Below are 120,445 nucleotides of genomic sequence, written 5' to 3'. Positions count from 1 at the left end.
TGAAACTTCACATGTGTCTTCGGGGTTATAAAACTAATTGATAGCAGCAAGTCCCATAACTCTGACTTTCATTTTGGCCAAATTATGCCCCCTTTTGGACTTAGAAAATTCTGGTTAAAGTTTTGCGTGCAAGTACGTACAGCTATTTCTAAAAGGCATATAGATTTGAAACTTACTTTTTCTTTTTCTAGGTCAATTACCAACCTCACTGGGTCAAGACCCATAACTCTGACATGTTTTTTGAGCAAATTATGCCCCAATTTGGACTTAGAAAATTTTGGTTAAAGTTTTACATGCAAGTTTCTATCTCCAAAACTAATGCAGATATTGACTTGAAACTTCACATGTGTCTTCGGGGTTATGCAACTAGTTGATAGCAGCAAGTCCCATAACTCTGACCTTCATTTTGGCCAAATTATGCCCCCTTTTGGACTTAGCAAATTCTGGTTAAAGTTTTGCGTGCAAGTACATACAGCTATTTCTAAAAGGCATGTAGATTTGAAACTTATTTTTACTTTTTCTAGATCAATTACTAACCTCACTGGATCAAGTCCCATAACTCTGGCATGTATTTTGGGCAAATTATGCCCCCTTTTGGACTTCGAAAATTCTGGTTAAAGTTTTACATGCAAGTTTCTATCTCCAAAACTAATGCAGATATTGAATTGAAACTTCACATGTGCCTTCGGGGTTATAAAACTAGTTGATAGCAGCAAGTCCCATAACTGATATGCATTTTGGTCAGATTATTCCCCCTTTTGAACTTAAAACTCTTTTGATATTTAACCTTTTTGGGTAATATTTTCCTGCTTCTGGGACAATATTTCGAATAGTCGAGCTTGGCTGTCTTATGGACAGCTCTTGTTTGTCCGGTATTTCTAAAGTACAAGTATAGGTTATAGATCATTTATTGACATTCTAATGAAATTAAGTTTGCCGAAACGGAGCGCAGCATAGTAAATGCAAAACCTTAATGCATTAGAATGTCAATAAATGATTTATAGCCAACTTACAGTTAAAACGCCCGATTTCATTATGTCTCTCCTTCCACTGGGGGAGACATTGTTTTTGCCCTGTCCGTCCGTCCTTCCGTCACACTTCATTTCCGATCAATAACTGGAGAACAATTTGACCTAGACTAGAACGTTCGAACTGCATAGGATGGCAAGACTTAGTAGACAACCTTTATTGTTTTTGGGTCACTCCATCAAAGGTCAAGGTCACAGGGGCCTGAACATTAAAAACCATTTCCAATCAGTAACTAGAGAACCACTTGACCCAGAATGTTGGAACTTTATAGGATGATTGGACATGCAGAGTAGATGACCACTATTGATTTTTGGGTCACTCTGCAGAAGGTCTAGGTGACAGGGGCCCGAACATGAAAAACCCTTATTGTTTTTGGGGTCACTGTGAAAGGTCAAGGCCACAGGGGCCATGCGTTTGTCACACTCCATTTTCTATCAATAACGAGAACCATTTGACCTCGAACCTTCAAACTTCATAGGGTGGTAGGGCTTAGATTATAGGTCAAGGTCACAGGGGTCTGAACATGGAAACCAATTTCTGATCAATAACTTCAGAACCACTTGACCAATAATGTTTTAACTTTATAGGATGATTAGACATGTATGGTAGACGACCCCTACTGATTTTTGGGTCACTTGATCAAAGGTCAAGGTCACAGGGACCAAACCATTTAAAATGGTTTCCGATCAATAACTTGAGAAACATTTGACCCAGAACCTTAAAATTTTATCGGATGTTTATGAGTAGATGGCCTTTATTGTTTTTGGGGTCACTTGAAAAAAGATCAAAGGGGCCTGAACTTCAAAGGATGATTGGACATGAGAGTAGATGACCCCTAATGATTATTGGGTCATTCCACTAAAAGTCAAGGTCACAGGGGCCAGAACATGGAAAACAGTTTCAAATCCGTAACTTGAGGAGCACTAGGCCGAGAACTTCGTATGATGATTGGACATGCCGAGTAGATGATCCCTATTGCAGCTAACCATCAGTGTCTCTTTGACTATCGCTCTTGTCCCCTATTGACTTCTTGCCAATTACAACTATACATTAGGGGAGACATGCGCTTTTCTACAAAAGCATCTTCTAGTTCTATTGAAAGTGTAGAGCAACAAAAATCTCCTGTTTGATTTTTTTTTTTGGATTTAACGTCGCACCGACACATGATAGGTCCTATGGCTTTCCAGCTTTAATGGTGGGGGAAGACCCCAGGTGTCCCTCCGTGCATTATTTTCATGATCACGAGCGGGCACCTGGGTAGAACCACCGACCTTCTGTAAGCCAGCTGGATGGCTTCCTCACATGAAGAATTCAACGACCCGAGTGAGGCTCGAACCCACATCGATGAGAGGCAAGTGATTTGAAGTCGGCGATCTCCTGTTTGAAGTAAAATAAATTGCGCACTCTTCAGTCTTTTGGATTTTATTGGCTACTCTTATCTTCACTCGTGATAAAGGAATACATGCTTTACAAGGTACTTTTTAATTATGTCTCCCCCAGGAGACATATTGTTTTTGCCCTGTCCGTCCGTCCGTACGTCACACTTCATTTCCGAGCAATAACTGGAGAACCATTTGACCTAGAACCTTCAAACTTCATAGGGTAGTAGGGCTGCTGGAGTAGACGACCCCTATTGTTTTTGGGGTCACTCCGTCAAAGGTCAAGGTCACAGGGACCTGAACATTGAAAACCATTTCCGATCAATAACTGGAGAACCACTTTACCTAGAATGTTGAAACTTCATAGGATGATTGGTCATAAAGAGTAGATGATCCCTATTGATTTTGGGGTCACTCCATCAAAGGTCAAGGACACAGGGGCCTGAACATGGAAAACCATTTCCGATCAATAGCTAGAGAACCACTTGACCCAGAATGTTGAAACTTCATAGGATGATTGGTCATAAAGAGTAGATGACCCCTATTGATTTTGGGGTCACTCCATCAAAGGTCAAGGACACAGGGGCCTGAACATGGAAAACCATTTCCGATCAATAGCTAGAGAACCACTTGACCCAGAATGTTGAAACTTCATAGGATGATTGGTCATAAAGAGTAGATGACCCCTATTGATTTTGGGGTCACTCCATCAAAGGTCAAGGTCACAGGGGCCTGAACTTGGAAAACCATTTCTGATCAATAACTAGAGAACCACTTGACCAAGAATGTTGAAACTTCATAGGATGATTGTACATGCAAAGTAGATGACCCCTATCGATTTTGGGGTCACTCCATTAAAGGTCAAGGTCACAGGGGCCTGACCATTGAAAACCATTTCCGGTCAGTAACTTGAGAACCACTTGACCCAGAATGTTGAAACTTAATAGGATGATTGGTCATGCAGAGTAGATGACCCCTAACGATTTTGGGGTCACTCTGTGAAAGGTCAAGGTCACAGGGGCCTTAACATTGAAAACCATTTCTGGTCAGTAACTTCAGAACCACTTGACCCAGAATGATGAAACTTCATAGGATGATTGGTCATGCAGAGTAGATGACCCCTGTTGTTTTGGGGGTCACTCCGTTAAAGGTCAAGGTCACAGGGGCCTGAACATAGATAACCAGTTCCGATCAATAACTTGAGAACCACTTGACCCAGAATGTTGAAACTTCATAGGATGATTGAACATTCAGAGTAGATGACCCCTGTTGATTTTGGGGTCAGTCTATTAAAGGTCAAGGTCACAGTGGCCTGTTCATGTAAAATCATTTTTTGGAAATAACTTGAAAACCACTTGACCTACAATGTTGAAACTTAATAGGATGATTGGACATGCAGAGTAGATGACCCCTATTTATTTTGAGGTCACTTGATCAAAGGTCAAGGTCACAGAAGCCTGAACAGTGACTTGAGAACCACTAGGCCAAGAGTGTTGAAATTTAGCGGGATGACTGGACATGCCAAGTAGATAATCCCTATTGCAGCCAACCATCAGTGTCTCTTTGACTTTCGCTCCTGACCCCTTTTGACTTCTTGCCTATAGGACTTTGCATTGGGGGAGACATGCGCTTTTTTACAAAAGCATTTTCTAGTTTTAATTGCAGGCCTGTATTCGGCAGTTGCTCCGTTTCCTTGAATGTTGTTGAATAAAGGAGCCGTATCTATGATTCCTATTAATTTTGAATCACTTCGTGATTAGGTGATCAGTTTAATCCGTTATGAAATAATATGAAAATAAGTTAGTTACTTTGCCCCCAAAAGATGGGCGTATTAAAATCGCACTGTCTGTGTCCGTGACAATTCTTGTCTGGGCTGTAACTCTGCCATTCATAAAGGGATTTTGAAATAATTTTGCATAAATATTCACCATAACGACACCAAGTAGTCCGGTCCATAACTCTGCAATATCCAGACCCCTAGCTCTAAGGCCAAGGTCACAGAGGTTAAAGGTTAACATGGTCTGTTTCTTGTCCGGTCCATAACTCTGCCATTGATGAAGGGATTTTAAAATTGCTCGGTATAAATGTTCCCTATATTGACCTGACGTGTAATACGCAAGACTTAGATCCAAGGTCAAGGTCACACTTAGAAGTCAAATGTTAACAGGGTCTGTATCCTGTTCGGTCAATAACTCGTGCATCCCTTTAAAATTACTTGGCAATGTTCCCTATAATGAGTTGATGTGTCATGCGCAAGACCCAGACCCATATAGCTTTGACCTACATTGGTTTTTTATTCAATATGTGTAGTTGTGCTTGAGATTTCACTTGGCAAGACCAGAGTTATGACCACTAACAATCAAACCATGAGTAAAGGAGCTCAAAATTTGTGTTGCATATATATCAAAAAGTGTTTAACCCGGTGATGAAACCTTGTAGGGAGTGTAATGTATTATTCAGCATGCGAATTTTGTTTGGGGTTTTACTTTGCAGGACGAGTTATACCCAAAATCCGCATAAAGGACCTAAAAGTTTTGGTCGCACATATCTCGGAAATCATTTGACCTAGTCATGAGACTTGATAGGAATTATATTTATCATGTGAAGTTGTTCACTTGGTAGTTTCATTTGGATTTTGTCCCCCTTACTTCTTTTACTCCCAGTTTTGTTTAGTTCGTGTTTCTTGGGGTTATATGAAAATTCAGTTACATTGTCCACAAATAACTTGACTACAGTGACAGTATTTGCGGGCCCCAATGTCATATGGGCACACATCAAGGCCTAAAACATACCTAATACTCCAGTACTGAGGGATCTATACATTCCCAGCGGAAAATGCAACTGGAGCACCCATTTACATGAAGGGTAAGACCCATAACTTTTACATATGTACTTTACAAAGACCAGGAGTTCTTTTCCTTTTTTGTTTGAATGGAAAAATCTTCAGACAATTTTAGCTCAACTGAACTCCTAAAACGGTACAGGCTGAGCTATTGGTTTTGTGTCCATTTTTACTTAAATATCGTTCTCTTCTGCATTTTTTATTTTACTTACTATAGACAAACGTCTTGACTACCAAAGTTATACACTTACTTTCGGACATTTTTTGTCTCAATATCAATTCTCAGTCACCAAAAAAAATTGTTTTCTCATAAAATGTATTAAGACCACAACTATTCTTTGGCCACATCGTTTCAGGCCCTTTATTGCTTTGATATTAATACAGGCCCTTCACTGCCCGATATTCTTTTATCAACCTAGCTGATTCTAACCAGATGCTCTCCATACCATAAATGATGCTTGGGGGATATACGCACCTGGCCCCGGTTTCACAAAAAAACTTAAGTCTGTTGTAATGACTTAAACTCAATAGTGTACTCATCTTTTGACTTAAGTTGAGTAATTATTTGAGATGCGTTTCACGAACATTTTATCGACTCATGTAAGTACTCAAACCTTGAGTTGAGTCTGTTAATTTGAGACAGCTCTATGGCTTCCTCAAATTGTTGTTATCTACTCAAATATGGCCGACTTTGTAAGACGCCTCGAGAGATTGCGCCGTAGACAGCGAGTAGAAAGGGTTATACCCGATCGTATAAACCCTCTTGAGGTTTTATCACGCTCCGAGATTAGGCAACGCTACAGATTCCATCCGGAATCTATTGTTTTTCTATTGGGAATGATTTTCAACGCGTTGGAGAGCCCGACTTTTCGTTCGTCTCCCCTTCCGCCCATGATATCTCTCCTGGTTACGCTCCAGTTTTTTGCCAGTGGAGCCCATTATCTTGTTATTGGAGACATTCACGGTGTCTCCAAGTCTTCGGTGTCTCGGGCTGTTCGGAGAACCACAGCAGCAATTTGTTCACTAAGAGACAGATACATCAAATTCCCGAGGAACGACGCTGCAAGAGCAATCCACAAAGAATTTTACAACATAGCAAGTAAGTATCGGACGAAGCGATATGATTGGTTTCCAATGTAAACAGTTACCACTTATTGACCCAAAGGTATAGTAAATACCCGAAAGTCTTAAATCGGATCAATACGTAACTTTCAAATTGTTGATAAAATTGTATTTATTTGAAAGTTACACACATAGATCTATCATGAGAAAGTAATTTTACCGATTTATATTAACTTATGTATGGAAAAATAATGCCACATCAAATCTTAAATATTACTGTGATAGGCCCTTTTTCAAGAAATTGTACGAGTCCCATATAATCCTGGATATAAAGAACCAAATAAAAAAGTTTTTGTGCAATCCTCCAGGATGTTTTTCTCAAGAAGATGTAAATAAATCCCTGAATTCATTATTTTTGATTTTGTGGCGTTTTTTTCTTGCATAAACTATATAGGATAGATGTGGTCATGAGGGGTGTAACCAGCCAACCCTACCCGTATTATACCTGAACATTGTTGCACAACCTCAACATAACAATAAATATTGCTTTCATTTATACAGTATACATGATATAAATCCCTTGAATGTGCATGTAAATTAACACCGAATTTTCTCGAGCTGGCTACAGTTGTATCAAATGCTGGTGTACTACTCAGAGATATTGTATGCTGTTACACACATGGAAGTGTGGGTACCATGGACGAGGCACAAGACTGTTAATATATATCTATAATTCATCATCTCAACTCTTTCCTTATTCTAAACACTTACCTTTAAGATGTAATACAAGGTAGTATTCTTCTCTTTTATGTAAAATGCCAAGAAGAAATGCATAGCATTACAAGAGTGAATGCTAAGTTAATTCTGTTTTATGCCACTTTAAATGTATTTGTCTGGATCTGCACTGGATAAATATCCACTGTTGTATGATGTCAATTCTCTGTGTTACAATGGTGATCATTGTAACTGATCATAAAATACATTTCACATAACTAACTAGAGACAGGTAAGAGGTATTTAAGTCAGTATATCATTTGTTGAAGGTTATTTTTGAAGGTGAATGGGTAGGGTAGAGATTTCTCTGAAAAGTCTTTAGGAGTGTTCTTAAAGCTTAATTGTACAAATTCAATATTAGGTTTATATAAAATATCAAACCATAGCTAATATGGATTCAGATGAGAGGTAATTCAATGTTATTTTTTATATATTAGCTTATATTATATAGATACATATCATCTAAATGGGCATGGCCTTTTTAACCCTTACATAATAGTTTAAACATTCAAACCCTTGTATCACACACCAAATGTCAAAACTTCAGCTGTTATGTATTCAGGTTTATAAAAATATCATAACCATAACTATTATGGATTCAGATTGGAGGAAATTCAATGTTTCTTTTTTATGTATTAGCTATTATTATATAATTGGGTGTGACCTTTTTGACCTTAATAACATTCAAACCCTTGTATCACACACCAAATGTCAAAACTGAATCTGCTATGTATTCAGCTAATATTTCCAAAGTTTCTAATACATATAAACCTGTCATTATAACATGTCACACACAGGAACTTATCCATTTCTGACTTAAAGGGCATTAATTTGAAAAATAAAGGGAAAGCCAAACCTTCCATCACTTGCTAAATATCAAGACTTAGTGTGTTATATATAGTTAGTTATAGAATTATATTAATATCAAACAATAAGCATTATAGATCACATAAGAGGAAATTCATTGTTTCTTTTTATTAGCCTATATCACATGTACATGTCATTTACATGTCGGACTGAGACGCTTACTCGGTTAAAAGGACCTGAATCAATTACTAGTAGAAACCGGTTTCAATTTTGCACAACCGTTTATCGCTTGGGCTTGATCTTTGAAAGACGGCCACGAAGAGTTCAGTTGTGTAAAGTATCATCTAAATACATTCAGTGGTTTCAAAGATGTTGTTAAATGAAAACTAACAGATAGGAGGATACATGCACTAACTGGAATACTATGAACTAGTGGTGTACGTAGACATGATGCTTGCCCAGATCTGTGAAATAAGATTGGTGTGAATAAAAAGCAATAGAAAATTGTAAGCTGAAGTATGTAACTCAGTGAGTCACTTAAAGGTGCTAAATAAAGACAAATAAAACAAGGAGCTGCATTCAATAAACGCTTGATGCCCCCGGTGGCATCCTTGTCGATTCAAAGCAACCTAAGTTCATAATGAGGTCAAGGTAAAACTGAGGTCAGGTGATGTTTAAGATGAGGAATGGTCACAGGTTACATCTGTACTACATGCCTGTGAAAATATTTGAAATTTTCTCACTTCGCAGTGAGAAGATATATTCCATATTCACTCAAAACAAACAAATATCCTCTATGTATCGAAAGGGCGCGCGGAGGGATTCAATTCCTCATTAATCTATCGTTGAAATTATCAAATAATATCAATTACAAATTTTCTGGTGATTTAAACCTTTTGTATGTACTGTACACTTTCAGCGTTTACCGTGTGTTTACACACTATATAAAACCAATAACTTTACATGACTGTGTACTGTGATTTAACATCCATTACTTTGGTCCTTCAAGTTTTGACGTTTAGATTGTCCGTCACAAATATAAAACAATATGAATGCTGTGTAGCGGTTCTCGTATCGGGTGGCCTCGGTAGCTCAATTGGTAGAGCGTTGGCACGGTAAGCCAAAGGTCCGAGGTTCGAGTCATGTTCGAGGCTGCACATTTTTTCTGCGACTGTTACATTTGGGGGCTCGTCCGGGATGCTCACCCTTGGAGCCCATGTGGGCGAAGCAGTTTGGCTTGGGTGTGCATCTGAATTCGGTTAACAGTCTGCGGCAGACATTGGCCAGGAGTGCCAATGTCTCGCAATAAGAGGGAAGGTGTGTAGCGGTTCTCGTATCGGGTGGCCTCGGTAGCTCAATTGGTAGAGCGTTGCCACGGTAAGCCAAAGGCCCGAGGTTTGAGTCCTGGTCGAGGCTGCACATTTTCCTGCGACAGTTACAGTTGAATTAATTTTAATAATCCTAGTCTATCCTCAAAGGGTTGTCTAGGAATACGGTCAGAACTTCCATAATCCTAGAATGAGAGGCTAGGATTACTGTAACCTAATCTTAGCCACTGCCTTCAGATTTTACCATTTTACTCATTCACAAAAAAATATGATGAATACTGATAGGCCAAATAAATTATCTAGAGCCCTGGCACAGTCTGGTCAAGATACATGCTGTTCGCTTTCCAAGTCTTTTGCAATTAGAAAATCCTTTGGCAAACAGCATGAATCCTGCTGGTAGTAAAAGCACTATGTTGGTTTTCCCATGGCACGGCTCATATACTGCTTTTTAGTTAAAAATAATGAGAAAAATATGACAGCAATATTTAGAAAGATTTCATCACCTGTCTCTTTGTAAACACCAGTCTCAGTATTCTTGCAATATGTGCGAGCGATAAAACCAGTTATTTTACAAGAATATATTGTGATTTATCCTCCATTATTTTGGTCCTTAGACAGTTAGAAGCTTTGACGGTTACACGAATTATATAATCTCAGTATATATATCATATACGTCTAGTACAGCTCCCATTTAGTCAAACCCCTCAAGAGACAAAGAAGTTCCAACAAACGGAAACTATGTGCTATGTAATCACACGATAAAACATTTCCTCGCTGAACATTATGTTTTGATGCTTTTTCACATGTTTATCGGTTGAAAAATGTACACGGGAAATTACGTCACCATCCATAATATCTAATCCACAGACGATTGAAGCTGTTCCCGTCGTCCCGGAACTATTTCGATCGATATGATCTCAAGTAGGATTCATCTAGTTGTTTCGTGAAAATTTTAAAATTTGCAAATGTATATCTTATACATCTTTTACAGAAATAGCTAGCTTGAATTTTCAGTAAAGAATTGTTTCTACTCTGTATACTCACGCATTCAACTGGTCGGCGATGTCTTGCCAGGCCCTTTCTTTCTCTTTCGCCCCTTGAGAGGCACCTCTAAACTTTCCAAAAATAATGTCCGATTTACATAATATCAACTCAACTGCGAGCGATCGCTCCCCTTCGCCCCAGTTGGCAGATCGTTTTTGTACGACTTTATCCATCGGGCAGCCGATAACGATGTATGACAGCGATTCGCGGATTTTATAAGTTTTCTTCCTTCTATCGCGCGAGTTCGGAAGAGTTACCGTAATTGTAGCTTATATCAATACGAATATTAAAATATTTGAGTCGAAAGTTTGCACTCAACTGAGCAATAACTTAAGATTTTTTGTGAAACGCTCTCAAACATAATCACTCAGCTGAGTCGTTTATCAGACTTAAGTTATAACTTGAGTTAAAATATGAGTAAAAACTTAAGTTTTTTTGTGAAACCGGGGCCTGGGGTTTTCCGCCACAACAATGACGAAAGTCAGCATATAACATAAAACAGTGTCGGTATAACTTTAAGCCTAGTGGAAAACAAGAAATATCTTTAAAACAGATGGTCGGCGTGATGTAACTGAAGCACAAGTTATATATGGGCAGAAACCTGTATTTTAAATCTTTTGGCAATGTAGAAAGGGGTCTCTGTGAAGTTTGTATAAATGAGGACAGTAGTTCTGAAGAAGTCTGTGTTTAGAAATTGTGGAGGGACACACGGCGGACACCAAACAATCACAAAAGCTCACTTTGAGCCTTTGGTGCTTAAAAGATGGTAACAGTAAGCAAACAATATTGAATTACGTTCTATACTTTATTTATGGAATTGTTGGAAGCAACATGAACCTTTACCCTACTTCAGCTTATTATCAAATTTGTCTATCATTCAGAATATGTACACTACTGTTTTCACCGGAAAGATTAATTTAAAATTTAGTCTAAAATATAACAGTATCGGACATGTTGTTGCAGGTTAGTAATGATTTGCACTGGTTAGAAATTGTTGCTGTAATGCAGGGTAAGAGTTAATACAAAAAATGTATAAAAAAAATAACCTTTATGTAAAAACGAAACTTAAGGAAAGGAAACTTAACAAAACATAAATAACTTAACAAGAAAAATCAACAAAACAGAAATATGTCCGGATGAGCAGATGAATATTTGGTTACGCACACCTGTTCAAGTGGTACGCATACAACCCGATGGTGCTGTACTTATAGAGGTTATAGATGACGAACGCGTTGTCCTTTCACTCAGTGTCACACATGACTCAGAGTGAAGCATTTTCAGCCTTTCCTCCAATCAGCGCCACTCTTACAAAATCTCTCATTATGGCTGAAAATACCGGACTTAATGCAGTTCTGCAAATCAATTCTTGTGACAAGTGCACATTTCCTTATATGAACCCATTTAATTAATCGACATGGTCATCCAAATGAATAACAAATTGTTAAAGAAAACGATGATTGATAGGAAAATGATATACAAGATTGTGACCGTTTTAAATATCCAGGTTTGACTTTGAGCTACTTAATTTTTGTCAAACTGGTACTCTGAAAATAAGATGCTGAATAATGTATTATGAAATGAGGAAACATATTATGTCCTACATTCAGTGTCTATCATTACGAGAATTTTTCTGTGTCCGGAGTCAGAAGTATTTCACATACTAATATATCGTAAAACCAAATTGTAAAACCAAAGAACTGTATCATGTATATACTGGTACTACACGTAATTTAAACTATCTTATGAACTTTGTTTAACCCCTACCCTGCTAAGTTCTGTAATGAACTTGTCCTTCTTTCAATTTGGATAGTACAATTAACTGTTAAAAGGGGTGCATACTGAAAATATACTGACTGAATGGCGAACAGTGCAGTTCATGATCTGACTGCACGGATGTGCAAGCTGATGATCTACAATGGATCGCAAAGGCAGAATCAATCGTGTCCAGCAGGCTAAAGATAAAAAAAAAAAAAAAAAAAAAAAAAAAAAAAAAAAAAAAAAAAAAAAACGTTACAGAATACTAGTATTTATTAGATGCGTTTTGAAAGTGAACATATTTAACGGCCATCAGCTAGACAGTCTAAAACATTAAAGTTCTTTTTTCGAAAATTAATCACTAAACCGTGCTAATGTTTTTCTAACTTTAATGTAGTTTTGCTTTAGATATGTGTATTTAAGTGAATATGAGAATTTGTAGCGAAAGAATTGTTAAAAATGACATTCTTTCTTTCAGCAACACAAAGTCCCATCTTATACCATACAGTCCATACAGATGCTTAATTTATTGAGTCTCGGAGGACAAGTATAATTTAAGAGTAAAATTATATATGCAGCTAACGAGAGAGAGAGTGGGGGGAGAGAGAGAGAGAGAGAGAGAGAGAGAGAGAGGAGAGAGAGAGAACGTGGGGGGGGGGGGGGAGGGAGGGAGGGAGAGAGAGAGAGTTATATTACAAGCGAGCAAACGACTTTTGAATTGCCTGATAACTCTTTTTTTTTATTTGGACAGAGGACTTGGACGGAGAACCGAATATTTGAATAACTCTCTCCTGCTTTATTTATACATACATGTATATAAAAAACTGCGACACACGGACATATTGACTACAGAAATGAAAGGAAACAAAGAAAAAGAAGGTACGGCTTTAACATTTTCTACAGTTTGTAAACGAATTAAATCAAGCATGTGTTTTGCTTTTGTCACGTTTTAACAATACTTGTAAAAGTTGGGGGGGGGGGGGGGGCATCAAAAACAAATGATACATTATGTGTTTTTGCGTTAATTTTGATTTTGATGCACATTTATTACTTGAATGCATTTTACCAAACTGGACTATTGCATGCTGCAAGGCCTTGTTCAAACAGTTTGATAGCTAGTGTGCAGCATACAACCGTTTGATATATTATGCAAATGATTGTCCGCATAAAACATATTTGATTTACAGGCTTGCGGGTTGTTTGATATTGTTTTGATTTTATGGTTGGAATGGTGGATGGAAAGGGGGATGGGATGGGCGAGTCCTTGACTGGTTTTACTTCTTATACTGTGATTGAATCGATCAAATAGAACCTATCATCTTATATTTCTGACATAAAAAGTCAAAAGCGCACCAACAGTTTGGAGATTTTACTTCTATCCTACAGTAACACGAATGCCTTCTTAGTATGACACATTTTAACAAAATAAGAAGCGCTGGAATTGACTACGTTTTATTATAGTGCGGATTTGACCAATTGATTCCCGTGCATTTTACTTTATTGTTGGTAGACCTAAACAAATGGTTAATGCTATGGAACAACGTAGACCAATGAAGCTGTTTGCTTAATAGTTTTGGCCGGACACTGTTCATGAATTGCCAAGGTATTTTGAAACGCTTTATACATTTGAAAATCTTATCCCGTTTCAGACGATGTACCGGTTCTTTGTTCGCAGAGATGGATATTGGCGTACATTGGGTTCCTTGGCTTTGGCGTTGTCTATTCTTTACGAGTAAACATAAGTGTCGCTGTCGTCTGCATGGTGAAGCCGACAAATTTAGTGGATGTTGACCTAAATATTACTAATTTTACGACTGCCATACCTACAGATGTTGCATGCATTGAGGAAACGAAGGCAGCTTCGCACTCTAGTGATGTAAGTTTGACGTTTTATGTTTAAAATAACAGTAATTTAGTTTTTACATGAATGACATAAAACCTTAATTTTAGATATTGTATCGTTAAGATATTCTTGTTAAATGAGAATTGTATGGCAAACTTAGAAAATATATAATGAATATAGTTATACTGCTACAACCAGGATGTGTATTTAAGTTTCCATGAAACTGTGCCATATATTGAAATAAATAAGATAGTTTTGTCAATGTCAGTATCTGTTATTACTTCCCTTTATCGAATCCAAAATGGTAAGCAGATTTAAACCGTTAAAAAGAAATAGTTTTGCATCATAATGATTACACTTCTCTGTTCCTTTTTAACTTTACATAAAATGTTAAGTACTAAAAGACTACTAGGATATCCATAAAAATACTAAAATGTTGTATTAAAGAGAGCAGAGCTTGAATGGAGTACAGAAACCAAATCGTCTATTCTGGCTTCGTTTTTCTACGGATATATAGTGACACAGGTTCCCGGCGGATGGCTTGCAGATAGGTAAGGATATATAGTAACACAGGTTGCCGGCGGATGGCTTTCAGGAAAGATACTGCTATGTTGTGTCGAATTTTACAGTATGTCAAATTTATACGTTGGCCATGGGTCTATTAGCTCTCTGCAAATAAATGACAACTCCCATACAAGAATCAAGATATAAGATATAAGGAACTTCATTAAGAATAGGATTTTAAAACAGTAAACACCAAATGCAAAAGCTATTTACTTTCGCTTCCAATATTCAGTGATCATGGACTTGCAGTAAACGGCCACCGTGAAATGTAGACCTCCAGTGACCGATGGTTCAATGCCATCTATACTGAGATAACTGGACAGGATACGATTCTTGTGCATTAACTTACATCGTTCTCCTCTCCTCACCATCTACAGCTAAATGAATAACAACAACAGTTCCTCGAAACTTAATCTTAGCTTTAGAATTTTGTTCCACGAGTAGTTTCTTCCCATTCTCTGGAGCACTGTAATGCAATTATCATGCAATGCTATGTGGTTAATACTTGTGATAATAATAGTGTTCATCGTAATACAGTGCAATGTAATGTAAGTTTATTGAAATACAGTGCAATGTAATGCAATGTAATTTATTGAAATGCAACTTCGCTGTCATGCTTTTCATTGAAATATATTGTAATGAAATCGTATAATGTAATGTATTGGAATGCAGTGCAATGTAATGTAATACAGTGAGATAATAAAAAGATTGATGTTACGGCAATGGACAGTTATTCTTTCGGTTATTTTAGGTATGGTGGAAAAAGGGTATTATTTGTGACGATATTGTTGTCGTCGGTGTTGACGGTACTGATGCCAGTATGTGCTCGAACAAGCGTCTACCTGGTGTACACTGTCAGAGTGTTGCTTGGCCTTCTTACGGTACGTTTACTTTGCTTTTTTTATCGTCTTTGGACGTATGCCATTGACGTGATTTTCATATGTCTATCTTTTCCCTGCTTTAAATTCTGTCTGGCGGATTTGAATAGTTTTCGTCTGTTGCATTTTAGCACTGTTCATACTGTTTGAGAGCCCGTCCTTTCTGCTCTCTTTTATACTTATACAGCACGCAATTGCACATATGCGATTGCGTGAGGATTCAAATGTTTCTATAGAGGAACCCTGTCTATAAAGACCGCCTCTGGAAAGTGAAAAGGCGATCCCTGTAAACTCACGATCTCACACAACAGGTAAAATTGTACTGTTTGTATGCAAAATATCTGCAAGAAGAGAAAAATTGTGGCAAGTTATACTGTGTTGGTCTTTGTTTGAAGGTGGTCTTTAGAACATCATTTGACTTGCTTATTGTTTATGAGTGTAAAACTACTTGTGTAAAACTGGTAAAACTTTAAACAGAACAGACACTACTGTTACGTTAAGAGACTATAATGATGTATTATCTTTTACTAGACCACTTATTTGATTTTCATTTACAGTCAACTAATTTCCCAGCAATGCACGCTATGTGGGGTAGATGGGCACCGAAGTTGGAGAGAAGCAAACTAACTATGTTGTGCTATGCAGGTATAGTCAAACCTGTATTAATTAAGCAGCCCGTCAAGGAGGCAACACAGTTTGGCTGCTTTAGAAATGTTGAAAGTAGAACAAAAAGCCAGTTTAGAAAGTTAGCTGACTGGCTGCTTAAGGCAAATGACTGATCAATGCAGATGGCCGCTAAGACAGGTTTAACAGTAGTTGAATGGTATTTTACTGTAGAAGTGGTCGGCTTGTTTTTTTGCCAATAATTTGGTTTTAAAGTTTTGAGTGTCGTGTATTTATTCACTGTACTATTGTATATGTTTTATTCCAATAACGGTGTAATCATTTAGGGACCCGTCTGCAGATTTATGTAAAAATACATGAAATTAAAACAATATTTTATTTGGTATTGTAAATCAAAAAATCTAAAATTAATAAATAACATTTATTTGTAAGTGCACACATATAGTCTGCAAACTATGCAGTCGGCTATCTAATATGCAAGGTATGATGCCAATTGTTTAAAGTAAAATAAATAGATTCTGCTGTTTTTATTTATACTCATAAAATGTCAACGTAGATATTACTGGCTCATTTTCTTTATGTTTTATAAAAATACGTCGATATTGTAAAATGTAATATTGGAGCTATCCTTGCGTACCAGGGTTATGGATGTTTTACGTCGGTTCTGTGTTTTCGTTTTATGTATTTGTGTTATTTTAGTAAAAATGTTTACTATTTGTATTCAGGTACAACACTCGGCAATGTTTTGACGTTTAGTACATCCGGTTTACTGTGTGCATACGGTTTTGATAACGGCTGGGGATCGATTTTCTACGTAACAGGTAGGCTAAACAAATTCACATTGTATCTGTTATTCTAGCATGACTCGATTTGTTTTTTAAACAAAGAAGGAAATAAAGATCTGTATATTCTGCGATAAACAACGGTTGACGCGCGGACCGGTAAGATAGCATTATGACGTCAATTATGATGTCAAATTGCCGTATGACGTCCGATACATTTCTCCTCGGTTAAATGAAGTCCAGCATAATATTTATTATAATATGTCAATGAGCATGTCAGAATGAAAACAATCAAGCCCTTCTTGTGATTTATCGTCTAATTTACCACGGTTCATCGTTTAATGTTTCATGTATTTAACACTCGGCTAAGCCTCGCTACGCACGTGTTTCATCCTTACCATCTGAACCTGAACCATGATAAATTAGTACGATAAACATTCGAAGCCTTGATTTTATTATTCTAACATGCTCGAATTGATTTCCGTTAAACAAAGAAGAAAATCAAGCCTGTATATTCTGCGATAAACAACGGTTGACGCGCGGACGGTAGAGACGTGACGCAATTATGACGTCATGTAGCCGCCTGGCGTCCGATACATTGCTCCTAGCGTAAATGAATTCCAGCATAATATTTATTGAAATATATTATCGTGCATGTCAGAATGAAAACAATCAAGGCCTTCTTGTGATTTATCGTCTAATTTACCACGGTTCATCGTTCAGATGCTTCAGTATTTAACTACTCGGGCTAACGCCCTCGTGGTTCAATTCCTACGCATCTGAACTCTGAACCGTGGTAAATTAGACGATAAACAACGCGAAGGCCTTGATTATTTGTTAATTCTATCATGACTCGATCTTTTGTAAATCAAAACAAGGAAAACAAACGTTGTATATTCTTCGATAAACAACGATTGACGCACGGAACGTTAAACCTCAATTATGACGTCAGTTATGACGTCAAATAGCTGCATGACATCCGGTTAATTATAACTTGGATAATATTTATCATCATGTTTTCATTAACATGATTATTAGAATGAAAATAATCAAGAAGTTCTTGTATTCCATTGTTCTGACGTTTGGATATTTAAACACTCGGGCTAATGCCCTCGATGCTCAATTCTTAAATATGTATAATTTGCACAGTAGCTTAACGTTAAATCACATTTTAAACGCGTATGATTAACTTGTATATTTATCATACTTTTACATATTAGATGCTTATAGATCTAATATTGAAATGAATGAAAAAACAACCTCACTAATACATATATTATTAAATTTATTTCCGAGTCTCTTCATAACTTTGAATTCTCCAGGCGGCCTGGGCATTTTGTGGTCCTTGGCTTGGCTATATTTAGCAGCAGACACTCCGGCGTCTCATCCAAGAATTGAAAAGGAAGAACTTAAATATATAACAAGAAACGTGGAATATGATACTGAAAAACGGGTAGGTCATAGAATCGCTCTCGTGAATCAGTGTTCAATGTTGACTTTCTAAACTAAAACTTGCATGTAAACAGTCTAGTCCCTACCAAAATATTTAGCTGACAGCCCAGCCAGCATTCTATATCGGCCCGATATCAAACTGACGTCGTTGTCTATAACGGCCCGATATCGGCTTCAAGATCGGCTGCAATTAGGAATGATGTCGGCCCGATTTCGGCAGTCGATATTGGGCCAACATCATAATGACATCGGTCCGACATTGGCAAACGATATTTGGCCAACATCAAAATGATATCGGCCCGATATTGGCAGATCACATCGTTGTCGCGAAATAGTTTGACACGCAGTGCTTCATCAAAGTTTTCTTCAATAATAAACTTTATTAAAATTCTCAGAGTAATTTACTTGAGAACAGATGTGTCTTGCATCATGTGTATGGTGGTTATTTGATTTTATTGATATAATATTTTTCACAACTATATACTACATATTTTATACAGTTAAGTAAGTTTTCTGTATATTCTTAACACTATCAAAATTGTTCAATTAGAATTTCAAACATATTTATATTTTCATTTTTTTTGTAAATATAGATATTTCTTCTGACTCACTCACTCACAACGGCCCGACGTCGGCCCTACGTCGGCACATTTTGCCGATATTCCGACATTTTATACCTATATAGGGTCGATATAGTCATGCTGGCTGGGAGTAAAACAAATGGAAGACTTTAAAGCTGAGACGATTTTAAACTGAAGCAGTATCGTGAAAAAGAGAAGCCATGAGAACGGGTGTTGGCTGTTTTAAGAGATGTTCGATCCTACCTGTCAGACCTTTAAAAGTTGTCCACCTGTACCATCTTATATATTATCATTTGGCTGAACCCTTACGAGTAATAATGATTGTTTTCAGTCTACTTCGGTTCCATGGTTATCTATGGCCAAGTCCCCGTGTCTTTGGGCGTGTCTCACAGCGCACGTGTGCAATAACTGGACAAACTATACACTCCTAACCAATATTCCAACATTTATGAAAGAGGTTCTCAAATTCGATATAAAAGCGGTAAGTTTGAAGAAAAAAAACCGGATTAATTTAAGGGAAGTATCACTCTCTCGACACTAAGATGCAAAATTATTAGGTTGTGATACATTCCTCGAAAAATCAGGAACGTTTGTCCTTTCGATCTGACATAGATGGAATACTTCCCCACGGACCAAAGCATTTGTGAAGCTGTGGAATCAACAATCAAAGATTTAACTGATATAACCAAATCATTAAAAAGAAAGAATTGTTTAGCAAAACAATAAACAGAATGTTAAGAAAACATTATAAACATTTGTGCATTAACTTTCCGCAAAATATATATCGTCTACCTACCATGACCTCAGTAGGAGTAGAAATCTATACAGGAGCTTTGCTTTGGAAAATTTGCCTTAAGTAACCCACGGTTATGGCAAGCCAATTGTCCAATAATTACGTGAAACCCAGTTCACGGTCGAAAAACTAGGATTAACGATCGATAAACTAGGTTTTTTGAACGTAAAACTAGGTTTTACAAATACTAACCTATATTTTCGAATGAAAACATCAGATACCGGGCGTAAACCATAGTTTACGCTCGTGAACCCAGGTTTACGCTCGATAAACTAGGTGTCTCGAGATTGAACTATGAATTTCGGTGAACTATGGTTCACGACGTTAACCTATGTTTTCGCTCGAAAAAATAGGTTAGTATTTGAAAAACCTGGTTTTACGTTTGAAAAACCTGGTTTATCGAACGTAAACTTAAGTTCACGCTCGTAAATTCAAGTTCACTTCGTAAACATAGGTTCACGCTCGAAAAAATAGGTTCAGGTCCGTAAACTATGGTTCACGGTCGTAAACATAGGTTCACAAACATAAGTTCATGGCCGTAAACCCATGTTCACGCCCGAAATTCATTGTTGATTCTATAATCCAAATATATCGACCGTAAACCATGGTTTACGTTTGATAAACTAGGTTTCTCGATTGAACTATGAGTTTCGGTCGTTATCCTATGTTTACGATTGTTATCCTGTGTTTACGTTCGTAAACCCTGATTCACGCTCGTAAACCATAGTTTACGAATGTGAACCTATGTTTACGACCGTGAACTGGGGTTTACAATCGTGAACCTACATTTACGAGCGTGAACTATGGTTCACGGCGTTATCCTATGTTTTCGCTTGAAAATATAGGTTAGTATTTGAAAAACCTAGTTTATCGATCGTTAATCCTACTTTTTCGACCGTTAACTAGGGTTCACGTAATTATTGGACAATTGGCTTGCCATACACGGTATCTCGCAATGCTCATAAAACGGTGTTCCTATTGATATTTTGCAATAATGTCTGAGTGCTAAAATTTCACAAAACGAAAATTAATCCATAGGCGTAAAAGCAGGGGGTGAGGTGGGGGTGGGTCCGGGTTCCCCCAATTTTGAGAGAGGATGGACAGTATTCCCCCACTCCCTACCCCAATTTTAACCCCAAAAACTGATTTATGTCCGAAATAACATAACAGGAGACAAAGGAAAAAGGCCAATTTAGACAGCATTTAGATGTACTGATAAAGATTTGTTGTGATGTGTATTGTCAATAAGGGGAAGAATGTTTTTACACCCCCTCCTCGCCTACCCCCCACCCATACACACACCCAAACATCAAGAATATAATCATAGCTTTTAGCTAATTTAACTGCCTTGGATTATTGTAAAACAAAAAGGGAGATAACATTTCTAGGACAATGTTACATGCTTTTGTTCTATCATTTATCGGTCACATATAGCAGTCTAGCTGTAGGTCCTGTCACCGGACTTTTAGACTATACCTAAAGTGTATCTTGATCAGTTACTGATTGTAATCTGTTCAGACAAAAGTTAAATGTACAATGTTTTCTTTTGTTCACCAGCCTTTGTTAAGATACAAGCAAGCATTCACTTGTTACTTGACAGAATAATTTTATATACCAGATCGAAGAATATGATTATATCTTTTGCTTTTTTTATAGAATGGAGCGTTATCCGCTGTTCCATACATTTGCATGTTTTTCTCTGCCATATTTGCCGGACAGTTTGCAGATTTTCTTCGGTCACGTAAGATCCTGTCGACTACATTAACACGGAAATCTTTCCAAGCATTTGGTAAGCAATCAAACTATTTTGTCTCCAGGATTTGCCGACCTCGTTTTGTCGAGATTTGTAACTGTAAACTTCTTACACTGGTTTTAATTTTATTGTCTCTAAACATTTTGACATGACTTGTTAAATCTAATTTTGTTTTCAGGATTTGCCGGCGCCGGCGGTTGCTTGATTGGGACTGGATTCTGTAACTGTGAACACCGTGCCCTAGCTGTAGCTTTACTATCCCTTGCTGTAATGTTCACAGGGGTCAGTAGAGCTGGGTACGGAGTTAATCATGTAGATTTTGCTCCAAAGTAAGTTTGAATGCATAGTATACTTCAAAAGAAAAAAAACATCTCTTTAATATTATACAAAGTTTAGTTAAGGCCAAAAAAGTAATAGGCGTGTTTCCGGTATAACAACCCGAAATTAATCAAAATTTACCGACCTTTGGACCGAGAATTATCATTAGCTGTAAAATCAAAACTGATGGCGACCATGTTTTCTGTTTCTTGGCATTGGTAATTGACATATTCAGCCAGCAAGAAAGACGAATCGGCGACAACACTTTTTCCAGCTGTCCTAAGGGAGCAAATATTGGCCATGTTCCCAATGTGTGTTCCCCCAAATCCAGTTCAAAGATATCCAAAACAAAGAAAAAAATCAGTTGTAATGAATATCGTATCACACTTGCATGTTATTTGCAGGTGACTACAGAAAAGAAAATCATTTTGGAGTTAAGATTCTCCTTTCCAGTACCTTTTAACCACAAGGAAAATGTAACATGTCATTTTTAGAAAGTTTGATGCTTTTTCCGGGCTATCAAACTTTATTTTTGTACAAACATTTGATTGGTAAGTCAGTATGGAATGTTCTTTTGCACTATATATGTACTGTTTACCACATTCCAGTCAGTATTTCATATTAGTCCTATACTAAGTATAGGACCGACATATGGTTTAAATTATGTCATTGGCCCAATACTTAATGTAGTACCGGTCGAATATATTTTTCTGACTGCTAGCGGTTAGCGGCTATGTCTGACATCGGTTTAATGTCGGGCCGATATCATAAACATACCGCATTGCCGATACAGGTCCGATATATAAATGTTTGCCGGGTTATGGATGATAGCAGTTACTAAAGCAATATAATCGGCATTATGTTTATACGTTTAACGGAGGATACAGAAATACGAAAATTTTCACGATTGTCATGTGAACTTCAACAGGTCTTCGAATACACGAAATTTGATATAAGGTTTAGATGCTTGACATTATAAAATAACAAATGAAATCCAAATTAGTTTTTAATATTCGTACTAACTTGTAGACTTCTGCACATCATTTCAGACTAGTCTGAGACACTTAACTCATTTTAAAAAAAATGTTATTGCAGTTGTTGTTTTGTAATTAATCAACAGTCCTTTGACTTCATTTACATCCAACAAAGAAAAGATATATATAGATCTATACAAAAAAAATAAAATTTAAAAATGACATTTTGGTCACCTTTTTCTAAGACTTCTGATTAGACTCATACTTGCTGTGTTTATTCGATTTTAGGTATGCAGGTGTTTTGTATGGAATTACAAACACCATGGCAACCATACCGGGCATGACAGCGCCTTTATTAGCTGGATATCTCACACCTAATGTAAGTATTATTTATATAATAGAAATAAAATCGTCATCAAAATGTATATTTGTTCCACACCATGAGGAAACAAACGTGGTGCATTTCCGACCAGCATGTATCCATACCAGCCAGCGCGGCCGCGCAGTCTAATCAGAATCCATTTTGTTCACTAACGATTTCTCTAACTCACATATGGTTTAAAAGCGAACAACATGGATCCTGATTAGGCTGCGTGGATGCGCTGATTGGTCTGGACCCATGCTGGTCGCAAATGTACTGTGTAGGTTTTCTCATGGCGTGGCTCCTTTTGTTTTCTCACCTGTTTGAGACAATTTTCAGTGGAGTGAGCCTGGAGTTATTGGTGTCCAGTCCTTTCGTTTGCTTGTCGAGTCTGAAATCAAACGGCAGCAGACAAAAAAGACACTGAAGAAACATTTAACCATTTGGTAGTATTTATACACTTTTCAGACTTCAGTAAATAAAATTGAACATATGAGTGTATACACGTTTTGGCTAGCCAGTAATGCGGACAGAAATCACCATTCGTGACTCTCTAATTACCTCCCCTGACGGTCCGTCCAGGAAACATATCCGGGAAACATATAACGGAAGTGACAGTTACGCCACACGTTGGACTAAGTCAGACACTACTATAATTTTTTCCTGGTACTACTCGCATTGTAATAATTGACAACGTAAGAATCCATAAAAAGTTGGGTGACCGCCAATGTCTTATTTTTATCATATACATACTGGATATTTTGCATTTATTTTAGAATACTCCCGAAGAATGGAGAAATGTGTTTTACGTTTGTGCTGGATTTGATGCTTTTGGTATTCTTATATTTTGTTTGTTCGGGTCTGGGGAGTTACAGGTACGTAGCTTGGTTATTGTAACATTAAAGAGGGGCACATAAGAGAGGTTTCAAATTAGGGATGTTCACATTAGAGAGGTGTCAGATTAGAGAGATGTCACATATGAGAGGGTCACATTAGAGGGATGTTACATTACAGAGATTAAATTTGAGAGGTGTCAGTTTAGAGAAGTTTCACATTAAAGAAGTGTAACATATGAGAGGTTGTGAATTCATCCTTTTACGGTTTTTTTTTCATCAAATCTATGTCGTCTACTGAAGTTGTTTGCTACACGTATATACGTTTTTGAGCTTACACCTAAAATGCCTTAAGATTTGAACTGTCTGGATTTAGCACCGCATACATTGAATGAATGAAGTAATAACTGAACACCTAAATACGTACACTTTCAAGAGCATGTTTGAAACCATATCATCTCATAAGAAGCTGCGTCATATTTGTATAGAATATCAACAAAAAATGATTTTGTCGACCAAATTTTTGCAAAAGCAGAACTAATCTCGCCAGAGAACGTAACAAGTTTTACATCAAGCTTATTGAAAATAGAACGATGAAAAGATTTAAACTTAAAAAATGCCGCTTGTGATAAAGTTGTGGAAAATAGACTCAAAATAAACTTGACGACAGTGAAGAACCTACCAATAGTTTGCACAGTCTACGACGCATTATATGATTCCGTAAAAAAAAAAAAATCCGCAGTGATAATGATGTGCTTTTTCATGTCATATCTACATATAAAATGTGTTTATTTCCAAATCATAATCTTTGTACCGCCTGACAAAATGTGACAAAGAACTCGTTTCGAGTGTGGGACGTCCCGAGTTTTTTCCATGACTCCATGATAGTTCGTATGAAAGTGACAGAAGCTCAATATTTAAAGGAACTTCCGGGGTTTTTTTTCTCATACTCTCGTGATGAGTGAAATCACGGTATTGAGAGTATAGATAATAGAAAATGTAGAACTTTATTCTTACAAAAATAGATTTATAACAGATTAGTATTAACTGTAAGTATTTAGTAACATAAAATACTTCATTAAATATTTACTATATTGTCAGAAAATATATGGACTTTATAGTTTTGCTTTTAGAAGCATAGTTTTTCTAATGTATGATATTCCTTGCGTTTGCAGGACTGGGCGAAAGATCAAGACTTTGAAGTGGAGATTCCGGTGAAATCGCCCAAGGGCAACGAGACGAGAAAAGCCGAATTGGAAAATGATAATAATGTGAAAATAAGTTTAAACATTGGAGAAATTAACTATGGATTTGAAGAACAGAAATTGTAAATTCATATTTTGTTTTAAGACATATCATATATGCCTTAAAAAGTAGAAAAGGCCGATTACGGTTTTAATGTGCGACCTTGCACGCTTCTTTGCAGGAAATTCCATTTATTGTTACAAACATCATTCTAATAGTGTGATAAAAAGAATTGTCTTAACTCGGAGTCAGTAAAACACTGCTCTCTTAACCTTTAGCCTTTCTTAAATGGACTGATCAATACCACTTATTATTCGAAGGGATGTTCACTGAAAAGCGAACAGTGCAGACCATGCAGACCATGGTCAGCTGATCTTGGTCTGCTCTGGTCGCGAAGGCAAAATCACTTGCCGCCAGCAGGCTAAAGGTTAAAACTGCTGACATTTTTAACTAACAACAAATCTCGAATATATGTGCATACCTATAAAATTGCGAGATTTCTATTTTGTGGAATGAAACTAAGTTTTTGTTATAGTTAGAAAATAGCTGATACAATGTACCTAATGTTTTAAATGTTATATTCAAAACCGACTTTAAATAAGGTACCTTGTATTTTGCATTTTTATATACACCATTTATTTATGGCAATATTTCATTCTTGCAACATGCATGCAAATATTTTAATATTCATATATTGCTATTCATTAAAACGGGTTAGTTTTTTCTTGTGACGCGACGATTGTCGCATTTGGTAACGGTTTATCTGCCTGCAAGGTTGTTTCTAGTCGCCTCGGGAAATACTAGGGCAAGCCATGCAATAAGTATTTCAATCTAGCAGAATTTTGATGGAATTATTAAAGGTAAGCTACGGTTAATGTATTTAAACATCAACAATTCTTTAAGTCCATCAATTCAAAAACTATAGTGCGAAAAAAAGAGAGAAATAAACTGATAAATGTTTAAAACAGGGTTTAGTTTTTTTGTATTTCCTTCATTGCCATCTATTAATACTTTAACTTTCAGCAGTAACAAAGTTGTAAAATGAAATATGTAAACAAAATGAAAAATCAAGATTGAGTTATGATTCTAGGCTTTAAATATCCGACTTATAGTAAGTTTAATAAGTTGTAGTAAGGTAGAAAAAAATGAACATTTTTATTCAAAATAAATTTATGATTAAATGATATTGTATGACGCGGAAGTAGAGATAATTCAAAGGCCTATAACTCATTAACCTTGAAAAATGTATGTATTTTCTAACAATATGCTTAACTACTCCTGATAGTGCTGTATATATGTCTGATTTTCGACGAGGTTCCTCTATATATATACTAATATTATGTACCCACCCGACCCCCACACCTCACTTCGAAGATGAATTGATTTTGAGATAAGTGGGTCAAAGGTCAGGGTCACCTTGACCCGGAAAAGTTAAACAATTTCCGGACGATAACTTGAGAACGCTTAGGCCTAAGATCACACAACTTAATAGGAAGGTTGATTATGACCAGCAGATGACCCTTTTGATTTTGAGATCAGTATGTCAAAGGTCAAAGTCATAGTGACCCGGAACACTTAAACCGTTTCCGGACTATAACTTAAAAAATCAAACCGATTCCAGATAATAACTCAAGAATGCTTTGGCCCAGGATCTTCAAACTTGACATTCTGTTCCGCGTGCAGTTACTGAATGCATCAAAGGTGGGGGTGGGGTGGCATTTCGTGTTCTACGAGCTCTTTCTGATAGCAAAATACAGTACTTTGATTATTGTTATTACCCAACTGTTGAATTTGTCGGTTCTAGTGCGCATTTAATTTTAGAGAGAAAAAAACTGGATTTCCTTTCATATTATGACGTAATCAAGAGCCGTAACTCTGGCCTGGCTGTGGGAAATACCAGTTACTACTTCCCTTGCTGAATAAAAATCCTGTGAGGTTTGATGACTCTGGGTTAGATTGTTAGATTCCTTTATGAGATATGCTCGACACAAATTCGGACGGACGGGCGGAAGGACGGGCAAGGACAACCCTTAAGTGCCCCCCCCCCACTACACACGCCCTCAAAAGAAGTGTGAGGGACACAAAACAAAAACAGCGAATATTTCGATACTCATGTACTTTTGTATCATTTGATATGATTTAGATTTGTGCATTTTTACCAGTACATGTATTTGTTTAATCAAGAATATGTGATGATTTCTTGACATAAGTTCTAATCTTACCGTAGGTTCATTTGATTTTATTTCATCTCAGAGGTCAACGATAAGAACCATTACTAAAGTGTGAGATTGTAAAAGCTTTTCCAAGTACCTGGAAAGGAAAGCTTTAATTACCACACAAGACGTTTACTTCACCGAGAACCGAATATTTGAGTACTAGCAACTCTCCCTTGCACTAAAAACTGCTTTTGCATACAGTATACCGTGTTTGGAGATTGCCGTGTGAAATCTTAAGCTAGAAATGAAAGAAAACAAAGAAAAGGGCACAGAAAAAGAAGGTATGACTTAATTCAATATTTCATGTACTTTGTTTTTTTTGTTTTTTTTTTGTGGGTGGTGGGGTGGGGGGAGACGAATCATTAAGGTGCGTGGAGTTGTCAGTGGGTTAGACATTAGACATTCGTATAGACATTCAAAAATATCGAGGCGAATGTCTTTCTGTATAGACATTAGACATTCAAAAATAGACATTAGATCTGTGTATAGGCATTCGCCGCGATTTTTGAATGTCTCTACGAATGTCTAATGTCTAACCCACTACCAACTTCACGCATCTGAACAGTTTTCCGTTGTTACACTTTGAAAATACAGCTTTTGCAAATTGATACATAAAATTTTAATTAAAACATTATGTACATGAATACATTGACTACTGTTAGGCATACCGGATTATTGTATATTGTAACAAGATTGAAATTAAAATCTGAAATTAAATTTTCCACACAAAACATACTATATGTATTTATAATTACATGTATGTGTATTTGTATTTTAAAATTCTTGAATACAGAAATTTTACCTGACGCGGAATTACTACTCATGTAAGTACTTGTTCACCAAATACTTGTTCACCAAATACAATCTCTCTCTCTCTCTCTCTCTCTCTCTCCCTCTCCTCTCCCTCTCTCTCTCTATCGATGTCAAAAAGACCACATCCGCAATGTACTGTGTCCGGTTAGGGCCATCGTGCTTTCTGTGCCGTATTAGGTACACGCGATGCCACGACGATGATGACACGACAGTTCGACAGCACGATGACATGATGTTGATAGAGTGAAGACACTATAACCTAGACGCGATATTACTTCTCGTCTTGTTATTGTGTCTTCGCTGTATCGTCATGGCGTCTGTTTTGCTATCATAACTCGTGCCATTGAACTGTCGTGACATTGTGTGTTATTGATGCGACATCGGTATGCGGTATCAGTGAGCTTACAAAAACCTATATGCTAACTGTCAAACTTTATGCGACATAGACCAAATGTATATAAAATAGTATAAGTTCAGTCCGACTTTGAGAATGTTACCACCCAAAAACTGTCTGAGACTCGAAATGAGGAGCATGCTGGAATTTTCACAGATTTCACTTGAAATAGTAGGATGCGCCAAGTACTCCTACACGGTGGTGTCCGCTTGAGGTAAACAACCCGCTATGTGAGTGTTGCGTTTGTCTGCGAACTTTCGGCAGAATCGGCAACTTCATAATATTATGAAACTCTAGGTCTGAATTTTGTTAATGAACGGACATTATAAAATGGCACATGCCTTCTCAATATATTTTCTATGCCGTCTGTTTCAGAAGACGCATCCGTTCTTTGTTCGCAAAGATGGATATTGGCGTACATTGGGTTCCTTGACTTTGGCGTTGTCTATTCTTTACGAGTAAACATAAGCGTCGCTGTTGTCTGCATGGTGAAGCCGACAAATTTAGTGGATGTTGACCTTAATATTACTAATTTTACGACTGGCATACCTACAGATGTTGCATGCATTGAGGAAACGAAGGCAGCTTCGCACTCTAGTGATGTAAGTTTGACGTTTTATGCAGCTTTTATATGAATACTAAGTAACTGATATATACCACCTGAAAAGTTAATTTCTTAGTAATTTAATCACTTTTGATGAACGAATTAAACGTTTTAATTACCTTAAGTACCTTTTATTGCCTCTAGAAAGGACATATTTTTGATATTTTTATTTTTTAACTTTAATTCCCTGTGTCCTGTAAGGGTTATTATAAACTCGAAACAACGAAAGAATAACACTACGATGTTGAAAAGTCGAAATAAAGAAACTACGATGATGAAAACAGAAATTCATTTCGTACTTTCATCATCTTAGTTTCGGCATTTCACCATCGTGGATTATGTTTCAACATCGTAGTTTCAACATTTCATCACCACTGTTTCAACTGTTCACTATCGTAGTTTCGACTTAAGTTTAACTTGAAAAAACAAACGCACGATTCATTGACACGTGAAGCCACGATTGTGAAAAGTCGAAATGATGATGATTAAAATGCGAAAATCGTAAAACTTCGTTGTTTGAGTTTTCGTCATCGTATTTTCGTCATCGTACTTTCGCTGTAGTTTCGTGCTTTCGTTATACAAAATGATACCACCAATGGGATACGACATTATAATACTTTGTTTGATTACAGAGAACAGAGCTTGAATGGAGTACAGGAACCAAATCGTCTATTTTGGCTTCATTCTTCTACGGATATATCGTGACACAGGTTCCCGGCGGATGGCTTGCAGACAGGTGCGAGCAAATGTTGCAATCTACATGATACTGAAAGAATCAACACAAACATTTGATAGATATTGAATATTTTTACTTTTACTTTACTGTGACTGAAATGTAATGTCAATGGAATGCGATATAATATAATGCAGCGCGATGTAATGCTTCTGTAATGCAATACGATGTAATGCTTCTGTAATGCAGCGCGATATAATTCTTCTGTAATGCAGCGCGATGTAGTGTTTCTGTAATGTAGTGCGATATAATGCTTCTGTAATGCAGCGCGATGTAGTGCTTCTGTAATGCATTGCGCCGTAATGCTTCTGTAATGCAGCACGAGGTAGTGTTTCTGTAAGGCAGTGTGATGTAATGCATCTGTAATGTAACGCGATGTAATGTTTCTCTAATGCAGCGCGATGTGATGTTTCTGTAATGCAGTGCGACGCAACATATATGTAGAACAGTATGGAGTAATATGCAATAATATCAGCGATATTATTAAATTCCGTTTATGTAGTTCCCTTTGGTGAATTGTAGTGCAGCGTAATGCGAATAACTCATCTTGTAAAATCCCTGTACATTATTTTAGGTATGGTGGAAAAATGGTATTATTTGTGACAATATTGTTGTCGTCGGTGTTGACGGTACTAATGCCAGTATGTGCTCGAACCAGTGTCTACCTTGTCTACACTATCAGAGTGCTGCTAGGCCTTCTTACAGTACGTTCCGTTCTTCTTCTCATTTTGTGTTTATAAATGTCACACAGTGATGTTTATTGATACTCGCATGTCCATCAATTCCTCTTTGTCTGCCCATTCCGCCCTGTCTGTGTCCATTTCGCTGAATTACGGATCTTTATTACAGATCGCAAGCAAGACAAGCCGTTTGAGGGTGCAAACATTCACCCAAACATACATTTAATGTTCCGTTATACATGCAGCATTTCTTTGCATGAGTGCAATACTGGTTAACATATGTTATAGTCCAGTTAATTATACATAGCAATAGTTTCGCGTTGAGGCAATTATACATCTACAGTTAAACCCTGTGCTAAACAGCTACCCAATGGAGTAAAAAAAAGGCTACTGAAACAGGTTTAACTTTTATCTTTCAATGCAGGCAACTAATTTTCCAGCAATGCATGCAATGTGGGGCAGATGGGCACCGAAGATGGAGCGAAGCAAACTCACCACGTTGTGCTATGCAGGTACTTTTTGTTTGGGCAGTGCCCCAATTCTTTGCTGCTACTCGCTTTTCCACAATAATATCGATACGCATTAGGGCTATTTTAATCACACTATGAGAATATTATTGCACTATGGCGAGCACCGACAAATTATTTTGCCCATACAAGAAGTATGTATATATATTCTCAAATCCTTTTGTTTGAGTTTCTACTGTTTCTAGACATTCGTTGCATACTTTGCGACTTTGAGACATGTATATAAACAGCAGAGAATTCGCTCTTTTCATCAGACTTCACTTTTTGTGAAATAATAAGGGTTCTAACTTTTATATATATACCCTGAAATATAAATGAATTTTCTAGAAAAGTCATTGGTAACAAAACCATAGTGCTGTGAATAAGAATATCAATATAAATAATGATTCTGATAATTTGCACTTTTTTACTCCTTATTTTTCTCATATTGTATTTCTATATATTCTTGCATGATGTAAGTACATGCAGTTCTATTCCAGCCTGTCATCTTTCTGTTTCGTTTCTTTTAAGGTGACGCACAACTGGAATGTTATAGACATTTGATTGTGTTGTAAAATGTATAGTTATATGTACATGTATGAAAATGACATTGAAAGCTAGAGATTGCTTTCAACTTAATAGAACCTTCTCCATTGGGATAAACTATATACTTACGATATTTACTTACTTGTTTCATATGTATTCATAGTCAATATTTGTGTATTGCTGTTACTGTTCACCATAACATTTTGTACTTGTATGCCTCATGGGCTTCTTAGCCTAATGGATTTATATGAAATAAAACTGTTAAAAAACTGTTATTTATATAAAAAAAAAATGTTTGTTAGCAAACTTTTAGTACAGAAAATGACACCTCTAATCTATGGACAATTAAAGGCCATGCTTGACACCATAGCTGTAGTAGCGCGTGCCTTTCCAATGCCTAAAGGTTAAATATGCATAATTTGCATGATATGCAGGAAATTAAACTTATGACATCCCAAAATGATTTACTAGATGCCAAGATAACTCTTAGCAAAATTGCTTGAGCACATGTTTCTATATTGATGGAGTTAATTGTACACATATCTTAAACGAAAGCGGAAATATGACCAAATGAAGATTTCTTTGTACACATTAGTGAGGATAGCTTGTTTGGGAATGATACATGCCACACATTTTTCGCGGCGTCTTTGGTGCCTTGTATCAAAAATGCACTTGTTATCAGTATAATATTATGATAATGCACCACGCTGAGATGGTACTGTACGAATATAAATATTTATTTAAGTAATTTGCCGAATGTAGTGTTAACAAAAGTACACGGATGTGCCTCTAATTAAACTACGCTTTTTCTACACAGAATGATATTGAATCTTGGTCTAAGGTGAACTTAACAGCGTTTATGTATTTATGATATTAGTTATTTACGTTTATGTTATATTTTAGGTACAACACTCGGCAATGTTTTGACGTTCAGTACATCCGGTTTACTATGTGCATATGGTTTCGATAACGGCTGGGGATCGATCTTCTACGTCACAGGTAAACGACGTTGACATTTCTGCGTAAATTACAGTTCATATATTAGGGCATATATACCTTATTTGTGATTCCAGTGGTCGCTCATTTAATGCCACCGTCATTTGCATGCGCAGTGTGTGAATATAGGCACCACGAACAAAGTACTTTTAAAAAATGTGCACTTAGTCATATATGCTTGACATATTATATCCATACTAAAATCAGTTATTTAAAGTAATATTTTATATAGATTTACAAGCATGACCGTGGCAATTCATAGAAGATTTTAAATTTCTGAAATACACGTACAAAATATTTTCACTTCTGTCTAAATTATGGATTTGAATGTACATTGTATGATGTTGCAAAAATGTTTCCGAAAATGTTGCTCCAACGCTAAGATATTTTTAAGGTCTCAGTTGAATGGATTTTTGTGGATAAATTAAAAATAGCTTGAGTTGCTGTAAAATTGTATTATGTTGAATGATGTATTAAAGTACATCTCTAGTTAGCAAGTACCTCCGCCAAGTGGCATATATATTTTATTTCCATTTTAATAAGAGTCACAACAATAACCTCTAGAACGGAAAACCCATTTCACCATTGAAAGAGGTATTTCTCTGTAGAAGTTGCACTACATTGTTATATGATGAAAAAATGCGAATCATCTAATGTTTACGGTGTTCCGTCAGGAACATCGTTGTTTCGTTCCTTCGCCCTTTAAGAATTGAAAATGGGCAATTTTTATTTACCGGATGAAAAACATGTTTAAGTAACAACATAAAACTAAGCATATGTTAATGCCATGAAACTGACATACAATCATAATGGGGCGATATTACGGTAATACGATGCAAAGGCGAAAGTGCGATACTGGTATTCAATAACAACCTACAGGGCGAAGGGGCGAAACAACAAAGGCCCTAACGGAACACCATCTTTTTTGAAAACTTTGTGAGTCTCTACACAGCGTTTATCCTACTACCTAGGTGGCCTGGGTATTTTGTGGTCACTGGCCTGGCTATATATATCAGCAGACACCCCGACATCTCACCCTAGAATTGAGGTAGAGGAAATTAGATATATAACAAGAAACGTGGAATATGATACTGAAAAACGGGTAGGTTATAGCCTCGTTAAGGTGAATCCGCTGGGTCCGCATCAAAAATACATTTTGAATATAAGCATTTTCATATGCAAAGAAAATACATTTAAACCCCTGCATTTATACCATGTTTGTAATTATAGCCAAAATGTGATCTTTTATCATGTCAAGTACAAAGTACAAATATTTAAATTTGACAAAAAGGATAATTTTGAAACGGAAAATTGTCATAATCATCAAGTAAACAAAATGTTCAGAATTTCTGATAGTGCTGCTCATAAATAAATAATGCAGTGGCTGTGTTTTTAAACTACATTTATTTTTTCCTTCAAGACTACTTCAGTTCCATGGTTATCTATGGCGAGGCCCCCGTGTCTTTGGGCGTGTCTCACAGCGCACGTGTGCAATAATTGGACAACCTATACACTCCTAACCAACATTCCAACATTCATGAAAGAGGTTCTCAAATACGATATAAAAGCGGTAAGTTTGAATAAACCCTTCTTACAATATTTTATAATATAACTATATCGGCGCTTCTCGTAACTGATTTCAACTGGGTTTTTTTCGAGATTCTTAAGCAAAAAAAGGGTTCTTAAACCAGGTGTCCTTAAATCAGATGCTTTCATTTGTTACAAAAAAGAAGATAATTTGGCGTAATTCTAGAGGCGAATCCTATCATTGCATCGAATGTTGCTTGTTACCATTTCCGCTTGCAGACCCATCTGCGATTATTGATATCTTACCGGTGTTTGACGGAAAGGACCGAGAACTGCGTTCGGTAGGTCAGCATGATGCATCTACGTGCAAAGAACGGTCTTTAGGACAGAACAGTTTAAATATATGTACATTATAAAGAAAAGTTATAAACTGCGTCTGTCATTTCCTATATTTGCAGAATGGAGCGTTATCCGCTGTACCATACATTTGTCAGTTTTTCTCTGCAATATTTGCTGGCCAGTTTGCAGATTTCCTTCGGTCACGCCAGATCCTTTCAACCACATTAACGCGGAAATCTTTCCAAACATTTGGTAAGGAATAAACTGGCTTCCAGTCCCATATTTTTGTTTAACATGCTTTAGTATATGACTTTTCTTATATATTAAGAGAGTGACAAATTTGTTTTGTAAGGGTTTGTCGTCGAGATATTAGTCTACTCTGCCTGCATTGTCTTCCAGCTCTTGATTTAACTTGACTCTAATAAAGCGATAGCTTGATAGGGAGGGGAATCACATACTTACATCTTTACTGTGTTTGTATTGACAGTTGTTACTTCTGTTTTGACTTATAACATCAAGTTTTATTTTCAGCATTTGCCGGCGCCGGCGGATGTTTGATAGCAACGGGGTTCTGTAACTGTGAATACCGAGCTCTTGCTGTAGTGTTACTGTCTCTAGCCGTAATGTTCACTGGGTTCAGTAGAGCTGGGTACGGGGTTAATCACGTAGATTTCGCTCCGAAGTAAGTCACACTGTGTTGAATTGTTTATTTTTTGTAAATTAAACGAAGACCAGTAAATCTAATCTATTTTAGTTTAATCTAAAAATGAACAACTAAAGGTGGTAGCACAAACAGCCAAGACGCAGAAGAAACCTTGCCAATAAAGGAATAAGGTCAGTAATTCGTCCTTGGTGTAGTCGAAAGAAGTCCATAGTAAATAGATCCAAATTTCCCCCTTTTTTGCGTAAATTCATGTAGAACGAGTGCTTTAATCACATTTTTTCACTGCTAGAATACATTCTGCAAGAAATGATATGGTTTTCATGTTTATACATCCCACATATCGAAGTTTATTGTGCGGACAAGAGCAAATATATGCCATTTTAGGGTAGCGGACCACAACTGACTGGCATTTCAGTAGGAACAATTCAACCCCTATTTTCTTTTCATTTTCTCGTTAATTTATGATGGAACTTTCATGAAAAATAGGTGTAGGAAAAAGTGATGTTCTATAAAGATACGTAAAGACCACCTGAAGATGTCGTTTTTTATATTAAACAAAGAGGGATTTGAATTTAATAGTGACTTTCAACCTATAAGAGCTGAAATAAGCCTTAATAGCCGTAAATCATTTGTATATGTTATAAAATGATGTTTCCAATGCAAAATAATCATCAAATTTGAAAAGTTTTGACTTTTAACCATATTTTGCATAGATGCGGCTATTTCTGCAGCGATTTCTTGGATAAAAAGGTCAGTATTTTGTCGCCTGAATGTCAGAAAATGCACAAAATGCATCTATTTGTGTCTTATACATGACGGCATGAATGATATTTCAGAATCCAAGTAAAAGATAATGCAAACAAGTGAAACATTTACCAAATTTTACAGTGAATCTACCATAGGGCCTAAATGTAGCCCAGTAAACAAGTTGGGGTGGTTTCAATTAACTGAATCTGTTATGAAATTTGTTAAGAAATATTTCTTATAAGAGCTGAAATAAGACTTTTCTCGGAACACATTACAGTTGGTCTTAATAGCCGTAAATCATTAGTATATGTTATAAAATTCGAATATAAAATAAAGTAATCTTGAAATTTGAATAAATTTGAATATTGACCATATTTTGCATAGATGCGCCAATTTTTGCAGCGATTTCTGGGATAAAAAGGCCAGTTTTTTGTCTCCTGAATGTCAGAAAACACACAAAATGCATCTATTCGTGCCTTATACATGCTGAATGAATGATATTTCAGAATCCAAGTAAAAAATAATGCAAACAAGTGAAACATTTACCAAAATTTACAGTGAATCTACCATAGGGCCTACATTTAGCCCAGTAACCAGGTAGGGGTGGCTTCTCTTATCTGTCTATATTTCTCTAAAATCTTAAAAATTTCCCAAAATAAAAGGGTGAAAAGCTTGGTTTTTAACATCGTTCTTGTTAAAAGGGGATAAAATTTTATGAAATTTGATAAGAAAATTTTTCCTAATAAAATGGGAAAAAGGGGGAAACTCCACTTTTTGCTAAACCCGGGAAAAAACAAAAATTTCGCTCTTTTGGATCACGGGTTTTTTTAACCTCAATCAATAAAAAAAGTAAAGCTTTTTAGATCTTTTAAGAGAAATTAAAAATTTTTATGTAATTAGGGGGGGTGGGATATAAAAAGGCCATAAAACAAATTGATGGGCTTAAACGCTTTTGGTTTAAATTGAGCCTTTTCTGACGGTTGAAAATCCCAATGTACCGTCCCCCCCCTCTACCCCGGGGGTTTGAGCACAATTTAACATTTACAAATGTACAATTTACAAAAAAATTTAGAGACTTTCGCCGTGTTCATACGGGGGGCCCAGGGAAACCTTCAATGATCCCCTTTTTGATGAAATTCCTGAAAATCGGCTAAGGTCCCCAGTTAAAAAAATTTAGGTTTGCCCAAAAACGTAAAAACCCAATTGAGCAAACTAAACAAACGGGTTTTTTAAAAGGGGGATCTCATTAGGGAACCTTTGCAGGAATATAAAAGGAACTCCCAAAAAGGGAAAAAAACTAAAAAGCAGGAAAACCAACCAAAGGGAAAAAAATTTAAATACAATCCCCAAAAGCTATGAAAGCGGGATTTTGGAACCACCCATTCCAAAAGTTCAAGCTAAAGAAACAAACAGTATCAATAACACGACAAAAAGGGTCTGCTGAACGATCTGAAAAAATGGGAAATTTTAACACCCTGATAACTGAAAGGCTTATTAGACCCAAAATAGGACTTTTCCTCGAAAAACATTACAGTTGGTTTTTTAAAAGCCATAAATTTGTATATGTTATAAAAGGGTTTTTCAAATCCCCAAAATTTAATCTAAAATTTTAAAAAAATTTTGGGTTTTTTTGGCCCAATTTTTTTGAATAATGCCCAAATTTTTTGGGCAGGGATTTCGGGGAAAAAAAGGGCCCAGTTTTTGGCCCCTGAATGGAAAATGCCCAAAATGCTCTTTTTGGTTCATAAATACAAAATTTTAAATAATTTCAAACCAAAAAAAAAATAGCAACAAAGGAACTTTTCCCCCAAAAATTTTACAGTGAATCCCCAAAACGGGGCCAAAAATTTCCCCCGTAAAAGGTGGGGTCGAGAGGTTAAATTTAAACTTTATTTTTCCCTTTTAAAAATTTTAAAAATTTCAAATAAAACTTGGTTATTTTTTTTTTAAACTTTTTTGGGAAAAAAAAAGATGAAAATGTTATAAATTTTTGGGTAAAAAATTTTTTCTTATAAGACCCTAAATAAGACTTTCCAAACATACTTTTGGGCCTTTAAAAACCGTAAATATGTTTATTTATAAAAATTTTTTTCCAATCCCCAAAAAAATCACAAATTTTAAAAAAAAAAAATTTTGAATTTTGACCAAAATTTGCAAAGAGCCCCTATTTTTCAGCATTTGGGGGTTTAAAAAAAAACCGGGTTTTTTTGTCTCCTAAAATGTCGGGAAAATTTCCACAAAAAAAATCTTTTTGTGTCTTATTTAGACGGAAATGCAAAAATATTTCAGAACCCCAAAAAATAATAAGGCAAAAAATTTAAACTTTTCCCAAAAATTTTACGGGGGTTTCTCCCCATGGGGCCTACATTTAGCCCATAACCGGGTAGGGGGGGCTTCTTTTATCTGTCTATTTTTCCCCAAAATCTTAAAATTTACACAAAAAAAAAACGGGGTTAAAATTGTTTTTATTACTTTTTTCTTGAAAAAAAAAAGAGAGGGAAAAATTTCATGAAATTTGAAAAAATTTTTTTTATAAACCCTAAATAAACTTTTTTTGGGGGGAACCCATTACAGTTGGTTTTTTAATAGCCGTAAATCTTTAGTATAGTTTTTAAAATTCGAATAAAAAAAAAGTAACTTAAAATTTGAAAATTTTTTAAATTTTGGGACCAATTTTGCATAAAATGGCCTTTTTTTTGAAAGCGATTTCGGGGTTAAAAAGGGCCCCAGTTTTTGTTCCTAATGTAAAAAAAATGACCTATTTTTTCTTTTACATGCCGAATTTTTTCAAACCCAAAAGTAAAAAAAAAATTGCAAAAATTAAACATTTCCCAAATTTTTACATGAATTCCCCCATGGGGCCTAAATGTCCCCGAAAACGGGTGGGGTGATGGCTTAAATAATTGTCTATTTTTCCCTTAAAATCTTAAAATTTCCCCCAAATGAAAAATATTGCAAAAAAGTTGGGTATTACACCTTTTTTCCCAAATAAAGAGATGAAAATGTTATAAAATTTTGATAAAAAATATTTCTTAAATTAAGTTTTAAATTTTTTAAAAATGGGTCGGGTTTTATTTTAAAGTTGCTGGAGGGCAACCCAAAGCAGGGTTATTAAGGGCTTCCTGTCATAAACATTTAAAAACCACATTTGAATAGGTCCTTCCGACCTTTGCAAGGGGGTTTCTGATAAAGGCTTGTACATTTTTCATTTTAAACCCAGTCCCCCATTTTTTAAAGAATCCCAAATTAAAAAAACGGAAAATTTGCCGCATAAAAACATTTTTTCCCAAGATGTTTTTCCCATTAAATATTGTTTTCCCTGACACCCGGGTTTTCGTTCCCTATGCCACGTGCCTTTCATTTCCCCAAATCAAACTATTTGATAACGCATTATAAAAATTTTTATCAAAAGGAAAAATTTTGAAACACTTCCGATTGGAGAGAGTGTCAATTTCTTTCACTTGTTGATTGTGTTTACGCAGGGGAAATGTAAAAAAATCTTTTCCCCAAAAACGCCCTTTCACATTTTTTAAAGCTAAATTTGGCTCTTTAATTTAGCAAGAATATTGAATCAAAAATGAAAGAATTTTAAAAATATAATAAAAAACCTTTTAAAATCCCCAAATTTATAAAATTAAAAAAATTGAAAAAAATTACGGCCCGTACACAAAAAATTGTTTAAAATTTTTGGTAAAAGGGTTTTTTAAAAGTTTTTCCTTGTTAAAATTTGGTTTAAAATGAAAAGGTTTCTTTTTTTTGTAAATTTATTCAATTCCCTATTAAATAATTGTTTGTTTTGAAAAAATTTGTTAAAAATTATTGAACGTTTTATAAAAAGAAAAAAATTTTCTTTAGTTTTTGGTATCCCAAAAATTGAATCAGTTAAATCTTTTTTATAATATAGCAAAATTTAATGACTGAATCTCTTTCTTAAAAGGGAAGGGTACGCGAAACTTTATCGGGGGTGATATATACGGCCCAAAACTTACTTATAAAACAAAAAATATTGAAAAAATTTACAATTGTATGTTTTGTTAAACCTTTCATTTTTTTATGGTTTTCCCTTTAATTGCCCAAAAGATTCATAATAAAATATGCATTTTTTTGGGGATCATGGGCCTATTTTAAAAGGAATAAAAAATAATAAACCCTTTTAATTGTTTTTTTTCTCGGGGTATTCTAATAAAAACTTTTTTTGTACTCTTTATTGGCCCGCAGCCAACTTTGTTCAGCGGGGGACATTTAACCCCTTTTGGGGGCTTTGAAACAAAAAAACTAAAAAAACCCTTTTTAACAGCGCCCCAAAAAACCAGTTTGGGGGATCTTTGTCAATTTGGTCGGGATCTTTAATAAGGCCCCTTTCCAAATTTTTTTTATATAGGAATTTGGGGCCCTTTTGGGGACCATATACTAAAAGTAGATATCCCTTTCTTGGGCTTTAAACCCACAAAAAGGTAAGGATTTTTATAAAACTCGAGGTGTAAAATATCGAAAGGGCCCTCCTCCTTTTTGTTACAAAGGGGGTGGGGCCCAAATTTTAGCTAAAAAAAAAAACATCAATGACCTCTTTTCTTTAACCGCTTCATAAATCTTCATCAAACTCCTCCCGTAATTGGGGGTCAAGGGAATTAAAGGGAAAAAAAAAATTGGGAAACCCCTGCAAAACCCTTTTGGGGGAAAAAAAGAAAACCTTTTAAAATTTGGGTTAAAGGCGGTTTTATTTTGGCCCCAATTTGAAAAATTTTAAATAAAAAATTTTTAATTTTAGATGAAAAATTCAAAAAAACTTCTTTTTTTTAAAATTTCCCCCGGGACCACATTTTTAAAAAATTTTCCTTGTTAGGTAGGGCGGTGTCCTTTTTGGGAATCACAAAACTCTTCAACTATACCGGGCAACACCCCTTTTAAGGCGGTTTATCTCACCCAAATGAAAGTTTTAAACATTACGACTTTCTCATAAATAAATCATTCTCCTTTTTCTGTTTTTTTTCACTCCCCAAAATCAGTTTTCCCCAAAACCAAAAATCCTTATTGGGTCCTTTTGTCATTGACCCCGGGGGTTTTAGGCCCTTTAATAAAGAGCATTTTTATTGGGGTTAGTAAAATCAAAGGGGTAGGTTACACTGTTTCAAGACAAAATGATTCCCGATAAAAAAAAGGGAGAAATTTAAATTTCCCTCGGGCGTAAAGGGGTTCCCTCCCCTTTACGTCAGGGCGCCCAAGATCTTGCGGGGAATCAGGGTTTGCCCTTTTTCTTTTCGCTTTGGGGTCGGGAAAATTTTTTTCAGTGAAAAACCCCTTAATAAATGGCCACCCCCAAAATTTCAATGATACCAGTCCTTTTTTAAAATTTAGCAGCCCATCTTCCATAGTACCCGGTAAAAAAAATAAAAGGGACCTGGAAAAAAAGGGATAAAAGGAGAAAAAGGGTAGAAATCACTACTGTATATAAGGCTTTTTTTGGGAGGGGGTTTGGGGCTTCCAAATTTTCAAGCAAAAAAGTTTAAAAAAGAAAGTTTTCCGTAATAAATTGGAATTTTTTTAGGGGGCCAACGACGGTGGTTTTCCCTTTTAAAACAGACTATCACGCCTTATTTTTTTTTCCTTTTAGAATACTCCAGAAAAAGGGAAAAAACATGTTTTTTTACGTGTGTGTGCTTTCGATCCTTTGGGTTTCTTATATTTTGGTTTTTGGGTTCGGGGAAAACGCAGGTAAATTGAACTTTTAAGGATTTATTACCCTTTTTTTCATTGTTTTTTCCCTTTTGTTTATAAATTTGGGCCCAAATGGCCCAATTACCTAAATCTAAATTTTTGGGTTTTTTCCTAAATTTGTAAAAAATTTCAAACACAAAATCAAATTATTATGGGAAAATGAAAGGGAAAATTTGCTTTGGGGGACGGTCGGAAAACCCGGGGCCAACCCTTTGCGGTTCATTTGCTATACACGGGGCACGAAAAAGAACCAGGGTCTTTTTCGAAACGAAAAGGCTAATTTAGCCAAAAGGGTCTGTATCGGTTTTCTGATCCTCTGTCGGGGGGGTTTTGTTCACTCGGTCCCTCTGGTCAGTTTCGCTCTTTTCTGTCCCAAGGGGGGATGAATTATGCGCCCTGTGGGGCCTCCCTTTTGAACTTTTTAAAAAGCGCCTTTGAACGTAAAAAGGGACATGAAAACCCGCTTATAAATTGGTATAATAATAATAAAAAATAATAATTTTTGCCCCTCGCTACAAAACTCGTTTTAAAATAAACGGAAAAAAAAACCCTGTGATAATTTTTAGAAAGATTAAAAAAAAATACCCAATTTAAGGGTTACTTTATATAAAAAGAAACTAATGCTTATTTTTTTCTATTCCCCAATTAAGTTGTTGTTATTTTTGAAATCCACCCCGGGTTTTTTAAAAAAATTGGAACGTTCAAAAAAAACAGTGGGCCAAAAATGCCCCAAAGGGAAGGCGGGAAATTTAAATTAAATCCCACGAAAAATTTTTTTTAAAGGTTTAAATAATTATCCCAACTTTTCCAAAAAAACAATTTTAAGGGCAGTATTGGGGGTTACTTTCCCACATCTTTAGAATATTTGCGACTTTTAAATTTAAAAGGGGCCCAAAGGGGACCAAGATGCCCTTTAAGGGAAACGGCAAAGGGGTTAAACTACATATATGTCAATGCATAAGCCTCGTTATAGTTAAGTATTGTATAGTACAGGTATGTATTTTACCTCCCTTATGTCATTTATCAAAATTGGAAAAAAACAAAATTGAATTAATTGAACTACTAACCAAACGACAGTAATTCGTACATTTTTTTTCCCCATTAGGTCATTGATACGTATTTAAGAACTTTTACAGCCTTTAAAAAATTACTGTATTTAATTGATTTTGGGGGTTTTTTTTTTTTGTTTTTTAAAAAAAAGGGACTGGGCGAAGGATAAGATTGAAGTGGAAAACCAGGGGAATCTTTCTAAAGACAGCGAGAAGAGTAAAGCTATTTTGGAAAATTTTGGGGAAACCCCAAATTAAAACACTGAAAAATTTTAACTATATTTAAAGAACGTAAGACAGCCGATTTTGTAAATTCTTTTTCCCATCAAAGAACACAGGTACCTGTTGGTTTAGTCAAACATATTTTTTAAACCTTTTTTTAATGGTGGGTTTTCAATCCGATTATCTCACGTCCCACCCTTAAAACTACAGTGTAGCATTCCCCAAAAAAAAAACCTTTTAAAGGGAAGATTGAAAAAAGGGTTTTTATTTTTTGAAATATTAGAAATTTCTCAAAAACAAAGACTTAATAGCTTTACAACATTCGTATTTTAAAAAAAACCTTTATGAGTTACAAAAATCAATTTGAAATAAATTTCAATAGAAATTTTTAACTATCCCTACGTTTCTGTTTGGGAAATTTTTAAATAAAAAAACCCAAACTTGCATTTTCCCCATCCCATCTCCCATGTGGTTGTTAAAAGCCCTCCCCCGTCCCCCTTTTCCCCTTAAACTATCACTGAAAATGCATGAAAACCCTGATAAAACTTGCCGCCTTAAAAATAAGTCAATTTTATAAAAGGGATAAAAATACCTGGGGTTTTGCGGCAAAGGGGGCACGTGGCCGTGTAACCCCAGGGGTTTCCAAAACCAAAATTTAAATTTGAATAGCCGCGGAGCAATTTTAAAATTCCCTACAATGCCCCAACGATAATTTGATTTTTAAAAAATGATTTATAAAATAGAAAAAAAGGGAAAGCATAGGGAATTCAGCATTTTTCTACCCATTACAATCTAAATTTTCCGGATTTTGGGTTCAAATTACAAATTAGCCCCCAGTGGTAAAGCTAAGGGTTCCAGGGTCAACAATTTTTGCCGGGGGGTTTCGAAACCAGTTTTGAAAATTTAATTTTTTTTTCCTTTTTGCTTTTAAAAAATTGGGTTTCTTCATGAGCTCGTGACAAACGACAGAGGGGGGAAAAAAATTCCAAACCGATATGGCAAACCCGAATTTTTTTTAATAAAAAAGGGGAATAGATTAAAAAATCCCTTCCCACTAAAAGTCAGGCAAAAATGAACATGCAAATTGTGTTATATAAAACATATATACAAAATAAAACCCCATCAAAGAAAAAGAAACAAAAGAAATTGAAATAAAAATAAAACGAAATAGAAAAAAAAAAACAAATCTAAAAAAAAAACTCTTATAAAGTTTCAAACCCAAACAAAACGACTTCTTAAACCAAATTTGGGTTGTCTGCATTTACCCCCCCTGACTATTTGCCTTTTCATAATAACTTTTTAAAAGGGAAAAAAAAATCCCCCAAATTTTTAATTTGTCAAAAAAAAGGGGTTTTAACCAAAAAGAATTTTTATTTCTTTCATTTATCTAAAATTTAACTCGTCCTCCGTTTCGGGGGGAATCGGGGTTACATTGGGGGTTGTACAGTTTGGGGTTTGGGGTTGTTCTCGACTTTTTATGATTATTTGTATTTTATTTTGGGATTAAAATACAAAACAAAAAAATTTTTTTAATTTTTTGCTCTGGGGTTCGCGGGTTTTAAATACAAGGGCGTATATAGCTTTTTCTTTTGGAAGTTTTCTTAGCCCTTTTAAAGGGGGGAAAATAATCCCAGGGGAATACCTAAAAATGAGCCAAAATTTTGGGTGCAGTATGATGCTCCCATAAACCACCAGTGTATAAACATTTCCCTTATACTGTCAGAAAGAGATACCAATTAATTATTTTTGGGGTATCTGTTTCATTTCTCATGAATTAAAAGGATTTAAAACAAAACATAGAACCCTGCTATAGAAAACCCTTCAAAAAACAGTTTATGCAATTTTCTCCGGGGGAAAAGGGAAATTGAATTAAAAAACCAAGTTATAAATTTTCTGTTCTTAGAAATAAAAATGTATTATATGAACTTGGGCCCGCTTTCGTCAAAGACGGGAACTTCCTTTTTTTCATTACTTCATTTTACGAATCATGCATTATTTGGGGTTTGACATTTTGGTACATTTTTCCCAAATTTAAAACAAAAAAATTAAAGGCATCTTGTTTCAAGACTCCCGGTAAAAAAATTCTTGTATTTAGCCGATTAAAATTTTCCAAAAAATTTTTGGGTGTTTTCCAAAGAAAAAAACCCCTCCCTTTAAACAAAGGGCCCAAGGGGGGGCCCTATCCCACCTGAGTAACACCCCAGAACAGTTTTTTTAAAAATTTTTTAAACCTATGTTTAAATGGGAAAAATTTTCCTGACCAATTTTCATAACATTGTAGGTTGCCCAAAAAAGGGCCTCTGAGTGTAAACAAGCTTTTTCCCTTGTTTTACCCGGGAAACCTATTTTCTGACCCCAAAGGGCCCAGTTTAGAGGCGCCCAAAGTTTAAAGAAAAAAAAAAACTTTTCTGAAAAATTTTCGAAAAGTTTGGGGAGCAAAAAACGGGCTTCTACAGGAAACAACTTTTCCTTTTTTTTGCCCGGGTAAATTTTTTTTGCCCCCAGGGAAAACCCAGAAAAAAAGGGTTCCGATTTCAGGGGGGAAACCCTTTTTTGGCCCAAGTCACCCACATAAAATTAAAAAAAAACCCCCTGTATTGCATCCCAAAATTTTTCTTGTTTGACCGGGGCCCCTAGTTTTTAAACACCAGATGAAAACGGGGTTCGTTTCTTGACCTAGATTTCATCAAAAAAACCCTTCTAAAAATTTTCCCGAATATCATTAAAAATGGGGGCCCCTTGCAACAAAATTTTTCCCTTTGATTTGCCCGATAAACCTATTTTTTTTTTCATCCATATAATCCTGAAAAAAATTTTTACTAAAACCACAAAAAATATTTAAACCAGGTTTCAAAAGATAGATCAAAACTGTAGACTAAGGGGTTAACAAATTTTCTTTGACTGGCCTAGGCCCCTATTTTTTTAAACTTTTAAAAAACCCCTTTTTCCCAAAACTTGATTAGAAATTATAAAGCCCCCAAAAATATTCTGACCAATTTTCCATAAAGATTGGGTAAAAAATGAGGGTTTCTAAAAATTTTAAAGGGCATTTCCTTTGTTTTTTGCCCCGGGTATTAGTTTTTGACCCCACAGGGTCCCAGATTAAAACCCTGACTTTAGGGGTCATCAAGACACTCAAAATAACTTCGCGATTTTCAATTTTAAAACCTGTGAACCTTTAAAATTTATTTTTCCTTGATTTTGTACGACCGGGTTTTTTTGCCCCCCACATAAAACCATTTTTTTAAAATTAAACCTAAAGTTCTTTCAAGACAAACTTCCAAACAAAGAATAATCAGAGTTTTCCCTTGGGCCAAAGATGACCAATATTTTTTTGGGTCATTAGTTTAAAACCCCCAAAAGGCCCTGTAAAATTTTGAGAAAAAAAAAGGTTTTTCCCTATAAATAACTTTGAAATGTTTTGGGTTACAAAAGGGAAAGTTCCCTTAAAAAAAATGCAGCTTATTATGCTGTGTCAGGTAGTTGACCTCGTTTTATGAGGTCAATTGGGCCACGGCGAAGTTGAGGCTGAAATTCTCGATGCTTCTTCCGAGAGCCTGAATGTGCCTAAAATGACATCCATTGCGTCCTCCATCATCATAAATCTGGAAATTCCTTTAAAACTTCTTGTTTGATCTGCTTTCCTTTTTTTTCTTTTAAATTTATAAGTTCCGCGTTTTCTGAAGCAAAAGAAAAAGTAATTCCCGTCATTAACTCAAAAACACCATCGTACACTGTGCCGACCTGTTCGAACTTGTGACCTTTTTGATATTTGAATCTCTATCTTTAATTATACTTTGATAAAGAAAAAAAAATTTTACAATCGCATCTTTTTTTTTCCCCCAAAATAAATACTTTCATAATTTTAAATTTTCATGGGTATGATTATTTGACCTTTTAAATAATCAATACTCCGTCCTATTTTCTGTATAACGACAGGAAATTTTTCCCTGTCAAGAGTCAGAAATTTTTTTCGTTTTTTCTTTGTCATTACAAGGTTTTTTTTTTGAACAGTTTAAAAAGGGGATTTTTGTATTTTAACAGAAATTCAAATGTAAAGAAAATACAAAGGGGAAAAAATTTTTGAATATATTGGGTCGTTTTTAAAGTGAATTCCCTCCGATATGTACAGTGTGATTTACCATTAGGCCCTTATCCAATTTTTAAAAATTTGGCGATTAAAGTGTGAAATTTAATTTTAGAGGGAAAAATAATTTTTTTTGCATATTTTTATTGAGTCAAGGGCCGTAACTCTGTTGGGTTTGGGGGGAAACCCAATTAAACCCCTTCCTGTCCTGCCATAACAAAACTGGGGTTTTGGTTTTTAGAAATTGGGTTTTTTTTTAAATGGTCGACAAAAAAACGACGGCCCACGGACGGACAAGGACAATTTCCCTGTTCCCCCCCCCAACACCACACCACAACACACACAAACAACCCCACACACCCCACAACACAAACACACCTCTCTCTCTTTAAAAAAAACAAAAAAAACCCACAAAATTTTTCGTCATGCACTTTTATTATTTTATATGATTTTTTAAATTTTTGCTTTTTAGCAATTCATGTTTTTTTTTATCGAGGAAAACGGGGAGTGTTTTTTTCTTCAATTTTAAGGGCCCAATCTTACCGTAGGGTTTTAATTTCTTTTTATCCAAACCCCGGAAACATTACTAAAGTGTGAAAATTTTTAAAAAATTCCCCATTTCCTGGAAAGGAAAAACTTTAATTTCATCAAAAACGTTTATTTTACAGAGAAACCCAACCCTTTGAAAACCCTGCATAAAACTGCCTTTTTTTATACTGGGCCCTACTGGGTTTGGGGATACGGGGTTTTAAATTTTAACTAGACATAAAAACGAAAAAAAAGGAAAAAAAACACAGAAAAAAAAAGGATTTAAGTTAATTTAAATTTTTTACTTTTTGGAAAAAAACAAAAGGGAAAATTTAATTTTTTAACAGAAAGGGTTTTTTACCTTTTAACGCTATGAATGTTTTTTTTTTCTTTTTTGTTGAAAATTTGTTTTGAGGGGGGGGGAAAAAAAAAAAAAAAGGAAAAAAAAAAGGGATTACGGGGGTTTTGTTTTTTACACTTTGAAGGGGCAAAGGGTTTTTCCCAAATTTAAAATAAATTTAAAGCATTATGTACATGCATGTTGCGATTATATTTTAAATACCGGAAAAATTTTAAAGCTTGAGACCAAAATACTTAAATTAAAATTTCCCCCAAAAACATATATTCAAATTGTGTGTTTTTTTTAAATTTTTGAATTTCTAAAAAATTTTTTCGAAGCGGGGTTTCTATTCATTTTAAGGGATTTCCACTACTTCTCCCCTTCCCCCCGTTTTAAAAAAACCAAAAAGCGCCCAAGTACGGTTTTCCCGGGTTTGGACCATTGGCTAGGTTTTTTTTAGGTACCCCGCGCCTTACGCGTGATGACAAAGCCAGTATGAGCCCGAAAAAGCGAAAACAAAATGGGTTAGGAGCAAAGGCACAATGTTGAGGAGCAAAGGACAATTGACGGGCGAAAGCCTATTTTTGAGGGGGCGGAAAACACAATGGACGGGCAAACCCCAATGTTGACGGAGCAAAGGTACAATGTTGAGGGAGCAAAGGCACCCAAAGTTGGCCCGGGGCAAAGGGGACCCAAAGTTGACGGAGCCCAAAGCCAATGTTACGGAGAAAGGGAAAGGGACGGAGCAAAGGGACAATGTTTAAGGACAAAGGGGCCCTGTTGACGGAAACAAACAATGTTGACGGGGCAAAACAGGAGGGGGGGGCAATGTTTAAAAAGCAAAGGTTAAAAATGTTGACGGAGCAAAAGGGACAATGTGACGGAGCAAAGGCACAAAGGGTTTACGAACCCAAAAAACATTGTTACGGGGCGAAAGCACAATGTTTTACGGGAAACAAAAGGCCCAAGTTGAAAGGACAAAGGTCAATGTTGACGGGCAAAAAGGGAAAATGTTCGGGTCAAAGGGACCAAATTTTTACGGGGGCGAAACACAAACTTGACGGGGCAAAGGCCAGTGTTTACCCGGGGCAAAAGTACAATGTTGACGGGGCAAAGGCACAACGTTGACAGCCCAAAGCACAAAGTTGACGGGGAAAGGGATTTTTTGGCGGGGCAAAAGGCAAAAATGTGCCAATGTTGACGACAAAAAAGGGAAAGGTGACGGGAGCAAATGCACAATGTGCACAAAATTTTACGGACCAAAGGAAAAAATGTTGGGCGGGGCAAAAACCAATGTTGACCGGGGCGAAAAACACAATGGTTGGGCGGAAACAAAAAGGGACAATGTTGACGGGGGCAAAGGACAAAGTTTACGGGGCAAAGGCACAATGTGACGGGGCAAAGGCACCAAAGGTTTACGGGAGCGAAAGCAAATGTTTTACGGAGCCCAAAAACCCCAATGGTTTTCGGGGCAAAGGGACAATGTGCACAATGTTTGGCGGAAACAAAGGCACAAACTGGGGGGGCACAAGTTGACTGACAAAGCACAATGTTGACCCAAGCAAAGGCACAATGGTTTACGGAGCAAACGCACAATATTTAGGGGGCGAAGAAACAATGTTAAAGGAGCAAAGCCAAAAACGACGCTTTAGGCGATTTACTTTTCGCCTTTCCACATATCTTCTCGCCCTCGTATCGGTCTTCGTTTTGCTATATATCTGTTTCCCCTTGGGCGTCGTGAAAATTGCGTACTATTAATGCGACTCGGTAGCGGGATCAGTGGCTTACAAAAAACAAAGTCCCAAAATGTCCAAAAATTTAAAGCGACATGACCCAAAAGAATATAAAATGGCATAAGTTAAATCCCATTTTGAGAATGAAAAAACCCCAAAAAAGAGTCTGAACTCGAAGTGCGGGGGAATGGGGACGGGGGTGTCCCCTTTTAAAAAAAAAAAAAATTGTATGCTATGGAGGGGTTGGGGTTTGGGCCAAGAACTTTTGGGCCCGAACGGGAAAATTTATATGAAAAATAAGATTCGAAGGCGGGCCTTTTTAATTTCGTGAGGGGCATGGTCCTTCTTCTTTAAAATTGGCAGAAAGGACATTTTAAAATGGCCCCAGGGCCCTTTTTTTGCCTTTTTCAAAACCCACCCTTTTGTTCCAAAGATGGTATTGGGGCCCCAAAATTTGGGGGCCTTTGGGTTTTGGGGTTTTTCCCATTCTTTCGAGTAAAAAAAAGGTCGCGTGTCTGCATTTTGAACCGAAAAAATTTTTGGGGGTGTTGACCTAAAAATTCCCAAAATTTTAAAGCGCCATACCAACCCGATGTTGCATGCATTGAGGAAACGAAGGCAGCTGACTTAGTGAGTAATTTGAGGTTTTATGTTTAAGACATTTTATTTAAAAAAAAATATGAAAACTTAGAAAAATACAAGAAAATGTTTATTTTATATTTTTGCTGCTAAAGAAAAATTGCCCCCGTTATTGCAATATTTTAAGGGAAAAGAACGTTTTGCCGATGCAGTATTGTTTTTAAAACCCCCTTTGGAAAAAAAGATTTAATTTTGTCCTTTCATCATCTTGTTTCGGGGTTTTTTAAAAACCCTGTGGTTTGATTTTTTTTGATATTTTTAACATCGTTTGTTTCGACTTTTATCATTTTCAATTTTCGTAGGTTTTGATTAGTTTAAAATTGGGAAAAAGGGAAAAGCACGAAAGCCCCCTTTATTTTACCCCGCGATTTTGAAATGTCGAAATGATGATTATTTAAAGGCCAAAAAAATGAAACTTTTTTGTTTTCGAGTTTTCCGCCCTCGCACTTTCCCCCGAGTTTCGTTTCAATGAAAAGCACCAAGGGGGTACCCATTAAATATTTTTTCTAATTTCAGAAGCAGATTTTAAAGGGGGGTACGGAACCAAAACGTTTTATTTTCCTTTTATTTTCTAGGATATAGTAAACCCCAGGTTCCCCCGGGGGGTTGCGAAAGGGGGCGAGCAAATATTGCAATCTACCCTGATACTTAAAAAAAATCAAGAAAAAAACGATTTTTAAAAATTTTTAAGAATTTTACTTTTACTTTTCGGGGACTTTAAAAGCAATCCGCGATTTTGGCAAAAGGGAACTGTAACGGAGGGATATATTTTTTAGGTGACTAATATAAAGAAAATTTAGTTTTTTAATGCATTTGGTGAAAGTATTTCAAACGTAATGCAATAATCCTCTTTAAATCCGTACATTAATTTTTGGTATGGGGGAAAAAAGGGGGGATTTTGGACGATATTTTGGCTCAATGTTGACGGATGATCCCGTATGTGCTCGAACCACGGCTATTGGGGTACACTATAAGAGTGGGCTTCCTTCCCTTAACCCACGTTCTGTTTTTCTAATTTGCTTTTCAAAAGTCCCCCCTGTCGGTTTTTTGATTCTCGAGTTTAAAACCCCCCTCCCTTTTTTGCCCCTTCCGCTTGTTTGGCCTCTAGCGGGTTTTAATTATGGGTGGAAAATCTGCCCAAAATCTTTATCAGGAATTTTTTTTTTTTAAAAAAGCTTTTAAGAAAAAAGGAAGCCAAAAGAGGGTGCCCGACACTTATCCCCCCTCCAACCTTGCTTTGGGAAAGTTTCTAACATACAGATTTCTTTGCATGGGGACAGTAATTGTAACTATGTTACAGTATATTTAAGTTTATACCTGAAAAAATAATATACAAAAAAGTTAAACCCTGTGTAAAGTAGGGGACCCAAAGAGCAACAGAATTTTACTAAATAAAGGGTACTGCTTAAGGAAAAATTTTTAAATTAAAATAAAATGTCTCTTTCGAAAAGGGTTTTATGCGTTTTAAGGGAAATGGGCATAATACGGGGGGCCGCTGGGGACCCAATTTTTTTTATTATTTTCAAAGCAGGCACTAATTTCCCACAATGCACGCTATGTGGGGAGATGGGGACCGAAAGTAAAAAAGAAGCAAAACTAAAACATTTTTGCTAGCCCGGGAATTTTTGTTTGGACATTTTTCCTAAAGATTTCCTTTTCTGCACAAATTTCGCAACGGCAATTGGGGATTTAAATTTTTTACATGCGGTTACCCAGAAAAGTGTTACCCTTTGCTGTTTTTATCGTCGGAAAAATTTTTTTCCCCCCTATATAATTTACTTTTCAAACGTTTTTTTTTAATTTTAACATGATGCCCCTTTGACACATATTTATATGACAAGCAGGGGAAATTTCCCCTTCCCTCGGTAAACTTTTTCCCAAAGTTCTTGGGAAATTTTTGGGTTTTTAAATTTTCATTTTTATTTAAAAAATATTTTTATTTCAAAAATTTTGTACAAAGAAATTTAAATAAGTGTCTTCCCAAAACCCAAAAAAAAGCCTGCCCCAAAAAAACCTTCCATGTCCCGGACGAATGCAGGGGATTTTAAACCCCCTGAATATGAAGTCCCTGAAGCTTGGGCCAAGGGCTAAACTTTTCCCCCGGGGAAAAAAATTTAAATTTTCCCCAAACCCAAAAATTGGGTATGTATATTTAAAATTTGGGCAAAAGGACACAGATATTTTAGGAAAAGCTTGGGTTTAACGGGTTTTGGAAAAAAAAAAAAAAAAGTTTAAATTTTGGAAAAAGTTTGGGAAAGTTTTTTTTTATCTGCTTTTACAAGAATTTATTTTTTTTCTGTTAAACTTTTTTTCGTATTTTTATTTTGGTTTCAACCCGGGAAGGTTTGACGTTCAGTAAAATCCGGTCTACTGGGGCATATGGGTTTTGATAAAAGGGTGGGGGGCGAAACTTTTACGTCAAAGGGGGAAACTACGGGGTCATTTCTGTTTAAATATAGTTAAAAAAGTTAAGTATTTTATAATTATTTCGATTCCCCCTGTGGCCCCATTTAAAAAGCCCCCGTCATGTCCCTTTTAAATGAAGAAAGAGGGGATTTTAAAGATTTAAAAATAATTTAAAAATATTTTGAAAAAAAAAAAAACATGAGTGAAAAAATTTTTAGAAGTTTTTTTGAATTTGTTGAAAACCCAAAATACCAAGGCAAGGGTTTTTTTTTTTAATCCAAAAAGTTTTGTCCCAAAGGGGAACCAAACCAAAACAAAATCTCTGACAACAAAAAAATTTTAGTTTTTTAAATAGGTTTTTGTTCGTAAAGTTGTACTAAAGGGTTTTCGAAAATAAATAATTAGTTTTTTAAAATGGTTTGGGGGGTCATCCCTTGTTTTGTCCACCCCCCTTTACAAGGGGGGAATTGGGAATACGATGTTTAAAGGGGAAAAAACGATACCCCCAAATTTAAATTTAAATTTTAAACATTAAGTAAATTTAAAAACTAAAAACAAATATAAAAAAAAACAACTATCTTAAATTTAAAACATTTTTGCAAATATTTTTCCCCCTTTCATTTTACCATCTGGGGGGTTTGGATTTTGTCTAAAAATTTCCCTTAATTTTGACAATGATAGTTTAAAACGATGTAACAAAAAAACAAAAAAAACCCACTTTCTTTTTGGGTTTAAACACTAAAAAGGTTTTTTTCACTAAGGGTATTTTAAATTTTTTAAGTTTTAAAATTGAATACAAAGAAAGTTATCGAATTCTTCCTTTCTTTTGCATTTATGATCATTTTGATTTCTAGCGGGTAAAAAAAACACGGGCCGCTGATAGATTTAAAAAAAAAAAAACTTTGACAGCGGTTTTTAAAAAACAGGTACACTTTTAAATCCCGCAAAAATTTTGCTGGGTTTGGTTTTTAGAAAGTCAAATTTTTGTGTTTTAAAATAAACGGGCCCCTTTTAAAAATTTGTCCCGGGTTTTTTTGAATTCGGAAGTTCCGGTTTTCAAAAAGTTAAAAATATAAGAAATAAGAACAGAAAAAAAACAGGCCTTGAGTTTCGTGCGGGTTTTAAAAGTTTCCCGGGTTTTTAGAAGGGCCCGGGTTTTTGGAGGTTTTAAAGTTCTGGATTTTATTCAACCACCGGGGGAAGGGCAAAACAAAAGAGGGCCCCCTAACCCCTAAAAACCCTCTTTTTTATAATTTTGTGAAACCCTACACAGAAAATTTTTTAATTAAAATATAGGTGCCCTGGGTTTTTTTTGGTCCTTGGCTTGGCTATATATATCAGCAGATACCCCGGCATCTCACCCTAAATTGGGGAAAAAGGAAAAATTAAAAAATAAACAAGAAACGGGAATATATATTTTTAAAAAAGGGGAGGCATAGAAAACCCCGGGGGGGGAGGGTTTTCTTTTTAAAAAAATTCCCGAAAATAGTAGGCCTAAAATTTTATTGATATCAAGGGCCCAAAGAAAAACTAAAAAAGGGTAGATCAAACCTTGTCCCAAAAAAATTTTCCCAGGGCCCCCAAATCCTAATACCGAAACCCAAACGGGAAAAAATTGGGTTTTTGACCGGATAAAAAAAAACCAAAAAGCTTTAACCCAGTGGGCTTTCCACGTCGATTTTGTTAAAAATTTGTTGGAAAAAAAAATTTTTTTCCACAAAGCCCTTTAAATCATTTAACAAAGTAAAATATCAAAAACGATCATGGAACATTGGTAATGTATTTTTTGCCCATTCTTAAAAGGGAAAATTGTCATAATCACAGTATAAAAAGGGGGGAAATGAATTTGAGAAGGGGTAAATCAATTAAGGCCCTGAAAAATTCTAGAAAATATTTCAAAATTTTTTCTTGAAGACTACCCTTTAGTTCCATGGTTATCTATGGCCCAAATCCCCCTGTCTTTGGGGGGGGTCTCACCCGGACGGGGCAATAATTGGGCAAACTATACACTCCCAACCCAAAATTCCCAAAATTTAGAAAGAGGTTCTCAAATCCCATAAAAAAGCGGGGAATTTGAATTTCCTTTTTAAAATATTTTATAAAAAAACTACATCGTTGAAAATCTAGGCCTTTTCAAACTTTCAAAAATGATTTTTTAGATTTTTGGAAAAAAAGGTTCTTTTCTTAAACCAGGGTTTCTTAAACAAGGGTTTAACTGTTTCCAAAAACATACATAATTTTGATATTTTTTAGGCGAATCCTTTCACTGCATCGAATTTTTTGTTGTTTTCCATATCCGCTTTTTGACAGTAATCGGTAAACCATCGGGGATATGGAATCTTTCCCGTGTTTGAAGGGAAAAAGGGCCGAGAAAATGGATCAGAGGGGAGCATGCATTTAAAATATACATACCCAAAAATACAATCTAGATATAAATTTTTTTATAAAAAAAAGTTAAAAATTTGTTTTTGTCAATTTTCCCTTTTTTGCAGAATGGAGCGGTTTTCCGCTGACCTCCTTTGCCCTTTTTCCCCTTTCAAAATTTGTGGCCAGGGTTTCCCAAATTTTTTCGGTAAAGCCCAGATCCTTTCAACTACATTAACACGGAATCTTTCCAAAAAATTTTTTGGGAAAAGGGAATAAAACTGGTTTCCAGTCCCACATTTTGGGTTTTAAATATTTTTTTTATATGATTTATTGAAAACGTTGAAGTGACACTTTGGTTTTTTAGGGGTTTTTCTTGATGTATTTAAAATAAACCCGCTCGTTTGAGCATCGATGATCGAGCCCCGGGGTCGCTCGAGCAATTCATGTGGCCCGGCCCCCATTTCCTTCTTTTTTTCTATTGAAATTAAAAATGGCTGGGGCGACTGTTTTCGATCGCCGGGGAGGGAAAATGTATTTCTTTAATTTGGGTACATTGTTTTTTAAAATGTTTTTGTCTTTAAGGCCTAAATTTGGGGGAAGGTAACCTGTTTGTTTTTCTCTGTGTTTTAGACCCGTTTTTAAATTTGTCGTGGCTTCAATATCAAGGGTTTTTTTTCACATTTTTCCCGCTGGTGGGTGGGTTTTTTTGGAAAGGGGGGGGTAAAAGGAAAACCGGAAACTCTGGCCTTTTTTGCGTTACTTCTTTGAGTAATGTTTTCAGGGTTTGGGAGAGCTGGGGAACTGGTTAATCACGTTTATTTCGTCCAAAGAAAGTCAAAAGGCCCGGGGTTTTAATTTTTAATTTTAGTAATGAAAAGAAAAAAATAATTTAGAAAAGAACAAAAAGGTGGGAGCAAAAAAACAGCCCCAAAAAGAAGAAAACTTTTCAAAAAAAGGACGTATTTAAAATAGGGATCCTGTATTAAGTTCCTGGTCGATTAACGCCTAAGGGCGATCAAACAAGTAATAAAAAACCACTTTTGGTTCATACTACAGTAAAAACCCCATTTGTTTCCCACCAATTTCAAGGGCGGTTTTTGGTCACAAGGGAAAACTATTAATTTGCAAAAAAACCAAATCGATTTTTGGTTTGAAGTATGGGGAACCCTTTAAAAAAGTAAGAAAGACGCCGGGTTTTAAATGGGGTTTAAAAAAACTTGGCATACAAAAATGTATTCCAAAAGATGGTTTTTATAATTTTGTAAATTTCTGGAAAACCTGATTTAAAATTGATTCCAAACGGTTTTTTGGGTTCTGGTGTCCTTTTGGGAAACAAAAAAACACCTTTTCAACTAACCGGGGATACAGCCCCCTTTAATGGGGTGGGTATTACAACCAATGGAATTTTACACATCGGGTTTAGGGAAACCCTCACCCGGGGCATTTTCCTTTTTTTTCGTTTTTTTTTCAACAAACCCCTTGGGATTTCGGGCCGATTTCCCCTTTTTAGGGCCCCTGGCGGTAGAAATCTGGTTTTTAAAAAAGCTTTAAAATTTAGGGGTTTTTGGTCAAAGGCCAAATTTTCAAAGATTTCAGAAAAAAAAATCTTAACTTTTTCCTGCTGGCGGGAAGTGATTTTTGCCTTTACAAACCCCAAAGCGAAACCCAAAACAACTTGGGGCATCCTGGCTTGCAAATTTTTGGGCTTAAAAATTTTTAATGAAAACCACCCCTTCGAATGACTTGGTCTACCAAAATTAGTGATAAAACCCTCGATTTTTTAAATTTAGCAGGGTCAAGGGTTTTTGGTTTCCCTTTTTACATGATCCGTATATCAGTAAAGGGAAATTTTGAAGGGCAATGAAAGGGGGATTTAAAAACAAATAAAAAGTAATTTAAAAAATCTTAGTATTTCCGGGGTCGTGTTTGGCCCCCAATTTTAAAACAGAAATTTAAAAACAAAAAATTTCCGTCAATTGGAATTATTTTGAAGGTTTCAAAGACTGGGGTTTTCCATTTAAAAAAACTATTATGCTGGATTTTTTTTTTTTATTTTTAAAAACTCCAGAAAATGGGAGAAAATGTGTTTTTTGGGGTGTTTTGCATTCGAAAGCTTTTGGGATTCTGGGTTTTTTTGTGGTTGGTATCTGGAGAATTTAGGTAAAAGAAATATTAAAACATAAAATTTTTCTTTTTTTTTTTCATTGTTTTTCCTGTTTATCAATTTTACAAAAAGCCCCAATTTTCCTAAATCTAAATTTATGGCGGTTTTCCCAAAAATATGTCAAAAAATTCGAACCAAAACAAACGGAAAAAACTATTTTTGAGGAAAAGGGAGGAAGTTTGCTACTCGCTAGCAAAGAAACGTAAAGGGTTTGGCTTTTGAGGGCCGAAAACGCCACTGAGACAAAGGTTTTTTAGAAAAATTAAAACAAGTAGCAAATTTTAAATAAATCCAAAAATGCTTTTTTAACCCATCTTTTGCATCCCCCAAACCCACCCTTTCCAAAAAAGAAAAAAGTTTTACAAATACTAAATTTCCCGTCGGGAAAAACGCAAAAAAAATTTTAAAAAAAATCCCCGAATTTAAAAATTCAAAAAAGGGAAAATGATTTTACCTCCTTATCCCAAAAAAGCCCAAAAAAACCCCGTTTTGGGCAGAAAAATTATGGAAAAAAAGGAGCTTTTTTTTTGCAAACCCCACATTTCGCTTTTACTGTGGCTTTTGAATTTAATTTATGCAGGAAAAAGATGAAAATCTATAAATTGGGGGGAGAACTAACCCGGGCCTTTCCCCTAACCAAAAAAGACATAAAAATATTTTTTTATCCATTATTTGCATTGGTACGTATCAAAGAACTTTTGTCCAGCCTCATTTTATGACGTGTTTTGTTTTTGTTTGTTTAAAGGATTGGGCGAAAGATGAAGATTTTGAAGTGGAAATACCAGTGGAATTATCTAAAGACAGCGAGAAGAGTAAAGCTAGTTTGGAAAATGATGAAACACATATTAACACTGAAGAAATTAACTATGGGTTTGAAGAACAAAATGACACCACGAAATTGTAAATTCATGTTTCATCAAGTGCCTTTAGTCTGGTTTAATTCAGACATATTTTTCATGCATTTGAAGCTAATAAGGCTTCCATGCCGAATTCACCGACACGTACCTTCCACAAAATTACACTGTAGCATACCGACGAAAAACACTTTTAAATGGTTGAGAATGTTTTTTGAACCGGAACAACGAATTTTATTTGAAAAGTACGATGAAATTTCTCAAAACACAGACTTAAGGTGTCCAATCCAAATATAGGTAACATTTGATGCCTGGTGGTCCAATGTTTTTTGGCATCATCTGAAGGAGTTGAAAACTAGTAAATAAGATAACCATAAATAATATGCAGGCATAATTACAGTCATGTTTTTGACTGCGAAATGTTAAGTCTTACACTATTATAACTTGATTTCTGTTGAGGTTTCATTGAAGACTATAAAGTAAAAAAAAAAAAATTCTGTTACATATTTTTGTCATATGTAATTTATATTTTCTTTTTCAGTAGACAATTAACCAAAATTATATGAGCTTACCAGTATTTGATATATATTTCAATAGCACTGTTATATAAAACATATGCATGTACATGTAACTTGCTTATTTGTGGATCGGACCTTAAATCGCTTCTACATATACACGTCTAAAGAACACTCAGTCGTTGTTGTAGCGTAGTCATAAAGTAATTTCAACAAAGTTTGCTTTTCTTACATATAATAATACACAGTAACAGGAAGGCAGGGAACGGAAACTGCAAGTTGTGTCTTAATATTACATAGATTTCAAGCAGTGGTTTCATGTTTTTTATCCGCTGTTGTCAATTCCTAGATAGTTATGGTTTCGTTCTTGCCGGACATTTTGTTGATCATTTGTATTTTTTATGTTTGATTACAATACAAAACAAATATCCTTTTAATTTTGCTCTCTTCGCAAAGTATTAAATACAATGACTATTGTATAGCGTTCTGTTGGATTTGATTTCTTCGTGCAGTGCAATACCTGAAATGAGCCATAACTTTGTGTGCAGTATGGCGGTCCCATAAACCATATGAAACATTTCCCTTATATTGTCAGAAAGTGTTTTATGTATCTGTTTTATTTCTCACTGAATGAAGAGATATATAAAACTATGACACACTGCTATAGACTACCCCTCAAAGAAACAGATCATGCGAATTAAATCAAAAATCACCAAGTTGTGAATTTCTGTTCTGAGAAATAAAGAAAATGTATTATATGAACTTAAGCCCGTTTTTCACCAAAGACTGAACTTCCTTTATTTTTCTGCCAAAAAAACAGACTACTTCATTGTACAAATCTATGCATTACTTGGTTGACTGTTGATACATTTTTATAATTCAAAGGGGTGTTCACTTAAAATTTACTGACTGAATAGCGAACAGTGCAGACCAGTTGTGTTTGAAGAGCATGAGTATGCCTATGGATGGACCTAAGACAGATAGATGTGCAAAGCTTTTGGACTGAGTTCTGAAATATTTCCATTGAGCAAGTGTTACGTGCTTTCACTTCTACACTTTTTTATGGACTTGGGGACAAGGAATTTTCTCTTACGACTTGTTACAAGTGATGAATGTTTTGTGTCAGGCTACTTGAAGACGAAGGTGGTGAAACTCAGGACGATTTAAACAGAAATGACGGGCTTTCAAGCAATTTCTGACAATATTAAGAATTAAAATGGTGAAATTTTAGAATCACAAGCCTTGGCAATCTTAAAACAACAAGTCGGAGGACAGCAACGCTCGACTATTCAACAGCCTTGTCGATTGAATGAATACGAAAGTCAAAACAGGAACATAATTTAGTAAACAAGAGATCACAGAGTGATCTTGGCGCCCACCCATGTGCCATTTTTGAGTGTTCCAAATTTCAAGACTTATTGACTAGCTCAAGGTCAAATTTCATTTCCGTACTCAACACTGTGCATGTGGTCCAAATTCGAAAGCTGTAGCTTGAGAAATTTCAAAGTAGGTCACTAGATCAATTTCAAGGACAAAGTTCTTTGTACACAAAACTATGCATGTGCATCAAGTTTGAAGACTGTAGCTTGAGAAATTTAAAAGTAGGTCACTAGATCAATCTTAAGGTCAAAGTTTAATTCGGTACACAAAAATATGCAAGTGGTCCAAATTTGAAGGCTGTAGCTTGAGAAATATGTAAGTAGGTCACTAGGTCAAAATCAAGGTCAAATTTCACTTCAGAACACAAATATATGCATGTGGTCCAAACTTGAAGCCAGAACCTTCAAAAATGTGAAAGTAGGTCACTAGGTCAATGTCAAGGTCAAAGTTTGTTTCGGTACACAATCCTATGCATGTGGTCTAAATTTGAAGCCTGTAGCTACAGAAATGTGAAAGTAGGTCACTAGGTCAATCTTAAAGGCCTAGATTCACTACTATATAAGTGTACCCCCCCCCCCCCCCCCCCAAATCCAATATACAACTCCCATCTTATCAGCGATTATGTAATAGCAGCTGATTAGAGGGCAATTAGCACAGCAGGGACCCCAACTAGACCATGAAGATGTGTGCAGTGGAGTTGAAAGAAATTATTTTTTCTTCAGTAAATATGGAATGATAATAATAATAATTATTATTTTGATATTACGTAGATGATAATAACTATTACTTTAATGTTATAATAATGATGATAATAATAATAATAATAAAAATAATCGTAATCATAATTATTATTATTATTATTATTATCATTATATTAGTTTAAACAATATTTTATTATATTTTATTATTTTTTTTTTTACCGTCGTTTATATGACTGAAAAAATGTTGAAAAAGACGTTAAACCCGAACACACACACATTATTTTTTTAAGCAACATACACATAACATGTACAACAAATTTTTACATGTCAAATACATGGATTGGAAAACAAGCTGATAGCTTATGTAAATTCCTTTCCAAAATTATTATTATATTATCATTAGGATATTGTTATCATTATTATTATTATTATATTACATATAGGATGATAAAAGATACAGTAATAATATTGAAAATAATAATGATAATAAAACACAAGTATAGTGAAAAGTTCCTGAGTTCTTGGTGCTGACAAACAATATTTTTCGATTTGGAAATTGATTTTCATGTACTCATGTTATATCAACATTATTTGAATATAAAGTTATTGTGTTCCATCTATATTCAATTTTCATTTTCAGTATGGTTGCAAAAAGGGACTTTTTTCATGCTTTGCTTTGTAACTTTGAAATTCACATTCAGTTTTCAATTTAGACAAATGTTATTTACAGTATTCTGCAAGCTTTAGATGAGTGAAAGTCAAAATTTTCAGAAATATCACAATTCTCCAGACAGAATTTGAAAAAATAAAAACTTGCATGTTTCTTTAAGTTTCTCATTATCTCATTATTGTGAAAATAAGTTTCTGATTATTTTATTATTGTGTTTGATCAACAAATATTTTTCTTTACATAGAAATGTCAAAAAAAAATTTAATAACTTTAAAAGTTATCAATTATTATAGAATTACTTTGTTTCCCCTTCTCACTAATAGATACACTTGTCAGGTAGACTGACTCTCCAATAAACAATGACCCTTGTTTATTGGAGCCATACTGTGATGACATTAGCCCCCAACTGTGCTGGTGAAGACAAAAATTCCTTGGCCCACTGCCAAAATCTAGGCCTTTAAGGTCAAAGTTCATTTCGGTACACAAAACTATGCAAGCGGTCCAAATTTGAAGACTGTAGCTTGAGAAATGTAAAAGTAGGTCACTAGGTCAAAATCAAGGTCAAACTTTATTTTGGAATACAAAACTATGCATGTGGTTCAAATTTGAAGCCTGTATCTTCAAAAATGTGAAAGTAGGACACTAGGTCAATGTAAAGGTCAAAGTTTGTTTCGGTACACAAAATTATGCATGTGGTTCAAATTTGAAGGATGTAGCTTGAGCAATGTGAAAGTAAGTCATTAGGTCAAATTTTATTTCAGAATACAGAACTATGCATGTGGTCCAAATTTGAAGTCTGTACCTTCAAAAATGTGAAAGTAGGTCACTAGGTCAATGTAAAGGTCAAAGTTTGTTTCGGTACATAAAACCATGCATGTGGTCCAAATTTGAAGGTTGTGGCTTGAGAAATGGGAAAGTAGGTCACTGGGCTCAAAATCAATGTCAAATTTCATTTCGGAACACAAAACTATGCATGTGGTCAAAATTTGAAGCCTGTACCTTCAAAAATGTGACAGTAGGTCACTAGGTCAATGTCAATGTCAAAATGTTTTCGATACACAAAACTATGCATGTGGTCTAAATTTGAAGGCTGTATAGCTTGAGAAAATGTGAAAGTAGGTCACTAGGTCAAAATCAAGGTCAAATTTCATTTCAAAACACAAAATTATGCATGTGGTCCAAATTTGAAGACTGTACCTTCAAAAATGTTAAAGTAGGTCACTAGGTCAATGTCACGGTCAAGGTTTTTTTCGGTACACAAAACTATGCATGTGGTCCAAATTTGAAGGCTGTAGCTTGAGAAATGTGAAAGTAGGTCACTAGGTCAAAATCAATGTCAAATTTCATTTTGAAACACGGAACTATGCATATGGTCCAAATTTGACGCCTGTACCTTCGAAAATGTGAAAGTAGGTCACTAGGTCAAAATCAAGGTCAAAGTTTTTTCCAGTGCACAAAACAATGCATGTGGTCCAAATTTGAAGGATGTAGCTACAGAAATGTGAAAGTAGGTCACTAGGTCAAATTTGAATCTTGTAGTTATTGACAAGAAAATTTTAAAAGCCTTTCCCTATATAAGTCTATATGTGACCCCCGGTGCGGGGCCATATTTGACCCTAGGGGGATAATTTGAACAAACTTAGTAGAGAACCACTAGATGATGCTACATTACAAGTATCAAAGCCATAGGCTTTGTGGTTTGGACAAGAAGATTTTCAAAGTTTTTCCCTATACAAGTCTATGTAAACCATATGACCCCCACGGCGGGGCCATATTTGACCCTATGGGTATAATTTGAACAATCTTAGTTGAAGACCACTACATGATGTCACATACAAAATATCAAAGCCCTAGGCCCTGTGGTTTTGGACAAGAGGTTTTTCAAAGTTTTTCCCTATATAAGTCTATATAAACCATGTGACCCCCAGGGCGGGTCCATATTTGACCCCAGAGAAACAATTTGAATCATCTTGGTAGAGGACCACTAGATGATGCTTCATACCAAATATCAAAGCCCTAGACTCTGTGGTTTTGGACAAGAAGGTTTTCAAAGTTTTCAAAGTTTTTCCCTATATAAATCTATGTAAATTATAGAAATAAACAAAGGGTCATAACTCATTCATAAATTGTTGAACCAGTCTGATTTTCAGGGGGACACAACTCGGGTACCAATACATCATTCTGACAAAGTTTGATCAAAATCCCCACAGTAGTTTCTGAGGAGATGCGATAACGAGATATTGTTAACGGACGGACGGACGGAATGATGGACGGACCACGGACGCAGAGTGATTTTAATAGCCCACCATCTGATGATGACGGGCTAAAAAGCAAAATAGGGTTATGGAACCTGCATAGTGTTTATCAGCTCATGACAGTGGACAAGTGTGTGAAGTTTCAATCCATTCCCGTAAGTGGGTACTGAGATAACAGCTTACATAATAGGAATTTAACCAAAAACTCCCAAGTCGAAAAAGGGGCATAATTTTGTAAAATGCAAAGTTGAGTTATTGACCCTTTGCATTGCATGTCATATCATGACAGTGAACAAGTGTGTGCAATTTCAATCCTTTCCTATTAGTGGATACTGAGATACCAGCTTACATACAAAAACTTAATAAAAAATTTCTATGTTGAAAAAGGTGCATAATTTTGAAAAAAAAAGAGCAAAATAAAGTTATGGGACCTGCTTTGTGCATGTCAGATCATGACAGTGAAGTGTGTGAAGTTTCAATCCATTCCAATTAGTGAGTACTTAGATACCAGCTTACATACAAAATCTTAATCAAAAAATTCTAAGTCGAAAAAGGGGCATAATTTTGTAAAAAAGCAAAATAGAGTATGGAACCTGTGCAATGTAGGTCAGTTTATCACAGTGAATAAGTTTGTGAAGTTTCAATCCATTCCCACAAGTGGTTGCTAAGATACCAGCTTACATACAAAAACTTAACCAAATCGGGACGCAGACGCCGACGCATGGGCGAGTCCAATAGCTCTACTATTCTATGAATAGTCGAGCTAAAATTAACTCTCATAATAATGTTGAAGTCACAGTATATGTACCATCATGCAACATTTTCAAAGTATCTAAACAGTAAACTCTCGTTTTAGTCTCCCAGTCACCAGCTAAACCTAATAAAAGGATCAGTTTGTACACTGTGCACCACTTCAAAGACATTGTGCAGAAGAAATAATTGGTATAGTACACTTTAAGTGTGACTTTGCATGAAAGGACCATGTAAGGGATGGTCTCTTTAATTCAAATGGTCTTTACTAAATAAGTTTGTGCATCTGTAAATGTCATCAATAAAGGTTTCCACTTTTAATCGAATATTTGTTCAGTAAATCCAGTCATTCATAGCTCAGTAATTTTAAATACTTCCTTTGGCATTTATGACCGAAACTTTCAGTTTCTTTTGTTGTGGGTTTGCGCGATGTTTCTTATTTTAGCTCAGTTGCGATGAAAGCTTGTACCGATGTCATATGAGAAGGCATGATTGTCACCGAAGTGGGGTTCAAACCCACAACTTTCACATCCATGATAAAGAGAATAGTATGTCTTGTATTAATAATTATCATTACACGATTCCTTACATAAAATAGTTCAACACACATATTTGGCGAACTGGTCAAAAATGAGAAATTATGTCTCATGTAACGTTATAAAACATTGCACGGCTTGCCAGTCAATAGTCAAAACTAGAACATGCTTTTGTAAAAAGTGCATGTCTCCCCTAATGCATAGCAGTAATAGGCAAGAAGTCAATACAGAACAGGAGCAAAAGTCCAAGAGACACTGATGGTCGGCTGCAATAGGGATCATCTACTAAGCATGTCCAATGATCGCAAGAAGTTTCAACATTCTGGGCCTAGTGGTTCTCAAGTTATGGATTGGAAACGATTTACCATGTTCTGGCCCCTGGGCCTTTGACCTTTGATCCAGTGACCCAAAATCAATAGGGGTCATATACTCTGCCTGTCCAATTATCCTACGAAGTTTCAACATTCTGGGCCAAGTGGACCGGTACTCAAGTTATTGATGGGAAGTTTTCCATGTCCATGCGCCTGTGACCTTGACCTTTGCTCAAGTGACACAAAAATCAGCAGGGGTCATCAACTTTGTAAGTCCTATTACCCTATGATGTTAGAAGGTTCTGCGTCGAACAGTTCTTACGTTATTGATTAGAAACGTTTTTTTCCAATATCTGGCCCCTGTTACCTTGAACTTTGATCAAACGACCAAAAATTCAATAAGGGTCATCTACTCTAGATTACCAATCATCCTATAAACTTTAAACATTCTGGGTCAAGTGGTTCTCAAGTTACTGATCAGAAACGGTTTTCCATGTTCAGGCCCCTGTGACCTTGACCTTTAATCCAGTAACCCCAAAAATGATAGGGGTCATCTACTTTGTAAGCCCTATCACTTGAAGGTTCTAAGACAAATGGTTCTCCAGTTATTGATCGAAAATATAGTGACAGGCAGATGGCTGGTGATCTTGACCTTTGATCTAGTGACCCCAAAACAATAGGGGTCATCTACTCTATAAGTACTATCACCCTATTAAGTTTGAAGGTTCTGGGTCAAATGTGTATCACCCTAATAAGTTTGAAGGTTCTGGGTCAAATGATTCTCAAGTTATTGATTGGAAATGGTACATGTGACCTTAACCTTTCCTAGAGTGACCCCAAAATCAATTGGGGTCACCTACTCTGCAAGTCCAATCATCCTATGAAGGTTCAACATTCTGGATCAAGTGGTTCTCAAGTTATTGATCGGAAATGGTTTTCAATGTTCAGGCCCCTAAACAAAAGGGGCTATCTACTCCATAAGCCCTACCATCCTATAAAGTTTGAAGATTTTAGGTCAAATGGTTCTACAGTTATAGATTTGAAATGGTGCGACAGAGTAAAGGGCAAAAACAATGTCTCCCCCACTGTGTGTGTGTGGTGGAGGGGGGAGACATAACTATTTGCCTCAGGTACCAAACTATATACCCTTTTTTTCGACTTCCAGAATGGAGTCATTCAGGAAGTGTATATTTTACATTTATAAGCATTCCTTTCATGCATACGAACTCAAATGTTTTCAGTAACTCCTTTACCTCTTACAATCATGGTCCCAAGTTTTCCCTCCTTTCATTCCGTAATGCCAGAAATGTGTTGTATATCAGTCTAAGTGAATTCAGCTACTGTGTAGAGTCTTATCTATGTTCACAAAGACAGGGGTTGAAATCAAGGATAAAGATACAACAGAATTTCAGATAAGTTCAATTTTTAATTTCTCATGACAGGATGTTAAAGCGCAACATGTATATAAATTTTTCACATGTAAATTGGTCTCACACAATTCCTTTCTGAACATGTTCTGATGAAGATGCAAAATTTACTCTTTTTATCTATACAGCTACTCTTTGTATCAAAATTTTATATACCGGTACTTAAGTTGTAGAAAAAGTATGAAAACAAATATCATTTTTATTAAAGTCCTAAAAATTTATTAAACTAGAACTGAGCATCATTAGTCTTTCTTCTCCTTTGGTTCATCTTTGAAATGTAGGAACACTAAACTGAATATACACACTCCCGCCATCATTGAGAAGGCACTAACATAGTATGGGTAGGCTGTAGGAATGAATCGCTCATACTGCGTGTGCTGCAGAGGACGTACTGACACCTGAAATAGGTAAAACAATACTTTTTCAGGTTTCATTCAATACACAAGATTTTTGTATCAGTTCTTTGGAAGTGTATTTGTTACTCATTCAGTATAATAATTTTTTAACTTATGCATCTTGCATAATTATCGCCGTTAACCTTGCAAATTCTACAGAATAGCCGAGTCTCAGAGCCTTTTCTCTACATGTAGAGGCAAAAATGTATTTCGCTTACAGCTTTTTTAAAAAGTAGCTCTAGCATTAAATGTTTTGAATGAATTGAATGGTACTAAAGTATGTAAGTGTAAAGTAAAAGTTTACCTGTGTTGTACTGAAGAGATGCGTGTAGCCCATTCTGTTGTAATCCACTCTAAACTGGTATACACCATATACATCAGGCAGCTTGAACGTTGTCTTGAATACACCATCTAAAATTCATAATACATTTCAATGCTATATCTACTCTCTGATATTTACAGTATTACTCTATTCTTATGGTAATGCAAATATCACAAGCACTTGTGCACAACAAATTTCTAGCGGACTGAGTCCAAAATTGTAATGTCAACTTGAAAACAGGCCCCGTGTTCACAAAACATTTTTCGATCTCAGCTGAGTTTGAGTTTGAAATTCAAATATTAATTTTATGAAACCTTCAAGGTTAAATTTCAACTGAAACTGACCATAAATACTAAATAGCCACTTGAAAATAGTTATTAACTTGAAATTCAGTTTTAAACATGCTATTTAGATAGAAATAACATATTAAGTTTCATAATCAAACTCAGCAAAGACTTTAAAATGTTTTGTGAACACAGGGCCTGGTCTCCCAACTGTAGCATCCATTTCAGTTCCTGACCACAAACTTGAAACTGACCAATAATAAACATCTCGAAACTCAGTTTTGTTATCTTTGAGACAGACAACTATCCAGTGCCTAACAAGTAACAATGAATTGCCTTTTGATTTAATGCCACACTCACACAATTATTCGTCATATGGCTTTCAAGCTTTTGATGGTGGCGGAAGACCCTCTGTTGTTTAGCATGAGTGGGTACCTGGGTTGAACCACTGTCCATTTGAAAGCAAGTTAGATGGCTTCCTCATGAGAAATTTTAAGCCACAAGCGAGGTTCAAACACACATTTGTGAGGGGCAAGGGGTTCTAAGACACCTGGACCACACGGCAAACACCTGGACCACACGGCAACAGATGTTCCCTTGTAAGCAATGAAATCCAATTTAGTAATGAGTTATGTTTTAATATGCACATTTTTTTATTAGAAACATGTTGCTTCCATAACCCTTTGCAGAAAGCTTGAGTATCGAAGGTACTTGAAAACCTGGCAAAACTGACTTACTTTTATTGCTGAGTGTAGTTCTGACAAATGGATCAATTCTGACAAACTCTAACTGTACATCCTTGCCATTAAATGATTGCCATTTACCATCACGGAACTCCTCTATCTCAATAGAGTAATCCTGAAATAACAAATTCAAAAAACTTTTTAATCTCGATCATTTCTCTGCCTCTTTATGTTTTTCTCAACTTGAATTCTAGTTCTCTTATGCAGTAAAGAATTAGTTTTTAACAAATGAACAATTTCTGGCAAAGTTTGAAGAATTTTTAGAATATTTTTGTTCAAATAGGTTAAAAAACCCTTCTTTGGCTTAAAAATCCAAAATTATGAAATCAGAATATTGTTCTACACATGACTTTCAATCAATACATACAAACATGACTGATGACAGATCTAATTCCAACTGATCATTTTCCAAGTACATACATAATGTGAGACACATTTGAGCCACGCCATGAGAAAACCAACACAGTGGCTTTGCAACCATCAAGGATCCAGACTAGCCGGCACATCTGCGCAGTCTGGTCAGGATCCATGCTGTTCGCTAACAGTTTCTCTACTTGCAAAAGGCTTTGAAAGCAAACAGCATGGATCCTGACCAGATTGCGTGGATGAGCAGGCTGGTGGTGAGGATCCATGCTGGTCGCAAAGCCACTTTGTTGGTTTTCTCATGGCGCCGCTCATTTAACGAAAATGATAAGCTGTACATATAAATACTACCAATTAGTAAGCTTAATAGTTAAACTTAATTCCATGAAACCTTGCCATGGCAATTTTACTGCCACCATATCCAAGGCACCAACTGATTAACAATCAGACACTGCAGAAAAATATAAACCCTTTGCCTGCTGGCGGCAGTAATTCTGCCTTTGCGACCAGTGCAGACCAAGATCAGCCTGCACATCCGTGCAGTCTGATCATGGTCTGCACTGTTCGCTATTCAGTCAGTAAATTTTCAGTAAACACCCCTTTGAATAATAAATGGTATTGCCCAAATTGAATGATGGACCAGTCCATTATAGAAATTTAGCAGGCTAAGGGTTAATGTGAAACCAGCTTACAAGAAAACTCCTTACAACCTATGTTACATAATAATACATAAATTTTAGAGACCTACCACCATGTCATAGATAGTGTAAGCCTGTGGGGGTTCTTTCTCCCCCTGTTTGTGATGTTTGACATCGCCAACTCTGAGGACGCCACGAGATTTGAACACCCAGTCAGCCAGGTTCATTGCCAGATCTTGGTTGCCAGCTTTCTCGTACCTGTAACATATACAAGATTACTGGTCATCTTAGTGCCCTAAACTAACAAGAGCTGTCCGTAAGACAGCCAAGCTCGACTATTCGAAATATTGTCCCAGAAGCAGGAAAATATTACCCAAAAAGGTTAAATATCAAAAGAGTTTTAAGTTCAAAAGGGGGAATAATTTGACCAAAATGCATATCAGTTATGGGACTTGCTGCTATCAACTAGTTTTATAACCCCGAAGGCACATGTGAAGTTTCAATTCAATATCTGCATTAGTTTTGGAGATAGAAACTCGCATGTAAAGCTTTAACCAGAATTTTCAAAGTCCAAAAGGGGGCATAATTTGCCCAAAATACATGCCAGAGTTATGGGACTTGACCCAGTGAGGTTGGTAATTGATCTAGAAAAAGAAAAAGATAAGTTTCAAATCTATATGCCTTTTAGTAACTGCTGTATGTACTTGCACGCAAAACTTTAACCAGGATTTTCTAAGTCCAAAAAGGGGAATAATTTGCTCAAATACATGTAAGAGTTATGGGACTTGATCCAGTGAGGTTAGTAATTAATCTAGAAAAAGAAAAAATAAGTTTCAAATCTATATGCCTTTTAGTAATAGCCATATGTACTTGCACGCAAAACTTTAACCAGAATTTGCTAAGTCCAAAAGGGGGCATAATTTGGCAAAAATGAAAGTCAGAGTTATGGGACTTGATGCTATCAACTAGTTTTATAACCCCGAAGACACATGTGAAGTTTCAAATCAATATCTGCATTAGTTTTGGAGATAGTAACTTGCATGTAAAACTTTAACCAAAATTTTCTAAGTCTAAAAGGGGGCATAATTTGCTCAAAATACATGTCAGAGTTATGGGACTTGACCCAGTGAGGTTGGTAATTGATCTAGAAAAAGAAAAAATAAGTTTCAAATCTATATGCCTTTTAGAAATAGCTGTATGTACTTGCACGCAAAACTTTAACCAGAATTTTCTAAGTCCAAAAGGGGGCATAATTTGGCCAAAATGAAGGTCAGAGTTATGGGACTTGCTGCTATCAACTAGTTTTATAACCCTGAAGACACATGTGAAGTTTCAAATCAATATCTGCATTAGTTTTGGAGATAGTAACTTGCATGTAAAACTTTAACCAACTTGCATGTAAAACTTTAACCAAAATTTTGTAAGTCCAAAAGGGGGCATAATTTGCTCAAAATACATGTCAGAGTTATGGGACTTGACCCAGAGAGGTTGGTAATTGACCTAGAAAAAGAAAAAATAAGTTTCAAAGCTATATGTCTTTAATTGATGGCTGTATGTACTTGCATGCAAAAACTTAACCAAGGTGTGACGCCGACGCCGACGCCAGGGTGAGTAGAATAGCTAGACTATTCTTTGAATAGTCGAGCTAAAAATGCCGTTTTAATAAAGTCTTTAGAGCTAACACACTTCTATGACTTTGGCTTTTAAGGCTTGACTCAACCATGAACAGCATTTTTCAATAAGGCAACATCAACTATTTTTTTTACTTGCCCAAACCCAATTTTTGGTTGCCCGAATGTAACATGGAGATGTGACGAGATATCACAATGCAGTATAGCAATACTAACAGTATTACATGATTTTCTGAGAAGCATTTCTTGAGATCTTTTACATATTTCAGTTGCTTGACCAGAAATTGAGCATCATTTTTTGCCTGCCCACACTTCACATTTTATCTGTCTCAGGCAATGGGGCATCCCATAAGGTCAAGTCCTTGCTTTTACAGCCATATTCCATGCACACTAGCTACAGTTCTTCTACTGTATATGAAAAATTCTGAATACATGCATATACATTACCTTTTTCCTCCATTGGCCTTCTGCACTGAGGAAGAGAAGAATTCGTCACTGAAGAAATCAATGGAACCAACAAACACGACTCGGGCATTGTTGCGTGCCTGAAGTGCTGCCACAAGAAGGGTGTTTGTACCAACAGCTAGTGGGTAGTCCTCCACAGGTTCGTCCGGCTTGTAACTGTATGATGTCGAGCTGGCATGAAGCAGCGATAGCACAAGGGGATTCTCTGGGTCCGCAACCATGCTAGAAATATATCAATTTTTCAAATATCAAGTTTAAATGTTCAATGAAATAAGACATCAGTCTGGTGTCAGACATCATTTCTGTATTTGGTACCCGTATCATTATGTTATTCAAACCTGTTGATTCTTATGACTGAAAGAGAATCATCTTAAAACATAACAAGATGCTTTTCAGTAGGGGTGGGCGATATACCGCGGTAGACCGGTTATTGCGATGTTTTTTTCCGACGATACGATATTGCGATATGAGTTTGGAATACCGGTTATTTTATAACATTAAGTAACACTAACGTAAACCAAGAAGATCCACAAAAAAAATCCTTCTCTTGCCAGCACGATTCAACTTTGTTTTCCTTTTTCTCCTTTCATTTCCGGTGCAGGTAGCAGACTGGTTTACAGCTATTTTACGGACCCAATTCCACATAATAAAACCAATAAGAAAATTTAGATAAATATAATTTTGTATTTGTCAGCGACTCATTAGTAATTTTTCTATCAACTAGAATTTATTATTCATACAACAGCTATACCACTTTCCTCGTTTATAATCGTTGAATTGAGCAACCTGTGTTATATGATTGTATCCGTAAACCAAATGTAGTGCCGCACAATAAACTAAATAATTTTTTGACGCAGTCTACTTTCGCTTTTGAATATTCGGTAATACTCCCCATAATCTAGTCAAAACTTTTTATTTTTTTGTTTACTGGTATTTTTATTTATCGAGAAGGTCGAGTAAACACTCGTGTTGTTGATACTAGTCATTTTACTCATTTTTAATTGAATAAATTTGAAAAAAAACAGTATGATTCGTCATGTTTTTGTTCATTAAATAACTGGTACAATATATCGCAGTATATTGCAATATCCACATACAATATTGCAATATATCGCAATACCAATTTTCGTGGCAATACCCACCCCTACTTTTCAGAGCACAAATTATCTCCTCTGGTCGTCATTCAGATGACAATTCCTGAAATAAATTTTAACGTAATTTCTGGTTTGTTTGTTTGGGTTTAATGCCTTTTCTCAATAGCATTTCTGTAGCAAATAACCTAACCAGTGTTCCTAGATTCTGTACCAATTATTTTAAACACTAACCAATTCTCCACAAGTAACAGCAAACTACTTAAACCACATAAATGGAAACTAAAGGATGAAATGATTTTCATCAAATCCTCACTGAGAATACACATCTCACCTGATCTGAGCTATCCCAATTAAGCCAAGTGTGCAAGCTGCTATAGTACACACTTATACCAGAATATCTCAAATGCAATATATTTCTGTTGACTTCACAAATTAGTGAGAAAAATAGTTTTATGGTACTGTTGTTATCAGTACTCCTGCAATCTTAACATGTGTAAAGGCATATAACAGGTCTCCTTACACTGTTCTTATTTTTTCTTATTCGTTTTGTACTTATCCTAAGAATGGCTGTCAGTTTATTAAATCAAGAGGGACAAATATCACAGACATTGGAAACTATGCACAGGTAGAAAACAGCATTTGTCACTGAAAACGGCCTTTTTCATTTTAAAAAATCAAAATCTGGAAATGTAAACTTGTACATACCCGACACCTCTGAAAAGATATGGAGATGGGGATTTCTTGCCGACAATAATTGGAACATCCAGGAGGTAGTCAGCATCTGCTACGATTGTCGTATGCTAAAATAAGATATTGAAGTCTAAACAAATATGTCAATGATAACTTTATGCACGATTAAGCTAACAAAATGTTGAGAAAAACAGAGGGGGAAAAATGACATCTGGACTACCAAATACCACTCATTCTTTCCTAGAAATATTGAAAATTTGAGGGTACATTACAGTGCTTTGCAAGAAATTAACTTGCCAATTCAAAAGGCAACAATTCAAACCTCTTCATATTACTTTGGACTATTTGTAGTAAAGGTACATTCATGATTTAAACATGGTTGTCATGCTTCAAAAACTGAATCCACTTGATGATTTTAACTTGGTAATTTCAAGTTAACCTAGACAGACTTAATTATTTTTGCAGAACCGTTTACCTTTCCTTCGTCAGAAACATCAAAGTTGAGATGGTCTATCACTGCTGTCTTTTCATCATCAAACTCGAGCCCACATTCTGTCGCAAGTTCTCTCAGAGGGTCACCAACAGCAGAACTAGCTGCCACCATTACGTTGCCTCCATTATCGATAAAGTTGGTGATTGCAGCCACATCTACATTACCACCAAACTCTGAAAACGTACATTGAGATTTTACATGCCATGTATTAACAAGTCTGGATCGGGTTAAACAAGTCTGGATTGAATCTACAAGTTCGATTAAACAAGATTATAAAATTTAAATATCTTGAATATGTACATTTTTATGTTTCATTTAAATCTACTTTCTGATTACACAACTATGAACTCCTATTACTCAAAGTCTTAACTTAAAAAAAGGTCTTTAAGAAATACGCTAAAATCAATAAATGAGCCGCGTCATGAGAACCAACATAGTGGCTTTGCGACCGACATGGATCATGGACATGGACCGACATGGACATGCATCAGCGCAGTCTGGTCAGGATCCATGCTGTTCGCTTTCAGTCTATTGCAATCAAAGAAACTGTTAGCGAACAGCATGGATCCTGACCAGGCTGCGCAGGCTGGTCTGGATCCATGCTGGTCGCAAAGCCAATATGTTGGTTTTCTCATGGCGCGGCTGAAATAGATCAAGCTTCATAAAGCAAGTCTTGGATAGCACTACACGCTTTCTGTTTTGAATTCCAAGTGCTGCAATTTGCTAAAAGGTACTGGGGAGGACACTTTTTTTAACTTTAATACAAAATTTCAACAAAGTTTGTGACCACATCTGCTCGACAGAAAATCTAGCAATTCTTGATACTATACTAGTAAACAGAGAGACTGTAAATTTGCTCCAGGAAAGCTAAAATACAAATTTATACCTTCAACAGATGGTGCAAATATAACGAGGTTAGAGTACAGAAATTCTCCGTATTTGGAAAGTGATAATCCTGCGTCATCTGCTGTCTTGAAGGTCAACTCATAGCCTTTATCTGTAAAATGAAATAAAGTGGATTTTAAATGAAAATGTTTTGTACCTTTAAAGATATGTAACAGGATCAAATGCTTCAGCCCCAATATATACTGTAAAATTGTTACTGGTTTTATAGCTAATTGTAGCTACATATTGCCCGATTTAGCTACAATAGCTCATTGTTGACTTTTCTGGTATCTGCGCACACAGAACAGGTCAAAGAAAGCGGTATATTACTGTATTTAACCGATTCTCTGTAAATCAACAGATAACCTATACATTTACATATTTTCCAATTACCTATAAATTTACTGATTGTATTAATAACAAGAACTGTCCATAACACAGCACACTCAACCCATCTCAGTGCTTGACTCTTGAATTTGAGCTTTGCCAGTAAAAACTTTATAAAACTTAAATGGCTGGTTGGCTGGGTAGAACCACCAAATGTGACCAATCTTCCATAAGCCAACTGGTTGGCTTCCTCACATGAAGAATTCAACACCTTGAATGAGACTCGAACCCACATCAATGAGGGGTAAGTGATTTGAAAAACTTTAATGATAAAATTCTAATGTCAAAAGGACATAAACAAGCAATTCAAATTAGAGTTATGGGGATTCTTTCTCCTGCTGTAGCCTTTGGTAGTTAATAACTATTTTAACATGTTCAAGTATTTGACTTTATCAAAAACTTTAACCAACAGTGACGCTGAATCGAGTGCAATAGCTCTAAATCTTCTTTGAAAAGTTGAGCTAAAAACTGCTGTAAATTACAGTAATACTTTATGCCCAAAATCTGATTAGAAATTTACTGGTTTATTTTCAATATGCATAGATAAAGGTTATTAGTGAGTTTCAGCCATTTTTGTAGATTCTGTTTTGGTTTCGTTTGAGGATGAAGCACTGACAAGGTTTTTCTCATTGGCAGAAGACAGAAAACATGTCATCTTTTGTTAGCGAGCCATTTTTGTTGAATAGTTTACCGTATAAAGAGGTGTAGAAGTTTATCCGATAATTAAATCTAGAACGCAGTCTACTTACTACTTCATACCTACATGCGAATCGGTACTTACTTGACAAAAGTACGAAAATTCGTGACACCATTATTTTGTTGCACCATCAATGACGTGTTCAGAATTATTTTGAGGGTCATTTTGAAAATCGAGGTGCGTCAAAGAAGTACAAAATACACAAATGGCAACTGGCTGTATTCTCACGTGATCTCTTTTCAGAGCGTGAATCAGCGTTATCTTAGTAAAAACAAACATCGGCAAGCATGGAGTTACTATTTGTACCTCTAAAACTACATTTAAAATACAAGTTAGCTTTTAAAACAACATTAGTTTAATGTGAAATAGTCTTAAGACACAAAGTACACGTTTCTTGCCATCAAAAGAAGCGTGGTCATAATTTATGGTGATAATTATTTTGGCAGTGGCTAGAGAACCGGAATTGGTTCCCTAGACAGCGAACTTATTCGTCCGGAACCAGTTCTCTAGCCAAAGTACCATGCATAGGCTAGGGAACCGGAATTTTATTTCTATGCATAAAACTGGCGAAATTCACTTTGTTTCTATTGGTAAGTATCATGTGCATGTTCTTATCTTTATAAGTTAATCAATTTTACTATTTCAGCAAGCTATGCCCTTTTATTTATTTATGTTAACTGTGTCTCCAAAAGTGTACTCGCCGCATACTGTCCGCCATATTGGAATGACAAAATAAACTAGTACGAATGAATGCAAAATTGTCGACACTGGAGCTGAAATAAACTTGAAATTTAAACATAAAAGGTGTATGGCAATAATAGAAACGATTAAAACAAATTATTAATAAGTAATTTCTGTTAACTAGTATTGATTACATATCTTTGAATGTGAAATGCCAAGGTTTTACAAACCAGTATTTAAGTGATCAAAGAATCTGCATGTATGAAGTTTTAAGGTTTCGATGGAGGCATTGAGAAACAAAAATCAAACAACACCAAATCATAGAAAGAAAGAGTTGTTTGACATGAAAATTGAACAGCATGTAAAACATGTATATTACTTTACGAAACAAGTGTCAGTATACTGATATAAACATTGAATTCCGGAAAAGGGCTGCTTAAAGGGGCTCTACTTCCGGACAGTTAAACGCCTTTAAAAACTCGCCATTTTCAAAGAACTGTTACACATGTTCGTTTTAATGCATTTGCAATAGCGTGCGAGTGGTGAAATTTCGAATAACAAGGTGGAACACAGTTTTCAGCTATTGTTTATCTTTATTTCTTTACAAATGGCATTCATTTTCAAAGGGAGACAACTGTTCCCGATTATTTTAAGTACAAATGGCATTCATTTTCAAAGGGAAACAACTTTTTCCGATTATTTTAAGTAATCTTTGAGAAAAAGTTGTCTCCCTTTGAAAATGAATGCCATTTGTAAAGAAAAAAAGATAAACAATTGCTGAAAACTATGTTCCACCTTGTTACGTGAAATTTCACCACTCGCACGCTATTGCAAATGCATCAAAACAAACATGTGTAACAGTTCTTTGAAAATGGTGAGTTTTTAAAGGCGTTTAACTGTCCGGAAGTGGAGCCCCTTTAGGCAACCCTTTTCCGGAATTCAATGTTTATATCACTATACTGACACTTGTTTCGTAAAGTAATATACATGTTTTACATGCTGTTCAATTTTCATGTCAAACAACTCTTTCTTTCTATGATTTGGTGTTGTTTGATTTTTGTTTCTCAAGTCCTCCATCGAAACCTTAAGGGCAATCAAATTAATTTGTTCATCTATAAACATGTAATGACGCAAATACAAACCAGTATTATTTTATATTTAAATATAGTACAAGTTTAACGGTCACACATTAAACCGGAATCCACCTAAAAACCGGAATACACTTTCCATAACCGGAATACACCTGTATTTTAAAAGTTTAAGGTATTTTTGGGTATTTTTTTAGAATGATTCAATCATATATATCATAAATAATTAACATACGAAACGAAAATGAAATACATCCACGCAAAATTATACGAGACTGAAGTTCAGCGATCGCACGGGAAATTTCCATAACCGAAATACACCCATATTGTATTAATAAATGTTATTTTTGTTGGGTTTATTGCAGAAATCATTCGTGTATAATATAAATAATAAGTTTACAAAAGGAAAATAGAATACTTTAACGCAAAACGATTTCATCAAAGATTGAAATTCGGCGACCGCGCGGGAAATTACCATGACCGAAATGCACTTGTCCTTTTTTAAAAATAAGTATTATTCTCTTATATAAACACTTTTTATCTTTTTTTGTAAGTTATAGAACCATGCTCAATCTGATTAAACATGAATGAAAAATTGAAGAATTTTATTTAAAGTTAATTCTGTATAAATAAATATATACGAGATTATAACTTTATGATCTTACGGAAATGTTGTACGCTTACGTCGCTATTAGACACCGGAATGTTGATTATTGGAAACTATTTATTCGTTCCTTCGCATTTCATTTAACAAATGAAAAAGAAAAAAATTTAAGATAAAAAATATCAATATTCGATTTATAAATGAATTATAGACAAAATATTGGTCATGACATAATACGCGCTGATCGAAAAGGCCATAACATGACCGGAAAGGGCATGCCACATGTTTATTATTTGAAATCATTTAATTGTTTCTTCATATTTCATTTAACAAATAATAAAAAAAAAAAATTATGAATTATAAATAGCAATTTCCGATTTTTAAATGAATTATAGACAAAATACGAGTGGCACGAACCGTGCTGGTCGGATAGGACATAACATGATCGGAAGGGGCATGTCACGTGTGTATTATTAGAAACTATTCAATTATTTCTTCATTTTTCGTATAACAAATAAAAAGTAATAAATAAATAAAAAAAAATATTCAATTTTTAAATGAATTATACACAAAATACATGTCAGTGATAAACTGCGCCGATCGGAAAGGACCGGTCGTATGTTTATCATTGGAACTAATTGAATAATTAATTTGATAATTTAAGAAGAAATATTATTATGAAAAATCAGCTTTTAAAAGAATTATGTCATGTTAAATATATAAGTATAAAAACGTTTACTGCATTTGCCAACGCACAATTAATACCCCTTGAATATAAAATTATGCGGCGTAAAAAACACATGTCTCTGATTAGTACTGATCGAGTTTGAATGGATTATCACACCTATTGATTTTATCAATTAATCAGTATATTTGTAAGCACACACAAGTGACATGTGACAAATAATATAATTTCTGGGTTTTTTTGCACATGAAATGCTTATAAATTATAAAGCCATATACATCTGTACTTTAACGTATCAATACTAATTCAATGTTTTACTAAAACGGCGATGTATTGTAGATTTAAACATTTTCATTCCTCCTTCCTTCTCTCCAGGATCACTAAGTCTCGATCATAATGTCTCGGGTATCGTAGTCATTTGTCCTTTAATAGTCTCATACATTGGCCTGAATCTTTTTTACGAGTTGACATTCCAGATAAACCATTGGAGGCACATTTATATTTGAAATGCATATTGCCCCTGGTATGCCTTAGCCATTACTCGAATATTGCAATTTTGAAATCTGTCTATGGTTTACTCAACTTGTTAATTGACAGGGGATACTCGAATAAAATGCCTGTTCGTTATTAACAAATTATAAGGTACTTTTAACAGAATGATAAGCAATAAGTTTTAAAAGTATTTCAAGAATATTGGTTATAATTAAACTTCAATAAATACAGAGCGGTCTGAAAAAGAAAAGAAAAAAAAAATATATAAAAAAAACAAGAATTTTAACAACTCAGAATTAATGTAAGTATCAATTTTTCTTCATAAAGGAATATCATATTATATCATAAAAAGACTGTTTTGAAATAATTTGAACAAAAAATCGAAACTTGAAATAAATTTACCTACCCAAGTTAGAAGCTAACAAAATTATGGCGATTGTGGTTCAGCCACGAGGGCGCAAATTTCCCGTGCGCTCAACAAATTTCAGCCTGGTATAAAAAAGTTTTGTGCAAATTAATTTCCTTTTGTAAATTATTATTTATTTTAGGTATGACTGAATTCCTTGATAAACCCTAAAAATACGATTTATTAAAGAAATACGGCTGTATATTAGAGAATTTTAGGACATGCAGGGGTGTAAAATTCCACTCGCCCGCTCGCATTGGCGAGTTAAAGTCTTAGTAGGACGAGTGGACCTCGCTGTATATTCGACCGATCGGGCGAGTGGTTTTTTACGTCCTTACTTTACCAAAATTCAGAAATTACAACTCCAAAACGTCAACAAACTTTGAAATGGTTCAGTCGCTACCTGGATTGACTGGAATTTACCCGCGAATCGTAAAGATATAAAAACGTCATGCCGGTAATTTTCCATTCCACAAGCACGTGCGACCTATCGTATTAAATATCTAATTTACGCCGTCACGTACACAAAAACCATGCGTAGTGCATTCATTTTTTAACATTTTCGCTTCAAGTTTTCAACACCTCTTGAGAAATAATACTATTTGAATTCTGTAATAATTTACTAAGATATCGACAGAAATGTAGGCAAAATTCTATAAAAACGGTCGAGTTTTCATATAATCATTTGTAAAACAGCGCGATCTCAGCTACTTATTTCTTTCTTAAAGTAAATAAATGATGAATACTCTGGGCGTAAAATTCAGACTTTTGACCATAAAGAACAAAAAACAGAATAAAAAAAATCTTAAATAATGAAAAAGCGGCAGCAATTACAATACATGGAGTAAAACGATTTTTGGTAAACAGATTTCTGTTAGTGCGGCAGAATAGGTTACGTGACCTCGTGAACGTAAATAGAAACGCGATTTTAAAATAAAGCAATGTGATGTCATTGCGGTTTTTAATAAGTTTTAAATGAATTTTTGTACATGTATTTTTTGACAACAATTTAAAAGTTTTTTTTGTCAAACAATAATGTAAATTCCTTGAACAGAGGTAGGATATCCACAATAAAAGTAACTGTCGTTTGAGACATTTACGTTTTATACGGGATATAGCACATTCGCTTTTGATAACAAATTAAAGAAGAAACTTTTTATTGATTTCTATTTCTCAGCAATTTTAAGAACCGATGCGGTACGATCAGACAGTGATGTGTTACATGGCGCGAAAACATGACGTAATGTCATGACAATCCCGAGCAAAAATACCGCTTTGATCTCCACTTCAGATGTCAAGATACTGACTCACTTCTTTTAGCTCTTTGAGGGGGTGTAAATTGATCATGAAAACAAGGTCAATTACTTAGTTTATTAATTGAATAATGACCGATAATCCTTAACGTTTTTTCCCCTCTCTTTCAACACGGGTGGATGGACGATGATTATTGTGTCAAAATTTTTTAGACACTTTTCAAAATAAATATTTTCTGGAAAATAATACTATTGCACATAATACTCCTTTCATAAAAGTGACAGTATTAAAAGTGTCAATTATTAGGGCGAGTGGCTGTTCACTAAGGGCGAGTAGATATTACTGGCTACTAGTCCTGCAGGGCGAGTGGTATGAAAATTTTTTTTACACCCCTGACAAGGAAATTCATTCACGAATGCGCAAATTTCCACTGCGCTCACTGGTTTTCAATCGTGTACAAGACGCAATGTGCAGAACTATTTTATTTTCCTTTTGAAAATTAATTATTTATGATATATATGTTTGAATTTAGTAAACATGGTAAAAAACCACTTCAAAAATACCATTTGTTGAAGAAATACGAGTGTATTTCGGTTATGGTAATTTCCCGCGCGGTCGCCAAATTTCAATCTCTTACAGAATCGTTTTGCGTTATGGTATTTTATTTTCCTGTTGTAAACTTATTATTTATATTATACACGAATGACTTCTGCAATAAACCCTACAACATACCATTTATTGATAAAATACGGGTGTATTTCGGTTATGGAAATTCCCCACGCGGTCGCCGAACTTCAATACCGTATAAAATCATTTTGCATGAACATATTTCATTTTCGTTTTGTATGTTAATTATTTATATATATATGATTGAATCATATCAAAAAACCTTCAAAAATACCTTTAACTTAAAAAATACTTAGAAAGAAATATCTTCATTATTTGTCAAGAAATATTACTTTTTGTGTCGTAAGCCTGATCGGGCAATGTTACCAGCCTGAATAATATGCATGACACTTACCAAGAAACTAAGTGGATTTCGGCAGCATTATGCTTAGAAAAAAAATTCCGGTTCCCTAGCCTATGTACGGTATTTTGCTTAGAGAACCGGTTCCGGACGAATAAGTTCGCAGTCTAGGGAACCAATTCCGGTTCTCTAGCCACTGCCAATTATTTTACCAATGAATAATTGCTTTCGTATACAATATAGCGTGTGGAGAAAGAGCCGCTTCCGGTAAATGAGATCTCATTCCGTTATCACGCGATGTTAGCGAGATTTGCTCTATATGCCTTTCAAGTTGGATAAATCGCGAGTATACTCTACACAGAGTGAGGCGATCACTGAAGATGATGATGAAGTTGCCGATCTATTTATTTTTATAGCTCTTTGGGTGCGTCAAGTAAAACCCTGAAGTAACCTTCAGTTTGGTCTTCGCATTTCGTCTTAAATCCCAAGTATGTTATAAAGCAAATGCTAACATAAAACTTATTCTTTTACACAACTATTGTCTTGAACTTTAAGGGACAATATATTATCAAATTAATGAATGTGCAACGTTTAACGTGGAAATAAATTTCTGCTGAATTGGCCGCACGCCTCTAAAAGTGGAAACTTACCACGGAGCGATCTAAAAAATATTGAATGTGTTTCTCGGAGTGACCAATTATCAAGTAACACCAATGTTTTCTTGTTTGCCAAACAAATGGCCGGAATTAAAGCTAAAAACAAGCCGGCAAAAATTGTTCTGTACGCCGCCATATCTGCCACCTCAGCGATGTCTGGTTTCCCGTCAGTGCGTCAGTGAAAGCGCTACCGTAGTGCACACAATGCTGGTTCCCGACTGTAAGCACCAAAAAGCGGTATGCCTAAAGTGCGAAAAGGACTCCTTTTCGCATAAGTAGTATGCGAAGAGGAGTTTCTGGAGTTCCTTCCCCTTTCACTATGTTATCGGCACTGTTTGCAGTACAACGGGAACCAGACTAAGAGGAGTTTTGTATGCGATCATTGCCAACTTTATAGTTTATAGATCTAGAGAGCAACTGCATCTAATGTCGATCCCCTCCATATATCGACCCCTTTCGAGTTCTCCTTCATATCTGCATATTTTGTCACATGTAGTAAAATAAATTATAAGGTAGTTTATGACGTCATCATACCTCTTCACGGAATTTGTTTATTGGCCAAGTTTTGCTGCCAGGAGAGATTTGAAAAAAAATGGTCGAAAATTATTGTCGCAAATAAGGAGGGTGTGAAATTTTTGACAATCTCATGTATTATTATTTTCTGTTTCTGAAGTTATTTTATGAAAAGTTATTCCAAAAATAGAAAGTAGATCGATAAAAATGACTGAAATATCAAATAATTTTGGTTTAATTAACAGTAATAGCAGGGTCGATAATACGTTACGCTATTTATACATTTTATCATTTATCGACCCCGACTGTATTTCAAGTTTTATAACAGATTTGATTACATTTACATGTTGATAACGCCAGTATATTATTACATTTTCATGTTGATAAGGCCAATAAACTATATGATAATGTACATAAAAAATATAAAGATATACAGTAAATTATGTCAGTCTGCGAAATCAGTCTGCCTTGCAGTCGAAACAGTCTGTATGATACGAAAGCCAATTAAGCTGTAGGCCTGGGGGATTCTGCAGATGTAGTTTAACAAATAAAACATGCGCTATTCTTGCATAAAATACATGTGCTGTAAATATAGAAGACAACTATGTACATCGAAGTCGGCCGGGCACGTGTTTTATTAATTTATGGTTTTCCAGGGCAACAGTTACTTTTTTGTATATTTTAACATGTCGAGCAGAGATTTACAAATGTAGATCTAGCATTTTTTGACGTGGTAATTTCTTTTCATATTTATGGAAACTAAATGCGAGTTCCGTGTTCTTCGATAGGCCTATATTCGGTATAGCTCTATAATGAAAACTCTAGCTTTTAACTCGGCACTATATGTACCTTACACAACAAATTCATACAGATAGGTGCTGCGTGATTCATTCGGGCCCTTGCACTTTTTAAATGTTAACATTATTGTATGATGGAAATCGATACACACATTTACCTTCATAAGTATTCCCTTAATGAAACATCTACGCCTTTTTTACTTTTTTTAAATCAACTTAAAAAAAGTTTGCTTTCCACCCCGCCCCGTCTCGATCAAAGATTTGAATTTACCAACAGCAACTCAGATTAGATAAATTTGTAACCCAAACATAGTTGATAGGATCTACAAATAAATTGAAAAAATATAATAGGCGGATGAAAAGATAATATAAATCTCGGACCTTTCGACTTCGGCCAAAACTGATTCGGGATCCCTAACTTGCTTACATCTGACCCGCAACAGCATATCCAAATCGTTTACCAAAAGCGCGTGCTCACGAGAATCTCCTTGTTTGTATGTGCATGCCCAAAATCGGTAAAATACAATGGTTTTATGCAAGTTTCCAAATTGTATATGAATGAAATATCATCTGTGTGTATTATGAATTTTATTGGAATGACATGTCATCTGTTTGTCGCAAAATAAAGTTCTTTAGCTCGAAATTTTTTGTAAAAAATTAATTGGGGGTCGATAAATGATGCAAGGGTCGATATATGCTACACTTATTGTATAAAATGTAGCAAAGATTTTCATTGGATATATTTTCTTAAAGAGTCACTGAAAGTACTGATGATGACCAATGAAAAAAGTTCTTTCAAATGGTACTATTTTGCGGAAAATCGGATGACAAATTTACGAAGCACATAGTATTATAGCTAAAAGGGTCGACAATAGATGCTTTGATAAGGAAAACTTTTTTTCACAGGCGCAATTCTTTTATTGAAAAGACTTTTCCGAATCATATATAAACACAAAACACCGCTGTAGTAAAATCATAATGAAAATACACACACATATTTTTTTTTTTAAATGATGTCAAAGAAAAAATCGCTGCCGACTTTGTCTGAAAATCTCCTTTTCTCATATAAAATTTCTTCACGGATACAACATTTTTTTCACCAAGCTAAGTAAATTAATTAAGATCATGGTATAAATTAATCAACACGTTCAAAAGTCACATACAGAATATACAAATAATCCTTGCCACTTTTATATGCCAAGATATAAAAATCCCCTTCACGCATAAAACTTCTTTATAAAGAATTATACAAATGTATTTTCGAAATTAGAAGATATAAAACATTGTACAATTAACAGTCTAATTTATTTGATAAATTTGCATTAATAAAAGAAAGAATACATAGCCAATTGATTTTCCAGGAAAACGTTCGCCAAATTAAAAGGTCAGTAACTGCAATTTTATATTAAAAAAAAGTATAAAGAAGAATATCTTCACCGAAGAGAACATACATTTTTCCAGTTAAGTGATATGTTAACGTTATGAATCATCTTTGAACTAGATTTTTTTTATTATGATTTTTACTTTTCCTTTTCTTTAAGAAAAGTATCGTTAAAACTAAAGAATAAATGAAGACTTCAAACATCATTTGATGTTCGACACGTGTGTCTGAGGTAATTGATAAGGTTTAATTGGATTATCTCCTTTTCAGAGAAAGTTTGCCGATAAGTTGTTTAAACTCAGTTTTCCTTTGAGAAACAAGTAACCAAGTACTGCAGTGGTACCTACCGGTATAAAACTTTGTAAGTGACCTCCTTTGTGGTTGGTGGCAAGAGTCTTAGACTGAATTTGCTTCAAGGCATGTAGGAGCTAAGAAACAATAACTATTTTTACTTATATTTCACTAGCGACCTTGACCTACAAGCATCTATCATGTACACGACAAATTGTCTCATCATGGGGAACATTTGTGTGCAGTATTTAGATAATCCATCAATGGACATAAAAGTTATGGAGCGGATTTTTTTTACTTGACCTTCAAAAGGGACCTTTGGCCAACAACCTTGGGTCATGTGCGCAACAAAAAGTCTAAATGGGAAGTAATAAAGAAATCTTCTATGCAATTAAAAGTTATAGGACAGAAACAAATTCTAACTTGACCTTGAACAGACACCTTGTTGTACCAGTATCTTTAACTGTTTTAAGTTCTACTTCTGTTCCAATAGCACATTCTATGCTATTTCGCAAACCTGCCATAAGTCTGTTTGGCCGTATTTCTCACATGTTCATCCAACTGTATCTCATCAATTAAAATACAATAAGATGGTTGCCTAAAATTTAATTGTTCATGGCTATGGACATTGGCCCTCACTGTTGATTCTGGTACTGAATACTTCTTTGCCTTTTACCTAAATTGATTCCATTGCTTTACGCATGTGCTATAGGGCGTTTTGCAAAGCAAAACCTTAAGTTTTCGAGATTTCTTCTTTAAAGCGCGTAGAGATCTGGACTTTATGGCTTATCAGTACTGAGTTGTAAAAAGAAGAACTATATGAACTGCTTATCACATTAGAAGCGAGAATGATGACAAGGATTATTTTAATATTGTACAGGGTTTTAACATATTGTATAGTGGGTACTTAATCGATAATCCGTTCTAGAAAAAAACGTTGTCTTAATAATGGGGTGGTCTTAATTTAGAAATGGTCTAATGTAGGGTTCTGCTGTATTTAAATTGTGGCGGCTGTAAAAAGTCTCCCCGTACTTGGATTCAGTGTTGTTATATTTTCTGGTCCTTTGGAATCATGGAGTCCATTCAACATATGTGTAATAGAGTTCCGCTTAAGCCGGTGCTAGGGGGCGTGAGAGGTGTTGCACATTTCATTACTTCTCATGAACAGACTCAATCAAACCGAGTCTGCTATTATTCATTTTGGTTGCATTCTTTGCTTCCAGAGGATCTTTTTACATATTTTATTGAGAAAGACATGTTCATTTAACACAGCCTAATTATAGTTGGAAAAAAGGGTGTTTTAAAAATAATGTTACTATTTTACAATATACAGGATATTATTATCATTCTTTACCCCAAACTTAAAAGACAGAAAGGTGCATGTTCATTGTTAAAAAGTTGTCTTATCAGTTGAGTTATATGTGACTGAAACATGTGGCCTTATAAGTAAATAGCGAGTGTGTTTTTTAAAGTGTTGACGACTACTGAAATGAAATGACCCTGTTCTAGAAAAATGATATTTCTCATGGTCTAACAATTCTAACCATGAACAGCATTGAAAATTATGGCAATAAACGTTCTACTCTTAAATGGTTTAAAACAAGGACAATGTCCAGCAGGAAAAGACACATTCAAAGAACGCAGTCGCAGATGCAAGGTTTTCATAATAATCGCCGCCAGCCTTTGGAGAATGTAGTTCATCTATTGTATTAAAACATGTGTACTCTGGAGAACCCAAAGAATCTGCCCCGGGCCTGTTTATCTTTCCCAGAATGACAATTTGCAGATGAAATCACCACATTTGTATTTACATTACTCTTACAAACATCATGCATTCTTTTCAAATTTCCCAGATTGACTGCATTTAATAATACATCACGCTATCTGGATGATATTCTTAATATGGATAATCCGTTTTTTGGTCATTTGGTGGGTGCTATTTATCCTAGGGAGCTTCAGTTAATTAAAACTAACAATTCGGATACTGATGCTTCATTTTTAGATTTACATCTCTCTATTTATGACAATATTATACATACCAAAATTTATGACAAGAGGGATGATTTTAATTTTAGTATTGTAAATTTTCCCCATTTGGATGGGGATGTACCTCAGGCTACATCTTATGGGGTATATATTTCTCAATTAATTCGGTTTGCCAGAGCGTGTAGTCATGTCAAGCATTTCAATGAACGTAATCAATATATTACAAGTAAACTTCTTCAGCAAGGCTACCGTTATTACAAATTGCGTAAATATTTTACTAAATTTTATTATCGTAATTCTGATTTAGTTTTAAAATTCAATAGTAATTTAAAGACAGTTCTGCGAGAAGGTATTTCTAAACCCGTTTTTATGGGAATGTGGTTTACAAACTTCGTAAGATCTTGGGTCATGGTAATTTTCCAAATCTATTTGAAAAGATTATCAAACGTTTTATTAAAAGAGGTTACGACCCAACTGTTTTGAGACATACCGCATGTTTAGTGTTCAACCCGTTTACAGTTGGACACTACGCTTCCCTCTTTGATTGCGTCTGACGGAAGAGGGGGAGGACTCTATGATGAGCAGTTTTTAAATCCTACCAGGACTGAACTGTTTTGATATTTGTCTTCTGGCCTGTTTCGTCGGGCCCTTAAGGGTGTTTCTCTTGTTGCTTTGTCTTCTGAAAAGGCATTGAGTACATACGTTTTTGGTTCTTAAGGTTTGCTTTTTATATATTTATACACGAGCATTTTTATGTTTTACATGCCATGCCTTTTTGTTTCCATTACGTGTGTTAGAGATTCACCTGGAGGGGATTACTTTTATTTACACTGTCCCATGTCTTTGGAACATGGTGGGGGTAAGAGTGAGGTTGGGTGCGCACCATAAACCGGTTAAAGCACCCCAGTGGTGTTTTTGCCACTGACCGTTCCAAGGCGGTGCCCAACTGTGTTCCTTTGTTTGTTCGTTTTGTCCTTGTGTGTTGACTTTGTGTGCGCGCGTGTGTGTATGCTTATTGTTCGTCTTGTCCTTATGTGTTGGCTTTGAGTGTGTGTGTGTGTGTTGTTCGTTTTGTCCTGATGTGTAAGCTTTGAGTGTGTGTGTGTGTGGTGCACGCGTTTGCGTGCTGGGGGGTTCGTTTTGAGGAGGCTGCGCTTTTGGTGCGTGGCATTCACTGTTTGATATTTTTCTTTGTTTTTCAGAACATGGGAGGCAGCACTTGAATAAGAAAATACATCTTTATAGAGGCCAAGTATTGCATGTCACCTAATGGTGCACTATCAATGCTTTTAGGCTCCGTTTACAATTCATGTTCTATACGCAAAACGGAACCGATGATTGCTATTCGATATATACGTATGTAAAACCCTTTTGTGGAATATTCAAATTGAAGTCGTTTATAAAAAGTGATAGGATCAGCAGAATCTTTCGTGAGTCATTGGAGAACCCTTATTCTATTGGGCTCGGGCACCAACCAATCCCTCGGGATTTTGCATGTGTTATAACACGAACGAAAAAACATGCGTTATCACTACTTATAAGCGAATTTTGGATGCGGTGTTATTCAAGTGACTGTCAGTTATGTTTTCTAGCATTTGGATGATACTGCATGTTTGACTACTTTGTTACATACGTATTTGGCTGCTTATCGTTTTGTCCGTTCAATTTTGTATGCGAGGGACTTCTGCAAAGGGTGTCAGATAGGAGAGCTGAGGGCGGACATACGTGCATTGAGTACATGCGTTTTGGGTTCTTACGGTTTGCTTTTTTATATAAATCTACAAGAGCATTTGTGTGCTTAACATGCTATGCCTTCTGTTGCCATTTTGTGTGATCGGGATTCCTCTGGCGGGGACACACTGTCCTGTGACTTTGGAACATGGTGGGGTAAGAGTGAGGTTAGGTGCGCACCATAAATCGAGTTAAACTTCCCAGTGGTGGTTTTGCCACTGAAAGTTCAAGGCGTTCCCCACAGTTTTCTTTTTTTGTTCGTTTTGACATGTCTTTTTCCGTACGTGTGTTTTTCAGTGTGTGTTAGACTTTTGCATGTCCGCATGCTGTGGGTTGCTTTGAAGGCTGCGTTTTGGGAACGTGACTTTACATGCTGGATATTCATTTTATTTTTGTATGCTTTTCATTAACTTTCTTATTTTTGTTTTGACATTTCTTTTGATGATTCTAAGTAAGTTATTTGCTTTTGATATTATGTCAGAAATGTGTTTTTTTTATCAAGTGTCACTTTACTTAGAGTGACGCCTACATATTTTGCAACTGATATACTTTCGAGAGTTATTCTATAACTGATTTGTTTTAACTTTCGAGTAATCCTCACACTTGTCTTGGTTGAACTTGATATCGGTAGATAGATAAAAAGAGAGATACAAGAAACAATTTTTATTTACGGACAGGAGTACAAACATTAGATATAAATAGCTATTGACCGACATAACAAATACTATAAACAAATGTTAATTCTAACACGATCCGATTCATTTTCCTATTAAACAAAGAAGGCAGAAAACAGTGAATTATTATACAACAAATCACTGTTCTGACGTCATAATTATTACGTCATGGTGTCAAACGGCATAGCGGCGCGCTGGAAAAGAAACCGATTGAAATGGGGCAAATATTTAACTAATGTCGTCAAGAATGTTCTTAAAAATTCTTGGTAACGTGTTAGAATTAAAATAATATATCTCATTTAGGGATTTGCTCTTGAATAAATCATTATTTGTCGTTCAGATGCGTATTATTATATAATTCCTTCGCATCTGAACTCCAAACAATGATTTATTCAACGACAAATCACTGGATGAGATATATTATTTCTTAATTAGTTCATCTATATGATTATTAAGCATAATAAACAACACATTATACATAATGCAGCTGCAGGACTTCAGGACGGTTGCTTGCATTTCCACTACTGTCCATGAACAAGTTCAATCAAATAGAAAATGTGGAAACTCCACAGGTCGCTCAACCGAGCCTGCAACATTTTCGTTTTTGTCTAGTTGGGCAATCTCTGGTTTTCCTCATTTTCTATGACATATTAAAGTTGCGTTTCTTCTCCCATTTTAGTATCTGTTTATATTGGTATATTTTGAATGTGTCAAATTACTAAGAATTTAATTTCTTAATCATTTATGTCGTAGAACAATACTTATAGGCTAACAAAAGTTCATCCAAACTAAATTTAATAAATACATATTTCTTTTTGTCTCGGTTTAAGGGTGAAAACAAAATACACAAGAAAAGAAATCACACTCCACAACAGTCTTGATCAAAATAGCAAACTCCCTGTATAAATTGAGAAATGTGGATACCTTCGATAAATATGATAACACCTGGATAAACTGAGTAATGGAAAAATATTAGATCTGCATGTATGTTTATTGCTACAAATGAATAGGATTTTTCTTATATGATATATGCACTTTCCGTCTTCTATTTTTGAGATAATTAGCCAGTAAGTGAGTGACAATATTTCATGTTGTTATGGATAAATAGTGTTTAACTTGATTACTGTATTGTCATTTCTGAATACTTTATAGAAGAATGTATTTGCGCATATATGTCTTTTTCAAAATTTTCAACTGACGCTGTTCCATGTTTGAACAAAATTTTATTCCAAAAAGTTCCGGATTGATCTCCCATTTTTTATACCTTTAGTTAGACTCTGAATGATAATATAAGTCTAAAAAATCTCCAGTTAAAATTCTTAAAATGTAAAGTTCCTGTTAATTGCACCGACTCAGAGAGTACGGTACTGTCCGTTGCCAGTTTTACGGAATTTAGTTAGGCAAGGAAAATGGCTGCCCTCCACCGATTCCACAATCGGACAGGGGCTTTAGTTTCGTTAAGTAATGATAATAGGACTGCGCAACGGAATCACCCTACACAAGAATTCAATAATGGTGTTGTTCTTAGCTCAGTGCCACTGACAGATGAACAAGTTCTTGAAGTTAAAATTGATAAAAAGGTTTGTTATTGAACTTGAAGCTTCCAGGACATTCTGTCTAAATTGAGTCTTGAGCTTTCTTGTTATGATTCAAATCCAATACAACCTTTGCGGTCTTTCAGACACTTGGGGTGTGGAATATCAGCAGCCGGAATACCTGCCCCTCCCCACTATGTGCATGTGTAACATCTTCTGTGCTGTCGGCACAACAAATTTTATGTCAATCACTCAGTGCACAGGAGCCTGAAATTCTATCCAAAAGCAACGAAAAGTCTGTATATGAAAAAAGACCCCCCTTCTATATAATAAAAAACACCAGGAATGAAACGCATTCACACCCCACCCACCACGAGAAAACAAGAAAATTTCAAAGTAAGCAGTGCGAGTGTTCTCGGATGGCGTAATTATCTAAAGGCAACTAAAATATATGCGGAACTGTGCTTACTGGTTGCTTCACCGTATCAACTAACACGAAATCAACGATTTCAACAACATTTCGTTCATCGTCCAAACCATTGCGTGACGTCACACCTTCATGTATATTTCTGCGCCGGAGAGAATACAAAATAATTTCAAGAACCAGGTAAAAAATATCTGTATATGTTATGTTCTATTATTAATATTTCTTTCAATAAATATTACATCTTTGAATTTCTTTAACCATTAAATAATAAAAGAATTAGGCATATCATGTTTGAAAAAACCCATTATGGGAACTAACTCTAGCATTGACAAAAAAGGGGAAGTAACTCAACCATTGACGGAAGCAGCACATAACAGAAAAAAGAATATCATGGCTGTTCAGCTACGCTTAGTGATACGGAATGAGTTTTCTGATATCAAATATTAATTGTGTTGTAAATGACAAATGACATTGTATACACGATGCTGTACTGTTCAGTTCTAAATTGTGTACGGATCGGACCGGATACTGGCATTTACACAAAAACATTATTAACTCCGGTGCAGAAATATACATGAAGGTGTGACGTCACGCAATGGTTTGGACGATGAACGAAATGTTGTTGAAATCGTTGATTTCGTGTTAGTTAATACGGTGAAACAACCAGTAAGCACAGTCCCGCATATATTTTAGTTGCCTTTAGATAATTACGCCATCCGAGAACACTCGCACTGCTTACTTTGAAATTTTCTTGTTTTCTCGTGGTGGGTGGGGTGTGAATACGTTTCATTCCTGTAGTTTTTTATTATATAGAAGGGGGGTCTTTTGCATATACAGACTTTTTGTTGCTTTTGGATAGAATTTCAGGCTCCTGTGCTCAGTGCCATATATGGAAGGAATTCTGCAATTTTCAAGAAAACTCAGATGCTATTTCTACTACAGCATACATACTGATGGTTCAGTAAAAGGTGTCCAAAGTGGTACATAAGGTACTGGTACATAAATGGACTGGTACATAAAGTGACACATTCTTCATTGTACCTAAAACTATTCAGCTCAGAGATGTTTATATTCTCGATATTGACATTATGGATAAAATCCCGTTTTCCGGTATTAACCACTAATAAACGCCCTTTCTGGTTTTCACGGTGTGGGGGTTATCGGCCATTATGCTACATGGCGGTAGTGTTTAGATTATCATTTTTTGAAGTTTTAAACAAAGAAAATGAATAAAAAAGTATTGCAGATTATCATTAAATATTGTTGTAATTAAGTTATAGCAAAAATATCCTCAAAGTTTACTTTATTTTTGAAATTTTATCTTTTATTCTACACTGCCGCTTCCGTGGCTTGATACCGAAGGTGTGAAATTATTTGCATTTTTCAAGATAAAAAGATTATTTTTGCAAAAAAAATGTTGCCGAAGTCGTAGAATAGTATTTCTATTGTGAGAAAGTAAGATCTTTCAAAAATTCTTATCTTCTGGCAAAAATAATCGCTAATATTGTACACGGTTTTATATCGGTTAATCTCGCCAACCCCCCTGACCCTATGTACGGAAATACCGGAAAACTGGATTTATCAATAATGTTGATATGGTCAATGCTGTTATGGATCTCTGCGCTGAAACGAATCCCGTACTGAAACCTAACCAGGAATTGTGCCAGAAGTCTGTCACACTATAATTTCATCAAATGAAATGCAATGAACTCACCTTTTATTTTAAAATGTTTCTAATTAATTTTTCTTTTGATCTGGTATAAAATAATCCATGCAACATAATTTGAACACAAGTTATACACACAAGTTTCAAATTGGTACCCCTGTCTGCAATATTGTGTCGGCCATTGCATTTGTCACCTGATCAGGGTACTCTTCATTTGAAAACCAATAGGCGGTATAGAATTGTTATTTATTGACCTTTTCTGAGAACTTAAACTTTCTAGGATATGTTTTTTTATGAATTTTATCGAAATTGGTTATGTTTATAATGAAAATAAATGCATTAATAAGTGAAATTTTGATCTTGATTTTCAAAAATAACCACGTGCTTTGAACTGTTGCATGATGTCATCCGTTTCTCACGAGAGAAGTGTGCGAGATGTTGTGGTTTGATACTGGTTAGTTAACCAAATGGGGTTTCGCCATAACTTAATGGACGCGACCATCAGAAAATAAAAATAGCATCAGTTAAGTTATGGTAGCCAGAACTATCTTGATCATACATGTGATAAGTTCAGAATCCCAAAACTGGAGGTTTGCCATTTTTCAGCTGGAGTTGGGGTCTCAAAACTGGAGGTTTTTTATCGACATAAATTATAAATCAAGCGCGCAGACACAGAACTTCGAGACAAAATCCAACATTTTAGGCCACACAATAACGCATAAGTCTACACCAGAAGAAACAATCCTCATAACATTGATTTGAATTTTGACAGAGTTATGCCACTTTTTAACTTACATTTTTGGGTTAAAGTTTTATATAATGTCCAATATATCTGTTACATTCAGACTATTGACTATTATGCCCCATTACTGGCAAAGCTTTAATTCAGAGTCAGTCACTGAGAAAAGTCGAGCATGCTGTCTTACAGAAGCTCCTTGTTCTAACTTTAAACTTTCTTAACAGATTGTAGAAACAAAGTCTCAATTTAGGTCTGAAATGGTGGCGAACATGCATTAACATTCTACTCGAGGGCTAAAAAACCGAAGCTCTGAACACAACTCATAAATTATGTAAATTCCTTACCCCACCCACTTTCGTATAAAAATACTGGTCATAAATGATTTTGACATGAAAAACAGAAAACAGAAATGCATCAACACGTATTTACCCTTACCAAAATATTGTAGATTGGTGTTATCAAATAAATGAGTGTGTGTTTCCATCCAATTTTCAATGAAATTAGTCCGATTTTAGTAGAAAATTAATTTGGTAAACACTGGAAGAAAATGGCGTAACTGCATAAAGGGGAAATAACATTCATATTCTAAAAATAGTAATTGGTTGGTTTTTCCAACAATTATTTATGTGATTTTATTACCGAACGCCGAACAAAACTTTTCTTTGAATAATCAAAAATTCATTTCAGCTGGGAATTATTTCTTATGACTGGGAGTATTTTGCTTCAAACTGGTAAAAAATGGAGTCTACTGTAATTGGCATTGAGAATGGGCCGATATTCGGTCCCGTGAGACAGGTGGGAAAGGCCATTGTCTAATCCCTTATCAAAACAAACAATCATGTTATCAAAATTCACCTGTGAAAAACAACTCTTTCCTCCAGCTACATGTGTGTCAAACATGTATAATACACAACAGTCGGTGACACTTTGATTTACTGTGTAAACATGTTTGGCACTCCTCGGTAATTATCAACCCAGTCATAATACTTGTTTTTTGGGTTTTTTTTTTTTTTTTTTTTTGAAAAGCGGGAGAATTATGGTTTTGGTCGGGAGACGGGAGGCAAGGTGAAAAAATCGGGATTTTGACCCTCCCGCGCGGGAGATCACATGTATGATCTTGATTGTTGCATTCTTTAATTTGTTTAGCAGGCTGGTAACATTGCCCGATTGGGCTTTCGGCATAAAAAGTAATATGTCTTAAAAAATAATGAAGATACAGTACAGCTAACGCGGAACCTTCATTTGAACACCCGTCGCCGCGATTCCAATTCGCGTGTTCGTTTTTACTGTCCACCGCGACGGGTGTCATATCGGATATTTCGGGTGTTCAGGAATGGTCATTGCCGGAGGCAGCTAACGCCGCGCGTTGCGATGGACGGACGCAATGGTCCGTGGTGGTCGGCCGCGAGGAAACCTGGTGTTCATTCAATACTTTTTGAAAGAATTATTCATCTCATAATTTATAAATATAAATGCTTAAATTGTCTATGCATATACAAACTAATTATTTAGAATGTATACCTCGTCCGTATACTCGTAATCAGTCGCGATGTTATGATATGTAATAGTAATTATCACATTGTTTTGTATTTTCTGTAAAATCTAAATAGAGTTGCATATTCTTTGTTTTGTTCTAACAGTTTTATTTCTATTTTCAGGTCACTGCAAGCGTATAAATCTTTGATCCTATTGTTCATTTCTAAATCGATTGTTGAGTTAATTTTATGCTATTTGCACCTCATCTAACAAATACCTTACAAATTATGTTTTACTAACAGCTGTTTCTTACTCTGTTTTATTTATTACGGTACCTAATACGCTCTTTTGTTTCGCTTGTTTGTCATTTTTCAGTTATTTAGAAATTATTGGTAAGTTTCTTTACACTGTTCTATGATTGCTACTCATCAAATAATTATTGTTATTTGTTCGTAATATGTTTAATAATATAATTACTATCATATTTGTTGACAATTTATTTGTTGACAATCTGTGATAAGATGAATATATTTAATAGTATTTCAAAACTTTTTACTCGAGTCTTTGATTTATTATTTTCATTACTTATTAGATGAATATTTCATACACACTTTTATGATATATGAGACTTAGGTACATACCTTTCGTTTTCGGAATTCCGCATATTGTTGTAATATTTACATGTACTTTTTCTGTAAACAATAGAAACAGTTGCATTTTTTCTAATTACAGGTAAACGTAAGCAAGCGGCGAATTTGGTGTTTGAGAAGAAGACGAATATGAATCTTTTGTTCAAATACAAATAGACATAGTCTGTTATTTTACACCCTCTTGCTCATTTATTAACTAAACAGTCATAAATGCCATATGGTGACCGAAAAAAGACTCTCTTTATGTGGTCTCAGTGTGGTTTGTTTACAGAGCACAAAAAGCAGATTCAGAGCCTGCATTTGCAAAATAGAACCATAGCAAAAATAAAACCTTTTAAGTACACTGAACTCCAACATGTAAACTAATAAAAACTCGAGGGGTAATGAAATGTGCAGCATCCTCCACCAACCATCACCACCCCATCAAAACCTATTTTGCAAATGCGGGCTCTGAATCTGCTTTTTGTGCTCTGTGCTTCCAAGAAATCTACTCTTACCTATTATCTTTATTAACTATTACAAAACCTGTCATTTAATAACATTTAACATGAGTAGTTACACTGTAAGAAGATTCAAACATCTGTAAAATATCCATTATATAAAAACAAAATACAAAAAACTAACGATACTAATAAATTGATGATAATTAATATTCATACATTCATATCATTACAAATGACCTTTGCTACTTGATGAAACATAAATATCAATCTGAGTGAGAAGTCTTTTGGATGTCACGTAAGCACCAAAAATTTCAAAGGAAGACCGGTACAAGCTAGTAGTATATGTAGCTGCATTAGGCAATATTTCTAAATCATAGTTGTATATCTTTGACGTTACTTATCTCTGACGTTATATGTATCCGACGTTATTTGTCTCTGATGCTATATATCTCCGACGTAATAATGTATCTTCGACGTTATGCTTTTTCGACGCAATTATGGCCTGTCGGCGCTGTTACTAGTCGTGGTGCATCCAGTTGTCGTTCCGTCGTTTTTCGTGTTCCTGTCATTACTTGTTCTGGCCTTGCCATATATAGCTCATAATTTTAATGGTAATAAAATTAATTCTGTGTCCAGATTTCTCCGTTTTTTTCTCAGTTCGTCATTTGTGTCTCATCTCCCAGTTCGTCAGAGGCCTACATACTTGTAGTACTAATACTGCGTAATAAAAATGTGCCAAATATGGTAAGGACAGAACAATGACGGGTACACGTTAGGTAAATGTGTATTAAAAGAAAAATGTTAAAAACTCCCTTGTGCAAAATATTGCAGGAAAACTAATAAGACACTAGTCTTGCATAGTCTTTGCCTGAAATAGACAAAAAAAAAAACAACATTCAGAATGTGTGCTCAGTACTTTCGGAGACCACTATACTTTTCACCAAACATAGCATTTTACATTAATTCCGTAATAAAATAAATTACTGAAATTTTATCAGCTTGTAAGTCACACAAATATATTAAAATGATTATTGATCATTGAACCTTAAGCACTGGACCTTTAGTTGTAAAAACATTCAAAGAGAACCTATGTACACTGTTTCTGTTCAGATTCACTTGGAAAAATTGTGCACTTTTAAAAACTATCATGCAGACGTTTTCGAACCAAACAGAACGTTGTTACTGGCAATAAAAAGCAATAAAAATTCGTTACAAAACAGAACGTTTTTTAATTGTAAAATAACTTTTAGTCGTTAATGCAAATAAATTCATTAGAAAAAGAAACCTAGCAACTTACCTCTATTATAATCTTTTAATTTTATGCCAAATTCATAACAAAGATAAACCGTTAAGTGCTAAACAATTTAACTGTTAGGTATTGTTAGTATAAAAACACTAGATTGGAACGAAAATAAATATAACAAAGTGCAAAAGTATACGTTTCTTGACAACGGCTGTACCTGCAAAATAAATAAATCATGTGGGGAAGTTGACAGTTACTTGCGGAGAACAGGTTTGTACTGGTACAGAATCCAGGAACACTGGTTAGGTTAACTGCCCGCCGTTACATGACTGAAATACTGTTGAAAAACGGCGTTAAACCCAAAACAAAACAAAAAAAAAAAAAAAATAAAATCAGTATGTAATAATACCGAAACAATTGCTCAAATCCCGAAGCTAATATGAGTTAAAAAATAAAAACATGTTCATAACATTAGGAGTTCTAAAGTTCTCTGAGATTCGCTTTTGAGATAGTACATCTTACTTGGTACCGTCGGATCGGCGGATTAATTATTTCTTACATGCATATGGTGGTCTTGCTGCCTCTAGATTTTAGTTAACAGTTGAGAAAACAGAAAACAAAATTATATTCACTCAGAAAAAAAACAAAAAAACTTCTGTCGGCTATGTTATTTTGTTTTTAACACTTACGATTATGTGCGAGCTCTTTCTATTTAAAATACGCCGATAACGTGTCAAAATTTGACATGTGTTCAGGCAATTATATGAAAAAATCTTGTGAATGTAATCAACGTGTCACAATTTGATACAATGTGTGTGTAAAACATCCCTTCACACAATTGTTTACAATTTGGATATAATTTATTGAAAAAGATATAATCGTCAATGGCAATAAACTAAAATCAAAACATTAAAATTATCGGGCGTAGATAACAAGGCCTGATAAAGGTAGACAAGTAAATTGAATAAATGATATACATTGTGTATTTATAATAAATACATTATAGATGATAAATTTAACAATTAAATGCTTCTATATACTGTTAAAAAATTAATGTTAAAATAAAACGTTGACTGCGATGGTCCCTCGCACGTGAACACTGCGAATCCTCGCGGCCGTCCACCGCGAACCGCTGTGTTCCTGACCGCGAGGGCCGACGGGTGTCCGGCCATCGCAACTGAACACCCGAAAAAATTTTAACGCGCGAGGGTCGAAGGGTTTTTGAAGGTGCCGCGCTAGCTGTGCTGTATTTCTTTCAAACTTGGTCCATTTATTAAACATAACATGTGATGCATATTAAGATAGAAATAACTTTGTTGTCTTCAGTTTTGTAAGAATTATTTCCCTTTTTCAGATTTTTATGATGCATAATTTTTGAAGTCCAAAAAAATATGTTTTAATGCAATGTTTAAAACAGAAAAGGGCTCTATGGCTTTCTGTTGCTCCAAACTTTTGCGCCAATACCTTATTCTATATATTTAGGGTTAATACTTTGTTTCTAGTGCAGATATATGAACATTTTTTTCACAACTTACATTTTTCTATAATGACTTAATGTAAGTGAGAGCACAGTAAAATATATACATTGATGTACTAGTGCAATAATTTAGAGCATTAGAAAGCAATTGAACCCTTTTTTGTTTTAAGCTTAACATAGAACATATTTATTTTTGGACTTCAAAAATTATGCGTCATTAAAATATGAAAACGGGATTTAATTCTACCAAAACTAAAGGCAACTAAGTTATTTTTATCTTTATTATCCCCCGACGAAAGTCGGAGGGATATAGTTTTGGCGTTGTCCGTCCGTCCGGAGCCATATCTAGGAAATGGTTGGGAACATTTATTTAAAACTTCATATACATGTTCACAACTATGAGTTCTTGCGGCCCGTCAAGTTTCAGTCAAATTGCCCAAGTAACACCAGAGTTACGGCCTTTAGAAGTTTTTAGTATTAACTATATAGGGTACTATAAATATGGCAATTTCTGCATCATAACTTTTGATATATTTGACTTAGAACTATGAAACTTAAACAGAATTTAGGTCACCATAATGTGGTTGTGTACACACAATTTCATTCGGATTTATTTTGTAAATTAAGAGTTATTGCCCTTTAATTGTATAAAAATCCACATATTTGTACATAACAAACTTACCATTTGGTAGAATTTCATTAAATTTCTTTCATTCTTTTCCATGAACATTTATTGTAAACATGTGAAGTTGTGTACCTACACCTGGTCACCCCCTTACCTTGATCACACACCTCCCCACGACCCCCCCCCCCCCCCCCAAAAAAAAAAAAAAAAAAAAATTCCTTATTTTAGATTTTTTTCAAACAAACTTCATATACATGTTCACCACTATAAGGTTATGGGGCCCATCAAGTTTCAGACAGATTGCCCAAGTAACACCAGAGTTATGGCCCTTAGAAGTTTCTAGTGTTAACTATATAGGGTACTATAGATCTATAGATATGGCAATTTCTGCATCGTAACTTTTGATATATTTGACCTAGAACTATGAAACTTTAACAGAATTTAGAGCACTATAATGTGGTTGTGCACAGACAATTTTGTATGGATTTCTTTTGTAACTTCAGAGTTATTGCCCTTTAATTGTCTAAAAATCCACATATTTGTACATAACAAACTTACCATTTGGCAGAATTTCATTAAATTTCTTTCATTCTTTTATGTGAACATTTATTATAAACATGTGAAGTTGCGCACCCACACCTGGTCACCCACTTGCCTTGGTCACACCCCCTCCCCCTCCCAACCCCCCTCCCCTCCACCAAAAAAAAAATTTGTTTTCATTTCTTATTTTAGATTTTTTTCAAACCTTCCAAGTTGTACCATTCCCCCACCTCACTTCTCCACCCAGTCATGCCCACCACTGATCATGCATCCCCTGCCCCCTCCCCCCACCACCAACTTCACCCTTTTACCCTTTTTTTTTATGTTTAATTTTCAATCAATATTTATAATCAGCATGTGTTTTATTTTGTTTCCTCTCCCGTTCCCCTGCACCCCCACCCCCTAAAAGAATAAATATTTTTAATATATGTATAACTATATATACATATATATATTTCCATTCTTTTTTTTTTTTTTTTTTAAATGTTCAAACCTTCAACATGTTAAGTTGTGACTGCACAAACCTTGCCCTCAGCCATGTTCAAGATATCTTACCTGTGTTCTCTTAAGGACAACTGTCCTTTTAAGTTCAAATGTACATGTTAAACAGCAACACCTGTTGCTAAACCACTCGAAGACAATATTTCGTTCCAGTTAAACTTCAAGCTCACATTTCAATTAACTGCATTTAATTTTAAAAGCTAAGCTTATTACAGTAAGCATATCCCATTCAAAATAAATTCTTTAGTCAGGGTCAAAGTATCATACATTTATTATATACTCTTTAATTAAACATTTGTTTTCTGTTAAATTGATTTTGACTAATGAAATTATTTGCTTCTTATTAACATCCTTTCACTTTTTGCCGGATATATCTTTTTGCCATTCCTCACCACAAACCCTTTTGGCGGGGGATACCAATTCATCGAATTTGCTTGTTTGTATCATATATTCTGCTTAATAAATGGACCAAAATTGAAGGAAATATCTTCATTATTTTTCAAGAAATGTTAGTTTTTATGTCGAAAGCCTGATATCAATTGAAATATATTTCTTTCATGTCATGTTTATGATAGCATTTATGGCAACCTTTATACTGAGCAAAAAAATCCAAATTGTACTTTTTCATTTTGGCAGTGGCTAGGGGTCCGATGACCGGACCTAGAGGTTCGGGACTTCGAGCCAACCTGTATAGGGCAGGTTGGAGGTCAGGTAATCAATATGAATTCTGAGAATTGTATTACAAAGAGCAGTTAAAAACGGGGGATGATTTTAAATATTTCTCGTATTTTTCTTTTTGTTTTAAATACATGGTAAGTCACTAAAATAAAAAAAGTTTATAATTCTTTAATCCCGGGGAAAATACAATCGCAAATTCGATAAGTATTAATAGCGATTTGTACACTGTAATCGGAAGCTTTTGTTTTTCTTGTTTTCCTCGGACTGATTCATAAAAATGATAAACTTGCTGTTTTCTTCAGTACTGAAGACATTGATTTTGCTCATGCATTGTAGAATTCCTTTAACTGCTTGAATAAATAAATAACGGCGATTATTGGAAATTGCTGTGAAAATTTCATATTCAATATACATGTACCTCAGACCCAAGTGAGAGCTAATTATATATTTACAAAAATAAACGTAAGAAACGCAACTTTTTGACAACTTATCATAACTTTTACCAGCAATTACCTTATACACTAGTAAATACTAATACACTTTATAATATATGTATATTGATTACCGGACCTATTATTAATTATGTGTCAAATTTGCAATCATGTTTTTCCTGGGTTTAAAGAATTATAGATACTTTTGTTTCCCGTAACTTACCATGTATTTAAAACAATGAGAAAAGTATGAAAACAAATAAAAAAAATGAAATCATCTCCTGTTTTTAAAGATAAAATGTACTCTCCTAGCTCTATGTATATGCAGTTCCCAGTATTCATATTGATTACTGGACCTGTAGCTTGCCCTGTACGCAGACACCAGAACAGTGTGTCATTTTTTCTGAAAGGAACATTTTTCAAAAATGCTATTATTATTCTATAAATATGCTATTATGATTCCCTCAGATTTAGCTTTGTTGTGTTTAAACATACAAGATTTTATTGAACAAATTATTGTAGGTGAATTCTTGGAGTGGGTCTATAGAGATTGGAGTAACTACATGCGACCCTGACAATCTTAACTTCCCTATCAGTGCCACAGGATTTCGGGATGGAACTTGGGTTATGTCGGGGAGCTCGGTACTGAAGGATGGACACTCAATGATAGAAGAATATGGGTGCGACCTTGACCAATTGTCCGAGGGTGATGTTGTTGGTGTTATGAGGTCCTCGAATGGAGAACTTCATTTTTTCGTAAATGGTATAGATCAGGGCACTGCTGCTACAGATATCCCAGCTGGTGTTTATGCTGTTATTGACATGTATGGCAAATGTGCCCAGGTATCCATTATAGAATCTACAGATAACAGAGTCAGTGGTAAGTGAATAAAACTGAATCAGTTCTCTAATTGGACAGGTATTGCAAGTGATTAGTCTGTCAGAGTTGTGTATGTCATTTAACCTTTTCCTGCTAAAGTTTTTAAATGGACAAGTCCATCATTCAAGTTGTGCAGCACCACATATTATTCAAAGGGGAGTAACCGTGTTACTGAAAATTCATTGACTGAATAGCAAACAGTACAGACCATGCAGTCTGATCTTGGTCTGCACTGGGTGCAAAGGCAAAATCACTTGCCGCCAGCAGGCGGAAGGTTAAAAACACCAAAGCTACAAAACTATGACTATAAAAGGGCAGTTTAAGTAAAATTAAGTCATTTCAGTACTACTTGTTACGATGATATTTTGACTTGCAAACAGTAGTTTCATTCTTACTGTATTGAAAAAAAATCTACTATAAAGTCAAAATGGTCAAAAATAACTTTGATATATGCCTGAAAGACTTATTGATTAGAAATACATTTAAATCACAAGTCAAGTTTGAAAGTTACTACTCCAGAAATAAAATCCATTTCATCAAAAGCTACACATTACCAACACTTAAGCTTCACCTGAGAAGAACTAAGTTTGTTTTGTCTAAATTACTGCTCCAGCGGTAAATAATATGCACTTACGCATGTATATAACACGAGGATATTATGATTATGTTATACTGTCTTTTATCTATAGTTGCAGCACCAAATTCAACCCCAAGTGAGGTAGCCCATCAGCTTGCCAATGAATTTCTTGCCCAGTTGTCCAGCCAGATTGTCAATGACCTGACACGTACAACAGAAGCTCTTACACTAGCTGGAGATGCCTTGCATTCTAATGAGCGTCTCACGTTTCACGAGCGATGTGGCAGTCTTGTGAAGCTGAGCAATGGCAGAAGAACGGGAGAGAGGCGGAGACCTCTAGATGAGTTTAATAATGGAGTTGTCATGACAAATAGACCTCTAAAAGATGATGAATTATTTGAGGTACAGTTTGATTGAAATCTAAACAAATCGTTTTTGAGTTATAAAGAAAATGAGATTCAATCAAGTCATTGCGAACCATTTGTCTAGTTACCATAAATAGCATTCTTTTTGCAAACCATTTGTTCTAGTTACTGTAAATAGCATTCTTTTTGCAAACTGTTTGATCTAGTTACCATAAATAGCATTCTTTTTACAAACCATTTGTTCTAGTTACCCTAAAAAGCATTCTTCTTGCAAGCCATTTGTTCTAGTTACTGTAAATGTCATTCTTTTTGCAAACCATTTGTTCTAGTTACCGTAAATAGCATTCTTTTTGCAAACCATTTATTCTAGTTACCGTAAATAGCATTCTTTTTGCAAACCATTTGTTCTAGTTACCATAAAAAGCATTCTTCTTGTAAGCAATTTCTTCCTTGCTTTTTTGTTGAGGATTGTATTATAGTAAATTTTAGCAGAGTTTAGAAATTGGATTAATTACTAGATGTTTGCATTCTTTTGCAAGAAAACTTTTGTTTAATTTCGTTGAAGTGTCAATGCAGGTTTTACTGTTAGAGTAGATGGAAATGGTAATACTGGTGCTTTAGTGCCATACAGTGCCATCTGAGAAAGTTTGTTCTGGCTTTGAATGTTGAATGACTATGTTATTTCAGATCCGTCTTGATCGGTTGGTAGACAAATGGTCAGGCTCAATAGAGGTTGGAATCACGACACACAATCCCAGTGCAATAGACTTTCCTGCTACCATGACCAATATGAGATCTGGTAAGTCCCTTTTAAGTAGAAGGCATAATAAAAGTGGCACTTACCATCTGAACATATTTTAGTTCTTTAACATTTTCATCTGAAGCACATCCAGACTCAGATTCAATATAATTCAAGGGATTCTGATGGAACTTTACACAGTTTTCAAGCTAGGTTAGAATGTGTGGAGCACCCAGGGTCAGGTGTGTACCTTCAAGGTTACATGTAAGGGCAGTAACCCATTTTGGCAGCATGTGTCTTCCCTAAACAAATTTCCTACTGATTAAGTACTTTTTAGCTCATCTGATTTTTTGAAAAAAAATGATGAGTTATTGTCATCACTTGAGCGGTTGTCGGTGTTGGCGTCGGCGTCGGCGTCTGCGTCTGCGTCGGCGTTGCTTGGTTAAGTTTTATGTTTAGGTCAGCTTTTCTCCTAAACTATCAAAGCTATTGCTTTGAAACTTGGAATACTTGTTCACCATCATAAGCTGACCCTGTATAGCAAGAAACATAACTCCATCTTGCATTTTGCAAGATTTATGGCCCCTTTTGTACATAGAAAATATCAGATTTCTTGGTTAAGTTTTATGTTTAGGTCAACTTTTCTCCTAAACTATCAAAGCTATTGCTTTGAAACTTGGAATACTTGTTCACCATCATAAGCAGACCCTGTACATCAAGAAACATAACTCCATCTTGCTTTTTGCAAGAATTATTGCCCCTTTTGGACTTAGAAAATCAGTTTTCTTGGTTAAATTATATGTTTAGGTCAACTTTTATCCTAAACTATCAAAGCTATTGGTTTAAAACTTGCAACAGTTTTTCACCATCATAAGTGGACCCTGTACAGCAAGAAACATAACTCCATCCTGCTTTTTGCAAGAATGATGGCCCCTTTTGGACTTAGAAAATATCAGATTTCTTGGTTAAGTTTTATGTTTAGGTCAACTTTTTCTCTTAAACCATCAAAACTATTGCTTTAAAACTTGCAACTGTTGTTCACCATCATAAGCTGACCCTGTAAAGCAAGCAACATAACTCCATCCTGCTTTTTGCAATAATTATTGCCCCTTTTGGACTTAGAAAAATCATTTTCTTGGTTGAATATTATGTTTAAGTCAACTTTTCTCATAAACTATCAAAGCTATTGCTTTAAAACTTGCAACAGTTTTTCACCATCATAAGTGGACACTGTACATCAAGAAACATGACTCTATCCTGCTTTTTGCAAGAATGATGGCCCTTTTTAGACTTAGAAAATCATGGGTAGGACAATATTTCTATTATACAAAAAAAATCAGATGAGCGTCAGCACCCGCAAGGCGGTGCTCTTGTTTTACCCATGTTTTAACCCAATAGGCAATTTTATCAATAGAAATCAGCATGAGAGAGCTCATTGTCTCGTGTTATTTTGCGATTTATATAAAAATACAACCAAGCTTTTTATGTTACTGAACTTTTGTTAGCTGGAGGCACAACTATGTTGCATCTTACCAAGACCCACTTTATAAGATTTACACCTTAGTGTTGAATCCAGTTATATAAACTGAAGAATTAATCAGAAATACTTTACATATGGGAAATTGTTTTATTTTGTTGGCAGAAATTTCAAATGTTCAACATAAAATGAATTGGAATATTTTCGTATTAATTCAGATTTAATTTTGTGGATTGACACAACATTAGTCCCCCACGAATTTAAATGATTTCAGAATATGTGAGTTTGAGAATTCATTTACAGGAACTATAATGATGAGTGGCTGTGGTATATTGACCAATGGTAAAGGTACAAGGAGAGAATATGGACAGTATAATCTAGATGCTCTAGCGGTAACTTTTTTTTTTTTTTTTTTGAGAACCTTTCCTATTTGAATTCTGTTGACTTTGCTGTACTTCATATCACAGTAAAAAAAATCAGCTTAACGGTAAATACTAATTGATCTACAATTTTCAGTAATAACTCAACAAATAATCAAGGCCTTCGAGTGGTTTATTGTCTAATTTATAATGGTTCAAGAGTTCATATGTACAAGAATTGAACCACAAGGAGGTTTAATATCTAAGCATCTGAACGATGAATCGTGGTAAATTAGACGACAAACCACATGAAGGTCTTGATTGTTTTCATTCTTACAAATTAATTGATTTTTTTTTAGTAAAAAGTATGCTTTGCTGCATTTATTCGAGTAGTAAATAACCAGACGTCTTACGGCAATTTGACGTCATAATGCTCTCTTAACTGTCCACGCGTCAACCGTTGTTTGTCGCAAAATATACAGAGCTTGACCTTCTACTTTGTTTAAATGGCAGTCAGATCGAGCCGTGTTAGAATTACAGATAATTGTTTCAAAATTTTAATGATTTTCTTGAGACATGCCCCTTTAAGAGTGTTTGGGTTATTTTCTTTTATAGGAAGGAGACAGGATAGGGTTGATTCGGAAAAGTAACGGAAGTCTTCATTACTTTATCAATGGTGTAGACCAAGGTATGGCTTCTAATACATGTCCACCAACTGTGTGGGGTGTGGTTGACTTGTACGGTATGGCAGTGAAAGTGACCATTCTTGATCGGAATGATCCAAACTATCATCACATGGTAAACAGTCGGCGGCCAGAGCGACAGAGGGTACCTAGACAGTTTACCGATCCATTTGATGAAGATAACAGTGCAGGTTAGGATAAATTTAAATGATTTTAGCTCGTCATTGAGTCTCTTGAAGCAGATTTTAACCACTCTGAAAACAGGTTTCTTTGTTGAGAAAACGGCACTGATGGCATATGTGGCACAGTAAGATTCAAATTCAATGACTTGTTAGCAGCAGGCACCTAAATGACTGCAGCACCATTGCTGTCAAACATGTTTTTACATTATAGACTAAAAGTTTGAATCATCACTTGGAAAAAATGTTTAAGTACTTTATTCACTGGTTCTGCTCAATATTTAACGAGTCCCGGTACTGAGCATTGTTTTATAAGTGTAGATCACTGTGTTTGACATGCACTTACAGATTATTGTGCACTGTTTATAGATAGCTGTATATGACATAGACTATTTATAGATTACTGTGTTTGACACGCACTTACAGATTACTGTGCACTGTTTATAGATAGCTGTATATGACATAGACTATTTATAGATTACTGTGTTTGACACGCACTTACAGATTACTGTGCACTGTTTATAGATAGCTGTATATGACATAGACTATTTATAGATTACTGTGTTTGACATGTACTGTGTTTGACATGTGCTATTTAAATATATTGCTATCTTTGATATGTACTATTTTTGGACTACTGTGTTAAACATGTACTATTTATTGATAAGTATATGTTTGTTTGACCTGTATCATTTATATATTACTTTTTTGACGTGTATTATTTATAGATTACTACATGCATGTTTAACATGTACTATTTATAGATTTCTGTGTTTGCACTTTCAGATGATGAGGTAGAGAGGTTATGTTTCCATACACGTTGTGGTACACATGCTAGTGTTGTGAACAGTGGGAGGACTGCTCATAGACCAAAGTATGTGCCATAGCTGCATTTTGTTTAATACTTATATTGATCAGATTACTGTAGAGACCGGATACAGTTCCAAAATTTTGCAAAGCAAATGGACACAAAAGTGGTGGTCATTCATCTTTGATGGTGCCAACATGTATATGATATTGCTTAAAATTTCATCTTTAGAGAAGATATTTAGGCTTTTCATGAACACCCTTAAGTTCAACAGAAGAGGCTAAATTTTCTGATCATGTACAGATAAGTGGTCATGAGAATTTCATGCTTTGCTTTTGATAGAATTTCACTTTATATACATGTATCTTATCTTATGGTCTTTAGCAAGAGGGATATTTTGATGAAACTTAACTTCTTTCTGTAAAACCTTTGAAATTTTATCTTTGAGCTTTGGAATTGCTAAAGTACATGTTTGTTTTCAGTGCTCTGGATGATTTCAACAACGGAGTAGTACTGACGAACAGACATGTCAGACCTAATGAAATATTTGAAGTGTGTATTGATAAAATGGTTGACAAGTGGGCGGGGTCAATAGAGATCGGGCTGACATTGCATTCTCCAGAGAACCTTGAGTTTCCATCGACAATGACAAATATAAGATCGGGAACCTGGATGATGACTGGAAATGGGGTGATGTATAATGGTACCACAGTGATGGATGATTATGGACAGAATTTAGACAGGCTAAAGGTAACTGAAAAGCTTTCTTTACTTACAGCATGCCCAATCAGCTCAGTCAGTAGGTCACATGATTGTAAAGAGGTTGAAAGTATCACTGAGATAAATGTTTTCTATGGCGATTTGACAAAAGATGGCGTTTTGGAAGTCTTTTGGTTTTTACCACTGGTATGATTGCTAGAAAGTTGTTAATTATTATTATTATTATACAACACTTACATAGCACTTTTTTCATACAAAATATGTACGTTCAAAAGTGCTTTACAAAAACATAAAGAACACATACATACATATACATACATGTACATGTATTGGTAAAAGATTAAAGGGAACAGTAATTAAAACATGATCATCCATAAAATATATTCAACGTTAAATTACATTATGAGAGCAATCCCTTTCTCAACACGAAACAAACCTGTCATGGTTTGTTTTGGGTTTAACGCCATTTTCAACAGTATTTCAAATTTTGTTATTTTATATAACATGTGTGAAAGAGATGCATTTTCAAAGATTTTTTAAATGCTGACAATCACTTTCTGACAAAAATCTGTACTGGTAGATACATTATTGACTTTGTTGAAAAATAGATTTTATGTTGAAAAATAGCATTTATGTTGAAATTAGATTGTATATTGGAAAATAGGATTTCTATTGAAAAATAAAGTTTATGTAGAAAAATAGTATTCATGCTGGAAACGGACATTGAACCAGTATCAAACAAGAAAAATTTACTTACAAAGGAAACACAGTTTACCTAGCTCAGAATCAGTTCGTAATTAGAATTGGAATTTTAAGACATTACTGTAGGTTGGCTATTTTGGCTTGGACTTTATTTAAGGATTGCATGGTTAGCAGTCTCATATTTGGTGTTAAGAAGACATAGGTGTTTATGTTTTAAGTAGGGATGGGAACGAATACTGAAATCAATATTCGAATATTCGGTTTGCCATATTCGAATATATTCGAATATTCGGTTTGCTTTAATGGAAGCTTTCAATTCTTATTATACCCCCACCAAACATGTTTGAGGGGGGTATATAGGAGTCAGTTTTGTCGCGTTCGTCGCGTCGCGTCCCGTCGCGTCCCGATATCTATTATCTCAGTTATTACCAAATGGATTTGATTCAAACTTAAAATACATGTTCCACCTTATCACCCACATCATGTGACACAAGGTGCATAACTCTTGACACCAAGTTTTCATGAATTATGTCCCCTTTTACTTAGAATTTAAGGCCATACCAAATTGATATGTCGTTCGTCGGAACTACCGCATCAATAATTTCATTCCCGAGAAAAAAAATAAAAATCACCCGCCCGCACGTACATAAAAATCTCCGAAAAAAAATTTTTTTTCCCGATTACGCGGTCCGGAATAATAACGGCAAAGCAGGTTTTATCGCAGTTTTAATGCGTCAAAGTGATATTGATCGGATTTCATGCATCCGTAATACATGTTACTGATGACCAAAACTCAAAAAGTCAGGAATTATGGTGTTGTTCATCATTTGTTTTAAATCTGGAGTGTCTGTGCTAGTGCCACACATGGCCTTCGATGTGTCGGTAGGTAATGAAGTAGGCACGTTCTACTTTTGTTCAATACAGTGAAAGGAACGAAACACGACTTGTAAGACGTGCACGGGGATGCAGTTAAAAATATTTGGAAATATTGTTCAGATATAGTTTTCAAACCATTTGTTATCAGTTGTTTAGTTCAGTATGTTATATCTAGAGCCCAAAGCTGAGGCCGACTACTATCTTAAAAAAATGTTTGTTCACAGATCCTGACCGACATTGTCAAGGCCAAATCTTTTTGAACATAACTTCTTTAGTACAGCAGTCAGATATTCTATCGAAACGCATTTAGTCAATTTAAAAATTGTTAAGCTTTTCAAATAAGTAGTGTAGATATAAAATATGTCCTTTTGTAACCCCAATTTTGCCTGTTTGTCTATTACTTGACTGTGAATTGATAGAACGAAAAAAAAACTGGAAAAAACAGACCTCCCCAACTCTAAATTTCTAGTTCAGTCAAAGCAAAACAAACAACACTTTAAGGGTGGCCATATAACACTTTAAGGGTGGCCATATTGGGAGCATTCTTTGTCAGTCTTGTTATCATTTTTGCCTGAAATGAATCTCCACCACAAAAACATAAGCTAGCCTGATCTGTTAAGAAATTATTCCAAAGGGATTCGAGCAATGTCGAAGCATCTGTATGACCAACTCTGTTTGGTCTCACTGGTCAAGTGGTTTGTTACTTCCCTTAACCTCTATGGGTTGGAGTTCCACTAGGGGCACAAAGTTGTTCATGTGCCGAAGCCATCTAACTGTGCTTCAGAAGAAATGTTATTCCACACATGTGCCTGTTTTGTCTTAAATATTCCTCATGCTGTGCCATTAAATAGGCAGGCCTTCAGATTAATGTAGAAAAATCAAAATTAAAAATAAGACACTCATCCCTTAGAAATTATAACTAAAAAAAAAAAAAAGTGATTCAGTGAGGTTTGGCAAGAATATATTTGCAAAATCATTTATGTAGTCTTTAAAACATAATAGAAAAGCTATATACTGTGTTACCGACACTGTAAATGTTTGATTTCTGTGTTATTTCTAAAGAAATGTTAACTTCATGTATAATCATAACCGCCTCCTCAAGGGTCCAAGCTGGGAAAAAAAAATAAAAAAAGCCCGCTCGCTCCATGTAAAATCTACCCGCCTCTGAAAAAATCAAAATTGAGAAAAAAAAAATAAAATAAAAATTTCGCTGGCCCGCTCCAATTTTTTTTGAAAATTTTCCGAAGAACTATTAATCAGTTTGGTATGGCCTAAGGTTAATTTTGATGTATTTTCACTATATCTGAGTTATTACTAAATGGATTTGATTCAAACTTAAAATAGATGTTCCACCTCATCACCCACATCATGTGACATAAGGTGCATAACTCTGACACCATTTTTTTATGAATTATGCCCCTTTTTACTTAGAATTTAAGGTTGATTTTGATGTATTTTCACTTTATCTCAGTTACTACTGAATGGATTTGATTCAAACTTAAAATAGATGTTCCACCTCATCACCCACATCATGTGACACAAGGTGCATAACTCTGACACCAAGTTTTCATGAATTATGTCCCCTTTTACTTAGAATTTAAGGTTTAAATTTTTGTTGTATTTTCACTATATCTCAGTTATTACTTAATGGATTTGATTCAAACTTAAAATAGTTGTTCAGCCTCATCACCCAGATGATGTGACATAAGGTGCTTAACTCTGACATAAATTTTTTATGAATTATGTCCCCTTTTACTTTAAATTTAAGGTTGATTTTGATGTATTTTCACTATATCTCAGTTATTACAAAATGGATTTGATTCAAACTTAAAATAGATGTTCCACCTCATCACCCACATCATGTGACACAAGGTGCATAACTCTGACACCAATTTTCATGAATTATGCCCCTTTTTATAGAATTTAAGGTTAATTTTGATGTATTTTCACTATATCTCAATTACTACTGAATGGATTTGATTCAGACTTAAAATAGATGTCCCCCCTCATCACCCACATCATGTGACACAAGGTGCATAACTCTGACACTATTTTTCTTGAATTGTGTCCCCTTTTACCTAGAATTTAAGGTTAATTTTGATGTATTTTCACTATATCTCATTCTAATTGGCTTAGAGCCAAAGGGAAGTAACCTTTTTTTAACCTTTGTACTGAGTTTCTTCCCCTTAAATTCCAGGAATTAGTCTATTTTTAGAAATCCTATTTTTAGATTTTCAATATTTTAGGTATTTTTCTAACTTTTTAGCTCACCTGTCACAAAGTCACAAGGTGAGCTTTTGTGATCGCGCAGTGTCCGTCGTCCGTGCGTCCGTCCGTCCGTAAACTTTTGCTTGTGACCACTCTAGAGGTCACATTTTTCATGGGATCTTAATGAAAGTTGGTCAGAATGTTCATCTTGATGATATCTAGGTCAAGTTCGAAACTGGGTCACGTGCCTTCAAAAACTAGGTCAGTAGGTCTAAAAATAGAAAAACCTTGTGACCTCTCTAGAGGCCATATATTTCACAAGATCTTCATGAAAATTGGTCAGATTGTTCATCTTGATGATATCTAGGTCAAGTTCGAAACTGGGTCACGTGCCTTCAAAAACTAGGTCAGTAGGTCTAAAAATAGAAAAACCTTGTGACCTCTCTAGAGGCCATATATTTCATGAGATCTTCATGAAAATTAGTCAGAACGTTCACCTTGATGATATCTAGGTCAAGTTCGAAACTGGGTCACGTGCCCTCAAAAACTAGGTCAGTAGGTCAAATAATAAAAAAACCTTGTGACCTCTCTAAGTTGGTCTGAATGTTCGTCTTGATGATATCTAGGTCAAGTTCGAAACTGGGTCACGTGCGGTCAAAAACTAGGTCAGTAGGTCTAAAAAAAGAAAAACCTTGTGACCTCTCTAGAGGCCATATATTTCATGAGATATTCATGAAAATTGGTCAGAATGTTCACCTTGATGATATCTAGGTCAAGTTCCAAAGTGGGTCACGTGCCATCAAAAACTAGGTCAGTAGGTCAAATAATAGAAAAACCTTGTGACCTCTCTAGAGGCCATATTTTTTACGGGATCTGTATGAAAGTTGGTCTGAATGTTCATCTTGATGATATCTAGGTCAAGTTCGAAAGTGGGTCACTTGTTTTCAAAAACTAGGTCAGTAGGTCAAATAATAGAAAAACCTTGTGACCTCTCTAAAGGCCATATTTTCATGGGATCTGTATGAAAATTGTCTGATGTTCATCTTGATGATATCTAGGTCAAGTTCGAAACAGGGTCTGTGCGGTCAAAAACTAGGTCAGTAGGTCTAAAAATAGAAAAACCTTGTGACCTCTCTAGAGGCCATACTTGTGAATGGATCTCCATAAAAATTGGTCAGAATGTTCACCTTGATGATATCTAGGTCAAATTTGAAACTGGGTCACGTGCCTTAAAAAACTAGGTCAGTAGGTCAAATAATAAAAAAACCTTGTGACCTCTCTAGAGGCCATACTTTTTATGGGATCTGTATGAAAATTGGTCTGAATGTTCATCTTGATGATATCTAGGTCAAGTTCGAAACTGGGTCAACTGCGGTCAAAAACTAGGTCAGTAGGTCTAAAATTATTAAAATCTTTTGACTTCTCTAGAGACCATATTTTTCAATGGATCTTCATGAAAATTGATCTGAATGTTCACCTTGATGATATCTAGATCAGTTTCGAAACTGGGTCACTTGCGGTCAAAAACTAGGCCAGTAGGTATAAGAATAGAAAAACCTTGTGACCTCTCTAGAGGCCATATTTTTCATGAGATCTTCATGAAAATTATTGAGAATGTTCATCTTGATGATATCTTGGTAAAGTTCAAAACAGGGTCATGTACCTTCGAAAACTAGGTCAATAGGTCAAATAATAGAAAAACCTTGTGACCTCTCTAGAGACCATATTTTTCAATGGATCTTCATGAAAATTGGTCAGAATTTTTATCTTGATAATATCTAGGTCAAGTTCAAAACTGAGTCACATGAGCTCGAAAACAAGGTCACTATGTCAAATAATAGAAAAAACGACGTCATACTCAAAACTGGGTCATGTGGGAAGAGGTGAGCGATTCAGGACCATCATGGTCCTCTTGTTTATTATAAGTCCTATGTAAAAAGTAAAAACATTTTAAGATTCCTTATGGTTTCCATTCTTCTGTGACAAGACCGTATGGTGGGGGTATGAGTCACTCCTGTGACAGTTCTAGTTAAGTGATTGGCATAAACACAACGTATTCATTTGTTTACAGCGTGGATCATCGTACGTAATAAGGCCAAAAAATGTTTGCTTCGGGTAACCCGATCCTACTTAGCAAAACCCGCCGATCCTAGCATTTTATTTCACAATTCTGTCAATATAATCATGAACATATTTAACTAATTCAGTGTTTTAGCTTCAAAATAATACAAAAAATCAAAACGATTATAATTTAGACCGTCGCAATTTTATCTAAAAATAGCAGGTCGCCCTATTTAAACACGTGACGCGCTGTTGTATTACCGCCGCCATTTTGAAAATTTTTAATCGTCGTGTAAAAAGCAAGTAAGGCAAACTTAAACCTCCTTCAACATGAACTTATGCATCAGTCATATGTTATCTTGATTTTATTATAAAAGTTAATTCGAATATGGCCGATTGCGGATGAAAACCGATTCTGCGGATGGTCTAAAACGTCGTACAAAATATTGTAAAAAGATCGGCAATATCTACAAGTTTGGTATTGTTTTCGAAAAAAAAAATTCTACAACGTGTTACATAAAACAGGCCCCAAATTAAAATGAACAAACGATATAAGATATCACATTTACGCCTAATACAAATGTTAATCCGTTAGCGATGCCCCCAGGTAATTATGTTTTGCAATTTTCTTTTTAAATTGGAATTTTTTTGACATGCTCTGACCAATTGAGCCTGTTGCAAATGTTAATCCGTAACGATGGCCCCTGCCAATTATGCATTGCTATTTTCTTGTTAATTTGGACATCTTTTGATACTTTTTTAAAACAAACATGACATGTTTTATTCTGTGAATTTGCATGTCATTTTGCCCAAAATCAATGATACTTATTTTGAAAAAAAATTTAATACAATAATTTACGAATATTCAAATTTGATTTTCATATTCAAATATTCGACCGATTTCCGAATATTCGAATATTCGTTCCCATCCCTAGTTTTAAGACATGATACAGATTATTATTCACAAATATTTTGAATTCACTATTGGTGTTTTCCATAGATATTAGTGAAGGTAAAGCCATCACGAATTCTACCAAACCTACAATATATAATTGTTTCTACAATCTGAAAAGGCGGAAAGTAGAAATTATATGCAGTCTCTATGAAAGGTGTGACTTGTTTTAAAAAGAATAGGCTTATCTCTGTTGGGAAAGCTTGTAAATGTTGATTGGTATGTTAGTAAAATTTTGTAAAATCTGATGTTAAAACCAGAATGTTTTAAATGACAGCATGATTGTATTTTATATGTGATAGGCCCGGTGATAGATTTGGTGTTGAAAGGAAGGAGACAGGCACTGTACATTTCTTTGTGAATGGTATAGACAGGGAGCCGCGGCCAGTAATGTCCCAGAAAATGTTTATGGTGTGTAGCCCTGTATGGACAGGTGCTCAGGCTACTATTATTGACCAGCCCGGTAAGTTTGCTTTATTACTGTAAAATCAGACATTTTGGGGACATTATTACATTTTCTCTGACTTTGCATTTTTGTATTTATTTTCACCCAAATTAATCCTTGTGAAATTTCTTTCATTATTTGAAAAGGTTTTTTAAACTTTCTACACCTTTAACTTCAATAATTATAGAAGTAACATCTATTTGTACTTAATTTTTCACCATTTCGGACATGGCTTATAGTTTGGGGTATAAATCAGATTTTTGACATAAAATCTACTAAAACAACTATTTTTATTTTTTCGCAATTTTTTCTAGGGCAAGTTGTCAATTTTCCATAGTCTTTAATCCATTTGTTCTAATTTATGTATGAACAGCCTTTCATGTATATTTTCTTAACCTGGTGGCAGCAAGTGATTCTGCCTTTGCGGCCCGTGCCAACCAAGATCAGGCTTGCACTCCATGCAGGCTGATCATGGTCTGCGCTGTTGACTGTTCAGTCAGTAAATTTTCAGTGAAAACACTCTTTGAGTATTAAGTGGTGCTGCCAAATTGAATGATGGACCAGTTTCCCTTTTAGAAATTTAGCAGGGTAAAGGTTATTATTCAGCTTCTTATTTTTTAACTTCCAGATTCATTGAGCATCAGGTTTTGGACTTGTCAAGTTAACAGACACCGACTTGCTGTTGTTTCATCAGATTTCCGGCAGCAACTCGGCGATTATTAATGGCGGCCGCATGCTGTACGTCCCAGCGCCACGGAGAGTTTAATGATGCTATTGTGATGAGTAACCGTTCCCCTGAGAGATAACGAACTTTTTGAAGTAATCATTGAAAAAAAGGTCGATAGGTGGTTGGATCTATCGAAGCAGGTTTGTTCCATTCGGTGTGTTGTAGCATTATATTCTTACATCCAGGTAAATATGTTTCAAGTTGGCAGACAGTGACAATGTTGCCATTTTGCCAGATTCTAGGCTGTTATTGATATTGAAAGAAATCTTTGAAAAGAAAGGTCCAGATCTGTCAAGGCAGGTTTTCCTCGAACAGGTGGGTTGTAGTGTTATTTCTAATGTCAGGAGTGTTACTTTAGTTTCATTAAGGTGTAGGAGAGGTTAGTAATTTATTTGGATCATTTCTTGCGTGTTTGATATGATGATCGTGTTTTGTTACACCAAGGTCAAATTTTTCTAAACCTACAAAGTGGACTAAAGTGAAAATGTGTAAATATAGTTATTGTTAAGACCACAGTTTTGTTTCTTAGATCTATGTAGAGCAAAGACTTGCAAGCATATTGTTGTTCTTCAGACATATTATTTCCCATGTGAATATACAGTCAAACCTGTTTAAAACGACCACACATGTGAGAGCCATAATACAGGTTATTTCTTTTTACACATTTAAGTAATTAATTGTTCATTGATTGGAAAACAAATCAATAGCCTTAAGAGCCCGTTGGTCTCTGAACACATGTGGTCTAAAGCACAGGTTGACTGTCGTAGCTGTTAATTTCAAGGTGTGACTGATAAAACCAGAGGACCTCGAGTTCCCCAATACGATGAAGGATATAGAGTATGCACCTGGATGTTGGGTAAACCATACTCTTACAGTAGTTTAATTTTTTCCATCTAGCTGGCTGATGGGATGTTGGTTTGGTTCTACCCAAGTGCCAGTCTGTGCATTGAACAGTGCCGGAAGATGCACCTGGGTCTTCTCCACCACCAAAAACTGGAGAGTTGCCGTTTGGACACATACTGTGTCAGTGTGACTTTGAATGACAAAGGTTTTACCTTGCTTTGGGAAATTGTGACTTTAAAGCAAAAGCTGTGGTTTTATTTCAGATTGGCTCAAATGATATTTTTGTACCCCCCGACAACAAAGTTGTAAGGGGGGGTTATAAATGGTTTCAGGTTGTCTGTCTGTCTGTCTGTCTGTCTGTCCGTCTGGTGTCTGTCCCTGACGCAATCTTGTGCGCACCATTCTCCTTATCCCCTTGACGAAATTTTAAAGAAACTTCACACAAGTGATCAGTACCAACAGTAGTTGTGCATGGGGCATGTTTTGGTTCTTTTTGAAAAAAAAATTGCAGAGTTATGGACTTTTTTTTTTTTGTTACTTATACTGAAAAAATCTTGTGCGCACAATCTCTCCCATCCCCTCGAACTGAAATTTGTTGCTGTTTTAACATGCAGTATGCATCATTGGTTATGTTCATTTGATTTTGAAGATAGAGTGACCAATTATATGCATTGCTCTCCCAAATGAAGTGAAAAACTTGTACATGTACTTGTGGGAAGTTTAAATAACAGCGGAATAGGCGGGACCCTAATTAACAAATTGTCCATATGTATATAAATAAGATGTCGTGCGCTCGAGATAAGATGTTGATCGCTCAAGATAATATGTTGATCGCTCAAGATAATATGTTGATCGCTCGAGATAAGATGTTGATCGCTCAAGATAAGATGTTGATCGCTCAAGATAATATGTTGATTGCTCAAGATGATATGTTGATCGCTCGAGATAAGATGTCGTGCGCACGAGGTAAGATGTTGATCGCTCAAGATAATATGTTGATCGCTCAAGATAAGATGTTGATCGCTCGAGATAAGATGTTGATCGCTCAAGATAATATGTTGATCGCTCGAGATAAGATGTTGATCGCTCTAGAAAAGATGTTGTGCGCACGAGATAATATAATGATCGCTCGAGATAAGATGTCGTGCGCACGAGATAAGATGTTGATCGCTCTAGATAAGATGTCGTGCGCACGAGATAATTTAATCTTAAATAAAAAATAACATATGTCCTAAATATACCACCGTAGAAACGTTTATGAGCGGGTTTTTTCATGAAAATAGCTCACTATAAATATTGCAAATGTAATTTGGAAAAACAAGCACATTTATATGCCTTGTATGTAAGCTATATAAATGAAGGTCATACTTTACCGGCGTAAGATAATTTTCTTTTATAAACGTTATTGTAGAGACAAGAAAAGAATATCTAAACAATGCTTTATCTTCCAATGATTCTACCGAAATGGCAAAACTGAATTCTTGCCCCTTTAGACAAGGCTCCACTTTATCAAAAAGTTTAAGTGTTATCTTTGACAGTTATTTATCGCAAAAAATGTTCTTGTGAAAATACAGGCCATTTTTAAGATAACTTAATCTTCTTTCAGGAAAGGAAACACATAATGTTCACAGGAATACTGTCTTGACGCCTTATAAAGACAACACTTTTTCTCCTAAAAGCGATTCCTGCAACTCTCACAACAACAGGTTTCCCTGATGTATAATGAAAACTTTAAATGTACTACAATTAATAATGGTTTGTCGTGAAAGGAGCTGGCAGAAAGATTTTTCTTGCATACCAGACGGGGATTTCCGGTAATTTTACCGGTGCTGGAAAAATCCATCTTACACCCCGGGGTGTAAGATGACTCTCGTGCTTTAAATGACGTATTACGAACTACATATATGTAGAAGATTTATGTAGTTATTTATATTTTATTTCGAAAAACGGAATAAAAATCCAGTACCTTGACAGTTCCTCTTTGTTCCTGATAGTATATTTCTCGATTCAAAACACGTTATTTTATCAAAAATTCATAACGTTACGCTGCAACTGATTAAACAAAACCGGAACTAAACATTGTTATTTGTCTTTGAAGCGTCATGGCGTCTTTCCTGTTTACGTACGTTGCTTTCCCGCGCTTTGTTTACATACGCTACTATAAGAAATAGTTCTAAAAAGAAAGCAGTTCGACTGATTTTATTTTTATTATTATATCTTGATATCGGTATGCAAGAAAAAGATTCTGTCACTGGTTATAGGTGCAGCTGGGAATATCCGGCTCTCGGGTAACTGTTTTAGCGGTAACTCGGTAGGAACCTCGTTACCGCCTAAACAGTTACCCTCGAGGCCGGAAATTCCCATCTGCACCTATAACCAGTGAAAGAATCTTATAATCTTTGGCCGACACTTACAAGTAGCCTCATATCACTGAAATTTCCTCTCGTAACTTGTAACTCTATTATCATTATAACACATCTATAAAGGACTCTTTCCATGTTTAAAGTATTCTTTTTCCATGTAAAATCAAGTTTGAATACATCCCAATTTTCTTTATTATTATGATTATTTGGATTGCGACATTTTTGTAAAACGTATACATTGATTGCAATAATGTGACTGCAGTATGTTGAGGAGTTACCTCGTACATGTACTGATTCGTATAAATTCAGATTCAATTAACTA

At 35.3% G+C, this 120,445-nt stretch overlaps 4 protein-coding genes across 5 annotated transcripts; 3 read left to right on the top strand and 1 right to left on the bottom strand.

Moving 5' to 3' along the window:
* Positions 1-13,673: 13,673 nt before the first annotated feature.
* Positions 13,674-25,938, top strand: LOC123527570 (uncharacterized transporter slc-17.2-like). 2 transcript variants are annotated; one of them, XM_053522768.1, is made up of 12 exons: positions 13,674-13,896; positions 14,311-14,414; positions 15,179-15,308; positions 15,863-15,950; positions 16,655-16,750; positions 18,034-18,164; positions 19,076-19,225; positions 21,194-21,326; positions 21,469-21,619; positions 22,871-22,961; positions 23,720-23,818; positions 24,952-25,938. In XM_053522768.1, exons 1-12 carry the CDS (start codon positions 13,780-13,782, stop codon positions 25,105-25,107), a joined length of 1,446 nt encoding a protein of 481 aa, XP_053378743.1. In that variant the 5' UTR covers positions 13,674-13,779; the 3' UTR covers positions 25,108-25,938. The 2 variants fall into 2 exon arrangements, with proteins under 2 accessions (XP_053378743.1, XP_045163065.2); XM_045307130.2 differs by lacking the exon at positions 14,311-14,414 and having other exon boundaries at positions 13,705-13,896.
* A 1,543-nt stretch (positions 25,939-27,481) lies between these two features.
* On the top strand, positions 27,482-57,940 carry LOC123526880 (uncharacterized transporter slc-17.2-like). The gene is made up of 12 exons (XM_053522633.1): positions 27,482-27,518; positions 28,820-29,046; positions 29,681-29,784; positions 30,356-30,485; positions 30,886-30,973; positions 32,417-32,512; positions 33,481-33,611; positions 33,930-34,079; positions 34,495-34,627; positions 34,907-35,057; positions 35,876-35,882; positions 57,782-57,940. The coding sequence occupies exons 1-12, from the start codon at positions 27,482-27,484 to the stop codon at positions 57,938-57,940; spliced, it is 1,413 nt and encodes a 470-aa protein (XP_053378608.1).
* An 8,481-nt stretch (positions 57,941-66,421) lies between these two features.
* LOC123527571 (dolichyl-diphosphooligosaccharide--protein glycosyltransferase 48 kDa subunit-like) lies at positions 66,422-82,530 on the bottom strand. The gene is made up of 9 exons (XM_045307131.2): positions 82,350-82,530; positions 74,440-74,550; positions 73,536-73,726; positions 73,076-73,170; positions 71,259-71,498; positions 69,291-69,438; positions 68,174-68,294; positions 67,135-67,241; positions 66,422-66,833 (listed from the first exon to the last, which is right to left on the bottom strand). The coding sequence occupies exons 1-9, from the start codon at positions 82,489-82,491 to the stop codon at positions 66,678-66,680; spliced, it is 1,311 nt and encodes a 436-aa protein (XP_045163066.2). The 5' UTR covers positions 82,492-82,530; the 3' UTR covers positions 66,422-66,677.
* An 8,601-nt stretch (positions 82,531-91,131) lies between these two features.
* LOC128548190 (neuralized-like protein 4) lies at positions 91,132-116,996 on the top strand. Its single transcript, XM_053522632.1, has 10 exons — positions 91,132-91,308; positions 102,682-103,039; positions 103,729-104,018; positions 104,669-104,780; positions 106,501-106,589; positions 107,172-107,430; positions 108,205-108,292; positions 108,709-108,976; positions 116,023-116,090; positions 116,885-116,996. Exons 1-10 carry the CDS (start codon positions 91,138-91,140, stop codon positions 116,994-116,996), a joined length of 1,815 nt encoding a protein of 604 aa, XP_053378607.1. The 5' UTR covers positions 91,132-91,137.
* The last annotated feature ends 3,449 nt before the right edge of the window (positions 116,997-120,445 follow it).

Source organism: Mercenaria mercenaria, chromosome 14 (assembly GCF_021730395.1).
Source record: "Mercenaria mercenaria strain notata chromosome 14, MADL_Memer_1, whole genome shotgun sequence".
Lineage (NCBI taxonomy): Eukaryota > Metazoa > Mollusca > Bivalvia > Venerida > Veneridae > Mercenaria > Mercenaria mercenaria.
This window is presented reverse-complemented; position numbering and strand designations above follow the sequence as displayed.

Coding starts and splice junctions, on each gene's coding strand:
- LOC123526880 (XM_053522633.1), top strand. CDS start 27,482: ATGAAAGAAAACAAAGAAAAGGGCACAGAAAAAGAAG. Junction 27,519..28,819: donor AAAGGGCACAGAAAAAGAAG/GTATGACTTAAT, acceptor CGTCTGTTTCAG/AAGACGCATCCGTTCTTTGT. Junction 30,974..32,416: donor CACCACGTTGTGCTATGCAG/GTACTTTTTGTT, acceptor GTTATATTTTAG/GTACAACACTCGGCAATGTT.
- LOC123527570 (XM_053522768.1), top strand. CDS start 13,780: ATGGTGAAGCCGACAAATTTAGTGGATGTTGACCTAAATATTACTAAT. Junction 18,165..19,075: donor AATATGATACTGAAAAACGG/GTAGGTCATAGA, acceptor GATTGTTTTCAG/TCTACTTCGGTTCCATGGTT. Junction 19,226..21,193: donor TCAAATTCGATATAAAAGCG/GTAAGTTTGAAG, acceptor CTTTTTTTATAG/AATGGAGCGTTATCCGCTGT.
- LOC123527571 (XM_045307131.2), bottom strand. CDS start 82,491: ATGGCGGCGTACAGAACAATTTTTGCCGGCTTGTTTTTAGCTTTAATT. Junction 74,551..82,349: donor ATTTTTTAGATCGCTCCGTG/GTAAGTTTCCAC, acceptor TTCATTTTACAG/ATAAAGGCTATGAGTTGACC. Junction 71,499..73,075: donor TATCTTTTCAGAGGTGTCGG/GTATGTACAAGT, acceptor ATATATTTCTAG/CATGGTTGCGGACCCAGAGA.
- LOC128548190 (XM_053522632.1), top strand. CDS start 91,138: ATGGCTGCCCTCCACCGATTCCACAATCGGACAGGGGCTTTAGTTTCG. Junction 107,431..108,204: donor TGATGAAGATAACAGTGCAG/GTTAGGATAAAT, acceptor TTGCACTTTCAG/ATGATGAGGTAGAGAGGTTA. Junction 108,977..116,022: donor AGAATTTAGACAGGCTAAAG/GTAACTGAAAAG, acceptor TTTAAATGACAG/CATGATTGTATTTTATATGT.